We start from the raw sequence: 118,419 nt of genomic DNA, 5'->3' as shown, positions 1-118,419 counted from the left end.
TTAGCCCGTAAACTAGACTTATGAAGGTATTGTAAAGGCTCTGGGTTTATTTTCAGCTGAAAAGCAACAAAGAGTATGAACTACTTTCAAATTTTAGCTTTCATATTATAGTTGTTTATCCATTCTAGGTTAGCACCTACACTAGGCAAGCAAGTAGAGATTATCATTCATTAAGATTGTTCCATCATTAGTTACACTTCTTACTCTATGTGGCAAAAGGGATAAGCAGTCTCAATCTCCACGAGAAACGGACGATTCTGAATCGAATTTCAACCTTGCAAGGTAAACCTAACTCACACGCTTGGAACATCCAAAGATCGTTCCGAAGTAACCGTTTGCCTTTCATTCCGGGTCGTGGAACAGGGCCACCACCAGCGACTGTAGGACCGTACGCACACCAATTGTGCAGGACATACGTCTGTAGCGCGACTACATGACCCCGTATTCCTGTCTGCCTTGCAGAACGTACTCCCACACGTCGGTGCGTGAGCAAAATCAAATTACGAGTGGTGGGAGGTATGTCCACTTGCCGGGCCGATTGGTTATTAGGCTTACCGCTTTACCATATTTCACGGCATGTGGCTAGTACTTTCAAACGCTTAACCACCGCTACCACACATATCAACCTTATCAACTTTTAACAAAACAGACAGGGTAAACCTCCAGGTCGTGATACAACACATGACCCTGTCCATCATCCTTATAGTGACTGCAGAATGGTAAACATGCAACTCCTATATCGCGCGAGTGTCAGGAAATCACTCGACTTCTACCGGTCCTGTTAGCGGAGCATCTATCCGATAAGGACTCGGGTACAATACGTTGGATTCCTAGTATCCATGCATCTAGGGTTTCATTACAACTCCTAAACTTAATGCACAAGTATAGATAAATAGACATAGATTGCAGTATAAATAAAGTAGTGGGATATGTCCGGGTCTTGCCTTCTTGAGTGAGGTTGGGGGCAGGAGTGTCAGAGACTTCCGAACTTTGGTTCGGGGCTTCAGTTAGATCCTCGGTGACGTTTATCGGGTCTTCAGGAAACCCTTGATCTTGTCCCAAGACCAACTCATAGTCTCCGTCGTCGAGCGTCGTTGACTCTATATGATATGCAACAGTTTATTTGAGATGGTGTTTGAGCTAAATATTTCATTTTACGATAAAGTTGCAATCCAATAAATAACACACATGAACTCATGAAACAAGGGGGTTTAGGTTTAAATTTTCATTTATAATTAAGTCATGATTATAGTACGGGATTTATTAAAAACAGGAACTAGAACATTTGAATTTGAATTCAAATTCCAAATTTAAAATTCAAAACTGAGATAAATAGAATTATAAAGTTTTGAAAATTTAATTATAGACTAATTATTAACTCATTAGATTATGACAAAAAGATCTAATTAATTAAGCCTAAGGAACATGCTTAGTTAATTTCAAATCACTTCAATTTTGAATTAACCAATGCAAAAGAAGTTGAACTACAAAACAAAGCTAAGTTTGAAACCTTTACACAAGGTTACACATAGCCTATAGAAGTTACATACCAAAAATCATAAGAAACAAAGCTAATATGTAGAAGTTATACACCAAATACCTCTTAACCTTAGATTTAAAATAGATGCAAAAGTATTTAGTTTCAAACTAAAGTTCATTAATAAAAATTGTAGGGTTTGAAATCTAGTTTCCAACAAAACTAGTTTTGCAATTTTTGGATTTTTCTACAGTTTTCTATGAATTTTGCAAGACAGTAGCACTAATCACATGAAATAACAAAAGGGCTTTGCGCTGGGGTCCCTGGGTTTTAACACTTAGACCCTTAGAAACAAAACAACTATCACAGATATGCCCTTGCCGGCACGCGACGGCGTTCCTGTCCCCCGCGTTCTCGCCGGCGGCGAGGTCCGGGGTGGGGATGGATCGGTGCAACGTGAACTACAGGAGCTACTGAACACGATGGAGGGTGATGTGCTCGAGGAGCAGTGGCGGAGCACGGCCGGCGACGAACAATGGCGGCGACCGCGTCGGGGCATCGTCGTTCCCGGCGAGGGGCCGGCGAACACGAGCAAGCAAGATGCGCACGAGCACCGGTGAGCTGCGGGGAGTCGACCTGAGTACCTGGATGGGCTGGAGATCAAGCAGAAGAGACTGCCGACGGTGAGGTCGAGCTCGGGCGGCTCCGGTGAGAGGCGGCTCGGGGTGGGCGCAATTCCGGCGAAGGAGGGCCGAGGGTTGGACCGGATCTAGTCGGGGGGCTAGGGGAGGAGGTGAGGGAGTGGTGTGCGGCTGGAATTTGAGCGGGGTGAAGTGGTTGCTGCGAATTCCGGCAAGGAGCACGAGCGGACTTCGGTGGCGCAAGGAAGAAGAGAGCTCGCCGATGCTGCAGTCGGGCTGTTTTGGTGGAAGAAGCTGGGATTGGTTTGCTCGGTGAGCTGTGGTGGATCACGGCGGAGCTGTTGGTGCTTTGAATCGGGGATGGGAAGCGGCGGTGGGAGCTGCCGACGGTGAGCAGGAACGGCGACGGTGATCGGGCAGCGGGGGGTGATCGGAGCAGGGAATTTGGAGGGGAAAAGAAGAGTGCAGATGCCAGGACGTGTACTAGAGAAGCTAGAGAAGGCGCCCGGGATCCAGAAGAAGCTGTGCCCGTGCTCAAGCAGGTGCTGGCGCCTCGGCGGCGCGCATGGCAGCCGCGGCGGAGCTCGGGCAGGAGCAATGTGACGTGGAGGACGCGGAGCAAGGCAGCACAAGGTCAGTAGGGCGGCGGCGAAGCAGTGAGTGGCACGTGGGCTCGTCAGGAGGCAGGAGGTGGTGCAGAAGACGCTGCGACGGTGAGCGGCGGCAGTGTGCAGCTCGGGCAGGAGGCGGCCAACGTGATCGAGCAGGGAGGAGCCAGCGCAGGGGCAGGAAGCGGCGGGGCAAAGGCCAGGGCGACACGTGCACGCGCGCAGAGGGATGCGGGAGCAGCAGAAGCGGCGCACATGGCTGGACAGTGGTGGCGGCGTGCGGCAGAGGAGAAACAGAGGAGGGAGAGAGAGAGGTAGACGAAGGAGGACTCAAATGCAATTTTAGAGAAATGCAGGGACCTTACTGTAATGCATCAATAACTTTTAAACCAGTGCTCAAATGGAGATGGGCCCAAAAGCAAAAGTGTATGGTTTTTCAAGATCTACAACTTTTCTTTAGGGTTCATCTGCAGAAGAGCAACATTTTTGAAATTAAAATAAAATTTAGCAAAGTTTTCAAACTTTATATAAATCCTATATAAAAACTACACTACATCTACATCCTAAGTGTAGTTTTACATACATTTACGATTTAAATGCAAGTTTTCAACTTTTGCAAAACAACCCTCATACTTTTAAATTTTATCCTCCATGTTCACCCATTTAGCGCAAAAGGACCTTTAGTAAAATATAATTATATAAGTAACCCTTTTCCCTTAGCACTGAAATTCCTAATTACACTTTTACCACCTTTTGTACATAATAACACCCTGAAAATCTAGAGTGTGACCATGCTTATTACCTGAGTGTCACAATCACCACCGAGCTTCTCGACGCCATTAACATAGCTTACAATGGTGGAGGGAGTGGTGTCTAAATGAAACAAAATAAATAAACTTTAATCAGTAACGACAACAAAATAATATGAATTTAATCGGCGTTGGCTAGATTAAAAACATAAATAAACAATTTGCATCACCGTTGGGTATAAGCAAATAAAATTATTAAAACAACTTATAAATAAATTTTGCATCACCGTTGGGAGAAGCAAAATAACTTAGCATGAATAAACTTAGCATAAATAACGCAGTGGAAAATTAATTTTGCATCACCGTTGGGCAGAAACAAAATAACATAAATAAAACTAAGCATCTCATGGCAAGTAATTAAAGTCAACGTTGGTCAGAAATTAATTAAATACCTCAAAATAAAACTAAGCAATTCTGAATAAAATTCACGTTGGTTTCATTTCCCCATAATAAAATCTCATGAATTTTCAGTGCATTTATGCTCCAAAATTAATTTTACTTAGTGCTCAAAAAATCATTATGGGAAAATAAACTGAATAAATGACTCAGGAATGAATAAACTTAAACAAAAAAAGGAAAAACCGAGGAGCCTAAACTCACTAAACTCATTTGGGCTCTCAGCCCAAAAACCTCCGACCGGGCTGCCAAACCGGCTCGGCCGGTCTCCCCTGATCCCCCACCCGCCTGGGCTGGCAGCCCAACAGCCAATGGCTGGGCCGTCAATGTGGCCCGGCTCGGCTCCCTTTCCCCCCGGCTAGATCTCAGGTGCCCATTGCATCCGGCGGATGGGAGAAAATTTCGGAGGTATAAGGGCTGGTGAACCCTAGCTCCCTGAAACCCTAATCATTTTCTCCTCCCACCCCTTGTCATCAGCCACCGGGCGGCTGGCCCTGAGCCGCCGCATGCCACGCTCAGGTGCGTTGCCGCTGGCCCTCTGTTGCTCCGGCCTTGCCGACCATGGCTGCGCCGCCAGTTCCGGCGCTTCGGCGGCCATGGAGCCGATGCATGGCCATGGCACGGTTCGGCTTGGCTATTCTCATGCCACTCTAAGGGTTGTGCCACAGGCGCCACCGTTCTCATGCCCCGCGCGCCACGGGGCCTTGGTGCCCAGCGAAGGTGCAGGCGCACCTGTGGCACGGACTTTCGGTCACTAATGCCTAGGTGCGCTCACGGTGTCGCCCATTGTGCCGCGGCCTTGCGGGCTGCGCGCTTGCATGCCGGCTCTAGCCATGGCCTTTCGGCCGGCCGCTTAGGAGCCGACGTGCGTGTCCGCGCCGTGCGCGGTCGCGTCGTTCTCATGCACCACCACTCTTTCTCCCTCCTTTTTTTTGTTTTGCCGCAGTGGGAGCCATTGCACACCGCATGGCCTCATGGTGCAACACCACGCGACGCCCAATAGTACGTTTCAACTTAGCGGAAACCGGGCACCGCCATGGGCTTCTTACTTTTGTTCTTATGCTGGGATTTTGGATGGGGTTTCGGGTGGGATCTTACTTTTGCTAATGGAATTTTCTCAAATCTAAAGCTTTTCTACTCATTCCTCTTTCTGCTACTCTCGGATCTAATTACTTCATGCGAGATCCACACTTAGGACTAATAGATCTAACTAAAACATGAAAGAAACCGAGAATAGGAACGTAAAACCAACCAAGATCTAAAACTTGAACTAGATCTAGGGTTTCTAATGGCTCACGGGTAGGTGCTTAGGCGAAAGATACCAAACGTTGAACAAAAAACATGACCTAGTACTTAACTTTACAAGATCTAGCACCTAAAACAACGTGAGCACAACCCAAAAATATGAGTAAGGTTTAGATCTAGACCGGGAGCGACGGCTAACACGGATCTGGCCATGGCTGGAGTCGGGGACGATGAGGGCGTTTCTGTAGTCGTTCCTGTAGGTGTTCCCGGTGAAGTCGTAAAAGATCACGGCGGGTACCGTCGTCCTTCGGGTCTCCACCAGCACTATCCAGCAACGGCAGCGGAGGGTAGGCGGGTGACCTTCAAATGGCTCTAGCGCCGCCAGAGATCGGGCGGCTGTAGTGGGGTGGTAGGGTTTGGACTAGGTTAGACTAGATGCCAAAGGTGTTGGGCTCCACTATTTATTATGGCACTGGACGACCTGGAGCCGCAACCACGAACCAGTTGCACCTCCGATCAAGGCACGGGAACGGACTCTTATCTTCCTTTTTCCTGTTTTTCTTATCCTCTTATTTTTCAGCCTTTTCGACCACCGAAAATTCCAACAGGACGGATTAAAGATATATAATATATTGTTGATATATACTACTTCGCTTAATTTTTTTTCTGGAAACTCTAATTCTATACACTTTACACGCACATAGATTGAGTAATTCTTATTGTTCCATCACATCAACAAGCATACGCAATAACACAATACATATCCTCAGCTCAAACTATTAGATGTAGGGTTTGGGTTCCAAAGAAAGAAATAGCGTAGGGTTTATGTGTATGTGTGCTTGGCATGTGCCTGCCTTGTCTCTTTCAGATTTCAGGGCCACCTTGTCTCTGAACCGAGCAACAGCTTCATCTCGGTCTCCTTTTTTTGCTCACGCCCTCCTCCCAGCTGCAAAGGCCGCCAGGCAATTTATCAGGTCATCTACCTTTCAAACCAACACTTGCATGTATATTCTAGTTTTTTAATTGGTGTTTCTAATGAGCTCAACATTGTTTCCCCTCTAACAATGGACTCAGCAATGAATAAAAATATTATAATTCAAGTTTAAAAAATACTTCCCGAACATATTTAAAACTAATTTTTGGATTCTGCTTCGTGTCTTAACAAATTGTTGTGAACATATCTAAAAAAGGTTGCATTGGCTAGGAAAATTGATTAAGCTATTTTTCTATCTGTGGTTCCATACATTTTCTCTCAAGATATTTGGAGTATAGTTGGTGACGAAGGCATTTTTCTTTTTGTGCGAGGAGCCGAGCCGAGGAGGGCTGGAGCCTGGAGGCGAAGGAAGCAATTGTCAAGAGCCGGGCGCCTGCTAATCTCAACGTGACGGCCCGGAGCTGCTTGCTGCTCAGGCGAGCGTGGGCCGGGGCCGGGGCCTTAATAGTATTCCTGGAAGTTCTGTCGTGGGCTGGGCTCACCAAAAGTTGGCCGGGCCCGCGGAAGGAGAAAAGAGATCACACATGTGTGAGAAGTCTCCTGTTCCAGTCCTAGCTATTGCAATTTAATGTGGGCGTCAATATCTTCTTATACGATTGAGGAGCCTCCTCACGGGAGGTTTTCGTCAGTTAATTGAACGGAATAAGATCTTGCACGTATATTCTAGGTTTTTTAATTGGTGTTTCCTAATGATCTCAACATTGTTTCCCCTCGAACAATGAACTCAGCCATGAAAAAAATACTATAATTCAAGTTTAAATAATACTTCCTGAACATATTAAAATTTTTGGTTGCTGCTTTGTAAATTAATTGTTTGATTACATGTCTTAAAAAATTGTCGTGAACATATCTAAAAAGGGCTGCATTGGCTAAGAAAGTAGATTAAGCGGTATTTTCTCTCAAGATATTTGGAGTATAGTTGGTGACAAAAGGTATTTTTCTTTTTGTGCGAGGAGCCGAGGAGGGCTGGAGGCAAAGAAAGCAGAAAAGGAGGGAGGTGGTACCAGCAGGCACAATAAGAATTGTGAGTTCACCAGTGGAGAGCATCCAGAACTTTGGAAATAGATGGGAATAGCCGTAGGCTGCGATGTTCTAATCTGCTGGCACCGATGCTACTGTCTGTTCTAGCTATACATAACGTCGAGCACGCCAATGTCAGAGTTCAGACTGTTTGGTTCGCCCTGGAGAGCTTGGCAAAGCTAGCTAAATGTAGAAATGGAAGGCATCGAGAACAACACAGCAAACGAATTGACTTCAGTTCCTTGCCTGCCAGCCATGCATATTCATTTACTTCCCCTGAAACAACTTTAGTTTTCAGATTAATACCGTGCGCTCTCATACCTTCTCAGTCCTCAGTTTCATTTTGGTAAAATAGGTATTTTGGTCCCTCAACTTTATCCTGAAGGTCAAATTCGTCGCTCAACTTTTGTTTTGAGGTCAAACTCGTCCTTATACTGATATTATATTATGCTCCATAATAATATGAGATAAATGCAAAAAGTTTTTTATCCTTAGTTTCTTTTCCCCTCCTCAATATAGTGTCACCCTTTCGCTCAACTTTCTGCAACATTTTTATATGGTAGTACGTAGTTATGCAAAGTAGCTTTAATTTTACTTTTCATGAGTCTGCAATACAATATGATGCATGCGTAAATAAAATTCTATGTTCAGCTCCTAAATGAATTTAGAAGGGGAAGGAGCTAAGGGCAAAGAGAAATTTTTCATAAATCTTATGTTATTATGGAGTATAATATCAGCATAAGGATGAGTTTGACCTAAAAATGAAAGTATGAAAGTTGAGGGAGTATATTGGTCTATTTGAAAGTTGAGGGATGAACTCCCTCGATTCAAAGTTTGAGGGACAAAAACGCTTATTTTACCTTTCATTTTGGTTCTCGATAGTTTAGCTCTGTAGTTAACTAGTTACTGCATTGAATTGCTCAGATGGTGAATTGCTTGTTAGGTGTTCATTTCTTAGGTGAATTACTGGACTTGGATTGATGAGAACTTAGCTTGGTTTGTAACCTCTGACAGTCTATAATAAATGTGGTTATATTCTTGCGGTTGTTGCACCAAACATGATTGGTTTCTCTTTAAATGAATGGAAAGGCGGGGATCTAGATGCTCGGGAGATGAAGGTAGGGATGTGTCTGTTCGAAGCTGAAGAAATGGCCATTGCCTATGAGGGCAGTAGTTGATCAGGTGACTAGCGGTGAGCTAGAACTCGTATCGGATTGGGAGGCATCGTGAACCAATGCTGTACAGCCACACCTCTAGACCGCGGTCCATGGTTACAAGTTTGTGTTGATGCTTGCGGGAGAGGAACTTGCATGTATTGAAGAGGAACTTGCAACTGTGTTTGTTTTGTCTGCTTTAGAAAGTGATTTGCATGTATTGAAGAGGAACTTGCAATGGAATTTGAAGATTTTTATCTGGGTCAGCTGACCCCAAGGAATGCACGTACAGAGCATTTGGTTTGGCGCATGGACCAATCCGGAATGATCTGATCCGAAATCCGAACCTGATCATAGCATCCGGTGTGTTACGGACCAACCCGTCCATCACGGTCCAACCAAACAAGCCGGAGCTTCGCCGCGTGGCTCCCTCCTTCATCCCTCCTGTGGCTGCCTTCGGCTGCTATGCTCCAATGAAGCGGTAGACCTTCATCCCTAGCAACGGATAGACCTTCAGCTTTAAACCTAACACTGCATCCTCTGCATGCCTGCTTAGTTATGTTTCAATCTGATGTACTCTTGTCTGCTACATATCGAGAGAAACTTTCAGGAGCTGTTTCCAAGGGTTTCCAGATGTCTCCAAATCTAGAGTGTGCTACGCCATGTGGTTTGAAACCATTAAAAATATTGTTCTCCTCTACCACTGCTCCCTGTGTTACGAGTTGATGGTGAATTAGATGGGAGGTATATGAGGTGCCTCTCAAACACTTTAAATTATCTCATTGATTGAAATCAATTTGCTGCCAAAAACTATCCATAAAAGAATGGACAGAACCAGGAAAAGATTCTTCTGGCAACGGGGTAGTGCAAAAAAGAAATATTACCTAGTGAAATGGACAGAAATCAATAAGCCAAAGAAAAAAGGTGGCTTGGGGATTAAAGACCTAAGGAAACTCAATTTGAGTCTGCTCTGTAGATGGTGGTGGAAATTGGAAAATGAGGAAGGCCTTTGGCAAACTATTGTGAGGAAAAAGTATGTTAAGAGCTCCTGTGTAGCACAGTTAAAAAAGAGGCAACCAAATTCTCCAGTGTGGAATGATTTGCTAAAAGTAAGAGAGATCTACTTAAAAGGAAGAGCTATGGCCCTTGGCAATGGGGAGATGACAGACTTTTAGAGAGATCCATGGTGTGGGTCTATCCCACTCAAAAGAAAAATTCCCTAGTCTCTTTAACATTTGCAATGAACAAACTGGTTCTGTAGCAACCAGAGCACAGAAAAATTGGACACTAGCCTTTAGAAGATGGCTGGATGAGAACCAGCAGAATGACTTGAGAAGGCTGAGGGACACGATTAGTGTTGTCCCCATTAGCTCAGGGAATGACAAACCCATCTGGTTGTGGGAGAGACAACAAAATTGTTCTGTGAAATCCACATATGATTAGCTTTGTGGGGGCTGCTCGGGTCCCCCAATAAGAAAATCTGGAAGGCCAAAATTCCTCTAAAAATTAAAATTTGGATGTGGCTGATGGACAAAAACGCAATACTTACCAAAGACAATCTCATTAAGAGAAATTGGCGTGGTAATAAAAGTTGTGCCTTCTGTTCACAGGATGAGAACGTCCAACATTTGATGTTTGATTGCCCCATGGCTAAATACGTGTGGAGCCTTACTGCTCATATTTTTGGTAGTACTTGCAGAACAACTACTTTTTTTGAGCAATTCTGGGAGTGGGCAGCCCGTTTCATTCCAACGGGGGGTAAATTTCATATGGTTGGTTTGGCTGCAATCTGCTGGGCTCTCTGGAGAGATAGGGACAACATATGCTTTTAAGTTTGTTCGTTCACCAACTGAAGTGATCTGCCTTGCATGCTTCTTTTTAACTTACTGGGCAGGTCTCCAGAAGGAAGACGATCGTGTGCTGCTTGAAGCTGGGACAGAGATCCTCTCTGGAGTTTCACGCCCAAGTCTACTCACAGGGCGGAGGGAGAGGCAACCTGATTCAGAACTGATCAAAAAGTGCAAGAGTTACTGAAGGGGAAAAGAGGAGTATGGTCGAGCCCCATGGCGACCTTGGCTCCTTGCGTTTTTAGTGGTTTAGTCCTATAGTGATGGTCGTGTGGTTGTGCAGCCCTGTGTGCTGTTGTTTTTGTACTTTCGCTGTGAGACTTGTGGCAGCGCGCTCTAAAAACTGAATCTATGCACTGGAGAGGTGGAGGGGCGCGCGCGCTCTTCTTCCGATCTCTCAAAACTGTAATTTCGTTGCTTCTGGATAATGAAATTCCGGGTTCGCCCGCTCTGGAAAAAAAAAAACGTCTACGAATTTCAGACCATGCATGCAGCTGAAGGTGAGCATGTCTCAAGAGCAGAAGGCTATGCCACACAAGCAATTTTAGGTTCTATCGTATCATATTGAAGAACCGTGAGGCATATATAGCTCTCTATCTTCTCACATGAGGGGGAAGAGAGTCTTGAAGTATCCTGCCATGATAGCGGTGTCTACTACGGTCTTTTGCCGTACTGCAAAACCATGAGGTGGCTAGCGGCTGGCATTCCGGTGGCGCCACCGACGGCGAGACGGCAGCGTCGCCCTGGCACCAGATGCCGTCCCGGACATGCTGCAGGGTCAGGAACGCGGGGAGGGGTCGCCCTCGGCACGTCATCTCCACCTGCACAGGTAGACACAAGCATGTTTCGTCAGTTCAGTAACTTCAGCTCAGTTCAGCGCTGTCATCAGAAAACAAACTCAAAACTTGCACAGATGACAGATAGCACATCAAAGCATTGCTTTTCGCACTGAAATTATGTGCATGACTCCACACTGATGCACTGAAAATATGTTCAGATGGTCTTGTATCTCCTAGGAGCAATCCCACACTGCACAAAACAAGCATAGGCACTGCAAAACTTAGCAACGCCATGGGCGATGCACTCTCTGCAAGGCAACACAGAAATGATGCAGGCGCAGACAAAGGAAGTGGTGCCCTGACGCCGATGTCCGATTCCCCTGTAAGTTTGCCATAATGGCACTGCATTACCTTCTCCCCCCACATGAGTGAGATGAGATGCCCAGACAACCTACTACGACATAAACGGTTTATCCGGGAGAAAATAGAGCAAACTAAACGTGCTTGCAAAGATGCAATTGCAAAGCACAGATCTCAAGAGCAAGTAGTCCAAAGATGAAGGAGGAGGGCGACTGCGGGAGTGTCACACCCGGTTTAGGAAAAGTAACCGAATGCATCCCATATGTGCGTCAGGATCAAGTTCCGCACATACAGTAGACATCACAAGCGAATATCCGAAACAATACATTAACGAAGAGGAGTATAATAGTAATTGACCGACAGTCTTAATGTTAAACGAATAAATAAACGTCGATAAATAGCAGCGGACTTCAACTTCACAGGCAGTTGACTGGGAGACATACGCCTAAAATTCTCTAATGTCTTCAGGAAACTCCGGACAATTATCTTATTCTGAGCAGCATTGGTTTTAATAAAGCAAGCATGAGTACACCTATGGTTGGTACTCAGCAAGTGGAGTAAATTATATGACATGCACGGCTATACTTAAGGAAAAGCTGACATGGTTTGACTGCGGTAAGCATTTTTAGTTGGTCAAATTTTAATTAAGCACGTATTAGCTAAATGTAAGTATATACCAGCCTTTAAATAAGCTATCTGAAGTGAAACAATCCACAACACAGCGATAAGTAAACAGAACCAGCGATTTAGATCATCTTTAAGTTTAATTATCATGTGAGGGTCCAAGCCGCTCTTAACCGTGAGCACGGCTGATATATCAGTTTTCACTCTGCAGAGGTTGTACACTTTATCCACAACTCATGTTTCCCTTGATGCCCGGGTTTGCAAGGCCCTTAAATACTTCCGAGGTGAGTGGCAGGGATTCACTACGAGGTCTTTACAAAGATTCCCTAACTTATGACAATCCGCTAAGGTTTCAAGTCAAACCGGTCATAACCCTCCCTAATGAGGAAATACCTTAGCCAAGGACCACATAGCCATGTGCCTCAAAAGGACCGAGCTATACCCTGTCAATGCAACCCCTCTTGCCCTTTCGGCAAGATCATCACAAGCTAAGGTTTCTAATTAATTAGCCAAGACCAGAGCCATATAGTTATTGTGGTTGTACTGTTTTCTTGGGTGGTTCTCTATGTTCCAATTGATCCAATAATCTTATTTATCACCAAACAACATTCCAGAATAGGTAAAACATCATCATTTATATCCAAGTTATCCAACCAAAATCTATGTAGAAGCAATTAGCGTAACTACAACATAAGTATACCCCGGTTTAATCAAGGAAGTTAAATTGAAACTAGGCATGTCCTTAACTTGGGTTCCATCATGTTCTAGACACATGCATGCAAATAAAGTAAAGGTGTAATTGTGATATTAATAGGACTGAAACATGATCAAGGACCACTTGCCTTCGTTAGCAAACTGCTGCTGCTTAGGAAATTCTTCAAAGTCTTGACCCTGCGGATCCTCGAACTGCGCACCATCTAACGTCGTACACAAGCACATACAGGCAAACAAGTGCAAATAATAAGAAACAGTACACCAATCGATATAAACAGAACAAAATAATATTTTAAAAATATTGTATAAGTCGTAAGGATCGCGTGAGCGCAAGAATCGATGAAATCGGAGTTAAAACGGAGAAGTTAGGGCTAAAACAGGGTTCCAGGGGCTTATCTGCGAAAGATTTGAACTAGAAGGGCCAGGGGCTAGATCGTAATTAAACCCTAGATAGAGGGGTTAGAACGCAAAATCGAGGGATATTGGACCGCGGGTTCTATTTTGGAAAACTACAGGGGTCTAAACAGAAGAAACAGGACCTAAACGCGATTACTTTTGAACTGGAACGGACTGCGGGTTGATTCTAGAAAAACTCAAGGGCTAATATGTGAAAGTAGCATGGTTGACAGGTACCGGGTGGGTTTGACCCACGGATAGATCGGATCTGGGCTGTTGGATCTATATCCAACGGCCAGGCGGCTCGGGCGACGGCTGAAACGGCGGCGGAACGCCGGCGGTGGGGTGGAGGCGGCGGCGGCTCGCCGGGGAAATGCGAAATCGCGTCCCCGGCCTTGGTTTCGAGCGCGGTTTGGACGGGGAGGTAGAGGGCGACGTGGGGAACCGATCTAGGGCGATTGGGGGCGGCGAAATCGGTCGTAGCGGCGGTGCGACGGCGGGCGGCGGCTCGGAAGCTCCGGCGAGCTCGTGCAGCCACGGGGAAGACGCGGGGGAGGGAAAAGAGAGGCCGGTGAGGGTCCTCACCACCACGTGATGCTTCGGGGGTGGTCGTTAGACGGCGAGCGGCAGCGGAATGGCGGCGCGGTGGCAGGCCGAAGCACGGGCGGCGGCGAGCGCGTAGGCTAGGGTTTAGGGCGCGAGGCGGCTGCGGCTTGGGGAACGAGGCGTGGGGGGGGGGGGTACGGCGGCTTAAATAGGAGCGGTCGTGGGCGCCTGGGCGTGCGGGCCCGTGGCGGAGGCGGCGCGGGGACGAGCCGGACTCGAGCTCGAGTCCGGTGCGGCGCGGGGAAGGGGAACCCGACAGGCGGGCCCCGCCTGTCAGCGCGAGGGGGGAGAGAAGGGGGAAGCGGGCACGTGCGGCTGGTGGGCCAGGGGCCGAGTGGGCCGCGCGCGGGAGAAAGAAGAGAGGGGGGAAGAGAAAGAGCTACTGGCTGGGCCGGGCTGCAAAAAGGGGAAAAGAGAAGAAGGAGAGGGGAGAGGAAATGGCCGGCTGGGCTGGGCCCAAAGGAGTGAAAAGAGAGGGAAAAGAGAGAGGAAAAACAAAGCAAATGCGTTTGAGTTTGAAAATGAAAACTTGAATTCAAATTTAAATCCAAATGACTCACAACCAATGAAACAATGCAAAGAGCATGAAATGCACATTCATATGGTTTTTCCTATATTTATTTTTATACTTAAGGAAAATTGTTTATCAAAATCCTACGACCCTTTAATCTATTATTTTATTCATTTTTTATACTTTGCAAAATTTAGGGTGTTACAGGGAGTGATCTGCTCGTGGCCGCAAGTGGGCCTTCTACGACGCGCGCTCTGCGACCCCTGGCAAGCTCAGGAAAGAGGTTGGGCATTGGATGTACTCTGGGCCTGTTTAGTTCATTCATTTAGATTGCCAGTATGTGTTACAATTTTTTAAAAACTTAAATAAGGTTAGTTCATCAAATTCTTTACTACTTCTGGTAAAGATAAGAGAATCTTATCACACTTTTATTAGTCAATAGCAACTGCAATAAGTTTTCTGCAATGAAATCTTGCCACATCTACAGCTAAAACCAAATAGGTGCTGGTGAAACCTTACTAACATTAGGCGTGATGGACTGTAGCAAGCTATGACTTCAAACCAAACACCTCCTAGGATCAAAACACCCACCCCACCCCCCACCCCTATGATCTATCAACACATCACATGCCCATAACAAAACTTTGCAATCTCGCAATTGCCATTTACATAAGCGCATTTTTGAGTGGTCTAATAGGGTTTGCCTGGATTTGAAGAGTGCATACCACAACTTAGATTCCTCATGAAGGAAACCTTTGTATTCGGATAAATGTATTGTTGCAGTCATTTTTCATTATTATTTTAGGATTTTAGGTGTGATTAGTGCATGCAGCTCAATATAGAAGTCTCCGGCTCCAAGTCTAGCTAGCGCAATTTAATATGGGAGGTCAATATCTGCTTCGGTTCTATGATTGAGGAGCACCTCCTCGCGAGAGGGGATACGTTGAGACTTGAGCGGATTGTCCGCATTTCTCCAGCACCTAGATCTCCTCTTGCTAGTATCTCGAAAGAGATTGTTAGTTTCTTGAAATGTCGGCGTTCCATGATTTCCACCTGATGAGGTGTACCATCTAGGCATTTTACTACCTCGGCAAGCCATGTAAACACATCGATCCGCTGCATTAGAGATAATGTAACATTAATAAGGATCAAACATTCTTAAGAAGATAAAAAGATGGATCTTACTATTCCTGGAGTTGGTACGGTTGTTTGAGGATATTGGGCCCGTTGACTCTACTGAAAGTGATGCTAGGAGGGCGAGCCTCAGGCAAAGGGAAATCCTGATGCCCCCAACCACGACCAACACTAGCACGACCCAATCTACCATGACCAAAGCCACGATTCATGAAACAATAATTCACTATTTTACATTCTCAAAACAGCACTATTTCACATTCTCAATAACTCATATCCACTAATTCACTAACTCATATTTTCAAAATGACAATGCATCCACATGAAAATTCACTAATTACACTCATATTCCTCATATATTTAATTAAAATTCACATGAAAGTTAACTATAATTGCAAAATAAAAAGAAATTCCACTAAAAATTCACATGTTACATTTACTTTCACATGTTACAAACCATATGTGTTCACATTTTTTCACTTATACATTAACTAATTTACTAACTAATTCATTATATAATTCAAAAGAAAAAAAATCAAGAACTCACCTGATGCTGAGGAAGGGCATGGGCCGGAGGGGAGGGGAGGAGAGGGGCATTACCGCAGATCCAGAGGTGCGCACGGCAGCGGGTCGGATCCAGAGGTGCACGGCCGCAGTCCGGATCCAGAGGCATGCGGCAGCGGGGCGAGGGAGGCGCGCGGATGGCCGGTCGAGGGAGGCGTGCTGGCGGCCGGTCAAGGGAGGCGCGCAGGCAGCGGGCCGAGGGAGGTCGACAACGAGGTAGCGGAGAGGAGTGGAGGCCCGGTGCGTCTAGGGAGCACCGCGGATGAGGAGCCGCGGCGGCGAAGGAGAGCCGCTGGGGAGAGGCGCCGGCAAGCAGGAGGGCCGAGCCGCCGCGGAGAGGCGCCGGTGGGGAAGAGGAAATTTTGGCAGCGTAACATCATCATCCGCGTGAAATGAAATGAAAATTTTGCTAAGTCCTTGGCCGGTTCAACATACATAGAGCATGAATTTTCAAGGGCGGGTGATCCCCCACCCGCCCCGAGAAATGTATTTTCAGGATCGGGTGACCCTCCATCCGTCCCTACAAATCATTTCTAGGGGTGGGTGGTGGTTCACCCGCCCCTAGAAATCTTTTTTAATTTTATACTAAAAATTCAATTAATTCAAATAATATAGTAAAACACATCCAAAAAAGGTGAAATTTTGACCCTAAGGCTATTGTCACCTATAGAACTAGAAACAAATTTGACAACTATATTTCAGTGTACAAAATAGTTAAGAGTGTTGAAACAATAATGTAGGGTTCTCCAACATTTACCATCCCGTACAACTCAAGTCATACCTACTGGTTTCCACACTCTTAAACATTATATAATCTGAAAGATACTTGGCATATTTTTTTTCTAGTTCTATAGGGCACAATAGCCTTAGGGTACAATTTCACTTTTTTGATGTGGTTTGCTATTTTTTCTTATTTAATTGACTTTTTGTACCAATGTGAAAAATATTTGTAGGACGGGTGGAGGCGCCATGCGCCCTTCTACGAGCCCCATTTTCAGAGATCGGTGATGGCGACACCCATCCCTGGAAATCCTATCTTTAGAGGCGGGTGGCGCCATGACCCGCCCCAGTCACATTTTCAGGGGCGGATCATGGCGCCACCCGCCCCTAAAGATGCAATTCCAGGGGCGGGTGTGCTACTACAGTAACCCTGCTCCTTTTGCAGGAATGGGTTACGTTTTGATCCACCTCTAGAAAAAATAGGATATTACTTTTATCCATAACATTCTTAGATATAACAATATGATTAGAAAGTATTAATTAGAGTCATGCAGCTGCAAATTCATAAAGATATCATGTGTGCGCGTCCATATTTTTACTGTGTTTCGTAAGAAAAAATATAGCCGCCACTGCAAGCACACAACACATCTGCAGTTGTCCATCTGGAGTCGCGGCATATATAGGAACTTGGGAAGTAAATCGACCCGGTCCCAGGTACGCGCACATCGTCCACGCCCCGTGTGCTCTACTGCTACGTACGATGGGGTCGCCGCACGTCGCCGTGGTAGCCTTCCCCTTCAGCTCCCACGCCCCGAAGCTCCTCGCGGTCGCGCGCGCCCTTGCCACCGCGGCGCCGTCCGCGACCTTCTCCTTCGTCTCCACCGCCGGCTCCCTGGAGCGGCTCCGCGGCGCGGCCGTCCCGGGGAACCTGCGCTTCGTGGAGGTCCCGACGGGAGGCGGGGAAGGCGACGACGACGAGACGCCGGCGTGGCGATGGAGTTGTTCGTGGAGGTCGCGGAGGCCGGCGGGCTAAAGCAGTCGCTGGAAGCGGCCGGCGCCGCGGCGACGGGGGCCGCGAGGGTGAGCTGCGTGGTCGGGGACGCCTTCATGTCGATGGCCGCGGATGCCGGGGTGCCCTGGGTTGCGGTCTGGACGGGCGGCCCGTGCGCGCTCCTGGCGCACCTCCGCGGCGACGCGCTACGCGAGGACATCGTCGGCCACGGTGCGATCAACCTTCAGGCTCCAGCTCGAGTTGTCTCGCCCTCGCTGCGTTACATGAGCCCATGCATTCTCAGTTCTTTCTTTCTTTCATTGTTGCAGCGGCGAGCAGGGGCGACGAGCTTCTGAGCTCCCACCCGGGGCTCGGGAGCTTCCGCGTCCGTGACCTCCCCTTCGGCGGCGCCAACGCCAGCGGCGACATGCACCGCGTCATGAGCCGCCTCCTCCACCGCGTCGCGCAGAGGCTGCCCCGCGCCGCCACCGCCGTCGCGCTCAACGCGTTCCCGGGCCTCTTCCCGCCGGAGGTCTCCGCCGCCCTCGCCGACGCGCTCCCCGACAGCCTCGCCATCGGACCGTACCACCTCCTCCCTGGCGCCGTGGCCCCGGCCGGCGACCCGCACGGGTGCCTCGCCTGGCTCGACCGCCGACCCGAACGCGCCGTGGTGTACGTCAGCTTCGGCACGGTCGCCGCGCCGCCGCCGGACGAGCTGCGCGAGCTGGCCACCGGGCTCGAGGCCAGCGGCGCGCCCTTCCTGTGGTCGCTCCGGGAGGAGTCGTGGCCGCTGCTCCCGCTGGGGTTCCTGGACCGCGCCGGGGCCAAGGGCAACGGCCTCCTCGTGCCGTGGGCGCCGCAGGCCGCCGTGCTGCGGCACCCGGCGGTGGGCGCGTTCGTGGCACACTCCGGGTGGGGATCGGTCGTCGAGGGGGTGTCGGGCGGCGTGCCCATGGCGTGCCGCCCCTTCTTCGGCGACCAGCAGATGGACGCCCGCGCCGTGGCGGAGCTGTGGCGCGTCGGCACGTCGTTCGACGACGATAGCGGGCCGATGACACGCGCCGGCGTGGCGGCGGCGGTGGCGTCGCTGCTCTCCGGCGAGGACGGGGCCCCGATGAGGGCCAGGGCGCGGGAGCTGCAGGCCGAGGTGGACGAGGCGTTCCAGCCCGACGGCGGATCCATGATCAACTCCCGCAAGTTTGTCGAGATAGTGTGTGCTCGTGAGTGATGCTCGCCGCCTTGTCCCCGGGCTCCTTCCACCAGACCACCACCGATCCCCCTCCCACCCCCAAAAGCCTTTTCCTCTCTAACCTCACATGTTCAGATTTTTCCATATACGGTCGGCCACCGCTGAATTCATGCACGATAAAATGATAAAAGGTTAATTAATGCTATACTCAAGCAATTGTTTAGTTTTCGAATCAACCTCGGGCACTTACAAATCACCTTTCTCTTGTTATTTCTTTCAGCCAAAACAGCTACTCTCTTCGTTCCAAATTACAGATCTTTTCAGCTATTCCGTTCGTTCCAAAACAGGTAACAAGTCATCCTCTCTTGGTATTCCCTTTGACCAAAACAGGTAACAAATTCTCAGTCCTCTCCATCGTGCTGACAGAGCTTGCTTCTCCCTTTTCACCTCCATCACCCATCACCGGTGGCATCCCCACTGCCAAGATTTGGGTGATGACAAACACTGCTGACATTTGGGTGATAGCACCACATAACACAAGATTCAGAGTGCAACGGGTTGTTTTCGACTTAATTTGTGATGTGTCTTATTCCTCATCCCCGCGGGATTTGATTTGATGGCAATAAAAGACTAGCTAATGTGCATAAAAGTTAGTCAGGTGCTATATAGACAGTAAAAATATCCTCAAGTTTCTTATAGTTTTTAGGTGGCTCGTGAGCGTGTGTGTATCGTGTCTTCATAAAAAAAATAAATTATATTCACTTATATTAAATAAAGAATGAAAAGTCAAACCGGTCATCAAATCGGTGGTTCAGTGGTCTGACAAGTGGCTCTACCCATTGAACAAATTAACGATAGTAACGAAGACTCACTCTGTGGTTTCAGGTCCTGCTTCCTTAGCCCTGACTAGGTCACTAGATAACATTCGAATGGACAAGAAATACCACGTGTGCATAAAACCGCAAACCAAGTAAAATCTCACCTAAAGCATTTAAATAAAGTGGCTAAAACACTTGAATTTTAGTGTTCCAAATATGTGCCAAAATATGTGCTTTAGGATGATAAAGTACTTGGTAAGAAAAAACTTCAAGTATGTTATAGCTGATACTTCAATTTATGTTTATGCCTTTCATACAATCCTTAGTTAAATAGAATTATAATTCATTTATGCATAAGTTAGACTTACCTTTTAGGTGTAATTTTTTAGTAGCGCCTCTCCAAACCTCCTCTACTAAAGACAAAGCACTGGAGGGAACCCTTCTGTTCTCGTACTGAAGTGATTCTTTTGGTGTAGCTTAAGTATAATTGGTATAACTATAAAAAAATCATTAGTTAAACTCCACTAAAATACCTGAATATTGAAACACCTTTAAAAGAGGTAAACTTTTTTTTCAGAAAGCATGCATATGCATAAAATTTGGGTGTGGCAAGAGGGCAATATCCACGTGTTAGTTAGACTACCTCAATCAGATAGCTAGATATTGTGTGAGCCTACAGAAAGGCAGCCGTGCTGCTGTGCCGAACAAAGAGGCGGAGACGCACAACAATGTCGGCTGCAAGCAACAAGATCGTCCACAGAGACGAGATCACGGACGACACCTTCACCAACGACTCCGGGCAGATCCCCGAGAAGTATATCCGAACAGATGAGGTCTGCGCCGGCGCCATCGTCGGCGAAGACGAGGCCTACGAGCTGCCCGCCGTCGACATGGCGAGGCTTCTTGACCCGGAGTCATCGGCGTCGGAGACGGCGAAGCTTGGCTCTGCGTGCAGAGACTGGGGTTTCTTCCAGGCAAGGACTGCACCTGTTACCTGTCGCGTTTTTCAGAGTCCTGGCGACAGCTTTAATTTGTTTAATTTCTGCTGCAGCTGACAAACCATGGAGTTGACGAAGCTGCGATACAGCGTATGAAGGACAGCACCGTGCAGTTCTTCGGCTTGCCACTCGACGGCAAGAACACCGTGGCGGTCCGAGGAGACGGCTTCGAAGGCTACGGCCACCATTACAGCAGGCTGTCGAAGCTGGACTGGGCGGAGAGTGTGATCCTCATCACGCAGCCAGTCCAGGACAGGAACATGGAGCTCTGGCCAACTAGTCCACCTATGTTTAGGTAATAATCTTGTTCTAATCAGTTATCACTCAATCAGCTTCGAGTATATGCAAGCTCGAAGCTTGATTTGTGTATGGTTTCCATTGATTCTTCGAGGCATGCGCTCGAGGAGTACTCGGCGGAGGTGACGAAGCTCATGAGGCAGCTGCTGGGCTCCATGGCGGCGGACCTCGGCGTCGGCCGGGAGGCGCTGCTGGGCGCGTTCACCGGGAAGCGCCAGAGCATGGCGATCCACCACTACCCGCCGTGCCGGCACCCGGACAAGGTGATAGGCAACACGGCGCACACCGACGGGCTGGCCCTGACGGTGCTGCTCCCGGTCGACGACACGCCAGGCCTGCAGGTGCTGCGGGGCGGGCGGTGGTTCCCCGTGCGCCCGCGGCCGGGCGCCCTGGTGGTCGTCACCAACGGCACGTACCGGAGCGTCGAGCACCGGGTGGTCGTCAGCGCCGGGCTGGGACGGACCACCGCCGTGGTGTTCCAGGACGCCTCCGTCGGCGGGCTGGTGGCGCCGCTGCCGGAGCTGCTCCGCGGGGGAGGCGAGGCGCGCTACAGGTCCATCCCGAGGTTCGAGTACCTCAAGGTCAGGTTCAGTGCCCTGGCCAAGAGGACAGGGTTCCTTGAGAGCCTCAAGCTCTAGCGCCCATCCTTCGAGGAATTAGTGGTTTGAGCAATAATATTTTGATTTAAGTAATTCCAAATACTCCCAAGGGTATAATTGCCATCTTTTGCATATGTAAATGTATGCACATACTAAGTGACATGAGTATTTCAAATTTGTGAACACAGAACAGAAAATTTAAATTCAACTTGTATCATCTACACACATGGAAACAACTAGCTACATCTCTAGCTAAGTGTTCTAATATGTCCACCCGATTGCTGCATTAACAGCCTTCCTTTGCACTAAACGTGCTACTAAGATCATAGACTAAGCGAGGCAATTATTATATCTTATTTTAGATTTTCGCTCTCCAGATTTTACCAAAGATAGCAGACCAAATTGTCATAGTACGGCACCTGTTATCCAATAAATAAGAAATACCCCTGCAGTATGATAGTAATTAAGCTAACGAGAGTAGCCGAGCAAGAGTAAACAGAGCATCAGAACAACAAAGGCTATAGAACAAGCTAAAAGCCTACAATACAAAATCCAGTGTTCAGTCTTCACAGGACATCTCACTAGAGGTGCAATGAGAATCTTACCTTTAGAAACATTAAATAAAGTCTAATTAAAAAACTAATTGCAAAATCTCTGAGCTAATTCACAAGACGAATCTAATGAGGTATACTAATCCAAGATTAGCGGATGGTTACTATAGCATCACTGTAGCAAACCGTAGGTTAATTATGCTCATTAAATTCGTTTCGTGAATTAGCACCCATCTATGCAAAAGGTTTTAAAACAGATTTTATTTAATATTTCTAAATAGTAAGATTTTTTTTATGTGACAGGGCTGAACTTTAGCCCTCCAAAACCAAACCGGACCTCAGCCTCATCATCATCCGGCAAAGAGATTTCCATCCACAGGTCTGCACAGATTCTTGATACCATATACCTACAGCAATTGATTAATACTGCAGATGTGCCAGGAAAAACCAAGAATGCCGCCTCTACCCAAGGTAGTAGACGAGCATGATTGGAAGAGATACCTTTGCCTCGCTCGAACCGTGAACCGAGAGCTCCACCGGTTCAATCTCTGGTCCGGTCCTAAATTCCTAATACCTGTGCTCTCCATTAGCACCGACACAGTGTGATCGGGTGGCTTGTTGCTGGACGAAGCCGAATTACCACACACAGGGCTAAAGCACATCTAATAAACAGGCTTCCAACAAAACAGTACGGAAATTCTTTTTTTCCCCACAAACAAGGGCGCACCTGTATTATGCTCTAAAATGAACTCGAAGCTGATAAAGCCACCAGCTCCCCAGAGCCGTTTCTGAAAGAGGGGCACGAGCCCTTCCAATCGGCGCCTAGATCACCGGCTCCCAAGAGCTGTTTTCGAAATAGAGAAGCCTCAGCCAGTCAGCCTCCCCATACAGGGGCTAGAAGAACAGAGATGGTAAAGAAGCAGCGCCCCATAAAAGCAGAGCTTCCTCAGCTCTCCACTAACACAGTCAGAATCTGAGGAAACCTGATGAAATTCAGATTTGGGAAAAAGAAACTGATCATGCTTGGGCAATCGACAAACATGTGGGAGTGGTTACTGGCAGTATGAAATGGCAACTACAAATCTTGAATGGCAGAGCATTGCAGTTGTGTGGATACTGGATACGTTTATCAACTGGTCGAACTGGACATGTTCAATTTGGTGCAGTTGTGGGGAGAACTCAAGGGGGGTAAATGACCTGAGACTCCCTGAATCCACCCCAATCCTCTGTAGAAATCAATCAAACAAACCGTAAGACGCAGTCACCATTCACCAAAGAATGCCCTCTAGAGATTTTCCCTAAAAATAGGTGAAGGATCATGAAACAAACACCAAAACAGGAGATGTAAGCTGCAGATGCGTTTGAAACTCTCCATTCCAGACTCCCAATGGAAAAGGATGCGGTAATAACATTGAGTTCTCTCGCAGGGCAACACTAATAGAGCTACACAAAAAAAAGGTGGAATCAAATTGTTTGGTAAGGTACATCAACAGCATGCAGAACAAAACACCACTTCAGCAGCATCAATGACAATCTCCTTAGCCTGCATACAGAACAAATGAAATAAGTAAATTATATGCCAAAAGGGTTCCTTCATAACATGATGAGAAAAACAACAGCACTAGAGAGTAGTAACTATTGCCATTCATCAATCACATGCTGACTCATGGTGAATTATTGTTGAAAAGGAAGCGTTGAAAATAATTCAAACCATGACGCTGAAATCATGTCTAGAAGCAGGACAAATACTCAATGAAAACACAATGGTTAATTGGAGAATATGTGATCCAACACCAGGCAAATAGAACTATAGAAGCATAATGACAATTCAATTGAACTATTTGACTGACTCAATGTCACCACAATGATGAGTTCAATGTTCTTGACTAGAATGGACCACCCAATTCCCAAACAACAAACATACTCAGGATCCAGCAACCAAGCTAGCAAAGAATAAACAGTTCATGAGACCAACACTCACTACGATATGAAAACAGTTGATTATGTATCAGAAGTATTAAAATACAACAGGCCTGGTAAGAGTGTCCAGCTTGGACCTACAATCACATCACAATCCACGCAAAAGCATGTATTGATACTGCATTAAGCTTTCCGCGAAGCACAGAAACAAATCTCAACACTAACATTGGTCTCGTCTAAACGTTACCAAACCTCACAGGAATACGGTTGGTCTCATCTAAATTTAGCAATCCCCACAGTACCGTAACAACCATTGATCTCATCTAGGTTCTAGCATTCCAACAGCGCATTGGTAGTAATCACGAAGTAGTACAGCACAGGTCGAGAAGAGGTAATGAGTAATTTCACCTTTTAAGCTGAGGGGATCTCGACCTCGCCGTCGTCAATCTCCTGCTGCAGGTCCTTGGGGTCCTTGCCGTCGACGGTGCACCCGACGCTGACGCAGGTGCCGAGGATCTCCTTGACGGTCCCGGCCATCTCCTTGGCCATGGACCTGGGCCTCATGGTCCTGGCGATCTCGACGACGTCGTCGAGGCTGATGTTGCCGCTGTGCTTGATGTTCTTTACCTTCTTCCTGTCCCTCTCGGGCTCCTTGAGCGCCTTGATGACGAGCGCGGCGGCGGAGGGCACGACGGAGACCTTGGCCTGGCGATTCTGGACGGTGAGCTTGACGGTGACGCGGAGGCCCTTCCAGTCCTTGGCCGTCTCCTTGGCGATGTCCTCTCCGATCTTCTTCGGAGAGAGACCGAGCGGGCCGATCTTGGGCGCCAGCGACGACGCCGCGCCGACCTCGCCGCCCGTCACGCGGACGAAGACCTCCACCACCTGCGACGGGTCGAGCTTCGGCGGCATGGCGGCGGCGGCGGGGGTGCGGGTAGGGTTTGGGAGAGGGTGAGGAGTGGCGGCGGCGGGTGGCTAGGGTTTTTGCAGGCCGTTTGCGCGTGCTTATTTATATAGCATGGCTCGCTTGCGGCCTCCCATTCGATGGTGGTGGTTTGGGCCTTTTGGACACTTCGAAAGCCCACTTAAAACTCAGCTCGGCATCTCTTTGGGCTGCAACGAGGTGGGCCGGTGGACCGGATCTGCTGCTAGAAAGTTTGGTCTTGAGGCGTGTGATGTGGATCTATAATGTGGCCCAGATCCGGAGAGCTGCGATGAGCCAGCCCAAACCTGCGCAACGAGTCCATTTCAGCTCTTCATTTCATTTCGGCGCTGATGATTGGTTGCATACTAATGCACTCACTCTTCATTTTAACTCGATGATCAGTGATCGATCTGGCCGGTGAGGCGTCGGCCTCCTGACACATGCCATCGCGACTGCTACCAGCCTGATGTCTCCTGTTCACTATCCGCTCTCCAGGTGGTTTCAGCCTTCCAGGCCTTGGGCTCATTCATCACCTCAAGCACATCATGATGGGAGTTTGTGAAATCTGCAACATCCTGCTCCGTTTCATCATCCAGACGATTCTGTTCACTCACAGGACTCTGTGCAGTACGCAGTTGTGTCTCATCAAGCATTTGCCCCGGAGTAGCTCACTTGAAACGGCAATCTAGCTAGTGCCTTCGATCACATCAAGTGTGTGCTCCCACCCCCACCGCCATGGTTCGATCTCCAGCCGTGGAAGCAATGATGAGCCGCCGCCGACGGCGAGGACGACGGCGACGGCTACATTTATGTCCATCGCAGCGCTTATGTATCCCCACGCATGACGCCGACGCGGCGTGCTGCTGACCATTGCATGGATCCCAAGCAATCAGCTGCCGCTGCTGCTGCCCCGTCACCTTCTCCAATCAGTGCCTGTGATCCCGACGCGCGCGCCATGGATTCAGGAGCCCAGAATTCAGACTGTTCATTCTGGTAATCCGGAATCAGAAGCTTCGGGACGTGCTTAACTAACATTTAAATGGCCGGATCTAGCTGCATTAAGTCCGAGCTCCCACTTGCAGCTTCAATTCGGTAGCGCTTTGTACCTTGTGCTTGTCCCGAGCGCCGCCCGATTGGTTGCAGGTAACATGTGAGCCGATGGATGGTCCTTCTCTGCTCCCGACAGTCTACCTCAACCAACACAGTTTGCTGCCTTCATTACTGGGCGGGCGGATTAGCACTCCTCCCTATCATCTGACAGGCCACATTTAGCATGTGGGCGATCGGATTGCAGTCTGCAAGGAAGGAACCTCCCAATCATCCATCCACTCCTGTAGTACTTGCTGATGAAGCTACTCTCTCTCTCTCTCTCTCTCTCTCTCTCTCTCTCTCTCTCTCTCTCTCTCTCTCTCTCTCTCTCTTGTTTTCTTTTTCAGTGCATGACTACTTCACGTGAGTAGTAATAGACTAGTAGTGGTCAGTGTCAGCAGCTTAATGGCCATCATTACCAAGACTGAAGCAGCACTGGAAATCGACCGACGACCTGCCGTTGCGTTGCGTCAGTGGCGGAAGCTTCGGAGACGACTTCGCCAGTAGATGATGATGATCATGTCAACCTTACCTGGGCTGATGCACGCCAACGCGCGACGGCCAAGGCGTGGCTAGAGATCTCCAGCGCAAGGTCGCTCTCCGTCTCAGCGTTCAGAGACGGCATCGAGACCGCCACGGAAAGCCTGAACTTACAGGTACACTTCGGTTTCAGTGGATTCTCCGTGCCCTCGGCACCGTCCCGTCCCGTCTCGTCACGACGCCCATCCTTCGAAGCGCCGCCTCCGATCCGCCGGTGTGGTCGCCGGCCGGCCTGCCGCCGCCACCACTTGTCCGTCCCCTTTTCCGCAGGAGTAGGTGCTACACTGAGCCAGCATCGGACCATAGAATCAGAGATCACGCACAATTCAGAAAGCCTTGGAGAAGAGGAGAGCAAGAGCATCAACTACTGCAGCCTTGTTATCATTATCCTGTTCCCGTCAGGTGACTAATGGGTTCAGAGTTCAGACACGACGGTTGTTCAGGCGCTGCTGTCAGAGCTAAGGGAGTTGTAATTCCATTAACCAGGAAAAGGAGCTATGGGCGTGCAGGCCGCTTAGCATTTGTTAAGCTCATCCTTAGTGCTGCTTCAGGGGAAGCTCAGGGGAGGCTTATCCATGCTTGCCCTGCACTGATCTCCCTCCATTGTCTTTCTCAGTGGCAGTGTACGTTGGACTGTCTCCTATCTTGCTTGTACAATCATTCTCTCTCTACTCCCTTTTTTTTCCTTTTTCTTTTTTGAATTTTCTCCGAAGTGAAAGCAGGATGCAAGCGTCGCACGAAGACGGAGCACACGTGGGTGCGTCCTGGCGCACGTCGACGTCTCTTGCGCGTACCGTTGCTTGGCGCTCTTGACCTCACCTCAGCATCACCCTCGGCTCAGCTCCTACTGACGGCGACCTGCTACTGGCGCCTGGGAGTGCCTTCTGCTGGGAGGAGCGCATTTGGTAACACATTGACGTCTGACGTACTGCTTTCCATCCGACAGACTCACCTTGTTTTGTTGCTGTAATGTGCTGTTACTTGCTCTTCCTGCTCTGACCGTTCAAAAGGCGAAAAAAAGATGGTTCCTTCTACTTGTTCGAGTCACTGTACAGATGTATGTGTGTGAGATGTGAAATCTGAAGATCTGAAGGAAAAATAATGACCCAGATGGAGCTCCAAGACTCCCAACTTATTCCACCAGAAGTCTGCAACTGCTTGCTGAATTTTCCAATGATCATGAAAGGAGGGCAAATGGTACACATCTGTTGTTGGAATATTTGGGTCTAATAGTGCAAAGGCTCACCATGTAAATCCAAATAATTCTAATAAAATCTCAAAGGCCCATTAGTGCAAAAGTGTATGGCAATAAGTTAGTCCCACCTTGCTAGTGGAGGTGGATAAAATACAACTTAAATAGTTGGATGCTCTCCATGCTCTTGCAAGTGTGGGTGAGAGGAAGAAAAAAGAACATGCGCGCGCTCGCTCGCCTCGCCAGGCTCAGGGCGAAGGGGGCGCGCGCGTGAATAGTCTGTCAAAATCCGGTCCAATCCTTGTGGGAACACGGCTTCCTTTTGCAGATTTGTTTTGCCACTTTGAATCTGTTACGGATTTCATGCGCGGAATTTTTGGAACTCATAACCGACTTAATTTTTTGGACGCAAAAAACCCTAGCGGTTCCTTCCTATACATACGCACGGTGCCGGCTAGAAATAGAACACAACGGAAGACGCCCACCACGCCTCAACCTCCCTGCTGCGCCGCCGCGGACGCTACTTCATCCCGTTCGTCGGCGTGCACCGGCGATCGGGAGAGCAGGTCTCCGGAACCTCGTGCTCAGCGATCCTGCACTGGAAGAGGGTGAATAAGGTTTTTGGGAAGCGCTCTGCGCGACTGCTCGAACGCTTCCACATCGCCATCCTCTACGTCCTCGTCACTACGGCTCGCCTTCCTCCTCGTCAGTGGGGTGCGACTTGGCGTCGTCAAAGGCGCGGAGGTCCTAATCGTCGCCGTCGTCTTCTTTACCCGGTTATTCCAGTCAGCCTAGAGACGTACGGTTTTCTATCCCTAACTATATCTTTCAAACCTAGTATGATCTGGTTAGAGTTGATCTTACTGCTGCAATATTTTATCTTAAATCACTTGTTCAGCATGTTTACATCTGTTCGTTTTCTGTACGCAATTTTCGTCATGGTCATGATTTATATTCGGATTAATTTAAAAATGAATCTCTTATTTATTCCATCAATCCAAAAACTTTATTATAGAAATTTCAGTTTCATGGCTGGATTTGTTGATGCTCTGAGGCCCGAGAAGTTTCTCTAGCGAGCACTTTAAGAGATGCCAAACGAGAGGGATTCTGTGGCTCTCTGCCATGAACGTGCTGTGGGTGTCCAAGGGCAAATCTGAGGGGTCTCTTACCCCTGAGCAGAAGAAGGCCTTTACCGAGGCCAACACACTTTTTGTGGGTGCTGTGATCGGTACACTTGTAGATTGTCTACAGGATGTGTACCTCCATCACACAGATGCTAAAGTTGTGGGACGCCCTGGAGGCCGACTATGGCGGCACAGATGCTGGCGCTGAGTTTTACATCATGGAGCAGTACCATGACTATAAGATGACCGATGGAAAATTTGTAGTCGAGCAGGCTCATGAGATACAGTGCATGGCCAAGGAGCTTGAGCACCGCAAGATCAACCTACCCGACAAGTTTGTGGCTGGTAGCATCATTGCCAAATTGCCTCCTTCATGGAGGGACTTCGCCACCACTCTCAAACATAAGAGGATGGAGATATCAGTGTCTGATCTGATAGCATCCCTTGATGTTGAGAAAAAAGATAGAGCCAAGGATGGGCGATCTAAAGCTGCTGAGGGCCAGAATAGTGCCAACATGGTGCAAAAGTCTCACGGCAAAGGCAAAGGCAAGGGAAAGAAGACCAAGCCGCAGCCTACCACTACTTTCAAGAAGAAGAAATTCAAGGAAAGTGAAGACTGTTTTGTGTGTGGATCTACCGATCATTGGCAAAGAAGTGCCCACACCGCAAAGGAAGGAAGCCTTCACCTGAGCAGAAGACTACGAATACGGTCACCATGGCTGGAGTGGAAACCAGTGGGTATAATTCTTTACCTTCGGTTTTTTCAGTTTTTCAATCTACTAGTTGGTGGCTTGATACTGGTGCAAATATTCATATGTGTTCTGATGCTACCTTGTTTTCTTCTTACCCGACCGCTTGGGATTCTACCGTGATGATGGGCAATGGGTCGCATGCTACTGTTCGTGGTGTTGGCACGATCGATCTGAAACTTACTTCGGGAAAGATCGTGCAGCTGAAGAACGTGCAGCATGTCCTTACTATCGCCAAAAATCTAGTTAGTAGATCCCTTTTGCGTAGGGATGGTTTTAAAGTAGTGATTGAGTCCAATAAATTTGTCGTGTCTAAGTGTGGACAATTTATCGGTAAAGGCTATGAGTGCGGAGGCTTGTTCCATTTTTCAGTTTCAGATTATTGTAATAAGTCCGTGAACTTAATTTCTGATGGTATAAATGAGAGCGATGCATCTGTTTGGCACTCGCGTTTATATCATCTGAATTTTAGCTCTATGTTTCGAATTTTCACCATGAGTTTAATTCCGAATTTTTCCATAGTCAAAGGTTCTAAGTGCTATAGTTGTGTGCACTCTAAGCAACCTCGAAAACATCACAAGATGGCAGAGAAGAGATATTTGGCACCTCTAAAACTCGTCCATTCAGATATCTGTGAGATGAATGGCGTGTTAACAAAAGGTGAAAAAACATATTTTATGATCTTGATTAACGATGCAACTAGATTTTGCTATGTGTACTTGTTGAAAAAGAAAGATGAGGCTCTTAGCTGCTTTAAAATCTATAAGGCTGAAGTATAAACCCAACTTCAGAAAAAGATCAAACGACTTAGATCCGATCGAGGAGGTGAATATTTCTCTAACGATTTTGACTTATTCTTTGCGGAACACGGCATGATTCATGAGAGGACGCCTCCCTATTCACCCGAATCAAACGGGGTTGCCGAAAGGAAGAATCGCACGTTGTCTGACTTGGTTAACGCCATGTTAGACACTGCTAGATTATCTAAGGTATGGTGGGGGATGTAGTATTGACTGCATATCATGTCCTGAATAGAGTTCCCATAAAGAACAAGGAAAAGACTTCTTACGAGGAGTGGATTAGGAGAAGACCTTCACTCTCTTACTTGCGCACATGGGGCTGTTTAGCCAAGGTGGATGTGCCGATCAACAAGAAGCGCAAGTTGGGATCTAAAACTGTGGATTGTATCTTTTTCGGTTATGCACATCATAGAATTGCTTATAGATTTCTAGTAGTTAAATCTGATATGCCTGATATGCATGTAAATTCACTGCTTGAGTCTCGTGATGCTACTTTCTTTGAGAATATTTTTCCTATGAAAGACTCGCATATTATATCTTCATTACCTCTGAATCAAACAGTGAATACAACTCCTGAATCTATTGAATTTTCTGAGCATGATGAACACACACTTGAATCAAATCATGAGGAGATTCACAGTGATGCTCCTAGGAGGAGCAAAAGGCAAAAGACTGCAAAGTCTTTTGGTGATGATTTTACTGTTTATCTCATAGATGATTCTCCCAAAATAATCACTGAGGCATTCTCATCTCCTGATGCGGATGATTGGAAAGAAGCTGTCCGTAGCGAGATGGACTCCATTCTCTCCAATGGAACTTGGAAGCTGGTCGAATGACCATATGGTTGCAAACCTGTGGGTTGCAAGTGGGTGTTCAAGAAGAAACTTAAGCCTGATGGTACTATTGACAAGTATAAGGCTCATCTTGTGACTAAGGGTTACACCCAGAAAGAAGGCGAAGATTTCTTTAATACTTACTCACCTGTTGCGAGATTGACCACTATTCGTGTTCTACTCTCCTTGGCTGCCTCGTATGGTCTTCTCATCCATCAAATGGATGTCAAGACAGCTTTCCTCATCGGAGAGCTGGAAGAGGAAATCTACATAACACAGCCTGATGGTTTTGTAGTAGAGGGTCAAGAGGACAAGGTGTGCAAGTTGTATAAATCTTTGTATGGTCTGAAGCAAGCACCTAAGCAATGGCATGAGAAATTCAACTCGACACTCATATCAGCAGGCTTTAGTGTTAATGAGGCTGATCGATATGTGTATTACCGTTATGGTGGGGGCTAAGGAGTTATATTGTGTTTCTGCGTCGATGACATACTGATCTTTGGCACTAGTCTTGATGTAATCAACGAGGTCAAGATATTCTTGTGTCAAAACTTTGATATGAAAGATGTTGGTGAGGCTGATGTTATTCTCAACATCAAGCTGATCAAGGGAGAGAATGGGATTACTCTTTCACAATCCCATTATATGGAGAAAATATTGAATCGGTTTGGCTATAAGGATAGCAAATCTAGTCCAACTCCCTATGATCCGAGCTTGATCCTTCGAAAGAATAGAAAAATTGGCAGAGACCAATTGAGATATTCACAGATGATTGGCTCACGCATGTATCTTGCGAGTGCAACGAGATCTGACATCTCTTTTGCTGTTAGCAAGTTGAGCCGGTTTACTAGTAATCCGGGAGATGATCATTGGCGTGCGCTTGAGCGCGTAATGCACTACTTGGTGGGTACTATGGAATACGGGATTCACTATTCCGATTTTCCTGCAGTACTGGAAGGATACAGTGATGCTAACTAGATATCGGATCTAGATGAGCTGTATGCCACTAGTGGATACGTTTTCACTCTTGGCGGTGCTGCTGTCTCATGAAGATCATGCAAACAAATGATCCTGACGAGGTCTACTATGGAGGCAGAACTCGCAGCACTAGATACAGCTACAGTGGAAGCCGATTGGCTTCGTGAGCTCTTGATGGACTTGTCTATTGTCGAGAAACAATTGCCGGCAATAATGATAAACTGTGACAATCAAACGGTGATTGCCAAAGTAGACAGTTCAAAGGACAATATGAATTCTTCAAGACATATCAAAAGACGGTTAAAATTAGTCAAAAAAATGAGAAACTCCGGAGTTATCACTGTGGTAACCCAACCTATATGATCGGAGATCCCGTAAATTAGGATATGGGAAGAACAAACCAGAGGTTAGTATGAGAGTAACCTTTTATACTCACTCGAGAAGGATGCAATAGTCTCGATTACTGCATGGCAGGTTGGCATTGGCCTTAATGTATTCTGTTGGCTTTAATTAGCAAAGACGTTATCCTACAGAACGTTCTTGAAAGATACAGCTATGTGAGCCCGACTGTTGGACGGTTCCAGTCTGTGAGATTCGGGTGATCTCTATTAAGCTCATGAAAATGAAAAGACCAGGGAGTACGACCTATATGCTCCAACCGCGAAGTAGCCTACTGGAAGTCAAGTATCAGTTTGACTGTGAGTGAAACTCATTTGCACAAAACTTGCAGTTTAAGGCTCAGTCTATCGTTCAAGTTGTAAATAAGTGTAACAGTTGTAAATAAGTGTAACTTGCTGTTCTAGATGGAAGTTTAACTTAACTGTCTCCATTGAAACACTGGTATATCAAACAACAATAGGTTGATGCAAAATCATAATGAGACTTTGAGATCTGGTGGGGGATTGTTGGAATATTTGGGCCCAATAGTGTAAAGTCCCACCATGTAAATTCAAATAATTCCAATAAAATCTTAAAGGCCCATTAGTGCAAAGGTGTATGGCAATAAGTTAGTCCCACCTTGCTAGTGGAGGTGGAGAAAATCAAACTTAAATAGTTGGATGCTCTCCATGCTCTTGCAAGTGTGGGTGAGAGAAAGAAGGAAGAACACGTGCGCGCGCTCACTTGCCTCGCCTGGCCTGGCCGGGCCGCGCCGGGGCTCGGGCTCGGGGCGAAGGGCGCGCGCGTGAACGGTCCGTCAAAATCCGGTCCAATCCTTGTGGGAACATGGCTTCCTTTTGCAGATTTATTTTGCCACTTTGAATCTATTACGGATTTCATGCGCGGAATTTTTGGGACTCGTAACCGACTTGGTTTTTGAGACGCCAAAAACCCTAGCGGTTCCTTCGCACAACGGAAGACGCACACCACGCCTTAACCTGCCTGCTGCGCCGCCGCGTACGCTACTTCATCCCGTTCGTCGGCGTTCACCGGCAATCGGAAGAGCAGGTCTCCGGAATCTTGTCCTTAGCGATCCTGCACTGGGAGAGGGTGAATAAGATTTTTGGGAAGCACTCTGCGCGACTGCTCGAACGCTTCCACATCGCCGTCCTCTACGTCTTTGTCGCCACGACTCGTCTTCCTCCTCGTCAGTGGGGCGCAGCTCAGCGTTGTCAAACGTGCGGAGGTGCTGATCGTCGCCGTCGTCTTCTTTACCCGGTTATTCCGATCAGCCTACAGACGTACGGTTTTCTGTCCCTAACTATATCTTTCATACCTAGTATGATCTGGTTAAATTTGATCTTGCTGCTGCAATATTTTATCTTAAATCACTTGTTCAGCATGTTTACATATGTTCATTTTCTGTACGCAATTTTCATCATGGTCATGATTTATATTCGGATTAATTTAAAACTGAATCTCTTATTTATTCCATCATCTGTGATACGAAAGGTGCTACAACTGAATTGCTGTGGTGCAAACCACTGAATTAATAGCCAAAAGAAACATGAGCTTCTAGGGGGGTCAAGTCATGAATCAATGAATTCTCAGTGAGATGCCAAGTTTGCCCTCTGAAAGACAGGTCCTTTAGCAACGGGAACATTCGATGATATGCTGCTTCCACAACAAAGAACAGAAGCGAGCAACAGGGATTAACAATTAACAAAATGTAACGGCTGAACTCTGGAGATTAGTAGATCAGGTGAAGTGAAAAAGGCCAAAATGGCTTGGACGTCGCTACTCTTCAGTGGGCTGAACTCCCTTCTTGCCGTCACAGCCTCGTCAGACTCTCTTGTCAGGCAACTTCCAAGCTGTTACATTCTCTCCAGCACTTGTGTGGAGAGAAACGGCCTCCGGTGTGCCGATGAGCTGCCGCGCCGACGGTCACCGGCGGCGGGAAAAAAGCTTCGCACCTCTCCTGTGGTTCTTCAGCAGATCATCGGCGGCGCGCAGGCAAGCCAGCGCAGGCGGTCGGGAGCTCGTCGGTCGTCCGTCATGCCGCCTATTGCCGGCCCGGCAACAGCCGTGCCGACAAAAGGGTTAGGAGGGGCAGAATGCCAGGATCTACATTTCTGTCATCTGGGGTGTGGGTGTGGTAGTTGGTGGTCACTTGTCTGTCTACTACGGTCTTCTGCCGTACTGCAAAACCATGAGGTGGCTAGTGGCTGGCATGTCCGGTGGCGCCACCGACGGCGAGACGGCAGCGTCGCCCTGGCACCAGATGCCGTCCCGGACATGCTGCAGGGTCAGGAACGCGTGGAGGGGTCGCCCTCGGCACGTCATCTCCACCTGCACAGGTAGACACAAGCATGTTTCTCAGTTCAGTAACTTCAGCTCAGTTCAGCGCTGTCATCAGAAAACAAACTCAAAACTTGCACAGATGACAGATAGCACATCAAAGCATTGCTTCGCACTGAAATTATGTGCATGACTCCACACTCATGCACTGAAAATATGTTCAGATGGTCTTGTATCTCCTAGGAGCAATCCCACACTGCACAAAACAAGCATAGGCACCGCAAAACTTAGCAACGCCATGGGCGATGCCCTCTCTGCAAGGCAACACAGAAATGATGCAGGCGCAGACAAAGGAAGTGGTGCCCTGACGCCAATGTCCGATTCCCCCGTAAGCTTGCCATAATGGCACAGCATTACCTTCTTCCCCCCACGAGTGAGATGAGATGCCCAGACAACCTACTACGACATAAACGGTTTATCCGGGAGAAAATAGAGCAAACTAAACGTGCTTGCAAAGATGCAATTGCAAAGCACAGATCTCAAGAGCAAGTAGTCCAAAACATGTATTCAAATTACCTAGCACAGATCTGAGATGCACAACAGGAACCTCTTCCCTGCCTGTTTGTTCCCCCCTTTTTTTGTTTTCTTTACCGGCCATGTACGCTGCTCATTAGTTTAACCAGACACCCTAGGCTCTCAAGTCAATGGTTTAGCGTCTTGAAAAGAAGTGCTAAGCGTACTGAATACCTACCATAAACAACACAGGAATTCAGACTAAGCATGGTCCAGGAAAGGATTAATGTCGATTGATTGGTTGGTTGATTCTTCCATCCAAAAATCGCCCAGGAACATGCATGGGTTAGCAAGCAAAGCCACACCCGTGATATGCAGGTGTTCTACTAGCCTTTTACGGCCGTGCTTGCCTACCTAACATGCCATAACATGACAGCAACGCCTGGCCCTACTCTAAACTCTGAATTTTTTTATTTCAGGTAAACAGCGCCACCGACATTGCTGACGTCGACAGCAGATCATGCTGCGCAGCCTAAAATAGGCCTCGTGATGCATACTCACTAATAAAATAGATGCTAATAATTGCATGCTACCTGCTAACACGATAATTAGGGCCCAAGGATATGGCAAATTTCTCAGTTTGCAGTAGAATACTCTTTCTTGTAAGATGAGTTTGCAGTAGAGATGCTAGATTGGAATGCATCAGTGGGGCTTTCTGGTGACATGTTTTAGGTTTACAGGATGAAGTCCAACCCCTCAACCTCTCCTCTCCACCGACGCCAATTCAATCAGAGTGCTGAATAGTAGACCTTAAAAGCAAGCAATATATAGGAATCCATACTTCAGAAAGAAGGTAATATTCCCAAATACTCTCACGCAAATATTTCCAAATTCATTCAATGGCGGATGTTTTTCTCAGCTATGCTTATGTGGCATTCGGCTGAAATTGTATCTTAGGGTATGAATCCTTAAATACGATTCCAATCTACATTCATCTTTATAGTATAAAGCAATCATTATTTTTTTATAAATTTATTATGGTGTAACAAAAGAGTCATTTTCACTTAACCATGCATCTATCTGTCATTATCTTGTTAGTGTTGTACTAAAATGGAAGCATCGTTACTTGTACGTTTTGCATACACGCCAAAGGAAGTACAAATTGAAAACCCTACGGTACCATTATTATGAATAGACAATGAAGTGTTGCAGAACAAGATTAGCATCGGTGATAGTTATTGCACATCCATCGCCTAATTAGTGATCAATAAAGTGATCCAATACACATCCATTGCCTAAAAAACAAGTAAAAGTACCACAGCCCTACTATAACTAGACAATCTTGTGTGCATCATTCACCTTATAAAGAGGATTTGACTAATCAAATTTTGTTATTTATAGCTATACGAATCTTTTGTTTGCTACTGTTTACTCTAGTGCAATCAATCATTGACATCTATTTGACATGAATAAGAGAAGGAGCAATCACATTTGAGTTTTAAGTTATTCCCTGGAATAACTTAAATGAAATGAGTCGAGCAATTTATTGGTCTTTCAAAAATGCACAAAGGGTTGTAGCATGCTAATTATGACAATTTTATCTTGAAAGAACGAGAAAAAACTCTCGATCACACAAGAAAATGCAAATTAACAAAGTTCTAACGAATGAAAATCAATCAAATTCTGAATTCTACAAAAAGGGACTAGCATGATGGTGCGAATTATGTCTCTTGCATATATTTGCAAATCTATTACAAGACATTACAAATTTAGTTATGGTCCTACTGATGAAAACCATATCAAATCATGAATCCTAGGCTTCCACTGTAGCAAAGTTATTTTTACACCTAGCTTTGCACACTACAGTAATGTAATGTATGTGAAACTAGATGTTCAGATAAGTTGAATATCTAGAACTAATTGTTGAAGCTCAAGGATTACGTATAGCAACATTGCCATTACTACAACTATAAATTAACTTCATCAATCTGTCCAACAAAACGTAGAACTAAAAACAGTTAGATGGTACCGGTAAATTTTAATTATCTATACTGTTGCATGTTAAATAATGCTCTTTGTAACTTAATACACTATTTTTCTTTCAAGAAAGCTTTGTTCACTGTTTCCAAGCAATCTCAAACAATAGAGCAGCAAAAGCAATAACCACCCTCAGAAGTTTGATTCCCACCAACATTACTAAGGCTGTCAATTCATTTATCCTTGAGCTAAAAATTACTTATCTAGGAATCAGTAGGTAAAAAGTTAATTTCAAAGTTGCTCAAACAATAATTTGCGCTAATTGTAAATGATGCCTGCAAGCTCAAACAAGCTATGGGGCAAGAATCAAAATAATATTGACTAAGCCCTAGTGCTAGCTAGGTCTAACATGATCATACATGTGGGGATGCATTTTTCTACATGGAATGCAACCCTCCACCAATCAAGCAAGGGCAAGATGAGCGGGATTAAGAAAACGTAATCATGCAGAGCACGCCAAAACAGTACAGAAAAGAAAGCAGCACCTCTTGCAGATAGATAAATAATATACATAAATAAATAAAATACAAATACGCGAATCTTTAGCCAGTCTCATTGATCATCGCCCTCGATCGTGCGTAAACATAAGTAGTGACGGGTATTAGATCGTGCTCGGGACACTTTGGCAAGCAAGGGGAATTATATAAAGACCACCGGCCGGAATGCACACATATAGAAATGAAGAGCTCTTGAGGGCACGGTCATCATCAGATTCCTTCCAATAATTAGGTATCACGTAGCGTGTGAGTTATATGCAAGATGATGATGCATTGCATCCCTACAACAATTGTGCACGGAACCAAACAACTAGTGTCATATACTACTATGTGTGTGTACCCCATCCCAGTTTGGTGGCTCACTTGATTCCTTTGGATGGGTGTATTTTTTTATTTTTTTTCCTTACAGGAGCGTCCCTAACCTACATGACGATCGAGAACCTGCCATGGCTGCATTTAATTGGCCATGGCCTGCGATCCGGTGGCCACATCTGGTCACAGCCGGCCGAACGTCCAACGTCCCTGCTTTGCCCCCAAAGAGCTACGGCTGCGACATGCACCAATGTGACTCACCAGCTGCTGCTTGCTATCAGCCAAAATAAAGCCTAAAAGTCTAATACAAATAAGCACTAGAATATTGGTACTTGTGTTTTGCTATACGCATGGTGCATTGGGAGTATTTAGTTTACAAACTATATTAACTCCCTCTGTTTTTAAACATACAATGTTACAACCCGATTAGCTCCCCAACGCCGCATATTTGAAAACAGAGGTAGTACGACTTCACAACCACCGTTCCAATACAAGTACAAATAAGACTTGCAGAGGATACAAAAAAACGTCAAACAAAAATGCATGCGTATTACTTGCATGAGTATTGGATTGATGTGCAAGGCTCACCAACCAGAATGGAGTGCACTAGTAGTTTACTGGCAGGCCGCGGCGGTGCACCCTTCACGTTTGCTTGGCCAGACATGGCCGTGGCTACATGCATGCATGCATGGACATGCACCCATCAATCACCACACACCCGTTAGCTGCCCGAGCAGGGAATATTTTCTAGGGAGCTAGGCGAAGAAGGCCACCAACAAGTACCCTCCAACGAGCGCTTCCTGGCCCTTCTTCCAAATTGTTAAACAAACAATCCATGGTCACAGGCTTTTTTTCCCCTGCGCTCAAACAAACTATTGGCTAATTGGAGGGGATGGAGCACGCAATAAATGCCGGTGCACAACTACGGCATAGTGATTCTGGTGAGCTTACTTGTATAATGCTCAGCTCCCATATTAGGTGTTCATTTGCAGTTGTGTTAGGTTTCTTAATTTGCTAATTTCTCCTTGATTGGTAGGTGCACCGAGTGCTTCTCTCTCTCTCTCTCTCAAAGAGAGGGCATATGCATGGTCCCCAACTCAAAGCATGCACGAGAGAGAAAGTGAGAGAGAGAGAGAGCTTGGAGATTGGAGTGTACGTGTAGTGAACTAAAGGTAGCCATTCAGTGCCCTCTTTGTCCACAACTCCTTGTTCCAAGTGCTCTACCTCTAGAAAGCTACAGTAGATCAATGCAATTCTTCCAGCATTTTAATCAGCCGATTCCTCCTCCAAACACGCATTGGACCAGCACATTGCAAACCAAGAAGGGGACACGTCCGTTTCCAGGCTCGATCGAGCCCGTTCGCGACACGTACGTACGAACAATGCATGCATGAGGGGATCGGACGGCAATGCGATGTACTAGCTACCAGTGCATGAGAGCTGGTGGTCCTCTTGGCTTTTGCTCATGCGTCTATTCCCTCTCTTTCTTTCCTTCTATTGCGTGATGCCCTCTCACCACCCTTCCCCGGAGGCAACTTGCCATGCTACTATTATTCTCTCTCTGTCCTCTCTCTTGCTTTCTCTCTCTAGGCAAACTGGGCATGCGTTTTTTGCGTGTCCCCACTCCCATGCACGCACATTCTCTCTTTCTAGCTCTCTCTCTTCGTTCCCTTCTTCCGTTCGGAAGCCAATCATGCGGGCATAAAACTAATGCTCCTGTGGATCCATTTCATTGGCCATAGCTAAGATGAGTGTGTCTTTTATTTCAAAAAAAAAGATGAGTGTGTCTAATACTATCCAGCACAAAGTGCAGCACTACTTAGCGTCCTTGTATTTGTCATCTAACACACACAAACCCAGCTAGTACTACTACTAGTGTAGTGGTGCATAAATCTATATAGCTTACTCTTATCTGATCTTTGTCGTATAATGTGAAAGGAAATCTTTATATCATGCGTCTCTACATCGCAGACATAGTTTGGGTTCAAAATCTAGAGTGAGGTCTGAGGTAAGCTCTACGATAGCATGACGGCACATTATTAGTAGCATTCACGAGGCTCATTGCACTGTATTTGGTATAGAAAACGATGACTAGCTTGGGGTTTTTTGAGTAGTGAGGCCCGGGGTTGGTTACTGGTGTTACAGGGGTGGTGTGCATCATCACTTTTACTCTCCACCTCCCATAAAGAAACCAAGAAATTGGTAATTAAAACAAGCGCGGTGTCGATTCACCGACTAAATTCTCGTTTCGTGTTCTATTCTCCTCTTTCTGTGAGAAATTAATATTCATTTTTTGTGATGTGCGTATGGTTCATTTTGAATATCACAATTCACAAATAAATCTGTCGATGACGTCCTACCACTTACAAATTTCCCGGCTTAGAGTTGTCTATAGTGACGGCTAGATGCTCGCTGCATTAATTTCACGACTAGGATAGCAACTAAGGAAAAAAGGGTATCAAGCTAGTAGAGACAAAGAAGAAAGTACAATGCGTAGGCATATAGAAAGTGGAGGAGCCGTTCGGTGATGATGTCCAGTACATTTCTATATTAAAGCATAAATAGATGGAATCTTTTGATTAGCTATGACCTGCCACTAAGCCCTCATTAATATCCTATTAACTAAAGCATTGTCACATTCCATATTCTTGTACATTGTTAAATCCACATGCATCATATCCCTAGCAAGTCACGCAGGCCTTTCACCACTCAAGATTGACACATGTTTCAACCTAGTAAAACCAACAACCTCTCTTTAGGGAAAGAACCTCCTCAATTATTGTTGATAAAAAGTTTAGATAATATAGAATTGGTTGGTAGAGACAAAGTTGACTTTAGAAATATTTATTTGCATGGCATCTTTGTATAGGAAAAAGAAACTAGTCTTTGCATGGCGTCGGTGAAGGTAGCTAGATAGGCCATTCAACAACTGATAGTTAAAAATAAAATCATTTGTTCCATCAATCTGCATGTTCGCTTGATTGCTAGTACATATTTGTACCAAATTGTGCACGCATGGTGGGTGATAGTTGAAAGGAAAAGTATGGTGATACAGGACATGGAAGTTATAAGTATTCTATTTTGCAAATAGGGACTTGTAAATATTACAAAGATGCTATGACCCTCCTTTGCTAGATATTTGTCCTAATAAGATCAATTTGTGGAACTAAAATTCTTCTTTCCGAAATCACACGAAATCTCAAGTCACTAGTTTATCTTGCATTTAATTGCACGTAGCTGGAAAAAAAAAAGGACAGTTTATTTTAGTACATTCTATCAATTTTTCTTTGAGGATTTTTAATTCAGCAGAACTAGGAGACCAAAATAATAATAATGAATTAAGCTCAAACTTTTGTAATAAGCACCTTGTTTCAGGCTTATTTCAGAACATCAAAAAATATGCAAAAAATTGATCGAAGGGTACACTATACATATTTTTTATGAGCCGTGCCAAGTCACAACCCACTTCAATTTGTTCATTCTGGAGGGTTGAGTTGACCCATGATCTAAATTTAACCTAGTGTCACCAACACACATGTCACCAATCGAGAGCTACAACGACTGATTACACTGCAATTCCTCAGAAAGGGAAAAAAACAGACTAGCTAGTCATTCAATTAGTTAGAATTATTTGCATTGACTTTAATTGTCTGCTATACCTTAATTCACACAGCATCAAACATCTTCCAACTAGCATGCAGCATTTTACTTTTCGGATTGGTGATCAAGTTGTCTTTTTGTTTCGGTAAACTCTTGCATAAAGTCGTGTTGAATTAGGCTACTACATGTAATAAGTATCTATGGATTATTGTTGATTCTTCCCTCTGTGGGAAGGTTAAAGCCGGAACCTTTATCATCCATTGTCTAAACAAAAATTTATGTGGCACTTAAGTGTAGGATACTACTTACGCTTCGGACCTGCGGTTAGCCCGTCAATTCCTAGATCCACATGGATTACCGTCCACACGTACATACACCGTGTACACTCCACTTACGTGTGTATCCATACGCATCTTTCATATACAATTGTTGCTTAATTAATTATACGCATCTTTATTTCATATACCCATTTTTTTCCAAGTAAGCTCTGATGTGTGCAGAATTGCAGGCGCATTAGCCACCTGAAAAGTTAGCCGCCTCTTCATCATTGACAAAGCATCTATCTACATGACTACATGGCCTGGCATGGGTAGCTATGTGCGTTCAGGTATTAGCTAGAGCTAGCACTCTGGTATTTCATTCTGCTCTGATCTACAGGAGCGAGCTAGATTCCATGACCATTATGTTCATGTTACTACATTAAAATTTTGATTGAGATTGATCACAGAGTAAGCGGCCTGCCGGGTAAAACATATAGACAATTTTTTGAATATATATATATGTGTATATATATATGGTAGTGTGAAATGAAATGTGGATAATGAAAAAGAAAACAAAGCTAGCTACGGCCGGTTAGGCCTGTGTGTAGTTCTGAACAAAAAGAAGCCTATCATTGCGGCTGCTGAGAGCATATGCAGGCTTGCGAGCTAGGCCTATCGAGTGCAAAAGGAAGCAAGATCTCAAGGCCATTATGAAAAGGATCCATCTCCCAGTGATGGAGCAGCAAGAAATGGTGTCTGTCTGTGTGTGTAAGAGAGAAAGAGAGAGAGAGAGAGCTGAGAGAGAGACAGAGAGTATGTGTGCACGACCAGCACTCTCTCTCTCCAACACACACATACGGGCCGGTAGAGGGAGAAAGAGAGGAGAGAGAGAGAGAGGACACTCGAGAGCCCTACTTGATGTTCCCTGGCATACGGTGAGGTATAGCTAGCTAGAGGTGAGAGGATGCTGCATAGCTTTCAGTGATGCATGGTAGGTGAAGGAGGCTCTTTCTAGGGCACCATCCATCTCGCTCACGACTCACCGCACACTCGCAGCACTTTTGCAGACGCAGATGGAGCCACAGAGGCACTGTACGTCCTTGCACAAATCTACTCATATTCCCTACATATATTTACAGATCGATCGATGAGAATATATATGGGACGATGAGAGCACACAGCTGCTAGCTAGCCCCTGCCGTCGTGGCTCTGCTGCATGCATGTTGTTCTATACACTAGCTACTCCATGGGAGGAATCAGGAGGAAGCCAAGGAAATCGAAAAGAGAGAGAAAAAAACAAAGGGCTTTGGTGGCAATGATGGGCACCCAGGCCATTTTCTGAGCCTAGCTACGGGGTGCGTAGGAAAAGAAAGAACATACAGAAAGGGCGTCTCGCTCCATGGGCTCCTGCCTAAGCTGCTCTCGCTACTCGCTAGCCTCCTTTGCTGCTGCTGCGGATCAAGAGAGCTTTTGTGTGTACACGTACTGCGCGCCCAGAAATGCAGGTGAGGTGAAGGGACGGAGCAGCACGGTCCTTCTCTAGCCAGTGATAACTAACCGTGTATCTAACCCCTCACTTTCTCTCTCTAGCTAGGAGATGGATGGGCGAGAGAGCTACTCTCCTCTTGTCAAGTGGTGGTGGTGGTGGTGAGAGAGAGAGAGAAGAGAGAGAGGGGTTGATGTGCCACCCCAGGACATGCACCCCTCACCTACAACAGGAACAAGACCTCACTCACTCCCTAACACGTTGTCACACACACACGCACGCACTAGTTAGCATACATATTATATATGCAAACGCTGGCAAGATGAGCGCGCCACATATATAAACATAGATGTATGTGCGTGTGTAGTCCCACATCTGTATGGTACAACAAGTCCCTTTTCTAGCTCTCGAGTTCCTTTCATCACCGATGTTGGGAAAGCAAGGGAGCAGGCACGATGGAACAAGGGAGCTAAGTGTGAAGAAGAAAGAAAGGAAAAAGGGGGAGAATAAAACACAGAGAAAAAGCACCCAACGGAAAAAAAAAAGAGGGGGGAGAAAGATGCATGGAAACCAAACGAAACCATACACACAAGCAAGCAAGAAGAAGTAACGCGAATAGTAAGTAATGCTTCAAGGAAGGGGATGATGAACAGCATACCTCTGATTCGTCCTCCAGCCCAAGCTTGCCGGCCAGGTACTTGATCAGCAGCCGGACTGTCACCCTCCCGTCCCTGCAACATCATCCGCGCAGTATGATTTCCACATCGTAAAAATTTGTATGTTTCAACAACCAAATTCATTGCATTTTTATTTTTACTGCAGGAATAGTTACATATATTGTACAGCATTTTTGTACTGCGTGAATGAAGATTCTGATGAGGGGAGGAGCATTGACGAAGCATTATAAGAATCCAAATGCAGGATGGCATGCTTGATTGATGATGCACCAACAGGTTCAGATTAAAGAAGTGAATGAATGGGATCGGGAAGAAATAGTACTTGATTCGTAGGTAGCTTCTCGGAATCTGAGGCAAGAATGGTTCCCTCCCTCTGCAGGAAGCAATCAAAAGTTCCAGGTTAATTTGAGGGGAAAAGGATCCGAAGAGATGAAGAACCTGAATTCAAGACGACCAAAAGTAATAACCGATTCGAATAAGCATGCAGATGAATGCACCACATTCTGCAGGAGTTAATCGGATCCGCCGAGTGCGAAGCAACCGACGAGAGAGAGAGAGAGAGAGAGAGAGAGAGAGAGGAACACATGAAATGCTCGCGTCGTGCAGTAGTGGTGTACTCACTGGTGGGGCGCGGCCTGGAGCACGAACCAGACGCCGGCGGCCGCGGCGACGGCCGACGGCGGCAGGACGACCCTGATCGCGTCGAGGCCGGAGGCGCCGGCGCCGGGCGCGTAGAAGGCGCGGTGCCCGAACGGGATCAGCGGCGGCGGCGGCGGTGGCGCTGCCGCTGGGCTCCACGGCGGCAGCCAGGGCGGCCCGGCGCGCGGCGCGGGCAGGGTTATCGACGCCTGCGGAATGCCCGGCGCGGCCTGGCGCAGGAAGGCGCCCGGCGGCACGCCCATGCCCGGCAGCGCCTCCGCCGCCGTCGTCCGCGGCTGCGACGGCAGGGGCAGCGGCAGCCCCGCCGCGCGGTCCGCCGCGAAGGCGCCGAGCTGCGAGCCCGCGGTGCCGGCGCCGTGGGACGCCGGGGCGAGGCCGAGCCGGAGCCAGTCACCGGCGCCGCCGTTGCCGCTACTGCTCCCGCCGCTGCTGCTGCCGCTGGTGCCTGCGGCCTCCTGGTGGGCGTGCAGCAGCGGCCGCAGCGCCAGCGGCTCCTGCGCCTCCCCGCTGGTGCGGGCCTCGTGGTGGTCCGCCTGCCTCTCCTGCGGCGGCGGTGGCGGAGGCGGCGGTTTGGACGGCTCGTGGTGGTGGTGGTCGATGGGCTCCTGGGCCATGTGGCTCGGCGGCGCCGTGGTCACGCCGATGCCCGCTGCGGCGGCGGCGGCGGCGGCGGCGGCGCAGGGCGCGGCATGCGCGTCGCGGAGGAGCTGCAGGTTCCGAGCCGGGACCATCCGGGCCGCCGCCGGCTCATGCCATCCGCCCGGCCGGCCCGGCCCGGTCCAGCGCGCCGCCTCCGGTGCACTCCTCCTCCCTCCTTGTAGGAGGAAGGTCGTGTGGCCGCGCCCGCGCGCGCCTCAGAGGCAGACGAGACGGCTCGTGCGGGCTGCAGCCTACAGGAGATGAGATGGGAGGAGAGAGAAAGAGAGCGAGGGATAGATAGTATTTGGTAGACGGAGAGAGAGAGGAAGCAGCTAGAGGAGGAGGTGGAAGAGGAGGGGAGGAGGAGGAAGGAGCAGTAGCAGCATGGCACGGGGCAGCGGCGAGGAGAGGGAGATATTAGAGAGAGAGAGAGGAGAGCAAATATAGTTTCGACGCGGCAGGAGAGAGAAACAGGATTTACTTTTGGGCCCCCCGTGGGGACAAAAAGAACGGCAGGCAGCCGTGCACCCAAGCCCAGATGTGTCTAATTGCAAAACCGCCATCTCCCGGGGGCTTCTGCGGAAGAGAGGCACGCGGGGCCCACGAGGTGGCTTACGTGGCCGTGCGGCACGGTAGCGGGGCCCGCTCTCGCGGTGGTAGCATATGATTTTAACCGCCCGCTACCGGCGTTGCTTTCCCGGGTCGCGTCGTCTCCGGCGAGCCCCGCCTCACGCCGCACTGGACCTGTGGGGTGGGCTTCGCTGTTGCCTTGCCTTGCTGGTTTCGTCACGGCCAACGGCGTGGCCGGAGGCCCGGAGCACCGCGGGCATGGCGGCGGGCCTAGAAAACTACTCCTGCACAGAGCCGGGCAGATGCGACGACTGCTGAAGGTCAAGGAAAAACACAAAGTAGAGGAGAATTTTCTTTTAGAACCAAAGAAAAGAACCTAACCAACTTGTTCACTCCCAATAAGTCTTGGTTAGCCAAAAGTTATTAGTTTGGTTGGATTTTCTTTCTCATCCTGCCGAAAATCCACCATACTAAGATCGTGGGATACCTTCAGAAAATCAACTAGAGCCTTAAATTTTCACAATGATATGCAGTTTTAGTTGATGAATTCTATGGTTTGCAATGGCAATTCAAAAATATAAAAAGTACTTTAGAATTGTATTTACCAACCAGAATTTCAGTGGCAGTTTGAACACAAAACGTCTCCTAGGCAGCGCAGGTACTAAACAGATGATGAGAATACATGATTATTCAGAGGACAAACCAAGCGCGATATGAAAAAAAAAACTGAACCCTTGTGCAACTGGGCTGGACCACATCATGGCTTGTGTTGCTGTGTGGCCCAGCAGCAAAGCATGCATCCATGACCCCAACCAGGTTTAGTCTGAATGACCTCACGTCCTAAACTGGATTGTGATCCAGCACCACCCTTCCAGAGCATTTAGTATCATCCATGGCAGTGCCCACACCGCTTAATTTCTCTGAGTGTGTCTCCCTCATGCCACAGTACAGCTCAATCAGTTACACTACTGCCACTTAAGGTTTTTGCTTAGGGCTCAATGACCCAAGTGTTTTCCCTAATCCCTAATGAACAATGGATCATCTGTCACTAGCTATCCAGTGCAGGGTTCTAGCTTGCACCCAAGAGTAGTACACTTTTCCATGGCAATTTGTGATAATGCCTAGGATCTTGGAGAAGGTGATGTTCTTCCTACTGAATCGTACCCCGGGCAGCCAGCTTTCACAGAAAACAGGAGCTTCTCCACATCACAACTTAATTGCGAGGGTGACATGACGTGCTTACATACTGCCATATGGAAGAGAGAGCCTTTAGACTTTGGGTTCGTGATTATGCGGCTAGCACTGGCGTTTAAGCCACGTCGAGTGGGGTTTTGGCAGTGTTGAGGTATGCAGCTGGATGGTGTGGAATCGCTTGCTTGGTCCCCGCTAGCTACGAGCGCAAGCAAAATCTAGATGGCCTTTTGTGTGATGTCATTTTGATGCATTCTTCATCAAGAGTGAGAAGAACTGATAATTAGTTGCCTTCAAGTAATTTACGATTAATGTTTGTGAAAAGAAGGGGCAAAATCGAGGTATTTCCTCCAGTACAGCTAGAACTCTACTCTAGTTCCCAATGTTAGGAAAAAGGGTATCTCAACAAAAAATCCTAGCAGGAAAACCTTGAGGCCCCTTTTGTATGATAAATTATTTTTGTTGAATTTTATAGAAATATAATATTTTATTACTCTTGGAATCGAATATTCTTCCAGTCGCTTTGATTAATGAATTCCACACTACTTAGTCGCGTTGAGCTCCAGATTTGTTGGATAAATATGTGTGCATCCTATAAAGTTTATAGAAAGTACGAAGCGGCCCAAGATGCTGGATGGACTGGGGTCAATTTTAGCTAATATAGACGTACGATATAGATCTTAGGTGAGGTTATGACTGTATTCGTTCTACAAGTCACATTTTTTTCATACCAAATATGCGCACGTGTGGTTTTTCGGCATAGTACCCACGGGCTCCTTCATGGGGACTTCATTGCTAATGCAATAGGAAGTTTATTCCTTTTGACCCTTATTGACTAGAACTTTGGTCACTACTGGAAATTGTGAACGAGTTACAGTAAAAAAAATCATCTAGAAAGTTGTACATATAGAAGCTCATGTTGATACCTACAATTACCATATAAAATTTGTCTACATATGAGTTCATATGAAAAACTTATAAATTTTTAAAACAAACAACGTAATGTCCTCCGAATCCACCATGAAAGCCACGGTTGGAAGCCAACCTAATGTCCTCCGAATTTGCCAAAGTGGGCTTCGGGGTCCATGCCGACTCGTTGTTTGCCCACCAATCACCTCCACCACTAGGCAAACCTTCCTCGCGGTCGTCTCTCTAATCCCTACACCTGTGACAAACCGATATCTAACCTTTAGGCCAAGCCCAATCTCGCTAAAGATGGAGTGACGAGGGCGGATGTTGCCAAAATTAAAGAAGAGGGTGAAGGAAGGGGAAGAGAAACTTTTGAGTGTGGATAAGATGGGGAAAGAGAAAACTTGAGTCAAGAGAACTAAGCATTACTTGATGTTTACTATGGTTGTTGTACCAAATATATAATCACCATGTGTCAAACCTAGTTTGGTATCATGTATGTCTCACAAAATTCGGCTATTTGTCCGTGTCTATGTATGTGATTTGTTTTTTTGAAAAAAATGCTAGTCAAATAATATAGCTTTCCTATTGATTAATTATTAGACCCTCTGATCAAATATATTAACGTGTTCGTTATCATGCCCCAATCCATAATCATATGATTTAGTTATAAGCCATATGCACCCTCTATTTCTTGATGATACTATAGGATGTGTCCGGTGTCTCTAGCTTTTTTTAGTTACATAGTACAACTCAGACACTCACAACGCATGTACACTCACCTCTATGAACACATGTACGCAAACCATACCCCTATGAGCATCTTCGAAGACTGAGTTGGCAAATCCTTGAGATTGACTAAGTCACAATAGGCGTCTCGCTGTCGATAGAAAGTTGCCTATCACTGGAAGCACAACGTTATTAAGTTCTAGAAAATTCGCTCCAATAGGCAGTCAAACCCAGAACCTGAGGTACTGCTGAGACAACCTCTTATAACCACTAGGTTACAGGCTCTTTCGCAACGGACATGGTACGAATGAAGGTTGGCGGGACTGCCTAATAACGTGCAGTTCCGGCTCAATTCATGGCCGTTAGTCTAAGAACAACAAAAACAATGCTCATTTCATATTAACAAAATTGCAAATAAAAAATCGGGGATGGCACATATATCCGGACGTCATCGAGTTAAACAATTTGTTCAAATAAAAGGTCGGCTTGCATGTGGACGCACTAACGCAGGTTGCATCGATCGACGACGGGTGGATCACTCTGTTCTCTTTTATTTGACGTTACTTATTATCTTAATTTTAAGCTAACTAGCATCATATAAAATAGAAGAGAGTGGCATGTACTCTCTCCGTTTTAAATTGTTAGTCATTTTGGCAAATCTAAATTTATAGATTTTAGACATTTAAATAGATATTGTGTTTAGCTATATAGCAAAATTTATACATCTAAATTTGCTAAAATAATTTAAATTTGGAGCGGAGAGAGCAATATATAACCAATATCTATTATATCTAGAGAAACCGGCTAATTAAGTTAGCTGAGATTCCGTTTTCCGGCACAATCATGTACTACGCCATCCTGAAAGGCAAGCGGCCGGCATGAAGAAATTTGTCCTGGCTGCTAAGTAACACTGCGCTGCGGCGCGCCTGCGCGCCAAAACGCGACGTGGATGTGCCAGGCGATGATGTGTACGTGCCCCCAATCAGCTCTAACCACCACTGGTGTCTGGAGGAGCCCTCATTTATTTTCTTTAATAAAAAGAATTTAAATATCCAAAAGCTGGCCCTCGAAAAAGTATTCATGCCCAGCTGCCAACCGTATGTAGAGGCTAATAATACGTACGTGCGGATCCGGTAGGTGTACGCGTCCGCGTCAGCGCTACACACGCGCTCGGACCCGGCCGTAGGTACGTAGAGCCGTCGCCCTCGTAGCTACTAAGGGTGCGTTTGATTGGAATTTTGCACCTGCTTTTATTTTTTAAAAGCTAAAAGCCAACCAAAGGACTTAAATATTCTAGGTGTTTTTATCTAAAAGCAACTTTTGCCGTAGTACAAATGCAAAAGCAACTCCCCTACTTTCAGTGATTTTTTGCAAAAGCCAAAAGCCAACTAAAGAACTTAAACACTCTAGGTGCCTTTGTCCAAAAGCAGCTTTTGTCGCAGTACAAATGCAAAAGCACCTCTCCTAGGCAAAAGCAGATTTTGCCGTAGTACAAATGCAAAAGCACCTCCCCCTGCTTTCAGTAACTTTTGGGGTAAAAGTTTGTATGCTTTTGATTAAACCAAAAGCCAACCAAAGGACTTAAACGTCCTAGATGCTTTTGCCATTTGTTACGCCCTAGGTGCTTTTGCATTTGTCCTAATGCAAAAGCACCTCCCCCTGCTTTCAGTAACTTTTGACTTTGAGGGCAAAATATTATCCACGGGCGTCTCCTCCTGCTTTCAGTAACTTTTAACTTTTGGGTAAATAATTATCCACAGGCTTGTACGCATAGAAATCTACGGGGATTCATCTTCGTCAGGGATTGAACCTGCGACCTCTTGGATCGGGGTGCTGACCATCCCGGTCACGGACGCGTCCCCGAAATCTTGGCATCCAACGTTGTGTAGCATAGCATTGCCATTTTCTTCTCTCCCTTCTTATGCTCCGATGACCTATCTGAAGGGAGATGATCGGAGTGTGTATACTGCTCCTGCGAGCGTGCTGAAAAAGCGAAACATTCTTTGCCGTCCCTGTCCAAAGCGCAGCGGTGGGGCCCGCCGGTCCGCCTCTCTCGTTCGGGTCTCGTTGACCCGTCAGCAACCGCGGCGACTACTGGGGAGGGCAGCGTGCCTGATCTAGCGAAACGACAGAGAAAAGAACACGAAAGCATGGGGGAATTACCGGCACTAGCGCAACGCTGGGCTTCTCTTGAAGGGACGATGATCGATCGACAGAGGAAAACTGAGCTTTTTTTTTTCCTTTTCTGCTAGGAAATGCGGTAGAAGCTTTGCATTGGAGTAGTTTCGTACAAAACACAATCTTTTCGGGAAAAAAAAACTAAGCCATGACAATTATTGTGTTCCACTCTATAAGCAGAATTCCTAAGTGGTAAACAGAGTCAATCCTGAATTGGTATTGTTCTCGTCTGTGTTTAACTCTATAGCTACATATCGTACATAAACGAGAGTGAGAACAGGGCCAGATTCAGGACGAGTTCAATCTAGGAAGGCTTACTTTTTCCTAATCTTATTCCGCCCTCCTCTCGTTTTCTTCCTTCTTTTTTTCTTCATCCATAACTGAAAATTACATTGTTCCATGGGGGTAGAAGGTCGTTACCTCCTTAACAATGCGTACCGGGCTAGCGGCTCCGGTTGTAATTTGGCCACGCTGGACAATCTCACTCCACGACATCCAGAATAAAGGAGCCAATGGTTGCATCGGCCCAGTTGGGATGAATGTAATTTGCATTTTTTTTCTTGAATAAAATGACCAAAACTAAAATATGCGAACAGGTAAAATAGGCATTCTTATATTTTATTATCACAAATATACTCGCTTTGTTTTATAGCCTTCTTAACATAATTGTTTTATAGGCATTCTTTTCTCTGGACACGAAATTAACAAGCGAACACACCGTATACGCAGCAACTCCATTCTGGAAGCGCCCTTTTCACCTCAATCGCGACAGCTCGACGAGACGTGGAGTTCCACCACATCAGTCGGCATCCATCGATCGATCACACGCGCGTGATGGCCGGCCGGGCCCGGCCTCCTCCGCCGAGAAAAGCGTCGCCGTCCAAGCGCGCGGCCGGCACAGGGCGGAGCTGTTCATGCTCGCCGTTCATGGCAAGCCGGACGCACGTCGTCACGCGTTCGTGTGGCAGCAGGCAGCAAAACAAGTTGCGATCGAGTGTGGCAGCAGCAAGCAAGCAGTGCCAACACTGCTCACCTCACTGGCTCTTCACTCGTGTGGATCCAACGAGAAGAGGACAAGGGTGCACGAGGGTGGCTCTGTTCAATCATGAGGAGGTACAGTCCGATGTACTGCCGGCTTGGTCGAGCCATCGAGGGGCGTGTCAGGTCGAGGTCAAAATTTCCAGGGTTGTAGACTTGCAGTCAACACTTGGCATGTGAATACTTGCTTCGGTTCTGTAGAAAAAAAAATGTTGTGGATTTGTTTGTGCTAAAAGAAGGAATGATGCCAGTACTGTACTAGCAGCATCCCAGGAGGAGAAAAGGTTAGAGTCAAATTCAAGTGCAATGTTCAGTATGTTCCCTTGTTTTTATTTTTCAAATTCAAATAGGGAACCCTGTGCGAAAAAGTTTAAGGTCTCATATCGGCGATTCTTTTAGTGGAAAACTCAAGACCCAAGTGATATTTGGAGTGGTTTCTACAATTTTCTCCTTTTTTTTGTTTCTCGGACATGCCAAGGTTGATTGGCCCCGTGGGGAATTTCAGAGTTACCCTCAGAGCGCTGCTGCTGCTTGTGGAGTGGAGGCTTGTAGCGTGCGAGTTTGACCGAGAGAGCAGCTGCAGGTGATGGGCACCAATGTGCGTGCGTGCATGAATGGTCCTTGCCCGGAGCAAGTGAGGCTGCTCGCCTGCTCTCGTGAAATGAAAACAAGGTTGACCGCCCTGCCTTCCCATCACCTTCCCATCCTCTCTTCCTCTCCTCAGTCTCTGGCAGCTAGCAGTAGCTGGTGGCGATGTGACACGACCTCCGTCCTGCTGTTTCTCCTCGCTCCGGCGACGAGCGGGGAGGGATGGATGGAGAGAGACAGAGGTGTGCACTCTGACCCGACCTGGGCGAGGGCGAGCGAGCGATCCATCCATCGACATGATCATCCATGGCGCCATGCACTCGATGCATCAGCTGCTGGCCTGCTGCTAGGCGATGGCACAATCATTTATGGCCGTGTAGTATAATACCCTGCCCTGGCTCGAGTACGTAGTCCTACAGCGCAGAGCAGTTGAGGACCCTGCACCGTACCCCCTGCCCTGCTGCCTCCATGCTCCATCTCTCCTCGGTAAAGACACGGAGGAAGGAACCCTTCTCTCTCCCTCCCGCTCCCTCTCCCTCTCTCTCTCCAAATTATTACCTATACACTGAATTCACTGCGTATCAGGGGGAGAGAGAGCGCGCGCGCGCGACCGGGGGGGGGGGGGGGCAGATCGAGTATTGACAAATAACACCTTCGATGTGGATACCATTTTCTCCCTTTTAAAAGGGCCTATCTACCTTGTACGAGGGCATTTTAAGGACCCCTTTAGCGCAGCTTCGCCGAAACCGCCTTCGGCTTCGTGCTACAGTAAATGGTACTGTAGCGAGGAAGCTGGAAGTTAGAACACAAACGGAGATCCAAAGTAAACTGAGAAACCCAAACCGAGATCCAAAGTAAAGTGAAAAATAGGTAAAGCCGGTGAAGCCAGAAAATATGGCTTCACCAGTTTCAGCTTCGTCTCGCCACAGTACTGCTACAGTAACCCAGCCGAATCCGCTGAATGGCCTGAGCACTACATATGCACCCCGCTTGCCGGCTCCCGTAATGGATAACAGTCCCTTGGTTCCAAAATATAGGTTATTTTGCAAAGCTAGATATATAGATTTTGCAATGCATCTGGATACATATTGTGTCTAGATTTATAATAAAAATATGCATCTAAATTTGCGAAAACGACCTGCAATTTAGAACGGAGAAAGTAGTTAGCTTTAATTTTTGATATTTGCTTTTTAGTTAATTGAGCTTAAAGAAAAAGTAACTCAGCTCGGCTTATTATTAGTAGCTCGAGCCACCAGCTCATAAGGCTCGTGATGAGCCAGCCACAAAAATAGGTTGACCAGATAAAACAAGGAATTATATGATGAAAAGTTCACTAGCTACACTACAACGTTTTTTCACCTATAAAATGAAAATAAATCCGATGAAAAGTTGTAGTAAATAATGCCGAGATCTGCTGACGGTGAAGCATTAATTCTCACAACCTACACTGCCCTCCGAGGTAGCCGTAGTTGAGAATTTGGGATTTCTCGCAGCCAGGAGGCCGACCAGCAGCAGCCGCAGCTAGAGCCGGGCGCATCGCATGCATGATTGCTCATCAGGTCAGACGAGCCGCATGCGGCTAGCTTCCGTGCAGATCCATCCGCGAGCCCATGCCGCCGTGCCAACACTTGCGTTTGCATCTACTACCGGAAATCTGCATGTGTCTCTAGCTCCGAGCCTCTAGTCCCTCTTGCCACTGCAATAACCGGCCGGTCATCATCTACCTAGCTGCTGCTACTACTAGTCTACCACTACACCGGCAGTGACAGTGCCGCAGCATGCACGCCCAGCCACCAACTAGATCGGAGTAGCTCCGGCAGCATGCCCCTGTCCTGTACCGATCCATCCTTCTTGCCGGGCCGGCCGGCCGCCTTGCGTGCTGCCGCGGTGGCGCCGCCGCGGCCTAGGTAGCTGCTAGTGGTAGCTTTCCGGAGAGCCCGAATGGCAGTAGGGACTCGAATGCTCGATGCAGCAGCGTGCATGTGTGTGCAGTGTACACGTAGACAAGATCGTATTCATTTCTGTACGTGTACGTACACCTGGCTCTCGCAGGGCGCGTGCGCGGCTTCGGTGCTGCTGCGCGCATCAGGATCGGCATCAATGCAGGCAGGCTGCTACGCCCCCTCGACTTGTATTGTTTCAGGGAGGTAGGTAGGTAGGGTAGCCTTTCGCACAGAATTCTAGGAGGAGAGGGGAGGCCTGCCCGCTGCGATGCGAGTGAACTACTGGGCGTGCGTGCGCGATCGAGCGCGCTGCCGATTGGTGCACCTCACCTGTCAACTGTCATCATCGGGATGCAAGCAATTGCATGCACTGGCAAAACATGCGTGCAAAGTCCACGCTCCACCGCAACAAGAAATGCGGTGGGTCGGTTTTTTTCTTATTTTGGACAAATCAAGTCAAATGGCTTAGACAGTACTTTGTCGTCCTAAATTATGGATCGTTTATCTTCAAAGGTTATGTATAGTTTTTGCTATACGTATAAATATATGTTGTGTCTAGATATATAGAAAAAATTATATATATAGAAAAGTCAAAACTACCTACAATTTAAGGTGTTGTTTGGATTCTATGTGCTTATAATAAGCCATGTCACATTGAATATTTCGATACCAATTAAAAAGACTAATATAAGTTAAATATAAAACTAACTGCATAAGCCCAGAGCTTATTCGCGAGATGAATCTATTAAGTCTACTTAATTGATTAGCACATGTTTATTGTAGCATCATATGGGCTAATTATGGACTAATTAGGCTTAATAGATTCGTCTCAAAAAAGCCTAGGGGTTATAAAATTTATTTTATCATTAATCTATATTTAATACTCCTAATTAGCATCAAACATCCGATGTGACGGGACTTATAATAAACATTGTAGTAATCAAATCTAGCCTAAGAGTAAAAAATTGGGTGTTAGTTTTCCTTTCAATTTACTCCAGATCGGTGTGCCGTGAAGATGAACGAGCACCAAGATTTGTACGACAAAAATAAAACCTACATGGCTTTTCATCGTAATATTTGTAATTTTCGGTTAAAAAAAAAGATGCGTTGTTTTTCAATTTAACATAATCCCAACCCTTGGCAGGGAAAAAAAAACCCCAATAGCCTAGCAACAGTCATATATATCCTTGCTGTTTAGGTTCCTCCATTGAATGGGCCGCAGCAGTCATGTCCAAGTCCAACCCTCGCCGGCTTGCTCGCTCTCTCTGCAGCCAGCCACCGGCCATAGCCTAGCTCGTAGCTCCAGGGGGTGCGCAGGAATCATGTGTGTAAATCAGGAATAATCATGTGCCTCCACATGGATCGAGTATGGAGTTATACTAGTTCACTGCGTTTCTTATGTTACTAGCTCGCTTAATATATAGTTTAGTGCAATCTTTTGAAGAAAAAGAAGCAAACGAACAACTCGTAATGTATCGCGGAAGTTGCAAACACCCCAAAAATCACTTGATTATGAGCTAATTTTCCTGGCCCCTCGATCTCTCCTGATATGTACGGTTTCGAGGGAAATGCACGTTTTGCTTCCGAGCGAGGTTGAAAGAGGTTTGATTATGAGCAGTGTTTACAAAGTTGGAGACACTTCTTTTGTTGATAGTTTAAATCCAATGTTATGTGTCCATCCAGGTTGTATTTTTCCCTTCTCTTTGATGAAGAGCTTTGCGTTGGTCCTTTTGATGCCTGCATGTTGGAGTTGTGGCATCCATATATCCCCACAGCAATCATGCCATGCTTTAGCTCAAGCTCAGTCAGGTCTACCCTCCACTCCATGCAAAAAAACACAGAGCACCAATTTTTGGAAGCAGCAGAGATCTGGGGAGATCAAAAGGGTTCCCCCTCTTCCCTTTATCCCTTACCTGAGAGGAAAAGAAAAAAGAGCATGAGCGGATTGGATGCTCTGATATAAGGTCACTAGCTAGGGCAACGCCACTGAGACTCATCAGGGAGAAAAGATAAAAGGTGTTGTATTATTACATAGCTAGGGTGGGCCATGGAGATGCATGCATGCCATGCAAGGTAGGAGTATAGTAGAGTAGTGCTGATCTAGCTGAGGCCACTGCATGCTCCATTGTCCGTTCTCATCATCATGCAAGCTTCCCCAAATGGCTCCTCTCCTCAACACGGGGAATTATAGCCGGTGGGTGTGGGTCTCGCTCTCGCTGTAGCACTCCACCCTTTTCTCATTTATGAGTTATGGCGCCGACTGGCCTTCCACTAACGCCTTGCCTCCAAACGGTCCACTTATTATACATGCGTGCTTGGCAAACAGTATGGGGGATGATAGACAGTACCCCATGCACCAAGAATATTGGGGGACTCCACAAACAGGACACAAATTAAGCCGCACAGTGCTCCTTGGCCATCCATGCATGGATAAAGCATCTTATTACTGCTCCATCCGTCTCAAATTATAGATCTTTTTATATTTCTACAAGCTAGATATACATTATGCTTAATATATAATAAAAACTATGCATTTAAAATATCAAAACAATTTTATAATTTGAAACGGAGCTAGGAAAATATCTTACTTCGTGCCTTTTTTGCTAGGGTAGTATACGTATTTGAGGAAAAAGATGATGGAACGATGCGGACTCCCTGCATGCATGGATGATCAGCAACAATTAAGCATTATTCATTAATACCATTCGTGTGGAATAAAAATGGCAACGGTTACGAAATATCCGCGTACCCGCAGAAACCAAATCCGGTGGGCAAGGATACGGGTCTGAGTTTGTACCCATGGGTATGGGCGCGGGTACAACTCTAAACCGAATAGATATCCTGTAACGGATTTGAAAAGATGATACCCGAACCCGCAAACCCGCTGACATGTGGATCCGAATACCCATGTATATAAAACGTCTCTAGGATTTCACCTCATTTCTATCATCATCCCGGCCGCCACCCCACCCAGCTACCAGCGCCCCCCTCGGCCCTCCTCCTCGGGCCCTTGTGCAGCGCCGGCACCGCACCACTCACCCGCACCCCTGCCGGCCGTCGCTCCCCCTCCTTGCTGGCAGTGCCCACCAGGCGCCCAGACCAAGCATCCAGACCATGCGCCGCAGCGACCGCGCCGGCAGCGCCTAGGTACCTGCGGCGGTGGCACCCGACGCCTGTGCCCAGGTCCCCGCGCTGGCCTCGCCCAGGTCTCGGCACTGGCGATGACCGACGCCCGCGCCTAGGCCATGCGCCGGCGGCCCCCGATGCCCGCGCCAGGTGCTCTTCGTCATATTCCTACGCACGGGTACGGGTATCCGCGGGCATGCGGGTATCCGTGGGTAGCGGGTACGGGTGTCGTTTCCTACCTTTGCGGGATGCGGGCGCGCGTGCGGGCACGGATTTTAGCACGCGGATACGGGTTTACGAAATTGAGCACGCGGGTACGGGTTTACGAAATTGATATCCACACGGATTTTAGCCGTTGTCACGTTTAGTGTGGAAGAATGTACTGCGTGCATGCTCGCGCCTGATAGTGAATGCATTTTTTTTAATCTCTGACGAGTAGCATAGTACATAGATGACCATAGTAATGCCCGAGTGGGTCAAGCTAGCCGTACGTACCCCTCCACTACAAAAGCCTGCATGCACGCTAGACCAGCGGAGGGCCAGGCAGTACAGTACATTACAATTACATCCACAGGAACCACAGCAGCAGCAGCAGCCAGCAGGGGCATATATGAGATGAGAATGATGGCGCTGTGCTGCGCCCCTTGGTTTGTGCTGCGTCCATAGTCCATTCATGCCCAACCCCTGCGCTGCACCGCGCACTCTGCCGGCCGGCCTCTGCATGCTGCATGCTGCCGTGCGTGCAATGCGAGCTGCAAGCATGCATGCAGCGCAGTAATGCAAGCACTGACCAGAACCTAAACTCTATTTCATTTTTTTTATTTGAGCAGGAAAAAAAAAGACACGCACAGAACAACGCAAGGCATTTACATTGTGCACACTGTGCATGCATACACTTGTACACTGTGCATATGCTGATGTGCCATTGATGGCACATATGTGTGCCATGTATGTGCAATGATGGTACTATACGCTACGACCGTACCCTACCTATTGGCGAGTTTGTGGGTGTCTCTGCGTGCGCATGCTCTGCAAAATGTGATGTGGGTGATCGACTAGAGATTGTGCGAGCAGAGAGGATCTTCAGGATGGCAGCAAGCGCGTGCGTGCATGAATGAATCAATCAGTCGATCGAGACCAACAAAGAGGAGCGTCAGAGTCAGGTCGAGGAGGACACCAGCCAGCCCAGCTACTACAGTGAGAGGACGTGCCATGGCTGCCTAGCTTTGGAGGCTGGAGCGATATCCTTGGATCGATCCGTCGCCTTCGCCTCTCATCTACGCGTAGGCATCGATCTCTGCAAGCACGCTCAACTGCTCAAGCAACTACTAGCTGTCTGTCTGTAGCTGGGCCTGGGCGGCTATATGCTCCTAGTAAATCCGGATGCGTGTGTTCGATCTCGTCGAGTGTGCGCGTGCAGGAAGAAAGCTTGGCTCCATGCCTGCGGCGGCACTTGCATGTTTTGTTCTTGAGAAAGAAGAGCAAAAATGATTTGATTTTTCCTGTTGAGAAACGCAGGTTTGATCTGTAACTGTAATATATATAATATGTCGAGCAACCGTCAAGAAGGAACTCGCTCTGGTTATTGTTCGGGCGAAAGCGCGCTTCAAAACTCCTTAATTTATCTGAATGGCTAGAAGCCGTTGTGTAATTTTTTTTTCATTGTCTTCATTTCTTTTTTTTTTCATGAGATCAAACCTCTTGTGTAACTTTTCTTTTTTCACGAATACGTAGGAGAGCTGTATTAAGAAGAAGAGTAACAAAGATTTTACATCGCGGAGCTCAAGGCTCAGCGCTGGAGCACACATGCATGAATGTTGGTAACAGAAAAAAAATGCCAGTCGGAAATACCCCTCCTCTTTATTTCTAAAGAAAATACCAGTGCCGTCCAATTTAGTCGGATTCTTACAGGTTGGTTACAGGCCGGAGTGTCCGGTGGTCAACCCGTGCGTGTAGAAATATTATTACGCCGCCCTGTGCGTCCGGTCAACGTGCAATCGATGGATGGACAGCACGTATGTGTAACATCGATCCAGCGGGCGAGCAATCATAGTACAACTCAGAGATGCTGTGGTGAATGAATTCAGGGGGACACGAGGGACCTTTTTGTGGGCCATAATTGATCGAGCTACCTAGCTATCACCGGTGTGCCTATGCCTATGCTAGCTAGCTAGCTACTTCATGGCACGCACTACCAGCAGCAACTCGTCTGGTCGACGTTAATGGACTGTAGTACCATGCATGCAGGCTCCTCTAATTTCCGAGCAAGACTAGAAACACAGGCGCGGCAGCTCTCGTAGGAGCGAACCAGCCATCTCAGTCAATCTCCAACCGTCGTTCCGTATCTTGTTAGATCCGTCATTTACAAACTTCTCTACAAAATTCTCTCCTCTATATCTCATTTCTCTCCAACAACGTTCTCTAAATCTCGTTCTCTATACATTAAACCCTATATTAGAAACGTATTTTATTCCAAATTTTTGTACGTACGTATTTATCATACCTCAGATGCTATGGACATATTTTATTTTTATTTAATCCAGTGTTTAAAACGTAAAAAAAATAGAGAAGAGGAGAGAGAATCTCTCTATATATAGAGGAAACCTGCAGCATTCTCTATTTTAGAGGACCATTTAGAGAACGCTGCTGGAGCATATAGAGAACGAAATCTTCTCTATATATAGGGTAGAGAACGGTTTAGAGTCTCCCGTTGGAAACAGCCTCAGTAGCTTTCAAAATGGGCTGTCGATGTTTGCAATTGCTAACAAAGGGTTCGTGAGAGGTCGTCTCAAACTGTTAATTATAACTCCCAGCTGAATCTAAAGTATGAAGCATGTACTTAAAAGGAAGTACATTTTTTATGGGAGCAAGACCATAGCGCGGGGCCTATATCTCGTGTTGTAGTGTTATAGTTGACGTAGATTTTAGTTCATATATATATATAGTAATTATTGTATGTAGGCAAATGATCAATTTTTTTAAGCAGCGTGGGTAAGATAAATCCGCCGCTTCTTTATTCTTTATAGGTGTCATGGTTTGCAGCCTGCTGTTGCACTTGGTACATATTTTGAGCATTCTATTATTGTGATGCTACTATTTAGGTAGTATATTATTTTAGGTGTCGAAATGGATCTATGACTTTTTTTGCTTTATTTATTATGGTGAAAGGAGGGGTAAAATTATTGAGAAATGAGGAGACACAATTAGCTGAAGACTTAATGTAATTGAGAAATGAGGAGATTTCAACTTTTAATTATGTGGCAATTAATATGACGTTTTATTGTGGAGGTAGCATGAGAAACCATAGAAGAACGGTGGTACGATATTATATTTTTAGCAAAATAGGATCCTATGTTGAACGAATTACGAAAACGTGTTGAATTTACAATTTTGTTGTGTAGCAAAGCTTTAGGTTTCAAAATTTTGAGTAATGTTTGTATTCAAAACTTTTAAAAAGAGTTTTGAATTTGAAATTGTACTATATAATAAAGCTATAGATTTTGAAATTATGAGCAACTTTTGTATTGAACATCTTTTTAATTTGAAGATGTTTTGGTATCCAAATTGTAGGTACAACGGATCCCACATAAGCATTTGTGGAAACGAATTGCGAGAGCATTTTGAATTTTAAAATTTGCTCTATTATAGAGTTGTAGTTCTCGAATATTTGATCAAATTTTATATTGAAAAACTTTTAATTTGAACACGTTTTGATGTTTAAATTATACGCATAATATTGCTCGTGTATAAGAAACGAATGGAACGGGTTGTGGTTTGATTTAATTGAAATCCGAGGGTTCTTCTAAAAAAATTTATGAGAGAGGACCAAGACGGCAGGTTGATTTTATGAAAACTTAAGCTTTTCTTTGCAAATTTTTTTGAACTGGGAAGGTTGGACTGCGGCTTGATTTTGATAAAAATTGTGGGGTTTTTTGAAAAATATCTGACAGAGGAGGCCGGGCTGCATGTTGATTTAGCTAAAGGTCGAGGGCTTTTTAGAAAATGATCGGGACTTGCACGATCTGGACCGTCCGGACGCCCGATCGGTTGGCAAGGAAAGGCGGCCGACGTGGCGCAATCTCTGCCGTTTGGATATGCATGCACGGACTCCGGGGCGTAGCAAATTGAAACGACTAAAAAAGCATGGATGGCTCCTCCTTGTCGTCGCTTCAGCAAGCTAGATGTCTCAATTTTGAACTAAAAAAGCATGGTACTGATCGAGAAACTACAGTGTTAGAATGATTTTGAACGCATTGTTGCAGCTTGTACTTTTCGGCAAACTCCAATGGATGGCATGGCTCCTTCTCGTCGTCACTTGAGGAAGCTAGCGTACGTGTTCCCCTGAACAACACCTGCGGATCAGATTATGGTCTGACCGCCCCCTCCCCCCAAATCCAAGTAGCGAACGAAGAAGACGTGGTGTGCTGTGTCGATCGGCTACGTAGTGGTGGGCCGGGTCTCTGAATCAACAACTCCACCCGCGGCGGATCTGCTCCTCCCTGTGTTGTTGGTTGGGTGTGTGACTGTGGTGCGTGGGCCTGGGTCGTCGATCGCCACGGCACAGGTGTTGGGAAAGGGCCCCAGCGCGCGGCAGGGCCCGTGGGCCCGCGTGGCCGACCGAAGCCCATGCATGCATATGCGCACGCAGAGCCCTGCAACTCTGCGAGAGAGAGAGAGAGAGAGAGAGAGAGAGAGAGAGAGAGAGAGAGAGAGAGAGAGAGAGAGAGAGAGAGAGAGAGAGAGAGAGGGTGGGTGGGGGCAGGGCGGCCGCAGGGTCTGGGTGGTTATTTACTACATTCCCTTCCTTTTCTCCTGGGGCCGTCCCCTTGAATCCCGCCGCAGATCAGCCCCTGTGTCAGCCAGCCATCCAGGCCGCCTGTGGGCACCGCACCTCACCGGCCGGCCAGGCAGCCGGCTGCGTGGATTTCCGCCACCGCTTGATCAGCTAGCTCAGACCATCCGTGGCCCGCCCGACTCCGATCCATCCATGTGGAGAGTCAATGCGGTGTACGGCCGCGGCGGAGGACCGCCGGCATCTGCTGGGCCTCGGCTGGATCGGAGGCCACGTACGTCGTCTACGTCTACGTACGTACGTAATGGAGCAGTACCATCATCATATGGACAAGGCCGCGGAGGCCGATCGTAAGGCGTGGGTAGCCTAGGATTCCACTGCTGCAAGAACTTGTTACTGGCCGGGAGAGACTTTTTCTCTGCCGACTACTGGTATGCATGCATGCAGCTGTTTTGATGATAAGGAACTTCATTTTGCAAATGGAACCTGTTTCAGTCTGCGTTTTGTACAGCTGCTCTGAGCAGCTAGCGTCGGCAGGGAGGTGTTTGCAATTCTCTAAAATCTCCTCGACGACACTCGACAGTAATTTTGGTTAGCTGTAAACGAAAGAAGAAGAAGAAGAAGAGATTGTTTGCTGTGAATAATTCAAACTCGCGTGGATCCTTGAAAGACGGACCTGTCCCTGCATGCATGTCGATCGGCCGCCTCATGCAGAACACGCAGCACACTGCTGCTACCTGCAGCTAGCAGTAATCCTTTTCATATGAGCACACTAAGATTAGTTTAATCACTGTGGAATGGAGACGCATTGCCATTTCGTTAGTCTAGCACCCATGCGGCGCAAGCACCTTTGTGGTCACGCGTGACGCTCGCTGTCCTCTATAGTTTAACCGTGATTGCAACAACAACAAGGTCGCGTCTCGCGGAAGACGTGTGTGCGTACGTGTCGCGGCGCATCACGTCGGCAGACCGAGGGGGACGTACACTGACACGGAGTAAAAGTTGGTCCATGCATGCATGCGATTAGGAAGGAATCTCTGCCGTGGCCGCGGCGTACGGACGCTGGAACATCCATCAAATTAAATGCACTCACTGCTGATCTAGTGTCTAGTGTATCATTTCCTAATCTTGTGTCCTGCTAGTAAAAATCACAAAGTGGAAAGAAAAACTTTTGTATCATTTCGACCCTAGTAGGTTGAAAAAGTTTTCACTTTTACCATCGATCTCCCCCCATGCATGCATGGCACTCATATATGCATGGATGCCAATAATTTTACTGCGTACTGATCCAACATCCAAACGTCTTTGAGCTAGTAGTAGGGTTTTTGACCGATCCATCCATGGAAGTTAGTGCCCGTAACTAGTTGATGACAGAAACAAAAAGCGCCACTGATGGCGTCTGCGGGGGAGACGAGGGACAGGAGGAATATGTTTGCAAAGGGGCGCTTTGCTTAAAAGCGGGATTAATTATGCAAAGCCAGCAGACACGATGATTACCTGCACTGATGCAGGCAGGCAGGCAGGCAGGCAGGTCATCAGGTTTCGGCCAGAAGCAAGCGACTACAAAACGCATGGATGCATGGATGGCCGTCAGGGAATATTTGGGGGCCAGCAGGCGCATTCATGCATGCATGCCATGCTTTTCTCTGAGAGCTCGCTCGCTCCCCGGTCTCTTGCTCCCTAGCTAGCAGTAGCTCTCGTCGTCCACATTTCTGTGAGACTGTCACTGCTGCTTGGATGCAGGTGTGTATATTTACTGTCAGCTGACAAGGGTGTGTGGTACAGTACAGTACAGTACAGTACGTACGTGTGCTGACACTGCACCACACTGGTGGCAGCAGGGGATGAAATGAAGAAACAAGTGGCTGGGCCCTGGCAGTAGGGTAGTTTTTTTTTCTTTAAAAAAAAAGAAATGCCGCGGCGTGTATGCTTTCCATGGGAATGTGTGGGCTTTCCTGTGCATGGTGAAGGCCATGAGTATGGACATAATAGAGCTTTCCATGCCTTTGTTTCTGTTGCATATACTCTACTCTATCCTCGTCGCCTTCAGATCAGCAGTCTGGTTTTTGATGCTATCGATGATCGCTGTCACAAGCACATGCTGAGGGTACTTCATGTCGTCACCTGGCATGCTGCAAGTCTCTGGCAGCTAGAGTGCCATTGGTTTGGGTTCTGCTGGCTAGGCCTGGTCTCTTTCTTTCTTGGTAGTACTGGATTGCGCTGATATGAAAATCACTACTGCTTGAGGATTACTACTTGCTTGTCCTGATGGATTTGCGGAAACTATGAATCCTGCTACGACGATATCATTTCATATATAGGATTCTACTAGAAGAACTGACCTGAGCTAGCTGTTCATAGTATTATTGTTAAATGTTTAGCTTAAGGAACATGGACTTATTATACATTAAGGGCCTGTTTCAAAAAGAGGTTTTAGGATCCAAATTATTGTACTGGGATCCAACACAAACCTGGACTGAATTCAAAAATAGGTTAGCAAGAAATTAAGAGATCAGGAATCTGCAAAATTTAGGGGACCGAGGGAACGGCCCCTTTTGGCCATATAAGTATCATCCGCCGTTGGTGGAAACCCAGGGCGACATGCTTAAGATTCAAGAACACACATGAAAGTCTGTCAGACGTCGTACCGAAAAGAAGCGCAGATTATTAATTGGTAGATAAAGCTGGGAAAAGACGAGCGTGCACACTGGGCATAAGGAATAACCGTACCGGTATGTAGTGCCTTCTGTTGTGGATGCATGCTAGCTACATGCAATTACAAAAGAGCTAAATGTTCAACCATGTTAAGGCGTAAAGCTACTACTCCTTGCCCTGACTGCCCTTTACATTTGCTAGTCTGTCGGCTGTGGATTCTTGGGCTGGGGACACACAGCATGCATGCATGCATGCGTATGGTAGCTAGCAGCCTATTAGTAGACATGCATGCAATGGATCAGATGGCAAAGGCGAAAAGGAGCAAGAAAGGCCAAGGCCAAGCAAAATAAAAGGTCAGGGGGACCCATATCTCTAAAGAAGGTGTGACGGTTTATCTTTTCAAGCCCTAAGTTACTCTCCCATATACACCTTTCAATTTCCTTTTGGCAATGTCTACAGCACGTACACGGATCGATCAGGCGTGCGTTGAAATGATCACATCCTCAAGTGCTACCGTATCACTGTGCCAGCAGTAGTGAGAGTGCTTTGCCAATTGCCATTGCCATCCATGCCTCATTGTCATGCCACTAGCTAGACCAATGAGCGCAGGAAAAGAACAGGCAAGCGAAAGAGGCGTATGGCGAGAGACATCACACCATTCCCCACTACGCTCTTCAGAGTTCAGACGCATCATAGGCCATCACTACATGCATGGAAAATTCAAACAGAGCGCAAAATAAAAAAGTGCATCTCGTTTTCATAAGAGACGACGCATCGCTTTCGCTGGCCGTGCATTTTCTCGATCGTACAGAAAAAGGGAATCGAGCTAGGCGAAAAGATGCCTGGGCGTGCATGGCCCATGCAATAGTACTAAATATACATGCATGTCTCGCAAAAGATGCTACAAGGCATGCATTTGTTTATTCCGCTAGCTCTTCCATATAATAAAGGTTACGTGACGTCACGTGCAACTATGCCGCCGAATCGTCGCATATGTCCGTTGGAGATAACAATATTTGAGAATAAAATAAAAAGTTGGAGATAACAATGTTCTAAAATAAAATAAAATATTTTCTTCGGCGGACACGTACGATAATACAACGGCTAGTCGCGCGCGCTATAAATAGACCTCCCGGAAATAACCAAGCACTCAAAAGCTTGTCCATCTTTGTTCCTGAGATCGAGTGTGCTATCACACGGAAAATGATGGGCTTGGAAGCCCAAGATAAGCCAGGACAATTGGCCCGTTAAAGCCCATGTGAAAACATTGAGAGTCGACCAATAAGCTAGGTCACTAACCGGCCATGTGGAATGTTGATTTCTATGCACACATTTTTTAAAAAATCTTTGTTGGGTGTATTCCATAATTCATCGAGTCTCTCTGTAGCTAGTACTCTGTACTGCATTTTTCATGTTAAGTTTAGTTGAACCTCGACACTATGTACAGTGCTTTTGGAAGTTTTTTTATACCTCCAAACCATCTCAAGTTCTGAACCGCTTGTATTGAACAATGCAAGTTCTTCTTCAATCAGTGCAGTTCCTTCACAATCACGTGTATCACCACTTCAAATTTGATCCCTTCTTATAACATACTCTAATTAATAACTTGTTCTAAACGATATGTATTAGAAAAATAGAGCGAGTATCCACCGGCCAAAAACATACGCATGATTGCTGCACGTACCTGTTGTATTTGGCAAATAATATCCAAGCACGATTGCCATCGTATATAACTTAACAACTTTTATGCTTTGTTTTTTTTGGACCTTGTGATAGATGATGAAGCCATAAAAACTGTTTTAGCTTCGAAATCATCAATCAAGGCATAAAAATACCCAAACAAAGAGTAACAAAGAGTTTTTATATTTTAGCAATGCAAAGGTAAATGTTTTTCTGACTAACTGGATTTCAAACGCTAGCATAACTAATCCCTGCTCCCTTTGTACCAAATTATAAGTTGGTTTGTTTTTTTATACATAGTTTTTTCTATACATGTAGATATATACTATATCTAGATATGAAATAAAAATTATGTATCTTGAAAGATGACTACAATTTGAAACGGAGGGAACACATCAAACCACTGGTTATTGTCTAATAGGAGGACTCATAATTCCGTATCCATCTGGTTGGATCGGGGGCTATTCCCGGTCACATAGGTGACTGGGATCTGATCCATCACAGAAGGACAGCCCATGCGCTCCCTCCTCCCCATCTTCTTCATCCCGACACCGTCTCCTCCTCCCCATCTTCTTCCTCCCGGCGCTGCCCCCTCCTCCAGAGCCCCGGCCTACGGCTGCCGCCCGCCGCCGCCGCGCCGCCCACCGGCCCATCCACCACCCCTTGGCACGCCACCGCAGCATCGGCCTTCTTCTTGCCCCCGCCGGCATCCACCGCGCACGGGGTCCAGCCCCCACCCCGCCGGCGGTACTCCCGCGCCGTCTCGCCTCCACCACCGTCCAAACCGCCGCCACCGCCGGATCACCACTGACCTTCCCTCTGGAGCTGCCGGCTATGGAAGCCGCCCCCATTCCAGAAAACTCGAAACCCTAAAACCACCACCTCAGCTGGTGGTGACTTCGCCGAGGTGGGAGGTGGGGGAGCGGCTGGCGGCGCCGCCAGCCGCTCCCCCCACCTCCCACCTCGGCGACCGCTCCAACCTCTCCCCCTCCCCCTCCCCTCCCCTCCCTACCTTGGTGGCGCAGCGAGCGGCGGTGGCAGCGGTAGACCATAGATAGACCTTGTGTGATAGGTCTGTGACAGGTCCGTACGCAGTCGCGCGCGACCTCCATTATTTCCGTTGGATCCATGGTTCGGAAGTTCTGCACTTCTGCTGCAAGCCGAATCGATCTGACCTGGGCCAAATGTTCCGAAACAACGAGGAACCCAACGGCCCATCCTATCTACCAGCCCAGCATACGCAAAGCCCCCACCCCCAGCCCATGGGCCACGAAGCAGCCGGCTGGCAGAAGCAACGAACGAACGAATAGGTCGTCCCGGAGGAGGATCGCATATTCGCAGCCGCCTCAGTAGTCAGCTCTCGCTATCCGCCCTCCTGCGCCGCTCGCGTGCGCGCGCCGCGCCTCACCTCGCCGCCGCCGCCGTCCCGGTCGCGATGGCCCTGCGCCCCCCGGAGCTGCGGTGGCTCGGCTCGCTCACCCGGCCCGGCCGCCTCGCCCCGTCCCCGCTCGCGGCGCTCGCCTCCCCGCGCCGCCGCCGCCGCGCGCCGTCCCCGTCCCCTTCACCCTCGCCCTCAGACTCCTCCACCCCCTCCACCGCACCTGTATCCACCGGTAAGTCTCCCCACCGCCGTTGTGGTTGTTGGGCTAGTGGCGAGGGAGAAATGTTACGGTTGTTTGATCCCAAGGGTTTGCCCTGCTTACCCGGGTGGGCGCTGGGCATTCTGTGCAGGCGGGCCTGGGGCGGAGGGTTTCGAGGGGCCGGAGTGGAAGAAGGTCAGCGCCAAGCGGTTCGGCTTCAAGGAGTCCATGATCCCCGCCGAGGCCTGGAACGTGCTACACCGCCTACGCAGCAGAGGTGCGTCCTCGGCCTTGATGCCCTGCCAGTGTCTGGTTTATCTGTTGTGGTCAATCCCGAATTGTCACCGTTGAAGTTGGATTTCAGTTCGAGGTCAAACGATTGAACTAGTGGATGAGCGCTACGGATGAGGGCACATCAGTTTGAGCAAACTCAATTATACATAGTTACTGGTCAGCTGTCAAAGCGATTGAGACTGGATTGAACACTAAGCTCATAGCCTTATATGGAAGCAAAGTTAATACTTGCATTTGACCAATTTGACTTAACAAGAACCTTCAGTTAGGTATACTGTAACTGAATATAAATACTGTTTTATTGACTTTGCAGTTTGCATACAAATTTGAGTAGCATGAATGAAATCAATTTTCACAGCGAAACATGTTTGGCAGACTTTATTTTTGTGAAAGATACAAATGTTATTACTGGAGAAACGGCTAATCGGGTAGGAAACTGTAAACCACATTTGTATCCTGTTGGGTACCAGTAGTCAATTAATATAGGTAGTTCATATTGCTTTTATATCATGTCAGATATAAATAGCCAATTACTTTGGATGGGGAAAGTATGGACATTTTGTGGTGTTATGGTTGTCAGAAGTCACAACATGATCCTGAATTATTGTTCAAGACAATACCTGATTCTGCAAAAGAGGACACCATTTCTATTTGAAGTGTATTACAAGAGTGCTATGAGTGCTATCTGGTTGTTTTGTTCCTAATAATATTCAGGGATTTTGATTTGGTGCTATTTTAGATAGTTCTACGAGTAGACTAATGGTTTCAACAACATGGCTATTAGTTGAATTTTTTGCACTATAAAAATAGGGAAATAAAGATTAAAAAAGCTGAAGTATTGTTTTTTTCTATAAAATTAACTACCCAGTACTCCTTGCACAACTGAGTTGAGGCTTATGACACATTCAAACACCTACATCTTGCATAACATTATAAGATGTGTGATTTTACAGTGATCCTACCACAACCTTGCTAGGAACAGGACTCTATTACAATCCTACCATTTACGGCTGATGGTATGATTTATGTTGTTTTGGTGATGGGTTATAGGATCCCATGCTTAGGGTCATAATTGTAAGATCCTTTCATTTTGATTTTCTATCTGTTGATTTGTAGTTGTGTGAAGATATCAGATTAATTGTTGTTTTTAATATACTTCCAAAATAGTTTTTTCAATATGAAAGCTTGTTCATTCCTCGACTATATTGTTGCGGGAATTTGTGGAATCTATGCTTGTTATATGTATTTAATGCTAGCATGTTATGAGTTAAGAACTAATAAATTAAATCTATAATACATCTTGCTTATTTTGGCATCTAGGTTGCATAGACCTCAGGTCATTTGATATAGGTGATCTAAATATATGCACGAAAGCTTTGAGGGGTGCCTTGTTGCATAGTGTTGTATCCATTGGATGATTTTGCTTCCATTGTGTCTTCCTCTCCATCTGTTAATTAGGTGCTTGAGTACCCTTTGTTGTTGGGGGTTTGTTGCACTCCTGGTTTTGTTTATATGTTTCACTTTTTTGTGCAGGATATGATGTGTACCTTGTTGGTGGTTGTGTTCGAGATCTCATAATGAAGAAGACACCGAAAGATTTTGACATAATAACAACAGCTGATCTTAGGCAGGTTATAACTCAAATTAAAAAGGATGCTATCATGATGTAGTGGAATTATTGGAATGAAATAGTCCACTCAAGTTTTGGGGCGTACATTTCTTGGAGCTATTGATTCATTGGATTGTGTAAATAGTTAAGTTTGCTGTTATAGTTTTGCAAATAGCTAGTACTACATTGTTGCTAAAAGCTATAAAGTATGGCGCAGTTGTGACTTATTTGCTGGCTTTAACCATAGAGGTTATTTTGGTGTATTAGGTGCAAAATTTCAGTTTTGAAATGAAGATATACTTTGACCTTGTATATACCCATATATCCAAGCCATTACATATCAGTACGGCTTATGTACCAGTGCCAAATAAGTTATCAATGTGTATGCTCGTTTAAATTTCTCCTACTTATGTAGTGCTTCTTTAGTTATCACATGTTATTAATTTGGGTTAAAGAAACACCTTTTGTCTAGTTTGACCCAGATGGTGATCGATTCATTCTGATTGTGAAGTTTCATGTTCAGAATTTGTAGTTTAGCTGCCAAAGAAAATTGCTTATACAATGTGTTTGTGCCAATTAAGATTATTATTTTAATCTCTGCAGGTGAAAGACACTTTCTCAGGATCAGCTGTTATAGTGGGAAGGCGTTTCCCCATATGCCATGTACATGAGAACAATTCCATTGTTGAGGTTAGTGTAACTCTTTTACCGATTGTAAATAGTAGTACCCTCTGCATAATACATACCTCTAGTCATCAACTACTTCTTGGCAAACTGCACGCTTTGTTGCTGTCATCTGTTGATTCAGTTTTTCCATTTGCTTTCGAGTGTGCAGCTAGCCAGTTATATCTCATTCTTCTTATTCGCAGGTGTCTAGTTTTAATACTTGCGCAAGGGGGTCAAGTGGCAGCCCGATTTACAATTCAAAGAGCCAAAACTGTAGCAAGAATGATTTTGTTCGCTGGAGAAACTGTCAAGGGAGGGACTTCACAATAAATGGGTTAGTGTTTCTGTACTTTTGAATGTAACTGGATGCCATATTGCAGGTTGTACTATTTTCTTTTGTTTTGAATGTGCAGGTTAATGTTCAACCCATATTCAGAAAAGATCTATGATTACTTGGGAGGCATTGATGATATTAAGAAAGCTAAGGTCTCTGGTACTTGTTTATTTCATTTTTGCATTAGTTTAAAAGTCCTTTTTCTGCGCTCATTTTGCAGTCTTCTTTGTCCTTTCAACAGGTTCGTACTGTAATTCCTGCTGGCACTTCATTCCAGGAGGACTGTGGTCAGTATCCAGAGTTTAACCATTTATTTGATTGTTGTTCTACTCTTTCTGTGTGATCATTGTCATTGATACAATCATGTAATTAACAGCCCGTATTCTACGTGCAATCAGAATTGCAGCTCGGTTAGGGTTTAGCTTCCCCAAAGAAACAGCTTATTATGTGAGAACACTTGCCTGCTCAGTGGCAAGACTTGACAAGGTCTTTTTCTGGCATGGACAATCTGGTTTCATTATATCAATGACACTTTGACTTATCTAACGAACTGCTATGAAGTAGCTCGTATGTTTTCCTCTTACTGATTAATTTATTTACAATTTTGCAGGGAAGAATACTCATGGAGATGAACTATATGCTTGCTTATGGTTCAGCTGAAGCTTCTTTAAGGTTGCTTTGGAGATTTGGTGTCCTTGAACATTTGTTGCCCTTTCAGGTAAGCCCCATGGCCAACAGGAAGGGACATATATTGAAATCAAGTATTTGTAGAGCTTGTGGTTCTTGTGCTTTTGACTAAATGATTTGGTTGGACTATACAGGCAGCTTATTTTGCTTCAACTCGTTTTAAGAGGAAGGATAAAGGAACCAATATGCTACTTGTAAGTTTTAAATTGGTTACTATTTTATTGTGGTCATGTAGATATAAAGTAATTGCACATGCCACATTATGATTGAAAAGAATTCAAATCTTCAATTGACACGCTGTAAATGAAATTGAAACTTGTGTTTGTTGTGCTCTTCTCGCTCCATGTCCCACTTTGCAGAGCAGAACATTTCCTCATGTTCAGTAGAATTTGTGGCAGATTGTCAGTCTTATATAAATTTGAATGAAGATTTTCTGATCGCAGATCTTGATGGATTCAGATTGAATATTCTGTCAGCAATGGCACTTCTTTGTTTTGTTGGCATGCTACTAATCCAAATACGCACTATAGATTTTTTAATGGAACTTTAGTTGCTGTTTTTGTTCAATTTTTTTATGTACTTGGTAGATTTGTCATTATGTTGATTATGTTATCAATTCTTTGCGCAGGTTTTATTTTCTAAGCTGGATAATTTTCTTGCACCCAACAGGCCATGCCATAATAGTCTATGGTGAGTAAATTATCCAACTTATTATTGGCAGACAAGGAAAAAAATATGTATTTCATTTCTAGCTGATGTGGACTCTTTACATTATCGAAACTGGAGTAATTGAGTTAGTTTTGTTCTCCCTAACATATTCTACTTGCTCTATCACTATAGGATAAGCCTTTTAGCCTTTCATGAAGCTTTGGCACGCCAACCATGCGATCCTTTGGTGGTGGCTACTTTTGCACTAGCCTTCTACCTGGGAGGTGATATGTCATTGGCAGTGGATATTGGAAAATCAATCAACCGGCAACATGATACTAGCTTTCGAGAGCTTTTAGAACCCAAAGTCTGGGCTGATAAGCATTTGGTGGATGAGGTACAAAGCTTTGCTGCATTGATGAAGCAGGCGCTAACTGAAATGACTGATGAATATTTTGTCGCAAAAGCTATGGCGAAAATTCCTCAAGCACCATCCTCAGATCTTGTAAGCACTACCGACTCTAGTCTTCCATTTTTAAGTTAGATGTTTAATCTGCGAGAAAGGTACATTGAAGTCATGGGAGTGTGACAGATATCAAATTAATTCACATTGTCGAAAATTATAATTAACATGAGAAATGAGTTGGCTTTCATTCTGTTAGTATTATTTTGTTCTAAGGTAAGCAAATAGAATTAATTGTTGTTTGTGATGCTGTTAACTGTCCTGATCCTGTAGTTAAAGTCACTGGAGTGGGAAAGGCAGATACCAAATTAGTTCACATTGTTGAAAATAACAATGATAAACATGACAATTGAGGCTTTGGCTCTCATTTTGTCAATAAAGTAAGCAAAGAATTAAGTGCTACAAGTGATGCAGCTAACCATCCTGATGGTTGTGCTTAAAATTCATGGGAGCGGGGCAGACATCAAGTTAGTTCACAATGTTGAAAATAACTAAGCAAGACATGAGAAATGAGTTTTTGGTCTTTATTCTGCTAATGCTTGTTTATTCTAAGGTATACAAAGAATAAAAGGTAGTGTTGATGCTAACTGTGCAAGTGCTGGTTTATGATGCTAACTGTTGTTTTTATTTCCTGTTAAATAATCAGTTTTATCCTACTCTAGGTATTTATACCACTACAAGCATACCTGAAGGTTGTCAAATTCATTGAGTGTGTTCAGTATGGCAAAAAAGAGCGTGGCTATGAACCAAAAAGTGATGGGAAGATCAATTACCATAACCTGTCTTATGGTACACATGCAGAAATAAGAAATCTCTTTACACTGGTCGTTTTTGACACACTATACCCCACAGACATGGAGGATCAACATGATGGCAGTTCTTGAAAGTAGATCGTGATTAGTGTGAACCATTCAAGGCGTTCAGGGGACCTGAAGCTTTGCTCGATCATAATAGATTACCAGGGCCAGAAATTGAGGTGCTGCAGCAAAGGCGGAATATCAGTTGCCATTGGCCTATTGCTTGTTCTGATGCTGCTGGTACGTTCTCATCGTGGGCCTACGTCACATGGCTAGAGCTCAAGCTTTCTGGGTGGAGTTGATAGTTTTCTAAATAAAACAGACTGTAGGGAGTTCATATTCTTTCTAACTGTTGCAGGTGCTGTCATAATGTGAAAACCATTAATATGTTGAATTTGTTCTTGGACCCTTTCTGGACAAGGGAATAGAATATGTGAAAACCATTCAATTTAGTCCCCAAATTTTTTTTCCATGGCCAAAATCAAACCCAATTGCATGTTCTATTCATCAAGTTATCATTAGTGACTTTTTGAGCACGTCTGTAGCTAGCCACCTAACAATCCAGCCAGATAATTTGAATTAACGAGTCTTTGAATTATGTAACAGCAGGGGATACACCCTTCAGATGAATTATTTTGGGTCATCGTCCAGTGATGGCAAAATTTATTGCACAAGCTACTGTCAACGTCGCATCTTCTGATCCTTGTGAAAGGAAAATAAAAATGTTACATATTTGAAAAAATGAATTTGTTTGTATACAGGAAGAAAAAGTTTGGCAGCTCTATCTCCGTTTTTTTTATGGGGCTCTATCTCTGTTTGTAGACTCTTCTTTTTGATGCGGGTATTGCTTTCACGGAAGACCCGTCGGAACCTGCTGCGGGCAAAGTTTTAGACCTCGTGCGGGATTGAAAAATCGACGGCGCCTCCATCGGCGACCACGATAGGGCCGGTGGGCTGTCTCCGGACAACTCTGCTCAATTCACCGTCCATTCAACGCTTGCAGCAACGTCTCGTGGACGGTTTCTGCTTGTTTCTGTGGCCTCGCAGTCAAGGTACAGGAGAACCAAGTAATGGTGTGTACTGTTCGAAAGGAACTGCACAGGTTGCCTGCTATTTTTGCAAGTCCTATGCGTGGCACAGTCCAGAGGTCTTCATTCCTCTCTCTCTCTCTCTCTCTCTCTCTCTCTCTCTCTCTTAATATGGGTCAAGTCTTGGAGATATAACCTCCCAGCATGAAAGAGGCTCAAATGTTGCTGCCGGCCGGGATGGAACTCATGACCTCATGGAGTCAGCACTCTAGCCTATCTCTCCTGTGACTGGGCTAGGGATACAAGTCGAACTTGTTTCGAGTCATTGGATCGATTCCGAATTCACTAAAATAAACTAAAATGGCGATCTAATTAATTAGAAGAGAGAAATAAATAAATTATAATAACATGCTATGCTATTAATTAGCTGATCTAAAAAATCGCTACACTATTAGGTACCCACCTATGGCCTTAGCTTTAGTACATTCCTTATTGAACGAATCCCAATATCAAACCAACATCTTCTATAGGACCCAAACATTTTGGCAAGGTAGCATTCCATAGACGCATAACTAAAAATGATATGTATGCATTGGTAGTGCGCATAATATTGGCATATGCACAATTGCACATGCAGATCTCCACCGAAAAGGGAGAAGAAAAATGAAAGCATATTCAGCTCATCTATTCTTTACAATTAGCTGCACTATCAAGCAAGTGCACACACAATAACAAAGGATGTTACAAGTCGAGGGGCATGCACTCGGTCTTATGTCGTTTTTAAACGTACGATATAATTAACATCCTGATTAAAAAATGAATGTATCAAGCATATGGCCTATGATGATCAACTCTAGAGTTAACCCTTACTTCTAATTATGAATGGATTGCACCAATCATACGAATTATCCCCTATATGTTTCCTGCTATTTTTTGCAAGTCTTGCGCGTGGCACGGTTCAAAGGTTTTCATTTTTTTCTCTCTCTTTTTTTTCTAATATGGGTGGAGATAAGCATCCGGGCATGTAAGAGGCTCAAATGTTGCTGCCGGCTGGATGGAACTCATGACCTCACAGAGGCAGCAGTGCAACACTCTAATCTGTCTCTCTTGTGATCCGGCGTAAAAGTCTCCGAACCCTTTAGCTAGCCAGCTAGGGATACAAGTTCCACTTGCATTAATTTGAGTCATTGGGTCGACTCAGAATTCGCTAAATGAACTAAAATGATATGTCATACATAATTAGTTAAGAAGAGAGAAATGAACTAAATGACATGCTATGTTATTAAATAGCCGACCCTAAAAATCACCACTACGCTATTACGTACCCATTTTTATCCTTACTTATAGCCTTAGCTTTAGTACATCTCCCTTGCTGAACGGATCTCAATGTCAAACCAACTTCTTCTACAGGACTCGATAATTTGGCAAGGTACCATTTAATTGGCATATAACTAAAATGATACGCATGAATTTTGGAAGTATACATAATATGAATCACACATGCAGGTCCTCCACGCGAAAGGGAGAAGAGAAACTAAAGCATATCCAGCTTAGCTATTCTTTACAATCAGCTGCATAAATTACGTAAATTTATCACTATCAAGCAAGTGCATACACGGCGCAAAGGATGTTACACACACACACACACACAAAAATGAATACATCAAGATCAAGCATGCATATGCCTACTATCAACACTAGAGTTAACCCTTGCCTCTAATTATGACTGAACTACACCAATCTCATACTACTTATCCCTGTACTGGAACTTTCTTTTATTTGTAGATACAAGTGTGCCACCACTATAGTCACCAATGCAAAGAATTCTTGGATTAGTAGCTGAGCTAGCTACCGACGATCCAATGGACTCCAACTCCGGGTACGCCTAACTACGCTGCTTCCTCCTTCACACGAAACGACTTGGTCGCCGCCGCAGCGACGCCTCCGGTCCCTCCCGGCCCCACCTGGTACGGACCCGTCGCGCTCAGCCTGCACGTTTAATCCACCGCCGCAGCACGTTTAAAATCAAAAGAGACCAGAAGTGACTTTGAATAAGCTACAAGTTTGGTCAAAATTCATCGATCCCAAAAAATTAAGATTGAGAAGAAAAAAAAACATGCCACATGCTAGTAAAAAAACCTTATAAAACTGGCAAATAGTAAAAACCAACCAAGTCAGACGAGATCATGGGTGCGATCAGGAGCGGATGCTGCTTTTTGAACAGCTGGGAGGGAGCTCATCGGTTGCCGTCTCTGATTCGGTAGGTGTTGGGCTGGGGATTCCCATGAGCTATCGCTGTCCGTCACGACCAAAACGTGGGCTTTGATCGAGCGAGCGAGCTCTGACCGAGGAGGTTTCGCTCTAGGAGCTAGTCCGGATCAAGGGCCCACACGGTTTCTGCCTTCGATTTGTGCTGCCGTCCTTGGTGCTAGCAATAGTTTGGTAAAACATAGATGTGTGAAGGTGTTTATCATATTGCTCTTCTTCCCCGGAATGGCTTTAAACTTTTGGATTGAGTGGTGGTATGCATGAAATTCAGTGAATATGTGGCGCATGATGCCATTCGGAATTGAATTTTCGACGCAGATTCGCAAATGATACAAGTTAGATTAGCTACCATAAACGACCACCTAGCAGCCGAGAACTAATCCAAACAATCACTTTTCTATTCCTGCCTGTTTTTCACCTACTGTTCCCCACTTTTCTGCGTACGCAAGTCATCGGTGGAATGTTCAGAAAGTTCAGAAAAGGGGGAGTGGGCAACTGCTAGCTAGTTACGCTATCCAATTCTTCCTTTCTTTCATTCTCCGTCATCGAAATGCAAAACAAACACATAAGTTTCCACTAGTCTAAATTGTCGCGCACTCATACTTAATTGGCGTGATAAATTAGTTGACGCAGCACGTTTGTTTAAGTCAAACAAAATCCTAGGTATGTTTGCAAAAAAAAAACCCCCGAAATAATTAGGGAATTAATGGTATGCTGATACTATGTGTATATGCTCACCTCTCTTTTCGCTTCTGCAGGAACTGCTGCAGCGATTTGGTTCTTGTGAGTGGCATGTCTGCAAATTAAAACAAGAACTAATTATGTAGGAGATCAGGAAAAGACCATTAATAAGGGGGTGAGAAATCAGGAGAACTACTTAAACATGTTTTTTCTTCTGTTGCTGGTGGCAAGTATCTAGATAGCTTGCAGGCTTCAAAAAGAAAAGGGAAAAAAGAACTTAGTTCGAAGCAACTTACCTTTGGCGAAATTTCCAGAAAATGCGTCGCCACGGACGACGCGGCCTCCATTGGAGGTCGTAACCTCCATTGCCATCTTCATTATCGCCTCTGCCTGTGAAAAGCGTAAGTAAACCTTCTTGGATTTCAGTCTCTGACTATACGAGCTATACTGGAACGAGAGCGAGTTAGTCGATTGATGGCTTGCCTTGTCCTGAGAGACGCCGTCGAAGGTGGCCACGGCGCCGTTGTAGAAGAGCGTCATCGGAGCCGGAGCCGGCGTCTCGCCGCCGGCGATGACGCGGCGCAGCTGCCGCGCTCCGATGCTCGCTATCGCGCTCGTCTTCATGCCTGCAATGCATCGATCCGGACGCCCATGTCAACAACAGCCTACCACGCTTCTTGCAGCTTCGCTAATTCAATAATCGCCAGCCGCTGCTCGGTTCCGACGAGGGAAGAAGAAAGCACGATTCTGGTGGAAACCTCGGATGGAGGAGGCGGTGCCGGTGCTGCCACGGCGATGGTCGGCTGCTGCTTCTTCGGCGGCGGCAGGACGGAGGCCGAGGAAGTCGAGCTCCACCGGCGCTCGCGACGCCATGGCGGGCAGCTAAGAAGAGAAGGTGGCTTCAGCCAGGGGTGGGTGTTGAAAGCTTGCTCGGTTTAAATCGACAAGCGAATAAGCTAAGCTCGCTGGGGCGGGCGTGTTCAATTAATTTATTTAATATACGGCGCGTGTATATTGCCACCGTGTCACGTTGCGGCATATATTTCTCCCTCGTGGCACGGCAGGTATGAACACGCAGGACGCAGTTGACGGCAGCCTCGAGAAAACGACCCTCCACGCGAGAGAAGAAGGAAACATATACGGGACATAACCGTAATTAATTAGCACGCGGTATGCGGTTCCCTTTTAGGCCGTTCGGCGTAGCTTCATCCAAAACAGTTTTATTAGCGAAGCTAAAGCCGTTAAAAAAACCTTTACACTACAGTATCTCGATTTGCGTGAAACAGGTGAAGGTGAAGCCAAAATAAGCCATGCCAAACATGCCAAACAGTTTTTTAAGAAAAATGATTCTACGCTAGAAAAAATAGAAAATAGTTCATTCTGATTCACTTCTAAAATTGAATATATTTTTTTAATAAAATTAATCTTAGAGAATCATACAGAATCACTTTTAACAACCGAATCATTTCTCTCGCAGAATCACTTCAGCTTCTATAGAGATGATTTGGAATCAGGTGGAACTCTACCAAACTGATTTATAATATAATTCACGTTGATGGCAATTCGGCGTACCGTGCCTACTTCTTTTACGCTCCTACTTCTTTTACCTCCGTCAATAAATTTGTGATGTTCTAAATAGGTCACTGGACAAGACGATGACAATTTAGTTCAAGCAATTGCTTAAGTATTTGTCTCAGAAAAAAAATATTTGAGGATTTCAAAACAAATTATCATTCCACAGAATTAGTATAAACTGATGATTGGACTAGGAACAAGTCCGTTTTCACCCTTCAACTAATGGCCGAGTGTTATCTAATTTTGGCCAACTGGCAAGCGAGAGCATGGATCTTCAGCAACCTGCCTGGAGTCCGTAAAACCGATTGGTTTCGAAGGAAATTTCAGCCGGCACATGTTTTGCGCTGTTGGGCCGTTTCTGCACCACTCTTTTGAGACGAGATGACGGCCGTCACTTTTCTTTTTCTTTTGAGACGTTCCGTTATCTGTTCTTCTTTTTCATGTGTGGACGCGTGATCACTCCTAACATTTTTGCTGTTCTTTTGCGTTTTTGTGCGTTATTAATGCCAGCATTTTTTCCTTAAGAAACGCCAACATTTATTTTTTGTGCGCGCGCGCGTCCTGGCTGGCGAAAGAAGTGTCAAGGCCCAGAAGACGCCCGGGGCCACGCATATATCCAAGGACGGGAATTCGGCCCATTGGCCACTACAAACAAATGAATGGGACGTGAGTTGCTCCCGTCGATGGTCTTTATAGCGTGTTCTTGTCATGTTTGTCGCGGAAGTTTTAAATATCAGGTGTGCTCCCTCTATCTTAAAATATAATTTAAGATACTAAAGCGTTCAAAATTTATATCAAATATAAAATATTATAGAATATTTTAAAAAGTAATTATTCTCAGCCGGCTATAAAATCAGCAAAATAACAACCAAATAAAGCGTTAAATAGGGTACATACATTATTTTCTTATTTTTTAATTTATTATAAAAACACTAGGATGCCCTAAGGGACGGGAGGAGTTTGTATGCACCGTCAACTTATTATTTACGGCAAGAGTCGAACTACGACTTATGCCTTGTACAGTTCACTCATTGATCACTACCGGCTGTTCGGCGTCGATGAGCGGAGGGATGCTCTGCTCGTTCCTGAAGTAGTCGTCCGGGTCGATCTGCGCCTTCGCCATGGCGAGCCTCCGGAAGTTCCCCTTGAAGTACTTCTCGCCCCACACCTTCCCGGCCTCGTAGCTGCTGACGTTGCCCACCACGACGTTCTCCCCGAGGTCAAGGTCCCTGTAGTTGAAGTACGCCTCCCTGGGGCCCTTGCTCACGTGCGGCTCCATGAACGCGTGCAGGTCCCTGATCCACCTGATCCCCGCCGCCGCGTCCCCGCCGGCGGCCGCCCAGAAGTTCATGTACTGGATGTTGTACAGCACGCCGGCGCGGTGCGGGAACGGCGTGGCGTCCTCGGGCGCGGCGCCGATCGCGGCGCCGTAGGGGTCCAGGATCATGAGCCCCGCGCCGGGCCTCGCGAGCCACGAGGAGAAGATCTCCGCCCACGCGGCCCGGGCGATGGGCTCCCGGACGTAGTCGGAGGTGGCCTTGCTGGCGGCGGCCAGGGAGGTGGTCCGGTTCAGGATGTCCTCCACGGCAGCGCCGCTGCCGAGGTAGATGTAGGGCACGGACTCGAGCCACGTCATCTCCCGGCAGTGGCTGCGGTTCACGCCGAGCTCCGGGAACCGGCGGCGCATCACCGGCAGCAGCGCGCCGCACGTGCCGAGGTACAGGGACTGGAACTCGGCGACCTGCCCCTGCACGAGCACCCGGATGAAGAGGTCGTCGGGGAGCGCCGGCGCGACCGTCTGCCACCGGGTGACGACGTCGACGGCGCCCTCGCCGACGGAGACGGGCAGCTTGAACGCGGTGACCGTGGGCGGGACGGGCACGAGCCTCACCTGCCACGACAGCACGATGCCGAAGCTCGCGCCCCCGCCGCCGCGGATCGCCCAGAACACGTCGCTCCCCATGGCGTCCCTGTCCAGCAGCCTCCCCCGGGAGTCCACCAGCACGGCGTCGAGGACGTGGTCGGCCGCCACCCCGTACTTGCGTAGCAGCGTCCCGAAGCCGCCGCCGCTGAGGTGGCCGCCCACGCCGATGGTCGGGCACAGGCCGGCCGGGAACGCGAGTCGGCCGCTGGCCCTCCCGACCGCGTAGTAGAGCTCGCCGACCGTGGCGCCGGAGTCCACCCACGCGGTGGAGGCCTGCCCGTCGACGCGGATGCCGCGGAGGCTCGCGAGGTCCACCACCGCGAACGCCTCGCCGCCTTCGGCGCGCGCGGAGCGGTACGAGAGGCCCTCGAGGTCGTGCCCGCCGCTGCGCACGCGAAGGCGCACCCCGTGGCGGCTGCCGCAGCGCACGGCGGCCTGGACGTGGGAGGCCTCGGCGGGCGCGGCGACGGCGAGCGGGCGCGCCGTGCCGGGCGCCATGAACTTGGGGTTCCGGATGGACGACGCCAGCGCCGCGGCGAACGAGGGCGAGCCCCGCGGGAACACGAGCCGGCTCGGCATGGCCGCCGACAGGCACCGGAGGAAGCCGTCGCCGTCGCCGTCGCCGTCGCCGGGCCCGGGCGAGGAGGCCGCCGCCGACGGGGGCGGGAGATAGCCGCAGCACATGACGCAGGAGACGACGATGAACGCTTGCGCTCTGGAGACCATGGCGGATGGCAATGCAAGCTTGTCACGCACTCCCACTCCTCCTTACCGCGCTGCAGCTCGTGTAGTTGTATTGGGCTGTGGGCTAGCGTGATCTCTATATACTAGTGTATATATATATATTTATATATATATATATATGCATCGCCAAGATTGAGCTGTGTTGTATAAAATGACCGGGAACGCATGCGCACGCGGGCACGGAGGCGCAGAAGCTGCGGTCAGCAATTCCGGTGGAGTGGAGTGGAGTGGAGGTCGCCCGGATTGGCCTCGCACGCCAAGCCCCAAAAGCTCCGGCGGGGCGTGTAGTATACTCGCCAAAGATGATGAAGCACAAGCGCATGCGGATTCACATCGCCGGCGGCGAGATCTTTCTGCTGTCCATCTTCTTCCTTCGCTCCACGATCATCACTGCGTCCGTTCGTTTAATTAGTTTCCGGAACATGTACGCTCAACGCGTGAAGAATCTTTTAGTCACCGAGCTCCTGGGCTCATCTGACTAGTAATTAATTACGAGAATTATCTTACCATTAGCCTTCCAAACTTACAGGCCGGGGATCAGATTAGTTCGAGTGATCAAGTCATCTAGTAGTGTCTATGTCGGTACATACAGATAGGGGTACCTCCTGCTAGGTGTCCAGGCCCTGGGACTTCTCATAATCCACGCTCCCCTCGCCTCTGGGCCACGTGGCATACGGCCTCCGGGCCTGACAGCTGGACCACGGTCTCCGGACCCTCCCCGTGCTCCGTGAGGTCCGGGGCCTTTGCACACCCACGTGGGCGGGAGAGCTCTCGGGTAATCCCTGCGGACCCGGCCTCCCCTGGGAGGTCCGGGGCCGCCACGTGTGATGGCCAGACCATCACAGGTCAGCCCGCTCCGGCCGGCCACGGGGGCCCCGGACCCCTCTTTCCCCCGGGAAGGGGTCCGGAGCCGCCATGTGCTGCCCGGCGGGAGGAGCGGGCTGACCCCGCCGCGTGCCTGCGGCCGGAGGCCCCTTACGGGTCGCCTCTCCACCTACCAGCATTCAATGCGGTAGGTGAGCTGGGCGCGCCAAGGTCAAAAGGTGCGGCCTGCCACTGACACACGGGGCAGGTAAGCTGACACCACGGTAAGCCCGCCTGATCTGAAAGCGGCGCGTCGTATCACCGCGCACAGTGCGCGGACTGTGTGCAGTCCCGTCACGGCGCTGCGCGTGTGATGGTCTGTAATAGGCGTGCTAAGGCTTGCTGTAACAGTGCGCATGGCACGAGTCAGCGCTGGCTCGCCCCCTGACTGGAGGTTCGATCCCAACAGTGACAGCACGGCTTCACTGTTGGGCAACGCTGACACCGAACACTGTACAAGACAAGGCTGTACACGGCCGTATCCCGGCTATGGATACGCACATCAACTCCCCGATCGAGAGGACTACAGAGAGGAGCTCGAGGAGATGACCTCCATATCTCTCGTAGAACAAGCTCCTGTTGGCCGGACCCACATGTCGGGGTCCCGCTCAGTGTAAGCATCCCCCTTGGACTATAAAAGGGAGAATGCACTCGCTAGAACACGGGATCAAAAACACTCACGCTAGACGTTCTAAGTTCCAGGTTGCATAAGCACAAGCTGTATGCTAAGCTTCATCCAGTCTTCAAGCAAAACAACACCAAAGTGGACGTAGGGTGTTACGCTTCGGCGGCCCGAACCACTCTAAATCTCTATGGCCTTCCAGCGTTCATCTGTTCGCCGATCGAGCACTCCTAAGTCTCTTCCAAACCCATCCTTAACTAGGATTAGGCGGGTGCTTTCCGCCACCCGGCTGGAGAAATCCTCCGACATTTGGCGCGCCAGGTAGGGGACTTAGGTTTGGTTTGCGTTTGGTCGACCACCGTGACCTTGATGGCGCAGGAAAATGGTCACCATGACCTCCTGATCGGTGAAGAAGTGGCGTCAACGGCGCCACGCGCCTCGCGCCATCCCGCCTCCAGGGTGGCTCCGCGTGCTGCTCCACCACGCGCAGCGGAGCGGGACTCCGTGGCCCAATCGGTGCTCCACCGAGCGGGCCCCTCATGGCAGCCAGGGAGTTGCTCCGTAACCCCCCTGGAGAGGCGGCGTCGCCAGACGCGCACAGACAATGGCGTGACGACGTCGACCGCTCCTCTACCTGGCACAGGCTTCCCCAGGCTCAGCGGGGAGATCTGTGTCCAGGCAGCGCCGTCGTCAAGGCGGCGCATCCGGTTCTGTGCACTCACCATCAGTGAGGAGTGCACGGACTGAGGACCTCCGGGCAGAGCTCAACCGCAGGCATGCGGGAGAGGATGCTAGGATCTCCATCGAGCGAGCACGCAACCGACGGCTCAACATTGAGGGTCGGGACCTTGCGCCCGAGCTCGATGCGGCTGTGGCCAGGCCGCAAGGACTAGCCCAGGCGCCGGTTTCGGGCGTGGGCTGCGCAGCGCTCGCAGGCCACCTCCGAGCAGTCGCCTGGCCGTCCAAGTTTCGGCCTCACCTGCCGGAAAAATATGACGGGACTTCCAACCCGTCGGAGTTCCTGCAGGTCTACATCACCGCCATCACGGCGGCTGGGGGTAACGAAGCCGTTATGGCAAGTTACTTTCATGTAGCCTTGACCGGGCCGGCCCGGACCTGGCTCATGAACCTTACCCCGGGATCCATCCACTCCTGGGGAGAACTCTGCGCACAGTTCACTGCGAACTTCGCCAGTGCGTATCAGCAGCATGGCGTGGAGGCCCACCTCCACGCCGTGAGGCAACAACCCGGGGAAAACCCTCCGGGCCTTCATCTCCCGCTTCACTAAGGTACGTGGAACCATCCCACGTATCTCCGATGCATCTATTATCACGGCTTTTCCGACAGGGGGTCCGAGACGAGAAGATGCTAGAGAAGCTGGCGACCCACCAGGTGGAAGCCGTCACCACCCTGTTCGCTCTGGCGGACAAGTGCGCCCGAGCTGCAGAAGGCCGTGCGTGGCACTCTGCAACTCAGGTAGGACCCGCTCAAACGAGTGGGCCCAGTGTCGCTGCCCCTGGCAGCGGCAAGAAGAAGAACAAGAAGAACCGTGGCTTCGACAAGTCGCGGGTCGGGGGTCCGGCCGTTGCGGCTGCAACGACCGGGGGCCAGAACTCCCGCGGCAAGCGCCCACGACAGCAGCGCACCGACCCCGGGTCGTGCCCTGTTCATCCTGGGGCTCGCCACAGCGCCGCTGAGTGCCGCGAGATCCAGAAGCTCGCGGAACGCCTCAGAAGAGGCGTGACCAAGCCTCCAAGGAAGGCTCCTCCCCTCCGCGGCGGTCCGGTAAGGAGAAAGCCTCTGATGCCGACGCAGCTGCGACTGAGAGGGAGTTGGGGTATCAAACCCCCAATAAAGACCTCAAGGGACTGTTCCAGCAGTCCGATTCCGAGTCCGACGGGGATGAGCGCCGCAAAAAGCTGTATGTTATGTACGGTGGCAGTTCGGAGCTCGTCTCCCGACGGGACGTGAAGGCCCTTCGCCGGGAGGTCCTCTCGGTGAAACCAGGGGTGCCGAGGGCGGCGCCCCACCAGCGGTGGAAGGGCATCACCATCTCCTTTGGGCCATCCGACTGCCCAGAGAACATGGCGGGTGCAGGGGTCCTGCCACTCATCACGGCACCCACCATCGCCAATGTACGCCTTCACCATGTGCTGATTGACGGAGGCGCCGGCCTCAACGTCATCAGCTATGCGGCGTTCAAGCACCTGCAGATCCCGGAGTCCAAGCTGGCTCCATCACACCCATTCTCAGGAGTGGGCCCCGATCCCGTGTACCCGGTAGGGACCATCACCTTACCGGTTACATTCGGGACGGAGGACAATTTCCGTACCGAGAACGTGCAGTTCGAGGTCGCGGAAGTTAACCTCCCCTTCAACGCTATCATCGGCAGACCGGCCCTGTACCGGTTCATGGCCGTTGCCCACTACGGGTACCTGGTTCTAAAGATGCCCTCTCCGGCGGGTGTCCTCACCGTCCAAAGCGATCGGGCCGCTGCTGTTGTAGCGGTCGAAAAGCTCCATGCGCTGGCTACGGGGCTTGCCCCTGCAGCTGGCACCCAGGGGTCCGACCCCTCGACCTCACGAGCCAAGGCCCTGGCCAAAGCACCGAAGGTCCGTCCGTCTGACACGGACGATCTACCCGTGAAGACCATCCAGGTCGGAGCGGAGACCTCCCAGACCACCCGCATCGGTGGTAACCTGGGAGAGAAATAGGAAAGCGCGCTCATCGCCTTCCTCCGGGCAAATGTTGACGTGTTCGCTTGGGAACCGTCACAGATGCCCGGGATCCCTAGGGAGGTGATTGAGCATCATCTGAGGATCCACCCTGACGCCAGGCCGGTCCGGCAGAAGCCACGCAAGCAGTCCATCGAGCGGCAAAACTTCATCCGTGAAGAGGTCCGCAAGCTGCTGCAGGCTGGCTTCATCGAGGAGGTCTACCATCCTGTATGGTTGGCCAACCCGGTTGTAGTCCCAAAGGCCAACGGGAAGCTTCGGATGTGCATCGACTACACCAATCTTAACAAGGCATGTCCAAAAGACCCTTATCCACTCCCGCGTATAGATCAGATTGTGGACTCCACCTCCGGGTGTGATTTGCTGTCCTTCATAGATGCCTATTCTGGTTTCCATCAGATCAAGATGGCTAGTGATGATAGGAAGCATACAGCTTTTGTAACAGTGGATGGTCTTTATTGTTATATAGTGATGCCTTATGGGTTGCTTAATGCTCTACCCACCTTTGCTCGAGCGATGAACATCACTCTAGGTGATTTGGTTAGAGATATAGTCGAGGTGTATGTTGATGACATCGTTGTCAAGACTAGAGAGTCGAATTCCCTCTTAGAAAACTTAGCTCAAGTCTTCGACAAGTTACGGGCGACTTCCACCAAGCTTAACCCCGAGAAGTGCGTCTTCGGCGTATCGGCGGGAAGGCTCTTTGGTTTCCTGGTCTCCCACCGGAGGATCGAGGCCAACCCGGATAAGGTCCGGGCGATCGAGGCAATGAGGCCTCCTACACGCCTCAAAGATGTACAGAGGTTGGCGGGGTCCTTTGCAGCCCTCAGCCGTTTCATTTCGAGGCTGGCGGAGAGGGCGCTTCCCTTCTTCAAGTTGATGAGGGGGTCCGGCCCGTTTGTATGGACTGAAGAGGCACAACGTGCCTTCCAAGAGATGAAGCAGTACCTTACCTCCTTACCGGTCCTGGTCGCTCCGGACCCAGGTGAGACACTGTTTTTTTATCTTGCAGCAACAACCGAAGTGATCAGCATGGTGCTGGTCACCGAGAGGTCCGAGTTTCTCTCGCAGGGGGCCCCTGTGGACCCCCTGCGGGAGAAGGAGGTCCGGCCTCCTACACTCCAGCAACCGGCTCTGCTTCGAAGGGTCCGGCCGGGCTCCGACCCGGAGAAGCACTGAGCAGCTTGGGGGCCGAAGGGTCCCCAGCCCAAATTGAAGGATCCAGTCCACCTGGCAGAGTCAGGACCGTCCAGAGGCCGGTCTACTACGTCAGTGAGGTCCTTCATGAGACAAAGGCCAGATATCCTGAAACACATAAGCTCCTTTATGCTATACTTGTTGCGTCCAGGAAGCTCCGCCACTACTTTCAGGCCCACAGGATTGTGGTGGTGACCGCCTATCCATTGAGGGCCATCCTCCACAACTCCTACGCCACAGGCAACATTGCCAAGTGGGCTGCAGAGCTCGCGGGGTTCCAGCTCGACTTCCAGCCGCGTCACGCCGTCAAGAGCCAGATCCTGGCTGACTTCATCGCGGAATGGACGCCGGCACCGAGCGCCTCCGGGGGTCCGGACCAAGGGACGGACCCCCCGCGTCCGGAGAACAGGGCTCCGGTCTTCACCAGGCCTCACTGGACCCTCTTCTTTGACGGGTCCGCCCGCAGCAAGAGGGCCGGGGCTGGTGTGGTCCTCATCGACCCACGTGGCGAGCAGCTAAAGTACATGGTGCACCTTGATTTTGAGGCCACCAACAACATGGCGGAGTATGAGGCCTTAATCTTCGGACTTACGGCGGCTCTGTCCCTGGGGGTCCGAGCGCTCCTGGTCAAAGGGGACTCCCAACTCATCATCAGACAGGTCCGGGGGGAGTGTTGCTGCAACAACCCCCAGCTCGCAGCTTACCTCATTTATGTGAAGAGGCTGGAGAAGGACTTCGATGTGCTGGAACTGCAACATGTTCCACGCGAAGGCAACACAGCAGCTGATGCACTCTCCGCGAGCGCATCGACCCAGGCACCCGTGCCGGACGGCGTCTTCCAAAGACGTCTGCTGAAGCCTTCCGCCCAGCCTGCCGACCTGGGCGAAGGGGGTCGGACTAGCACCTCGAAGCTGGCGGTCCCGGCGGCGCTCCATCCGTGGTGCCCGCCAAGGGTCGTGTGCTCCCTTGAGGGACCCGGAGACCTCAGGGAGCCACGCCCAGCTCCTCAGGAAGGTCCCGATGCATGGATCTCTAAGGTCCGGGACTACCTGAAAGATAATTACCTTCCTGAAGATCAAGCATCCGCTGAGCGCATTGTCCGGATGGCTAAGCGATACACGGTGGTAGAAGGGGATCTCTATCCTCATGCGGTGCATCACCCAGGAAGAGGGCCGCGACTTGCTTGCGGAGATCCATGGAGGCGAGTGCGGAAGTCATTCTTCATCCCGCACGCTGGTTGGAAAAGCTTTCCGGCATGGCTTTTACTGGCCGACAGTACTCCAGGATGCAGCTGAGTTGGTAAGGTCCTGCAAAGCATGTCAGTTCCACGCAAAGCAAATACACACTCCAGCTCAGGCTCTGCAGATGATTCCTCCCTCTTGGCCCTTTGTGGTGTGGGGGTTGGATATCTTGGGACCTTTCCCTAGGGCCGTTGGCGGGTACCGGTACCTCTATGTTGCCATTGACAAATTCACTAAGTGGCCGGAGGCAACCCCAGTGGTCAATATCACCAAGGCGTCAGCAACTGCTTTTCTCAGGTCAATTGTGTGCCGGTTCGGGGTCCCGAACCGCGTCATCACAGACAATGGGACCCAGTTCACGAGCCAGTACTTCCAGGAGTACTGTGAGGATATGGGCATTCAGCTCTGTTTCGCCTCAGTGGCGCACCCCAGAAGTAATGGCCAGGTTGAGCGGGCCAACGCTGAGATCCTCAGAGGGCTCAAGATCCGGACCTACTGTGACCTTGAGAAGCATGGCGCAAGGTGGATTGAAGAACTCCCAAGTGTGTTATGGGGGAACCGGACCACACCTAGCCGGGCAACAGGGGAAACCCCTTTCTTCTTGGTTTACGGGGCCGAGGCGTGCCTTCCCCCGGAGATCACCATGGGCTCTCTGCGAGTTCGGTCTTTTGATGAGGAAATGCAGGAACAGGAGCGTCGCCAGGATGTGGACCTCGTCGACGAACGCAGATGGCGAGCAGCAGTCCGAAACGCACGGTACAACCAAGCGCTCCGGCGCTACCACCAACGGTTTGTGCGTTACAGGGAGCTCCGGGTCGGGGACCTAGTCCTAAGGCGGATCCTGAACCGAGAGGGTATGCACAAACTCTCCCCCAGCTGGGAGGGGCCCTTCAAGGTTACAAAGGTGTGCCGTCCCGGATCTGTTCGTTTGGCTGCGGAGGATGGAATGCAACTACCCAATCCGTGGAACATTGAACACCTCCGTAAGTTCTATCCCTAGTACCCGATTGAGGAAGAATTTTTCCCTTGTAATTGGTAGCATTAACGTGCGGACCAGGGCGGTGGAGGTCCGCCCTCGTAAACCCGGCCCCTGGCGTACATCGCACAACTCTTCTGTACCAATTCATTAAGGGAAAGTTTGTTCTCGAATGTGTCCTTGAAGTCTATACAAGTCTACATCTTTTCGCTTCTTGAATTACGCTAACCCCTCACATATTTTCCGCGTCTGTGTCATGGCGGCTTCTTAAGTTGCGTGGCTCCGTCCCAGCCCCGGACCTCTGTCTCAAAGGAAAAAAGGAACCGGACCCCTGTTAACTGGCTCCAGGGAAACGCGCTCGCCCTTTGCTAGGGTCCAGGGCTGTGTAGCCGCTTAGCCTGGTTCCGCACCCTAAACCTACACGCCCTGCCCTCCAAGGGTAAGCGCCGTTGCACCTTGAACCATGTACCAGGGGACCGGGACCCCTTTTAGCCCTTAAACATGGGTCCTAGAGCTCTGACTCGCTTCGCAACTTAAGAGGCCTCTGCTGGCCAGACCGAGAACCTGTGGGGATGTCTACTAAACGTCGATCATAAGTTATGTGCAGGACCTCGGTTCTATGGCAGCTAGTCCCGACTTATCGCGACTACCTCCCAGGGGGCCAGGGGACCTCGGTGTACTCGAAAACAGCTAAGTTTTTCAAAAAAGTAGACGCACGAAATGTTTAAATGCATCACTGATAATATGTACAGCATTACGAAGTCATTTTACAATAACAAAAATTATATTACAAAAGAAATAACAAAAAGATACTAGCACTACTGCTCTGGTGGTCCGGAGGCACTCCCACTCTCTGCAGGTTCGGGACGTCGCCGGAGGCGGGCCGCGACCAGGTCCACTGCCTCCTGGACTCCTTCCCGCGCAGCGGCTACCGTTGCCTGGAGGGGCCCGACCAGGACGGGAGTCAGCTGGACGGCAGGATCATGGCTCCGGAAGCTGGTGAGGATGTACTCCGCCATCGCCCGGGCAACTGCTCGTCCTTCTGCCTCCAGGAGCTCCTGTAGGCCGGCCTCCGCATCTTGTAGCCGCCTGGCGGTGGAGTCCAGCAGCTGGAGTGCGGCGCCGTAAGGTGAAGGGGCCTCCGGCACCCAGATGGGGTTGGCCCCGAGCGCCTCTAGCAGAGGGTTCACCGTGCCAACCCATCTTGTCAATCGGTTGGCGCCGGCGTGCTGCTCTGCCAGGAGCCCCTCCACCTTGGCCTCCCTCTCCTGGAGCGCTGCCTCGCGCTCCTGGAGCCTCTGGTACCCGGCTGCCAGCTCCTTCTTTACGGCCTCTTCCCGCTTCTGGAGCTCCTGCAGCCGGGCCACCTCCTCTGCCTCTCGGGCGGCCAGCTCTTCTTCTTTCTTCGCTGCCGCCGCCACCTGTTCTGCAAGAGAGGCCTGTTGCGCCTCGGCCGTTGTAAACGCCTCCCTCGCCGCCTCCGCCAGCTCCCGGGCGGCCCGCTCCCTGGCCGTCGCCACCTCCTTCAGCCTCTCCGCGACGATTTGCGCCTCGAGGGCCTCCTTTTCCCGCCGGTTGGCTGCTTTCTCCCGCTCGAGCACTGCTGCCTCTCGATAGCGCGCCTGCTCCAGCTCCTCCCGCAGGAGCTCGCGTCCCTGTGCGAGCTTGGCGCGCTCTTCGGCGTAGCGGGCGGAGACAGTGTTGATGCGGTCCCCCAGGCGGACCTCCCAGTCGGAGAGCCGCTGGCGCTCCGCCTCCAGCTTCTCCCACTCCCGTCGCATGCCAGCCTCTAGCTCCAGTTGAGCTTGTTGGCATTTGGCTATGAGCCGGGGGAGTGGGACCTCCGCTGTGCTCGGGAGGAGAGGCCTCCCCAGCACCACCTCCGGTTCCTCCTCCTCCGCTGGTGGGGCGGCGCTACTGGCGACTTCGGCGGCCTCCGGAGCCGCAGCCTCTGCTGCCTCCGGAGCCGCCACCTCCGCTGCCTCCGGTGCCGCCGTCGCCGCTGCCTCTGGCCTAGCAGCCTCCGCCGTAGCAGCGACTCCCTCAGCTGCCGGTTCGGCTGGGGAAGGCCCGACCTCGGCGCCCGGCGCTGTGGCCGGGGCATCTGCCGTCGCAGTGGGCCTGATCGCCTCCTCCTGGGGGGCGGCTTCTGGACATGGCAGCATGGTAGCCTCCAGCTCCGGACCACTGGGACCGGAGGCTTCAGGGGCTGCTCCTGGCGGAGGCCCTGCTGGGGCCGTTGCTGAGGACTCCGGCGCTGGCTGGGGGCCGGGTCCCCCAGTTGGAGCATCTGAAGGTTGCGGCCTGCCGTACCACCTGTTTGGTTAAGCACCAGAAGCTGAGGAAGAAAATGAAAAACCTTGATAAGACCACTTACGGGAAGTCGTACCACTCCCATCTGCCCCGGGCGGCCGGGGGGACCTTCCTCCCTGCCGAGGACCCTGGCGGCGGCGTTGGGGACGGAGGTCTGTTCTCGGGCGGCGGTGGTGGTGTCGCTGGGCGCGGCCCTGACGGTGGTGGCGGTGGAGTCTGTCGTCCCGGTGGAGGCCGGTGCTGTGGGAGAGGAGGAACAGCACCGCTCTGCTCCTCCACTCCCGTGGTTTTCTGGCGCTTGGGCGCCGGCTCCCCCACCAAGGAGCCGTCGCCTCGCTGGAGCCTCCGGGACTTGCTCCCTTCGGCTTGGCTGCGCCGCTCGGGTGCCGCCCCCTGAGCCTCGCCGCTCCTTTGGGCCGGGGCAGCACCCGCACAGTCTTTCTGCCGGTGCTCTGGCACCGGCGCTTTCTCTTTTCCCTTCCCGCCGGGGGCCGGACCTCTGGGTCCCGGCTCCCCGGCACCTCCGCTGGGGCGTTGCTGGCGGTCCGGTGTGGCGCCAGGGATCTGGAGCCCGCGGTTGGGGTCCCCCCCAGTTGCCGGACCGCCAGGCCGCCCTCGTCCAGGGTCGGCATCGACGCCAGGACCGTTGACCGCAGAGCCTGGTCCTCGCACAGGGCCTTCACCCCGCTCGGGAGGACCAGGGACTCTGGAACGAACGCCTCGCCGGTCATCGCCCGGATCGCCGCCTCTAGCTCCGCCCGGGTGAAGTCGCCGCCGGGCCCCCGCGCGATCCTGCAGCAGTCGTTTAGCCCCGTGTACACGTAGGCCATCCGGGACCGATGCTGCAGGGGGGCGATTCGTCGCTTCAGGAAGTCGCCCAGCACCATCATAGAAGTCAGGCCGCTCCTTGCCAGCTTCTTGATCCGGTTCAGGACTGGGTCGAGCTCTGCCGGAATTGACGGCCTGGCCTTCCAGGTGCTCCGGTCGCTCTGGGGGCCCCCTTCCGGCAGTTCTAGACGGTCGTGGGGGTCCGTCACCGCAATGACCCAGCCTTCACGCCAGTCCTCCCACTTGGAGCTGGAGAAGGCGGCGATGTAGGCGCCCGACATCCCGTGCCGGAGTTGGAAGTAGTAAGCGCCGATCTCGCCGCGCTTCTTCCCGGTCCCGACCAGGGAGTAGAAGTGCTTGAAGATGGTGGTGCAGGGGCGCACCCCCACGAACATCTCCATGAAATGGGCGAAGACCGCCGCGAGGAGAACGGAGTGGGGGGTGAGATGATGAAGTTGGAGGCCGAACTCCTCCAGGAGCAGGAGGAAGAAGGAGGAGATCGGAGGAACCAACCCGCACATAATGTACGAGTTGAAGAGGACGAACTCCCCCGTGGCAAGCTCGCGGAGGGGGACCTCGCCGGCCTTGACCTTCCCGACATTCGCCGGCGCAGTCCACCCTAGAAGGCGTCGCACCGCGTCCAGCTGATCCTGGGTCTGGAAGCGGCGCGGGAAAGGAAGTGAAGCCATGGAAATTGTTGGGGTGGATCGCGAAGGAGCAAGGTAGAGAGAGGTGCCGGGCGCAAGGAAGCTGATCGCGGAAAAGGATGCGGAGACGAAGGGGTGCTACGGCGTCTGTTGTTGGCGAGAGCGAAAAGGTAGCCGTTCCCTTCGGCGCATACCTTTTATGCAAAAGACTGCTCCTCCCTTTGTGTCCCGCGGCGACCGAGGGGAAGCCGAGCGGTCGCCAGCGCCGCCTTCCCCTACCCTCACACTCAATGACCGGTGGGCTCGGGTCCACCAGTCATTGGCGTGGGCGCTGGAGGATCGTGGGAAGGACGGAATCTGAACCGCCCGAGCCGCGCGGCGGGTTCGAATGAGACAAAAATCTGAACCGTCTGACGCGCCCGATGCGCGCGGAGGACGGGTCCCTCGGGGTTCCCGCTACGGGCGAAAGGACATCCGTGCCCTCGCCTGGCGGGAACGAGCTGTACACCCGGCGCGATGTTGGGATTTGGCCCCACCTGCGGGTTCATCCCTCTCCCGAGGTGGGCCCGGGGGCCTCTGTCGGTACATACAGATAGGGGTACCTCCTGCTAGGGTGTCCAGGCCCTGGGACTTCTCATAATCCACGCTCCCCCTCGCCTCTGGGCCACGTGGCATACGGCCTCCGGGCCTGACTGCTGGGACCACGGTCTCCGGACCCTCCCCGTGCTCCGTGAGGTCCGGGGCCTTTGCACACCCACGTGGGCGGGAGAGCTCTCGGGTAATCCCTGCGGACCCGGCCTCCCCTGGGAGGTCCGGGCCCGCCACGTGTGATGGCCAGACCATCACAGGTCAGCCCGCTCCGGCCGGCCACGGGGGCCCCGGACCCCTCTTTCCCCCGGGAAGGGGTCCGGAGCCGCCATGTGCTGCCCGGCGGGAGGAGCGGGGCTGACCCCGCCGCGTGCCTGCGGCCGGAGGCCCCTTACGGGTCGCCTCTCCACCTACCAGCATTCAATGCGGTAGGTGAGCTGGGCGCGCCAAGGTCAAAAGGTGCGGCCTGCCACTGACACACGGGGCAGGTAAGCTGACACCACGGTAAGCCCGCCTGATCTGAAAGCGGCGCGTCGTATCACCGCGCACAGTGCGCGGACTGTGTGCAGTCCCGTCACGGCGCTGCGCGTGTGACGATGGTCTGTAATAGGCGTGCTAAGGCTTGCGATGTAACAGTGCGCATGGCACGAGTCAGCGCTGGCTCGCCCCCTGACTGGAGGTTCGATCCCAACAGTGACAGCACGGCTTCACTGTTGGGCAACGCTGACACCGAACACTGTACAAGACAAGGCTGTACACGGCCGTATCCCGGCTATGGATACGCACATCAACTCCCCGATCGAGAGGACTACAGAGAGGAGCTCGAGGAGATGACCTCCATATCTCTCGTAGAACAAGCTCCTGTTGGCCGGACCCACATGTCGGGGTCCCGCTCAGTGTAAGCATCCCCCTTGGACTATAAAAGGGAGAATGCACTCGCTAGAACACGGGATCAAAAACACTCACGCTAGACGTTCTAAGTTCCAGGTTGCATAAGCACAAGCTGTATGCTAAGCTTCATCCAGTCTTCAAGCAAAACAACACCAAAGTGGACGTAGGGTGTTACGCTTCGGCGGCCCGAACCACTCTAAATCTCTGTGGCCTTCCAGCGTTCATCTGTTCGCCGATCGAGCACTCCTAAGTCTCTTCCAAACCCATCCTTAACTAGGATTAGGCGGGTGCTTTCCACCACCCGGCTGGAGAAATCCTCCGACAGTCTATAATTGGCTGGTCTATCCTGAAGGCGCCTCATAAATTATAGATCGTTTAGTAAATCTAGATACATAATTTTTACAATGTACGTAGACAATCTTTATCTAGATGCATAAAAAGAATTATATATCTAAATTTAGAACTGTTTTATCAACTCATTTTTATTCTATTTTTACCCCGCAGCATGCCCAAGCCCGGCAGTTCGGCCCACCAAACCGTGTCAAAGGCCGGGAAGCCCACCTGTCTCGCTCTCGCCTCTTCCTCTTCCTCTTCTTCCTCAACCCAACCCCACTCTTCATTCACTAGACGACACGACGGCCCGCTCACCCGTCCTAAAACCCTAGCTCTCCCCCTTCCCCACCGCACCCCCGCGATGGCCACCGCCGACGGCGAGCCCCAGCCCGTCGCCGCCGAACCCGCCCCGGCTCCGGCTCCGGCTCCCTCCCCCTCCCCGGCCAAGCGCAAGCCCGAGGAGGACGCGGGGTCCGACGCCGACCTCGCGCCCCCCAAGGCAGCGCGTCCCGATGCCGACGAGGAGGCCGCCGCAGAGGCCGAGGCGGCCAGGTCCAGGGCCCGGGCGGCCGATAAGGGGAAGGGGAAGATGGTGGTCGAGGAGGAGGAGGAGGTGGACGACGACGACGACGGCAGCGAGGATAGCAGCGACAGCGACGACGAGGGGGAGGGCGGCGGCGGCAGCGACGACGACGAGCTCGTCGAGGACCCGCTGGCCGAGGTCGACCTCAGCAACATCCTCCCCTCGCGGACCCGCCGCCGCGCGCCGCCGCAGCCCGGGGCGTACCTCGTCGCGCCGGAGGAGGCTGCCGCGGAGGACGACGACGACGACGACGCCGACGTCATTCCTGAGGAGGGAGCGGATGGGGAGGAGAGCGATTAGGGCTGCAGCGCCACGGACTCACTAGGTAATTCCGTTGTCCTGTCCTCCTGCCGCGCTCAAACGCATCTGTGGACACCGCTAGTTCGGCGCATTTTGTTTTGTGGCGTTTACTTAATCGCAATAATCTATGTGGTGCTTTTAAAGTTCTAATTATTAAGTTCTGTAGGGTTCAAGTGCAGTGTGTTACTTTAAACTTGGCCTTGCGCACTTTGATGTGCATAAGGCCCTGTTTGTTTTAGCTTGCAGATTGTGGATTGCAGCTTGCTGGTTGTTACAATCTGCAAGCTAAAACATGAAGGACCTTATCTGTGTTGTGTCTGTCGCTTAGATGCACCTATGGCTTGTGTTTCTGGTATGGAAATATATCCTATATTATGTAGAAATGCACAAAGTTTCCCTGCAGTTGGATGACATTGTTCAAATTGCATTTTTTGGTGATGTTCCCAAAATAGGTTCAGTCAGAGCCTCATCTTAATTTGTCCTCTTGCAGTGGTTTTCCTTTTGTCCTTGGCTAATTTGGGGACAGTTGCTCATTTACATTATAGAGCTTCAACTCTCATTAGATATATTGTTATATTGTTCAGGGTTCAAGTATCTGCCGCCCTCTCATGTTGGAGGGAGGTCCTAACTTCTTTGTGAGCAAGGGTTAATGCGGAAGCAAGTTTATTGCTGGCATGCTGTGTCTAAGTGAGCCTATGTGTTATGGAGATTTGCATGCTTTAGCCCCCAATGGAACTGTATGTTCCTTATGCTCTTTTGGAACATTTACATCAAAATAGTGCATGAGGCAATTGCAGAACAAAAAATTCAGATGAATTAACTGGATGAGATTGTTACACATTTTGGAAATGAGAAACTGTTAAGTCATCTGGCATGTGGTATGCTGTTCAAGAGGGCTGGTAGTTTTGTATATTGGACTTGGGTGTTTAAATGAACTATTATCCAATCCTGTCAAAGAAAAAAAACCTAAATTGAGTTTGCGATACGATTCTTCTAGCCTTGATTTGACACTTCTATAAATTGGCCTAGGTAGCTGTGTGGGTGATGCTGAGCTTTAAGGGAAACCCTGCTGCTGTGATTTGGGCTGGCATCTGCCGTTTAGTTGTTGGCACAACCTAGGCAGCCCAAGGGGCAGCATGGTTGGATAGACAGGCACTGTAGTGATAGGTGGGACTGAGTGGGGTTGTCATTTGTGGAGGTGCTTGGTACAAGAGTGATAAGGGAGGAGGAGTAGCACCAAAAATATGCAGGACCGAGGGTAAGAGATGGGGAGGGTAGGGAGGGGGAGGGGATGGTGCTTTGGGTATAAAGATTTTTGGGCAGGCTAGATGCCAGACAACTGTTACAACTGCAGTATCTGTTCCTGACAAGAACAGCATAAATAATATTCATAAAAGTTGAAGTGTAAATGTCTCTTCTACTCAAAACATTCGTTTTTCGTTTGTGTTAACTGACTAAGCCCTAGGCACTACCATGCTGCCTGCTTAGGTCCTAGCGTTTTCAAGAACTCTACTAAAAGAGATGCAGGAGTTGCATCTTGGAAATGTTAAGTGAGCCAAACCTTGGACACACGAAATGCTTATGTCATCTTGGTGATTAATATTTTTTCTTTCCTGTACATCAGTAGTTTAGTATACATTACAAAAACATGAAAGGATATATGAGCTAAGCTCTATCTCAACTTGAAGGTGGTTTTTAACATGAGTCCGGGCTCAAGATGAAACATGATTCTGAGTTGAGTGAAAATTCATAGCTATTTCAAGGATATATGGGCTTGGATATTTTCGCCCAGCTTCATCTTAACACAATATGTTTTGTATATGCATCTGGCTCAGTCAAGTCATCTGTGAAGAATTGTGCTTGTTATTGTAAAGGCGTTTCTAGACATGTGCTCTATTCTTGTAACCTTCTTGAAATAATAAGAACATATTGCATTGCCGATGTTCATGTTGTGAGATGCTTCCTGATTATGTGCTCAAATTTATGCTTCACATAACTTTTCTGACAGAAAATATGCTTTTGCTTTACTGTTGATTTCCTTTTTTTTTTGTGCAATTCATATTCTAATGCATGCACCAAGGTTGTCTTGTGAGCTGTGCTTATGTGAATTTGTTATCTCTCAGTTTCAGTTTAGCCCTGTTAGTTTTCTTTTATCATCAGCTATTGATTTATTCGTGGGTGCTAATATCAAACAACAAACATCAACACTATGCATGGATACCACTTGTGGATTGTTCAACACAGTTATCTTGGTCTAGACTGGACCACATGGATACCACTTGTGGGCTTACCATGCACTTACAACAACAACAAACAACAACAACAAAAGAGCCTTTTAGTCCCAATTCCCAAGCAATTTGGGGTAGGCTAGGGCTTACCATGCACTTTATGTAAAAAAAACTGCTAGATGAACTAAGATAGCAGTTAATCAATTGCCCTCCTAAAATTTATTTTCATCAGTTACTGCCTCCAAAAGAAAAATTATAGGATCCCTTTTCAGTTACTTCTTAGTGACCCTTGCAAACATCTTGTAAGCATTGTTTTGTTTTGAAACATGTGAAAGTATTCACACATGAACCAAGAATAATAACAAGGTACGTTTGCACCATATCCTAGCATACTAATGGCCTTCTTACTGAATTATAAGCTTCTATTGATCATAATAGCAGCTATGCAGTTTTTTCTTCAATTTTACAGCTACATTCTTCATAGAGCATACACTTACTTACATAGAGCATGCAGTTATTTACGTCGGTTGGTACTTTACATGTTAATTTATATGACCATCTATGAACTAAATCTGCACAGCTTTGGTTGTGCCTCTCGACCTTCTTTCACACATTGCTTTCTGCTTGAGCAATGGTTCTTATCTTGCCACATGGGTATATTAGCTAAGCCAGCCCTATGTGCTTCCACAGTTCCATGTGTTGTGACCCTTGATCCACCCACAAAGAAGTTAGTGTGTACTGTTTTCGCTGCTGTGTATGATAACCATCGATTGTCCTTTGTGAAGCGCTGTGTCTTATCCAATGTGCATGTTGCTTTGCTTGAAGGCATTAGATATTCTGGTTGACATTGGAACTTCTTTGTTAGTATGGATGTCCCCATTTCTTAAGTTCTGTTTGATCTGAGCTGCCCCTTGCACCCCTGTTTCATCCAAATCTACAATTAAACCAATAAGTGATGGCTCTAGACAGCCATGCCCAGTGCCCCAAAACAGTTTTCTGTATCAAAGTCCAAATACGGACAAGACCAGTAGATGTCATATAGGTATTGGGTGCAATTTATATGTTACTGATGAAATTTGCTTAAGGTGTGTGTACTTGAGGATGAAGATGCAATACCTCATTAAATTTCAACATGGTCACATGGTGATCTGTATCAGAACAAGAAAATCCCAGGTCATGGTCATCTATCACCATAATATTTACCACCAGACACTAGGTGTCCATTGTTACATCCAAATCTTGGTCTAGTGCAGTTGTCAATTTGCAACTCTTTAGTTGGTTGACTCATAATGGTTGGATTTAGATGTTGCACTTCTATTGTTTGTCAATATTCAATCATTTTGTTTCACCTATCCATCAAATGATTAAAGAGCTGTTTATTCATTCCAAAGAACCGCATAATTTGCTGGGACCCTCCCATGTGTTTCTAGTAGCGGCCAATTAATGTGCTGCCAAAACCTACTCTGTTACTGACCACTCAATAGTCGATGTGCTTCCATTGATCGATGATTTCTCAGTTGGGACCATACCAATAAAGCTCTTTCTTGTTGGTCCAATAAGCACATGATTGAAACGTGATCTGCTCAATAAATGTCTGCATTGTTGGAGAGATTGGAGTCACGCATTTTCCAGTTCGTTTAGGTAGGAAGCCAATAAACGCTGCTGCTAATATTGTTGTCTTTTTTTATTCTCCGCAGGAAGGAATGGTGGTTTCTGGTGGTGGAGTTAGATATCATCCTACGTGCTGGGACCTAACGGATTTTCTGTTGGGCTTGGTCGCTGATAACTCAATCGTCATTCTGCAATCTTTATAGTTCTGTCTGTCACCATGATTTACTGCATCATTAGGGTTAAGTGCTGAAGGGACACTTTGGTAGTTCTAATTATGTAAGGCTTAACATTTGGCAAATGGTTATGCTGCGATCCTGGTCGAACAGCTAACGTTGCACATCTTTTTGTACACAGTAGTTCCAGACTTGCAGTTCCCAACGGTTGTTTACCTTCTGCTTTCGCAGGCAACGGTTGGAACACTAATCCCTGGTTGATGGTGATGAGCTTGGTTGCACTTCAGGAATATTATTTGTGCTGCTGCTATTCGTCTGTTGCTTTTGGACGAGCTCCTGGCTGGGTCTTGCGTGTGTAAAAATCGGGTCATAGGCCAAGGGAGTGTTGCACGGTGTAGCATTATGGATAGGTCTCCCACTAAGCCTCGCACAGAAGCTTAGAATTATTGATCTTAAAACTACACATCTAGGAAGTAAAGTATGAAATATATTTGATTTTATAATGGATTATACTAGAGTGGTGGTGGCCCTGCCATGTGTTGCTTCTTCTTGATACGCCTCTTAACCATTCGCACTAATCTCCTCTCCTTTTTCCCCGTCCCGTGCTTCCATCCTGGGCCGACTGCCCCAGCATCGTAGGCAGTAGCTGATGGATGGGCACGTCGCATGTGATGGATGGACCAGAGAGGGGGAGATGCATAATAAAGCGTCGCTTCCGTGGTGGTCCTTGCTGCAGATGATTGGAACCGGGTCTACAGAATAAGTTCTCCCCCATGGCGTGCTTCCTTGCAGCCATCGCAGCGCATGATCGCCCCTTTCCCTTCTCATGCTGATCCTCGATCACCTTGGTGATCCCGGTGCACGCACGGTTCCATGAAAGGGGCGGAAGCGCGGGGGCATGCACGTCGATGTGGATCCATCTCATCTGTTTTGGTGCGCGTTCAAGTTAAGCTGAGCTGGAGGGAGAGGATGAGATGTGGTGATGGATATGCGCGTGTATATGGATATGCACGCAAAAGCCCTGCAATATTGATGGATCGTCCCGCATCACTTATCGACTGAGGCGCGCTACATAGATCGCATGACTTTCTTAGATGCCATATCTCCATCCGCATTTTTCGCTCCCTTCTTCCGTAGCCGGTGCGGTGGGTCTATTTTTTTATTCTAAGCACGCATTGGGCGCTTATTCACTGCTTGGATTGTGCCTACTATAGTGGGGTGATTTTTTTTTCTTTTGTCCAATCCACATGTTTTATACCATCACTGTAAAATTGTTTTACAAGAGATAAAGAGGTAGTGGTGTGGTGTAATCCCGGAGGAGTTTAATTTTTTTTTTGAAAAAAAATAGAAGAGTTTAAGATACCATGTATGTTACATATGCTTCACCTTTATTTCCTTTACTAGCTAGCAGGAATCATACTATTTGCAAAGAAAATTTCAGGTGAAATCCTACGTTTTCAATGGGGCCGGCCTACACGGATGCGTCCATCATTGTTTATGGTATAGTAGGTTAAGATAAACCGAATTGCCAACAGCCTATCCGCTGCTTGCCTTTACGGACATGGCCGAGATTTTCCATGAGCATATTCGACACGGCTGCATTGCATCCACCATTTTCACTTGATTGGGTGTGATTGAGTGCTCATGGCGTAAGGCCAAACATTCTCTTATTCCGGGAATATCACAAGGGTTCGAGAGTACCAAATAGTACTAATGAAAGTAGCGTGTAGTAGTACCTTTTTATGCTCCCTTCTGAGCTTTTTTTTGAGCTCTGCACCTGATTGGTTAAGGTGTGTCAGGAACAGAATCTTTCTGTTTTTTAAATTCTTGGAGGGAAATAAAGCAGAGCTTTCAGTCCATCAAATGCCCTGGCTAGGGCCAGAGGAGGTTGCTGTGGATCTATACTAGGATCTCCCTTAGGTTAGTTGCAAATGCACCATTATCTTAATGCCTAGGGTAGCTCTCCACAAAGATGCTCTTTCCCATCTTTTCTCCCCCTCCTTTCCCCCCAGTTTTCTTCTTTTACTATTTTGTCATCTTTTGAGATCACATGGCTGTAGACCCAGAAACCATGATGTCAAGTATCTTAATCTTTCTGAATTTTAATGGTTAAATCAGGTTTTAGACAGAGATATAGACAGGTTGAAATAAACTTGGACAAATTAAACGAGTTCACTCTTCAATTCATTTAATTTATATGCTGCAATTAATACTGCATCATGTTACCTTACAATGATAAGGAAATACACAAGACCTTCAGATAACTAATATGAAAGCGATGACTGAAAAGGTAAGGGAAAGGGTGTGACGAGGCCCATCGAGAGTGAACGAAACATCGGTAGGAAGGTAGTAAAGAAGTTATTTCAATGTGGTAAAAGAGGTATTTAGAGGGGCTGACAGGTGGGGAAGGGAGTGATAACTTTTTCTCTCATTTTTTTTGACATAACAAGTATTTTGTTGGAACGGATCTAACCATGTATTTTGAGGGTTTGGTTATGTGGTCTCTAAGCGTATTTGGTGTCAAAGTATTAATTGTTGTGTGGCTTGTTAATTAATCGAAGTGGAGATAATATAAGCACTCTCGTCACGAATAATAGATGCCACTTTGGACAACGACATCGTTTAACAATTATTACTTTAATTTGACAATTGATTAATAGCATACAATGCATTCAAAATATAGCACATTTACAATATTTCGAAAGCTACTTTTGAAGATAAAATGTGTTGGAAACATTCGAAGTGATTGATGGTAAAGTTACACTGTTTTGACTGCATTCATTCTAAGCTTTTTTCAAAGCAACTCTGAAAAGGACAGGGAGTTCCTACTATACACTATAGGTAAATGAGAATTAGTCCACTAGGAAAACGGGTCCAAAACCCTTACTTATTTGTAACTGAAAGTTTAAAGTTCTTACCGAAACAAACACAAGTATTATCGAATTGTCTCTGAATCATCAATATTGCAATAACGAATGTAGACAGTAAAGAAAGAAAATTTGATGATCTAAGCATGGCGCGTAGCTAGGCTCATCGGTGGAAGAGAGTTCCTCACAAACAATCAGCATTCGTACGGATGTATACAACACTAGAGACAAAATATGCTGACATAACAAAGAAACAACCTTTACTTTAGAGGCACTTAGTGGCCAACGACCATTCCTTACCAGCTAATCATGAGAGAGAGAGAGAGAGTGACTGATGCAATTGATCCTTCTCCTCGTCAAACAGCGCTGGCATGCATCCGGCGGCCGGGGGCGATGCCCTAGTAGGCCAGCAGCTACCCACATGCTCCCACGCCAGCCCTCGATCCCTTTTGCTATTCTAACTAATAATCTCACCCTGCCCAACTGGTGATCTTTGGTAACGCCAGCGCTAGATGATATATTCTACTGGGAATCCTAGGGCTTAGCTGCTTGCAGGTTAGCGTGGCATAATCAGAGTCACTAGCTAGCTTTAGCTTGCATTGGCAGCTGCCTATCTACTGTTAATTTTTGGTTATCATCTCGCCTCGTAACCCGAGCTGCCGCCTTTGCTGTTGGAGATAACTTAGTTTAGGCGTCCAGCGACCTTTTCCTAATCAGGTTCTGGTATTCTAAGACTCGGATGTTGAGCTACTACAGCTACCTAGCTATGGCACGGGTGAGATCAACCTGCTGAGAGCCTTCATTCCGATCACCATTTCAGCAGATCAGCTAACTGTTCTTGGTAATAAGAACTTTCCAGAAACTTTACTCCCTCCATCCCATAATAGATCAACATTTAGTCTTTGTTAGACAGATTAGAAGGCAACTTGTTGGAACTCAAAATATAGCTATGTTTGGAACAAATTTAAACCCTAAAAAGGAAGTATTTTTTTTCTCGAATACGCAGAAACCTGCGCATCACTCTATTAAGAAGAAGGAGGTTTTAGATGTCACGACAACGCACAGCAATGCCATGCCCACACGCGTGTTGACACGCCATCCTGACCCGAGACATTATACTACATGGTGCAAACAATCCAGGGGGAAGAGGGGAGAAAGGATAGGCTACTCCTCACAAAAGAGACCATCTGGGTTCTTGGCTCCCGCTGCAATCCAGTTGTCCCCCTCGAGCTGGATCAGAGGAAGTATTGATCCTAAAATCAAAATTTTCCCCATTTTCAGACGAGAAAGGAAAGCAAAAAGATGTGAATACGAGGCCGTGGGATTGCAGTCCCTTTTATTATAAACCCTGAAAAACCCGGATATCTTGGAGACCATCGCGGTTGAATGACCTGATCCATGCACTCATCTATACTCCCACAAGGTCTTCTCCAATTCCGGCAGGCGCTGCCGAGTTTAAGATAGGGCCGTGGACACGGTCGGCGACTGGGGAGGCAATGGAATTGACCATCAGATACGCAATGAAAGGGAGGTGATAGCAGAGAGACGCCGCCGTGGATAAGAAAAATAAGAGAGACACTGATGCTAAGCAAATGGTGTAACTTGAGAAGAGTCGGAGGGAGCAAGAGGATAGAGTCGGAGAAAAAAAGGATGTCGAGGATTGTGTTAGGATAGAGACAAGATCTTACACGTCACCTTTTTATCCATTGGGTAAAAGAAAAAAGAAGAAGAAAAATCGAGCGGCATGAAATGGACAAACTTCAACATTTATTTTTATAGCTTTATATTATTATCGTTTGAGCACAATAAGTACTGGAATTATCCGTGGCATTTCCATGAGGCTCACGTCAGAAGACACTCAGACCACGCAACCTAATCCTCACCCGCCGCCCACGTCAGCGCCTGACAGCAACCTGATGGCCTCCACGTGTCGCCAAGACACCGCGCGCCACCAATCAGAAGACGGCATTCCAAGAAGGGTCATAGACTATGCAGCAAGGGCCTTCTCGAATGCGATGTTGATATTTGGAAGCTCGTGTTTGTAGAACCATTACTTTAGCGCGCATAATTGCGATGCGACGTTCATAATATCTTGATTAGTTGGCATGCATGTACTTCCTCCGTCTTCTTCCTCCGTCCTACAAAGAATGCAACTCTACCTTCTCGAGAAATCAAACAATTTCAAGATTAACCAAATTTATATAAATAATATTAATATTAATATTATAAAATAAGTATCATTAGATTAACTATGTAATATACTTTTATACTAAATTTATTTGGAGATATAAATGTTAGTAATTTTTTGTATAAATTTGGTCAAACTTAAAACTATTTGACTCCTCAGCGAGAGTTGCATTTTTTAGGATGGAGGAAGTATTAATATTTTCTTGGATGGAGGGAGTATTAGTATTTTATTTTGTTATTTTCCCTTCATTTTATCGGTTGGTGATCTTGTAATCTGTAGGAGTGGGCACTACTTGCAATCTAGGTACAAGGATTTTCTTGTGCAGATACATGGAACTGACGCGTTTTGACCATATTATGCGTTTGCTAAAGGTCAATAGAACAGCAGTAGCTCATACGTGCAAGAAAAACTCCACCTACGAATCAAGCACTGCAGGGGTACAACGTGTCCATGATACAAAGCATATTTTACTACATTATGGTTGAAGAGGCTGTCAATACTAATTAAATAGGGTTGCGCATCTGCGTCTATATATTGTGTTCTAGAAAAAGAAAAACTCAATATTTGTCTAAAATTGGCCTTGTTGTTTCATTCATGAAGTTTAGAACAAGTAATTCTATCTCTATAAGTTTTAGAAAAAAGGCCATTTAGTGGATATTTGTCTTCTCTTAAAATTCTTATTCGGTCGTCGTATCTTACAGTAATACTAAAATTCATAGTCTGTCAATCACGGTAAGTACTAGAAGCATCTTCAATAATAACCCCTACTTAAGGTTTCTATTTTCTAGGTTCCTATTTTCTACCCCTACTTTTTTGAGTAGGGGCTAGCCCCAACTTTCTCTATTTTTTCAACTCCAGCAATAACCTCTATATTTTAGCCCCTACTTTTATTATGGCAAGTGGGACCCATATGTCAGTGTCTAACTTTTTTTCCCTTTCATGACATATGGGACCCCTTCTCTCTCTCTCCATCCTTTCTCTTTTTGCCTCCCGTCAAGAACGGCGTGTTGGAAATCCACCTCCCACCGAGTGATTTCTCAGGCACAACCGAATGGTTTGCCTAGACTGGGAGGGAATGAACACACTCACACCTTTGAGGTTATTTTTCATTAGGGCTCCGACTGGATCCCAGTTGCTGCTGTGAGCTTTGATTTAAGTAGATGTCACAAGAGGATAACGTATAATAAAGTGGCCCAGGGTATAAGACCAGGCGCAAGTCACAAGAGAGAGAGCCTTGGTCCACGGGCTACATGCAAGCAGTAATTGCAGGGTGCCGCTATCTACGACTAGTCTGTTTCAGCCTAGATATTGCCTACACAACGGTTAACCCAACAAATCTCCCCCTAAGCCTTGTGTGCCTTGCTTGAGGGTACTTGGATCATCCCGATCCTGGATCGCAGCTCCTGAAACTTTACACGCCCGTGCCTTCGTTAGGATGTCAGCGAGCTAATCCTTGGTGTTGATGTAGTCGGCGTCGATGAATTCTTTCTCAATGTAGTCGTGAATGAAGTGGTACCTCAACTCGATATGCTTGCTTCGCTCGTGGAAGACGGGATTCTTGCTCGGCGCCAGTGCCGACTTGCTGTCCATCATGAGCTCCACGCATTCGGCCTTCCTTCCTATGAGCTCACTGAGTAGTCTCGCGAGCCAGACCACTTGAGTTGCTGCCGCGGTAGCTGCAACGTACTCTGCCTCACATGATGGCAGAGCCACCACTCGTTTCTTGAGTGATTGCCAACTCACCAGGCACTTTCCAAGGTAGAAGAGGGTGCTGCTGGTGCTCTTGTGGCTGTCGATATCGCTGCGTGGTCGCTGTCGCTATAGCCAGCCAACTGAGTTGTTTCGGTCGATTTCTTGTAGCGCAGGCCGTAGTCGAGCGTGCCGTTGACGTAGCGGAGGATGCGCTTCACCGCCTTCATATGCTCTTCAGTTGGCCTCTCCATGAAAAAACTCGCAAATCCAACCGCAAAGGCCAGATCTGGTCACGTGTGGAGGAGATACCGGAGGCTTCTGACTAGTCGCCGGTACTCGGTGGAGTCAACTTCCGGAGCGGTGCTGTCGCGGCTCAGGCGCAACCTTTCCTCCATGGGCGTCTGGGCAGGGTGGCACCCCTCCATCCCGCCAATCTTCATGACTTGGGCGGCGTACTGTGCTTGGCTCACAGTGATGTGCCTACCCTTCTGATGCACCTCAATACCAAGTTAGAAGGAGAGACGTCCGAGATCACTCATCTGGAATTGACCCTTCATCTCCTTCTGGAACTTATCGATGGCCTACTCAGATGATCCCGTGATCACCAGATCGTCGACGTAGACACCGACTAGTAGTGGCTCCCCATGCTTCCCACCACCCCGCCTGTAAATGGCGTGCTCGTGTGCGCTCTGCTTGAAGTGGAGTAATTTGAGTGTCGAGTCAAGCTTCGCGTTCCAGGCCCGCGGCGCCTGTCGTAAGCTATAGAGGGCGTTACGCAGTCCCAGCACCTTTCCTTCCTCCCCTAGGATGACGAACCTGGAGGGCTGCTTGACTAGACCTGCTCCTTCAGATATCCATTCAGGAAGGCCGATTTGACGTCCATGTGGTGGACAGTCCAGCCCTCCTGAGCTGCAAGAGCTACGAGCACTCGCACCGACTCCTTGCGAGCCACAGGCGTGTAAACTTCATCAAAATCGACGCCGGCCTGCTGAACAAAACCGCGCGCCACCAGTCGCGCCTTGTGCTTGATGACCTTTCCCGCCTCGTCGCGCTTCAGCTTGAACACCCACTTTAGCCTAATGGCCTGGTGCCCAACTGGGAGTTTAACCAACTTCCAAGTCTTGTTACGCTCAACCGAGTTGATTTCATCACACATTGCCGCTCTCCAGGCTTCCTCCCGCTCCGCCTCAGCAAAGGAGCATGGCTCCCCTGTGCTGGTGAGCATCAACTCCACCTCCTTGAACTGTACTTGCTCAAGGCCTCGGTGCAGCTCACTAAGCAAGTCTTCCATTGTGCGATAGCGCAATGGGGCATCATTGTGGTCGTTGTCGAGGCTCAAGTCGTTGCTGCCGTAAGTCGGGGAAGAACTCGGAGCAGCGCTCAAAGGTGAATCAGCACTTGGAGCGGCCTCTCGAGTACTTGGAGTACCCTCCAGAGCAGTTGGAGTGGCCTCATGAGTACTTGGAGTGGCCTCACGAGTACTCGGAATGCACTCCAGCGGGAGCAGAGGGAGTTGGGGAAGCAGTCCGGGGGGGGGGGGGGTCGCCTCACCCCCAGAAGTACTCAGAATAGAGCTCGTAGTGCTCGGAGACATACCAGGGGAAGTCGGAGAAGTACTCTAGGGGTACCTGACTCCTCCACAGCCACCGCAGCTTCCACCAGGCACTCGACATGAAGTTAGAGTTGCACCCGGTGTTACCATCTTCCTCCTGCAACCAGTTCCAGACGCGATCTTCATCAAACACAACATTACGTGTTGTGTGCACACGCTGTGTCACTGGGTCCACCACCCGGTAGGCCTTGACTCCTTCCTCGTAGCCGATGAAGACGCCTGGAGTCAACCGATCTTCAAGCTTGCCGTGATGCCTGAGTTTCTTCACGTACGCCAGGCACCCAAATGTGCATAGGAATCGGACTGCCGGCTTGCTTCCATGCCACGCCTCATATGGTGTCTTGTGAGAGAGGGCCCGGGTGGACGAGTGGTTGAGGAGGAACACCGCCGTGCTCACCGCCTCTGCCCAGTAGATGGCCGGCATGCCCCTCTGCTTCAGCAGGGCACGCGCCATCACCACCACTAACTGGTTGCACCGCTCCACCACGCCGTTCTGCTACGCCATGTGAGGGCGCAGAGTGGTGCCGCTCCACACCTTGGTCAGCAAAGTACTCGATGAAGGACGCCAACGTGAACTCGCCGCCGTTGTCGGTGCGGAACACCCTCAGCTTCCTCCCGTACTTGTTCTCCACAGCCGCCTGGATCTTCTCAATGGATTTCGGTGCACTGCTCTTTTCTGCGAGGAAAGCAGCCCACATATACCTCGTGGCATCATCCACCAGCAGCAGGGTGTAGTGCTGGCCTCCTGGAGTCGCTGGCGTGATGGGACCGCACAAGTCGTCGTGTACGAATTCGAGCGGCTTGTCCGCCTTGTACTTGGCCTGCTTGGGGAAAGGGGCGCGCTTGTGCTTGGTGGTGACACAAACATCACACAGCAGCTCAACGTGAGCCAGCTGTGGCAGCCCGCGCACCATGCTCCTCCACCCGATCTGCTGCAGGGCGCCGAAATTGACGTGCCCGAACCGATCATGCCATTGCTAGGCATCGTCGCCACGGCATGTGGTGAGGCAGACCGGCCTCGCAACCTCCAGTCGCAGCACGTACAACCTGTTCCCGCTGTGGGGAACCCTTGCCAGTAGCCGGCTCTCACGATCACGGATCCGCAAGACACCATCTTCGATGTGAATCTTGGACCCGATCTCGTCAAGTTGCCCGCCTGAGATGATGGAGTTGCGCAGCTTCGGGATGTAGTAGACCCCATCTAGGGCCTTATGTTCCCCATTCCTCCCGGAGAAGATGATGGTGCCACAGCCATGGATGGTCACAACCGACCCGTCACCGAACTTGACCGAGCCGTGCATGGCCCGATCGAGGTGGGAGAAGACGTCGCACCGCCCCATCATGTGGTTGGTGTCCCCTATGTCCAGGTACCACCCTTCCATCAACTCATCTTCCCTGCCCTTTCCGAGGTAGGCTTGAGCCTAAGGCTCCTCGATGCAGGTCGTCATTGTAGCCGTCGTTGTAGGTAGGGGAGCAGGCTCGTGGCTGACCCCGTGGTCGCCCGAGTACTCATCAACCACCTTCTTGACCATCTGGACTACTTCTTTGACTTCCTGTACAGAAAACAACTCGGTTTGCGGCTCATCCGAGTGGTTTTCCACACAGACTTGTGCCATGAAAAGGCACGGCTCTTCTTCCGCCTGAGCCAGGTGCGCTTGCCCCTTCTTGGGCTGCTTGCACTCATGTGCCTAGTGGCCAGCACGGCCACAGTTGTGGCAGGTGTCGTCGCGCAGTGGCTTCCTCACATCACCGCCATCGACTGCTTTCTTCTTTGGAGCCGGCGGGCGTTGCTGCTGGCTCCTCCTGCCTTCGGTCCTGGATGAGCCCTCGCCTGACTCACGATCTCGCCAACCCGGCGCATCAGCATACAACAGCTTGCCCGAGTCGTGATTCGAGTTGGTGCGGTCCATGCGGTCCTCCTGCGCCTTTAGATGCCTAGTCCCCTCTTCCAGTGAGAGGGAGATGTCCAGCAGCGTCTCGATGGACGTCACCAGATGGTCGAACCGAGGTGGCACCGACCGTAGGAGCTTCTCCACTACTCGCTGCTCCTCCATCTCTTCACCCAGTTCCTCCAGGTTGATGACGAGGTTGGACAGGCACAGAGTAAAGTCATCCACCTTCTCGCCGCTATGACACGTCATGGCTTCGAACTCCCTCCGCAGCTATTGGGCCCTGCCCTTCTGAACTTTGTCGCTGCTGACGCACATCATCTTGATGGTGTCCCATGTTTCTGCAGCCGACTGCTTCTTAGCCATCCACGGCACCATCTCTGGCGGCACTGAGAGGATAAGGACATCTCTGTCCATACAATCTTCCTGGAAGTTGCAGTCATCATACTTGATGGCGTCCCAGAGGTTGCGGGCTTAGAGCATCACCTTCATGACCAGGCTCCAGTGGGTGTGGTTGGATCTCGTCAGTGTTGGGTACTTTGCGCCACTCAACTCCTTCACTACCCTTTGAACGGCTAGTCACTCCCCATCCCAGTAGCGCCACCCACGCGGGGAAGGGGAGGGACGCCTTTGGTGGCGACGCAAGGTTACAGAGTCATTCGACGATAACCCCCGCATCTTTCTCACCGACCGACTTCTTCTCCTTCTTCACTTGCTGCTTCGAGTCTTCTGGCCGCTGGTCCTTGAGCTTCATGTCCTCTTTCCCATGGAGACCTTCTTCGCCCTTGACCTGCTTCTTGCTCTTCCTCGAGCCATGACTAGACCTAACAGGCTTCCGGGATGGAGATATTGATCCAACGGATACTTAACCTAGGCTCTAGTACCAATTGTTGAAAATCCACCTCCCACCGAGTGATTTCTCAGGCACAACCGAGTGGTTTGCCTAGACTGGGAGGGAATGAACACACTCACACCTTTGAGGTTATTTTTCACTAGTGCTGCTGTGAGTTTTGATGTGAGTTTTGATTTAAGTAGATGTTACAAGGGGATAAGGTATAATAAAGTGGCGCAGGGTACAAGATCACGCGCAAGTTACAAGAGAGAGAGCCTTGGTCCACAGGCTGCATGCAAGCAGTAATTGCAGAGTGCCGCTATCTACGACTAGTCTGTTTCAGCCTAGATACTGCCTACACAAGGGTTAATTCCCCAACACGGCCGACGGGCCGCGAGTTCTCAGAAGAGGCGGAGGAGGTCCTGACAGGACGCGCTGCTCAGGGCCCTTCCCCCCGTGCTCCTCGTTCCCTTCGCCCAACCAGCCGCACGCCCATTAAGCTCAAACGAGCCCTGCAGCAGCGTCGTCAGGCAGCCATGGAGGATTGGAGGGGACGGACCCACTACGCTGGCCTTGATTCGTCGTAGAGAAGGCGGCCATGGAGGGGGGCAGACCACTGGTGAGGGGTTGTCTATCTATGCTTTCTCTGCCTCTCCTCCGCATCCAGGCAGGTCAGTCCTCTTCCTCCGTGTTGCAGTGGATGCTTCAATTCGAGTCAGGATTGGTATCAATTCAGAGATGTAACGAGTCGACCTTGCGTTCGCAGTGTCGATTTGGCTCGATGGCTTGTCGACTCCGATCGCCGCTACTCCTCAGAGTGGGGGAAGAAGGCGGATTCTACTCAGAGTGGGTGCTCCTGGTGCTGTCGAGCTCTGGGCGGAGAAAGCGGCGGCGCTTGGCGAGCTTGTGGTGACGATGTGGCATGCTAGAGACAAATCCATCATGAGGATTGAGGAGGTCGAGTCTCGAAGGGGGAACGACGAGATTGGGTGCAAGGAAGGCGAATCCGGTGGCAAGCGATGGACCGGGACGACCGGAGGAGGTGGCGGCGCTCAGACACCGAGCTTGGCAGGGGAGAGAAACAGGCACGGGAGGGAAAAACGAAGGCAGCAGAAGAGTTGGGGACTCCCTATCAACCCGTGGAAGAAGAGGTGGGAGAGGAGATTTCGATGCCTCCGCCAGTAGAGATATTGCTGGAGTTGCTCATAAACCAGCTCGTGGGTGAACCGCCGCTCTCGAGCTTATCCTCTCCCATACTACGTACCTCTCCCTCTCCTTCAAAAGTAAACTAATTAATTTATCCTAAATACAACATATTTTTTAACAACCTAAGGAGCATAGTATGATATACGGGAAAATTGCATCCTCAAATTGAGCTATATATGGACGGCCGAGATCTGGCCTTTGTCCTCAGCACAACGAGAAGGATAACAGAAAAGAAAAACCCTGGTGATGGTGGATGCTGATGCTGGAAAAGGACTGATGGATTTGGAGGGGGGAGAGAGAGAGAGAGAGAGAGGATGAGGTCATTTGGCCTGTCTGTCTGTCACGGAGGCGCCATCTAATCATTAAGGATTTATTATTACTTGGGCGCAGCGCCCAGCAGGCAGCTTGCTAGGCTAGGCTATGGGTGAATGAGAGAGAAGGAATGGATGACTTGGAGAGAGAGAGAGAGAGGCGATGACGACGACGACGATGGCGCATGTCGTAGCCTAGCAGCAGTAGAGAGACGGATGGATGTACTGTACCGTATACGCCGGGGGAGTAGGAGTGGAATAGACCATTCGTACCGTCTCCGTATACATACATCATACAGTACATGCCACTATTGCGTTGCACATCACTACCAACAGGCGCCGGACGTGACAGGACCATTGCTTTTGCTTTGCTTTCCGTCGTCCCCCGCACCTGCCTGCCTGTGCCTCTGCCCCTCTCTCTCTCTCTCTCTCTCTCTCTCTCTCTCAATCACCGCTCGCTCTCTATTTCTCCCCTCTTCCTGCTCTCTCTCCCCCTCTCCGCTCTCTCGCAGTCGCTGCTACCTCTCCGCTCTCTCCCAATCGCCGCTCCCTCCCTGCGCAGCAGGCCCGTGCAGGTGCGGGGGCCAGGGGCGGACGGGCCGCCGCAGCTCCGCGCCGGCGCGGAGGCTGGGGGCGCGGCCGCTCTCCTCCGGCGCGGGGGTAAGGGCGGGCCCCCATTGGCGCGGGGGCAAGCGCAGGACGCCGCCGCTCCCGAGGCCGGGCCTCCGCCGCGGCTCACCCCCGTCGGCGCTTGATCTGCTAGGTGCGCGCTCTCTCCCCCTCCCCCCCTCTTTCTCCCTCCCTCTCCCTCTCCCTCCCCCTCCCCCTCTCCCGTCTCTCTCTCTCTCTCTCTCCTCTCGATTCCGCGGGATGCGGCCGGCGGCGGAAGCAGCAGCGATTCGGAGACTTCCGGGCCACGCCGCGCGTAGGATGAGAGCTCGGGCAGGAGCTCCTGCATCTAGGGCCTCGGGGCTCTGGATGAGGATGCGGATCAGTGGCAGGCCTCGGATGGGGACTCGGATGGGGGCTCGGTTGGAGACGTTTTTTTTTCGTTTTTTGTTTTCGGCCCTCGAAATAAGAGTAGGGGCTCGGCTGAGGACTCGGTTGGAGACGCGCTCACTAAGTCACTAGTCATTGCCATAGTGCCATCACACTTCATGCCTTTTTTCTCTCTCTTCAAATTCGTAGTCGTTTGTCGTATCTTATAATAGATTACAAGTCACTTAAATAGTTAAATCTATAGTTTGCTCGAAGGCGGCTGCCATCTTAGATGCTAACCAAGCAAATAAAATGCCTTTTAGTTGTTGTATCCTTTTGAAGTTTGTATGCTAAAGTTTGACATGGAACGGATGGAGTTTGAGATTTTAGAGAATTTTTGTTCCAGACTAAAGTTTAATGATTTGGTCAAACTGAGAAGATATGTTATCTGTTTTACGTGCTAATGCATTCTTTAGTCTACCAACGTTCTTAAACATCAAATGTTGGATGGCGTGTTCTCAGTGCTCTAGTGCTAAAATATCATATTTTACCTCCAATAACAATGTGGCACCGTCTTTGTTGAATAAAATCTGACAAAAAAATATGAATGCAAGCAAGGAAGGGAAAGGAGTTAATCTTAATCATGTAGCAAAAAGCTTTTCAAGTGTATTTCACGTTGAGGCTGCAGGAGCTGAGGAGCTGCTAATTTTTTTGCAGGTTTCGGTGGGATGGATCAGGGGCTGAGAGGAGGGTGGTCGCCATCTCCGGCTCATTTCGTGTAGTTCGGGCCTCCCATGTCCAAATCGGGTATGGGTAACGGATGCGGCAACTGTCGGTAGGAGCACAGCCTGCAGGTCTAAAAGCCACCGGTTTCCTTTGCTCAGTTGACCTGAGTGAATGACATTGCTTTCCACTGTTTGACTGTCATTACTTCCTGTTTGATGTCTGTTCAAGAAATCTAGCATGAGGTGATGTGCTCAGAGGACTTTTAGTTGTTGCTGATAGCATGTTCTGTGTTGAATAACCCGGAAGCTCGAAGGGAGCGGATCACATTCCCGCTCTGTTGTTGTTGACTTCTTGGTCATGCTTGGATAACCTGGAGGCTGGAGGAGATCAGATCCAGTTCCTGCCCTGGTAACAAGTTGCTCCTAGGGGAGGGCGCCATGACCTACTTCCCTGAGGAGGTCGTGGAGCACATATTCAGCTTCCTGCCATCGCACAGTGACAGGAACACGGTCTCGCTCGTGTGCAAGGTGTGGTATGAGGTTGAGAGGCTGAGCCGGCGTTCTGTGTTTGTGGGGAACTGCTACGCGGTGCGCCCCGAGCGCGTGGTGCTGCGGTTCCCCAATGTAAGGGCGCTGACAGTGAAGGGGAAGCCGCACTTTGCGGACTTCAACCTTGTGCCGCCTGATTGGGGTGGCTATGCGGGGCCATGGATTGAGGCGGCGGCAAGGAGCTGTGTGGGTCTTGAGGAGCTGCGGATGAAGCGGATGGTTGTGTCAGATGAGAACCTTGAGCTGCTAGCTCGGTCATTCCCAAGATTCAAGGCCCTCGCCCTTATCAGCTGCGAGGGGTTCAGCACCGATGGGCTAGCTGCTATTGCGAGTCACTGCAAGTGAGCTTTCTGTTCCCGTTCATCAAATACAGTATTTTGAGCCTTCCATGCCTGTTCATCAAGTGCATCATTTTTTTTATTTCCTGATTTCCTGATTTGACAATGGTGCCCAAGTGGAACTGCTTTGGCATTTTATTAGTCTTAATGCATTGGCTTATGTGCCATTAGTTGGTTTTTTTGGAGCCTATCTTCCAAGTGTATTTTCATTTAGGGTACAACTGTTCATGTCATATGTTTGTCTGCTTCATATTCACAAATCATAGAATACTACTGTTCTCCTGAATGAGCTGAACTATGTTGAACCAGTTAATTCAAGTGGTGTTTGATTGTTCTATTCTTGTATCTGCTCTTTAGATGTTTAGCATTTTGTCAGTGGATGACGTATAATTGTTATTCGGCTTGATGAATAAATGAAGTATTGGCATAGTGTATAGTGTTAACTAGGTGTGATGTGGCTATGCTGCACGCAACTGTTTTCTTGGGCTAGATGCAAATTCTTTATTCAACGAATTATCATCATTACTACTATCAGTAGTAGTTGATTGGTTTTAACTGAATACATAAAGTTTTTCTTGTTATATTGGTATTTAGTAGTTAATGTGCTGACTTTGTTTTCTTCCTTCTATCTCATGTCTAGGCTCTTGAGGGAGTTAGATTTGCAGGAAAATGACGTGGAGGACCATGGGCCCAGGTGGCTCTCCTGCTTCCCTGATTCCTGCACTTCGCTTGTCTCCTTGAATTTTGCGTGCATCAAAGGGGAGGTGAATTCTGGCGCACTAGAGAGACTTGTTGCTAGGTCTCCGAACCTACGCAGTTTGAGGTTGAATCGTTCTGTATCAGTAGATACACTCTCCAAGATACTAGTACGCACCCCAAATTTGGAAGACTTGGGGACTGGTAATTTGACAGATGAGTCTGAATCCTACTTGAGGCTGACTAGTGCACTGGAGAAATGCAAAATGCTGAGGAGTTTGTCAGGATTTTGGGATGCTTCTCCTATATGTGTTCCTTTTATCTATCCCCTATGCCATCACCTAACAGGCCTAAACTTGAGCTATACTCCCACACTGGATTATTCTGATCTGACTAAAATGCTCCGCCGCTGTGTGAAACTCCAGCGTCTTTGGGTGAGTTCCCTTCTCTTTGCTTTGGGCATATCATTTTTATATGTTATAAGAGAACGAGTAATGATTTTGAGCCTCCACAGGTACTGGATTGCATCTCAGATAAGGGTTTGCAAGTGGTGGCCTCCAGTTGCAAAGATCTACAAGAACTCAGGGTTTTCCCATCAGATTTTTATGTTGCTGGTTTTTCTGCTGTGACAGAAGAGGGACTTGTTGCAATATCATCAGGCTGCCCAAAACTGAGCTCTTTGCTGTATTTCTGTCACCAGATGACCAATGATGCACTAATTACCATAGCCAAGAACTGCCCAAATTTCATAAGATTTAGACTCTGTATCCTTGAGCCAAAGAAGCCGGATGCCATAACAAATCAGCCGTTAGATGAAGGCTTTGGTGCAATTGTTCGTGAGTGCAAGGGGCTAAGACGACTGTCAATATCAGGTCTTCTCACTGATAAGGTTTTCATGTATATTGGAAAATATGCAAAACACCTTGAGATGCTTTCTATAGCATTTGCTGGAGATAGTGACAAGGGGATGATGCATGTGATGAACGGATGCAAGAATCTAAGGAAGCTTGAAATTAGAGACAGTCCTTTTGGTGATGTTGCACTCTTGGGGAATGTTGCCAAGTATGAGACAATGCGATCCCTTTGGATGTCATCATGCAATGTAACATTAAAGGGGTGCCAAGTCCTTGCGTCGAAGATGCCGATGCTCAATGTGGAGATCATGAATGAACTAGATGGAAGCAGTGAGATGGAGGGAAACCATGGTGACCTCTCTAGAGTGGATAAGTTATATGTTTACCGCACAACTGCTGGAGCGCGGGATGATGCACCAAATTTTGTTAAAATCCTATAGAGCTAGCTGCGAGTAGCTTGGTATCTTCTCACCCTAAAAGGTGACCCTTCTTCCCTATCTAGCTTCTTTTATATGAAATGTGCAATCTGCTTGTCAGTTTCTGTCTGCTGCCTAGCTCACTAAGTACTAGTAGCTCTGTTGAGCACTGCATGTTTTAAATGCATATGGTATGCTCCACAACATGCGGACTAGTGTCTGTAGGCTCTCGTTGCTCATTATGTCAGCATGAATGTTCCATTCAGTAGCAACTGAGTTTACCTGTTTCCTTAAGGTCAGATGCCATAATAATCCAGATCTCAAATGCTGCATCAGAAGCTTCTGCGATGGGCATTAATTAACCAAGTCTGGTTTCTGAAAAGATGGAACTGGATAGTACTTGAACCAAACTGGATAGTGCTTGAATGTGATGTTTGAACCACCTTTCTGGTGCCAAATCTGTAGCATTCCCTTTTTGTTCCTTCCTCAGTAGATTGATTGCAGCTGCTCATAATTTCGGTCAACGTACATATCATTCAAGATTCCGGTAGCCATGGGGAGCAGCAGAACCTGATGTGTCTAACCCTGTTTTCCCACTCCTTGATTGCTTTTACAGATGGTCGGTGGAATCCGGCATGCCCGGGGGCCGCGGCAGCAGTGGTAAGTTCCTGAACCAATCCCCCCCTTTTGCAGGGTCAGGAAAAGCCACACTGGCGTGCACCCTTATCTTGGAGCAACATGGCCGGGATCCATCATCATCCTCTGTACCACCGCCCCCCACCCCAACTTTCAGTGCCCGGTCAGATGGAGATGGTCACTGAGGCCCTTCATCACATAATCCTGTGCCTTGGAGAGGACCGGACCTGACCAACTTTTCTCTTTCCTACCTT

At 48.6% G+C, this 118,419-nt stretch overlaps 9 protein-coding genes and 1 pseudogene across 11 annotated transcripts in view; 6 read left to right on the top strand and 4 right to left on the bottom strand.

Moving 5' to 3' along the window:
• Window positions 1-17,230: 17,230 nt before the first annotated feature.
• On the top strand, window positions 17,231-19,015 carry LOC112899356 (annotated as a pseudogene).
• Window positions 19,016-20,010: 995 nt separating this feature from the next.
• Window positions 20,011-21,708, top strand: LOC112899358 (protein SRG1-like). Its single transcript, XM_025967795.1, has 3 exons — window positions 20,011-20,571; window positions 20,649-20,890; window positions 20,987-21,708. The coding sequence occupies exons 1-3, from the start codon at window positions 20,326-20,328 to the stop codon at window positions 21,528-21,530; spliced, it is 1,032 nt and encodes a 343-aa protein (XP_025823580.1). The 5' UTR covers window positions 20,011-20,325; the 3' UTR covers window positions 21,531-21,708.
• Window positions 21,709-23,361: 1,653 nt separating this feature from the next.
• On the bottom strand, window positions 23,362-24,933 carry LOC112899359 (60S ribosomal protein L12-1-like). The gene is made up of 2 exons (XM_025967796.1): window positions 24,371-24,933; window positions 23,362-23,585 (listed from the first exon to the last, which is right to left on the bottom strand). The coding sequence occupies exon 1, from the start codon at window positions 24,872-24,874 to the stop codon at window positions 24,374-24,376; it is 501 nt and encodes a 166-aa protein (XP_025823581.1). The 5' UTR covers window positions 24,875-24,933; the 3' UTR covers window positions 23,362-23,585; window positions 24,371-24,373.
• A 3,897-nt stretch (window positions 24,934-28,830) lies between these two features.
• LOC112900670 lies at window positions 28,831-31,673 on the top strand. Its single transcript, XM_025969502.1, has 3 exons — window positions 28,831-28,920; window positions 28,982-29,455; window positions 31,317-31,673. The coding sequence occupies exons 1-3, from the start codon at window positions 28,831-28,833 to the stop codon at window positions 31,671-31,673; spliced, it is 921 nt and encodes a 306-aa protein (XP_025825287.1).
• Window positions 31,674-34,092: 2,419 nt separating this feature from the next.
• Window positions 34,093-45,942, bottom strand: LOC112899357 (protein LAX PANICLE 2-like). Its single transcript, XM_025967794.1, has 4 exons — window positions 44,872-45,942; window positions 44,573-44,623; window positions 44,232-44,304; window positions 34,093-34,919 (listed from the first exon to the last, which is right to left on the bottom strand). The coding sequence occupies exons 1-4, from the start codon at window positions 45,639-45,641 to the stop codon at window positions 34,752-34,754; spliced, it is 1,062 nt and encodes a 353-aa protein (XP_025823579.1). The 5' UTR covers window positions 45,642-45,942; the 3' UTR covers window positions 34,093-34,751.
• Window positions 45,943-68,282: 22,340 nt separating this feature from the next.
• LOC112899973 (poly(A) polymerase I-like) lies at window positions 68,283-74,496 on the top strand. 2 transcript variants are annotated; one of them, XM_025968655.1, is made up of 13 exons: window positions 68,283-68,561; window positions 68,680-68,805; window positions 70,356-70,453; window positions 71,035-71,121; window positions 71,301-71,431; window positions 71,511-71,583; window positions 71,673-71,718; window positions 71,808-71,917; window positions 72,042-72,149; window positions 72,253-72,312; window positions 72,747-72,808; window positions 72,959-73,271; window positions 73,892-74,496. In XM_025968655.1, exons 1-13 carry the CDS (start codon window positions 68,384-68,386, stop codon window positions 74,111-74,113), a joined length of 1,614 nt encoding a protein of 537 aa, XP_025824440.1. In that variant the 5' UTR covers window positions 68,283-68,383; the 3' UTR covers window positions 74,114-74,496. The 2 variants fall into 2 exon arrangements, with proteins under 2 accessions (XP_025824440.1, XP_025824441.1); XM_025968656.1 differs by having other exon boundaries at window positions 73,876-74,496.
• A 2,118-nt stretch (window positions 74,497-76,614) lies between these two features.
• On the bottom strand, window positions 76,615-78,965 carry LOC112900144 (protein TIFY 9-like). The gene is made up of 5 exons (XM_025968909.1): window positions 78,762-78,965; window positions 78,487-78,629; window positions 78,300-78,393; window positions 78,061-78,118; window positions 76,615-77,043 (listed from the first exon to the last, which is right to left on the bottom strand). Exons 1-5 carry the CDS (start codon window positions 78,874-78,876, stop codon window positions 76,944-76,946), a joined length of 510 nt encoding a protein of 169 aa, XP_025824694.1. The 5' UTR covers window positions 78,877-78,965; the 3' UTR covers window positions 76,615-76,943.
• A 1,549-nt stretch (window positions 78,966-80,514) lies between these two features.
• LOC112900669 (berberine bridge enzyme-like 18) lies at window positions 80,515-82,228 on the bottom strand. Its single transcript, XM_025969501.1, has one exon. The coding sequence runs from the start codon at window positions 82,226-82,228 to the stop codon at window positions 80,603-80,605; it is 1,626 nt and encodes a 541-aa protein (XP_025825286.1). The 3' UTR covers window positions 80,515-80,602.
• A 13,518-nt stretch (window positions 82,229-95,746) lies between these two features.
• On the top strand, window positions 95,747-100,686 carry LOC112898797 (histone H2A.Z-specific chaperone CHZ1). 2 transcript variants are annotated; one of them, XM_025967086.1, is made up of 2 exons: window positions 95,747-96,389; window positions 96,949-97,632. In XM_025967086.1, exon 1 carries the CDS (start codon window positions 95,843-95,845, stop codon window positions 96,362-96,364), a length of 522 nt encoding a protein of 173 aa, XP_025822871.1. In that variant the 5' UTR covers window positions 95,747-95,842; the 3' UTR covers window positions 96,365-96,389; window positions 96,949-97,632. The 2 variants fall into 2 exon arrangements, with proteins under 2 accessions (XP_025822871.1, XP_025822870.1); XM_025967085.1 differs by lacking the exon at window positions 96,949-97,632 and adding an exon at window positions 100,290-100,686 and having other exon boundaries at window positions 95,749-96,389.
• Window positions 100,687-113,446: 12,760 nt separating this feature from the next.
• The window catches only part of LOC112900062 (transport inhibitor response 1-like protein Os04g0395600), a 5,174-nt gene continuing 201 nt past the window's right edge, over window positions 113,447-118,419 (top strand). Inside the window, exons 1-5 of the mRNA XM_025968789.1 lie at window positions 113,447-113,736; window positions 114,669-115,566; window positions 116,204-116,693; window positions 116,774-117,593; window positions 118,146-118,419. The exon at window positions 118,146-118,419 is cut by the window's right edge and continues 201 nt beyond it. Coding sequence (XP_025824574.1) covers window positions 115,115-115,566; window positions 116,204-116,693; window positions 116,774-117,553 — 1,722 coding nt within the window. The 5' untranslated portion in view covers window positions 113,447-113,736; window positions 114,669-115,114 and the 3' untranslated portion in view covers window positions 117,554-117,593; window positions 118,146-118,419. The remainder of the gene's footprint in view (window positions 113,737-114,668; window positions 115,567-116,203; window positions 116,694-116,773; window positions 117,594-118,145) is intronic.

The sequence above is a fragment of the Panicum hallii genome, chromosome 7, assembly GCF_002211085.1.
Source record: "Panicum hallii strain FIL2 chromosome 7, PHallii_v3.1, whole genome shotgun sequence".
In the NCBI taxonomy this organism is placed as follows: domain Eukaryota; kingdom Viridiplantae; phylum Streptophyta; class Magnoliopsida; order Poales; family Poaceae; genus Panicum; species Panicum hallii.
This window is presented reverse-complemented; position numbering and strand designations above follow the sequence as displayed.

Excerpts from the sequence above, each read along its gene's own strand:
- LOC112899358 (XM_025967795.1), top strand. The coding sequence starts at position 20,326 with ATGTCGGCTGCAAGCAACAAGATCGTCCACAGAGACGAGATCACGGAC. Across the intron at positions 20,572-20,648 it reads GAGACTGGGGTTTCTTCCAG|CTGACAAACCATGGAGTTGA; the intron begins GCAAGGACTGCA and ends TTTCTGCTGCAG. Across the intron at positions 20,891-20,986 it reads ACTAGTCCACCTATGTTTAG|GCATGCGCTCGAGGAGTACT; the intron begins GTAATAATCTTG and ends TGATTCTTCGAG.
- LOC112899359 (XM_025967796.1), bottom strand. The coding sequence starts at position 24,874 with ATGCCGCCGAAGCTCGACCCGTCGCAGGTGGTGGAGGTCTTCGTCCGC.
- LOC112900670 (XM_025969502.1), top strand. The coding sequence starts at position 28,831 with ATGAACGTGCTGTGGGTGTCCAAGGGCAAATCTGAGGGGTCTCTTACC. Across the intron at positions 28,921-28,981 it reads CCGAGGCCAACACACTTTTT|ATGCTAAAGTTGTGGGACGC; the intron begins GTGGGTGCTGTG and ends TCCATCACACAG. Across the intron at positions 29,456-31,316 it reads AGGAAAGTGAAGACTGTTTT|GGTTACACCCAGAAAGAAGG; the intron begins GTGTGTGGATCT and ends CTTGTGACTAAG.
- LOC112899357 (XM_025967794.1), bottom strand. The coding sequence starts at position 45,641 with ATGGTCCCGGCTCGGAACCTGCAGCTCCTCCGCGACGCGCATGCCGCG. Across the intron at positions 44,624-44,871 it reads CTCCAGGCCGCGCCCCACCA|AGGGAGGGAACCATTCTTGC; the intron begins GTGAGTACACCA and ends TGCTTCCTGCAG. Across the intron at positions 44,305-44,572 it reads AGAAGCTACCTACGAATCAA|GGACGGGAGGGTGACAGTCC; the intron begins GTACTATTTCTT and ends ATGATGTTGCAG.
- LOC112899973 (XM_025968655.1), top strand. The coding sequence starts at position 68,384 with ATGGCCCTGCGCCCCCCGGAGCTGCGGTGGCTCGGCTCGCTCACCCGG. Across the intron at positions 68,562-68,679 it reads CACCGCACCTGTATCCACCG|GCGGGCCTGGGGCGGAGGGT; the intron begins GTAAGTCTCCCC and ends CATTCTGTGCAG. Across the intron at positions 72,150-72,252 it reads AACATTTGTTGCCCTTTCAG|GCAGCTTATTTTGCTTCAAC; the intron begins GTAAGCCCCATG and ends TGGACTATACAG.
- LOC112900144 (XM_025968909.1), bottom strand. The coding sequence starts at position 78,876 with ATGGCGTCGCGAGCGCCGGTGGAGCTCGACTTCCTCGGCCTCCGTCCT. Across the intron at positions 78,394-78,486 it reads ACGGCGTCTCTCAGGACAAG|GCAGAGGCGATAATGAAGAT; the intron begins GCAAGCCATCAA and ends CGCTTTTCACAG. Across the intron at positions 77,044-78,060 it reads CTGCAGAAGCGAAAAGAGAG|GCTGAGCGCGACGGGTCCGT; the intron begins GTGAGCATATAC and ends TTAAACGTGCAG.
- LOC112900669 (XM_025969501.1), bottom strand. The coding sequence starts at position 82,228 with ATGGTCTCCAGAGCGCAAGCGTTCATCGTCGTCTCCTGCGTCATGTGC.
- LOC112898797 (XM_025967085.1), top strand. The coding sequence starts at position 95,843 with ATGGCCACCGCCGACGGCGAGCCCCAGCCCGTCGCCGCCGAACCCGCC.